The 144179-nt window shown below is 41.9% G+C and overlaps 2 protein-coding genes and 1 non-coding gene across 3 annotated transcripts; 1 reads left to right on the top strand and 2 right to left on the bottom strand.

The window, feature by feature from the left end:
* The first annotated feature begins 4198 nt into the window (after positions 1-4198).
* Positions 4199-46025, top strand: LOC126148726 (uncharacterized). The gene is made up of 3 exons (XM_049915773.1): positions 4199-4348; positions 35788-35946; positions 45132-46025. Exons 1-3 carry the CDS (start codon positions 4279-4281, stop codon positions 45356-45358), a joined length of 456 nt encoding a protein of 151 aa, XP_049771730.1. The 5' UTR covers positions 4199-4278; the 3' UTR covers positions 45359-46025.
* Positions 46026-57002: 10977 nt separating this feature from the next.
* Positions 57003-57077, bottom strand: Trnas-cga (transfer RNA serine (anticodon CGA)). The gene has a single exon. It is a non-coding gene; the product is annotated as a tRNA-Ser (tRNA).
* Positions 57078-72588: 15511 nt separating this feature from the next.
* On the bottom strand, positions 72589-122866 carry LOC126148710 (uncharacterized). The gene is made up of 3 exons (XM_049915772.1): positions 122740-122866; positions 84965-85129; positions 72589-73087 (listed from the first exon to the last, which is right to left on the bottom strand). The coding sequence occupies exons 1-3, from the start codon at positions 122810-122812 to the stop codon at positions 72873-72875; spliced, it is 453 nt and encodes a 150-aa protein (XP_049771729.1). The 5' UTR covers positions 122813-122866; the 3' UTR covers positions 72589-72872.
* Between the last annotated feature and the right edge of the window lie 21313 nt (positions 122867-144179).

Here is a 144179-nt window from a genome sequence, read left to right as displayed (position 1 = left end):
TGATACGACCTTCATCAGTTGCTGCTTCCTGAAACGACGCTGTCTAAGACAAACGGCGAAACACCGTTGCAAACATTGAATTCTGTGGTTGCTGTCGGCACAGATAGGTCTCCTGATACAACCTTGCTGCCCACCGCCAATTGCCATTTGCCTTTCTGTAATTAAAAACTATGTCAGCAAGCTCTCGATTCGAATACCGAATCACTGTGTACAACGTTGTATCACATCCACTACAATGTGAATCAGCAAGAGAAGTGAATACGACACAACATTACCAATTAATATGGCAGGAGAGGGCACCAGGGCATGACATATGAGGAACAGTTCCACCCTCTAGGAGAACCATGCATATTCTAGCAGTGGGTGCATGGTACAGCGCACATTAGACCACAGTCTCTGTAACAAAGTATGATTGAATAAAAGGTCTCTAGCATGGAAACAATGCATTTCCAGACGTAAGTTCATTAGACCTTTTTTGTTCTTTATCCTCTCATCTATCAAACCCTGGTGTGTGTGTGGGGGGGGGGGTGCATTTCCCATCTGTACTTTGGTTATAGGCTTAAAATCTTTTATAGTAGTATGTAAATCCATGTACTATCTAACAATTTTAGATATTTCATTGATCTGTAAATTTTCTTAGAACAGTAGCACCATACCCCAGTAAAGATACTTCTTCCGCTATCAGATGCCTCTCCTACTTCTCCCTGTTCTAGTTTATGTGCATTTCCTAAAGCATCTCAAGCGATTCCTACTTCTGCAATATTAGTTTCGCCTAAGCTGTTTGTTGTAGGCTCTCATCTATATGAGTTACGACTGGTTTGTGACTGGTGCAATTGCACCCCCCCCCTCCCCACCTTAATTGAGCACTCAAATTAATCACATGATTTATTGATATACTTCAGAATACTGTTTCAATTTTAATCGTTGGTGTTTGTTCTTGTTATCTAAAAGTTTTTTTACTGTTTTTGTATTGTCCAACAACTTACAATGTAAGCTTCTAATTGCACCACAACCATACAACCATGCCACCTGGTGTCATCCGTGGGTAGCAGAGCAATAATATCAAAGATGTAATTTTGTGACACGATGCTTTGTATTAAGGCGTTTTTATGGTATGTAAATTTGACTGAATGTTTTTATCTATTTTTACCCTTAATGCCATGTATAAGTTTTGCTTGTTGTTTCATTTTTCAGTATATTCTGGTGATGGAATACGCCTGAAACGTGTTGGTAAGTATAATTTTTAGCAAATCTTCTTTTGATGTTAGGGTCCAAATTAAACAGTGATATGTGATCAGAGACTGTGTAGTGGTGGCATACTCCTTGGACGACTTTCTTCGCTAATAGATCTTACAATTGAGTAAATATAATTTTTAACAAGTAATCTGTTGATTTTAGTGTCCTAATAAAACAGTAATATAGATGGGCTCGGAGTCTGTATAATGGTCGCAGACTTCTTGCACGACTTTCTTCGCTCATGGATCTTCCAATTGAGTCATCTGACCATGCCTCATGGATCGAGTACGGAGGCTGGCCTGTCTAAGAAAGACAAGTGTTCGTTCGGTACACAGTTTTGTAGTTGTTGTGTTCTTCAGTTTGAAGATTCATTTGATACACCTCTCGCCGCTAGTTATCCTTTGCAAATCATTTCATTTCTGCATAACTACATCTATTAGAACCTGGTCTCCTCTACAACAACATTCCGCCCCCCAAGAGACATACCTACAGACACATACTTACTTCCAGTATCAAACTGACGATTTATTAATTCAGTATATTTCCTATAAACGGATCTCGCCTTTAAGTGAAATTGTACCATAAATTTATTGTTTCCGTACTGTGTTTTAGTACCACATCATTAGTAAACTGATCTTCGCATGTAACATTCATCATTCTTCTGTAGCACCATATTTCAAATATTTCTGGTTTCTCTTTGTCTCAACTACTTATCGCCAACGTTTCACTTCGATGCAAGGCTACATTCTACGCTATTCTTGGTGTTAACAAATTTCTATTTTTCGGAAGTATTTTTTTTTTACCATCTACAGTCTGCATTTGATACCGTCTCCAGACCGTCCATCATCTGTTATTTTGGTGCCCAGATATCAAAACTCATTTACTAAGATTAGTGCCAGATTTCCCTATGTAATTCCGTCAGCTTCACACAATTTAATTTGCCTACCCTTCGTTGTCCTTATTTTAATTTAGTTGATATTCATTTCATAACCTCTTTTCAGGACACAATTCACTCCGTTCTACTATCTTCCAAGTCCTTTGCTATCTCTGACAGACTTATAATGTAATCTGCAAACCTCACCGATTTTCCTATCCTTGAGCTTTAATTCCCTTTCCAAATTTCTGCTTTTTTCCATTTCTGCTTGCTCACGTACAGATTAATATTGGAGATACACTGAAGTGCCAAAGAAACTGGTATGGCATGCGTATTCAAATACAGAGATATGTATACAGACAGAATGCGGCGTTACGGTCGGCAACGCCTATATAAGACAAGTGTCTGGGGCAGTTCTTAGATCGGTTACTGTTGTTACAATGGCAGAGTATCAAGGTTTAAGTTAGTTTGAACGTGGTGTTACAGTCGGCGACGAGCGATGGGACACGGCATCTCCGAGGTAGCGACGAAGTGGGAATTTCCCGTACGACCATTTCACGAGTGAACCACGAATATCAGAAATCTAGTAAAACATCAAATCTCCGACATCGCTGCTGTTGGAAAAAGACCCTGCAAGAATGGGACCAACAACCACTGAAGAGAATCGTTCAGCGTGATAGAAGTGCAACTCCTTCGCAGATTTCAATGCTGGAACATCAACAAGTGTCAGCGAGCGAACCATTCAACGAACGATCATCGATACGCGCTTTCGGAGCCGAAGGCCCACTCGTATACCCTTGATTACTGCACAACAACAAGCTTTACGCCTCACCTGCGCCTGTCAACACCGACATTGAACTATTGATGACTGGGAACATGCTGCCTGGTCGGACGAGTCTCGTTTCAAATTATATCAAGCGGATGGACGTGTATGGGTATGCAGACAACCTCATGAACACATGGACGCTGCACGTCAGGAGGGGCCGTTCAAGCTGATGGAGGCTCTATAATGGCGTGGGGCATATGCAGTTGGAGTGTTACGGGACACCTAATACGTCTAGATACGACTCTGACACGTGACACGTACGTAAGCATCCTGTTTGTCCATTAATGTCCATTGTGCATTCCGACGGACTTGGACAATTCCAGCAGGACAATGCGACATCCCACACGTCTAGAATTGCTACAGAGTGGGTCCAGGAACACACTTCTGAGTTTAAACACTTCCACTGGCCACCAAACTCCCCATACATGAACATTATTAAGCATATCTGCGATGCCTTGCAACGTTCTGTTCAGAAGTGACCTTCACCCCCTCGTACTCCTAAGGATTTATGGACAGCCCTGCAAGACTCATGGTGTCAGTTACCTCCAGCACTACTTAAGATATTAATCGAGTCCTTGCCACGTCGTGTTGCGGCACTTCTGCGTGCTCGTGGGGGCCTTACACGATATTAGTCAAGTGTACCAGTTTCTTCGGCTCTTCAGGGTAGAATATAATTATTGTCTCACTCCTCTCTCAATTATTGCCCTCTTTTATGTTCTTGGGCTCTTATAACTGCAGTCAAGTTTCTGTACAAATTATAATCTTTCATTTCCTGTATTTATTCCTGACACTTTCATAATTTCAAAGAATGCATTGAGTTATCATTGTCAAAAGGTTTCTTTGAATTTCAGAATGCTGATAAATGTAGGCTTGCCTGTCTTCAGTCTGTTTTCTAAAGTAAGTCGTAGGTTCAATGTTGTCTGGTAGCCAAACTGCTCTTTCCCGAGATCGGCTTGTAACAGTTTCAACTTGTCACACGTATAACATACGATTACAAAACATTCCACCAATAGGATTCGATCCGTGTACTTCAATGTCGAGATCAGCAGCAAACACTGAGATGGAATTAATGGATGGGGATACGTGATGGCTCGTGCAAGAGGCAGCTGAGGGGAAAGGGGACACAGAAGTATGCGAAATGGGAACTTGAAGTCGTGGACCAGGAAGTGAGCGGCAATGACGAATAGATAAGCAAAATAGAAGTGCACCGGAAAGCGCTCCCCACTCCTTTTTCTCATACAAGTATGACCCAGCACCGCCGGCTCTCGGAATCGCACAGCTTCCTGGCAGAAGTGTTCACAACAGTTCGACGGCGGCCTGACACGATACAGTCTTGTGCGAAATGGATGTCCGAGTGTCTCAAGATCGTCTTCAGGCGCTGCTGATTCTGCTCGCTATCTTCGTGAGCCCTGGTGAGTACGAATACATTCTCGCGCTTCAGCAGTCATCTGTCAGTAGTTTGGCCGAATGTTTTCCTCTGTATTTATAGGAATTTTCTTTAGTGATCATATTTATAAGATAACGAAAGCTATTGTGGGTATCGTCAGAGATATTGGAAAGAACAGCAGAGCTTTTATAACCAGCGTACGAAATCAACTGATAATGGCCCCTTAGCTGAAACAGAATGTTTAAGATTTAGCTTAATCTGATAATATTCTTTTATTTTATTCTTCCGTGTTCCATGGATCCATGTAGTGAGTGTTCCGCTCATATGGAGAACACGCTACATGTTGCTTGTACATTATGTATTGTTAGGGACATACTTGACTTCATGGCCAGGTTTCTATGGCCTTAATGATCATGAATAACGGTATATTATTGACCAAGTATTATGTTAATTCAATTACAAACTTTTACTAAATACTATGCAAGTTCGTTGCATCATCATACAAATACTAAGACGCTGTACAGCTTACACACCATAGAGTAAATATCTCTGGAGTGAGCACTCACATGCGCAGAACAGATTTTGTGTTGTCAACATACCTTGCCGGCCTGGTCACGTGATCTCGGGACATCGTGTGTTTGTCCGTATAGCGCCCTGTATATTTAGAGTGTCACTACATCCCTAGTACAGATGGATTCTTTTCGTACGTGTCGTGGATTATTTATATATGTTGCGCAGACATTTTAACAGTATCCATTTGATACCGAGAATAAACCAGCTACGTAACCTTTAAGGGCAAGTGATATTACATTCAGCTTCTTTGCGATAGGTGTCATAGTTCAGATGCACTCGATTTTTGGTAGTTTTTGGTATGATACCGCTCTTTATAGTATTACAGGGCCTGAAGTACATTTTTGCAGTGATAGTCCTGCAAAACGACTTGACAGTACGTTAGTACTTTCGCAAGTGTCCGAAAAACACCGAATTTACCACACATTAGCGATTATATCCCTGCTAATTCGTCCTTTTTTCTTGTATTTCTGCGTATTTATTTTCTCGTTTTTGCGACCTAAAGCACAATTTTTCTTACTGGTGGCACTTTGAGGTATTTATTTAACGCATTTTAAGTACATGCTCCCAGTTCATTAAATAAATAGTAGACGGAGTAATCTATACACATAATTGACAAGTCACTGATAAATGCATGAAGGATAGTATTTATTGAAACAACTAACCTTTCCCTTTCCTGTTCCACTAGCAAATTTACGAGAGGAAGCGATTGTTTGTAAGCTTTTGTACGAGCCGTAATATCTATTATATAGTCATAAAATCGTAGAAAAATAGGTCTACAGAATCAAGTCTTAATTATAATGCGTCTCGAAATTTTTAAACGTATACAGTGTCTCTTACTAAAATGAAAACTATAATTAGAGCTATATGGAATGTACCCATGAAAAGTTACTATCCCTCCTTTCACATATTTTTCTTTGCATCCGTAGCAACAACGTAATTCACCATCGCTATTACACTATCAACAAACGGTGAAACACAACAAAAACTCTTGGTATTATAAACTTCAAACGCTGCAGAAAGCACACAGGCACAGCGAAGTTCCGAGATCACGTAACAATCCTGGTTTAATGTTGACAACATGCGCAGAACGCAATGCTCACTCCTGAGATATTTACTCTATGTTACACACACAAGATATTACAGCGACAATAAGCGGTTCATTACATTATAATCTATATAAATAAAATATAAATGTTCGTTTGTTCAGAATCGCATATCTCCGAAAGATCGTCACCGAATGCTTTGAAATTTTGACAAAACGTTACATTCAAATTTGCGCGTGTATTTCCATGCGTGCTGGAGCACCATGTAGAATGTACAAATACATATGCAATTGATTATAGGGAAAATCTATATTAAAAGATAAATCTTGTTCTGTGCAAAACCTTAAATCTTCGAAAGTTCTTCACTGACTGGTTTGAAATTTTGACACAACATTAAATTCGAATATGCGCGTGTTTATATATACCTATTTTTAAATATATATACTATATAAATATATATGTAATAAGTAAAAGGGAAAATTATTACCAGAGATCTCAAAAACTACTCGGCCGATTTACTTCAAATTTTTACACATTGGTGTAATAAACGTTTGGACACACACAGGCTACATATTTTTTATATACAGGATGAGTCACCTAACATTACCGCTGGATATATTTCGTAAACCACATCAAATACTGACGAATCGATTCCACAGACCGAACGTGAGGAGAGGGGCTAGTGTAATTGGTTAATACAAACCATACAAAAATGCACGGGCTCTGTTAGTGATCCTCTTATAAATAGTCAAAATCCGTTCTTGACGATAATAACCTCAGAATATAGCGACGTACGTAAAAAGAGAATTAAAGTAACCATGGCTTGCTGATTTAGTAAACTCTTTTAAACAAATGCAGGCAATCACGCCAACATCAAATGAAGCTGAGTTCAGTCTTCTGCATACACTGATGAGCCAGAAGGGTATGGCCGCCTCTGGTCGACCTTTGGAACGCAATATAGCAGCGATTCTGCATTATGTGGATTCGGTGACCCCTGGTAGCCTTCCGGAGATACGTGGGACCAGATGTCTAGGCACACGTTATGCAGGTCCCGCAAATTACCCACCGATGGTTTTTGGGGCGGCGATGGTGCCAAATTGCATCCCAGATGTGTCCCATCAGGCTCAGATCAAGCAAATCTGGTGGCCAAGACATTTCCATGAGTTCACTATCATGTTCCTCAAACCACTGTAGCGCGATTCTTGCTTGGTGACAACGGACATTTATCGTGCTGAAAGATGCCATCGCCTCCAGGGAAAACATCAAGCATAAAGGAATACTGGTGGTCTGCAATAATTTTCACGTATTAAGGTCGTGGTCCAAGGCATATTTCTACGCCTAGCGTTTCGTCTTCTAAAGCTGGAGATATCATCAGGAGCTATAAAGACTCATATAATATGAGGGTTAGAACTTTAATAGTGGCAACTATTTATTTACAGCTCGTACAAAATAGACATGTGTTTCAAAGTTTTACTGACCTCCTAAGTAGTCCCCAGCTTTGCGTATAAACTGTTGTCAGCGATGTGAAAGTTGTAGGACACTCTTAGCAGTGCCAGGTGTGTTGGCAGTTCGAGCGGCACGGTATACTGCCTGACGAATTAGTAGCAGTTCTGAAGCGAATACCGCGAAGTGTTTCCTTCAGTTTAAAAATCGAACTGAACTTACGAGGGTTTAAGTCAGGGGAGTGCAGTAGGTGGTATAGCACTTAGCAGCCCCATCAGTCAAACAAATCAGTAACATCTTGGATATTCGGAAATCCAGCCGGATGTTCGCGTCGTTCTCGCACGATATTTCAACAGCGTGCCTCGCTGTCTTCTTCAGGTGCTACCTGAGAAATATCGTGCGAGAACGACGCGAACACCCGGCTGGATTCCCGAATATCCAAGAAGTCAACAGATCGCCGGGAAAGCATGAAGAATTAAATCAGTAACAGCTTGCACTGTGCGTGCTTGAGCATTGTCCTGCAAAATGATGGTCAGGTCCTGCAGGAAGTGTCATCACTTTATGCTGTTCATTTTTGGAACACAACCTGTGACCAGCTTAGAGACAGAACTGATGACACTTTCTGCAGGACCTAACCATCATTTTGCAAGACAATGCTGAAGCACGTACAGTGCAAGCTGTTACTGATTTGTTTGACTGATGGGGTTGCTAAGTGCTATACCGGCTACTGCACTCCCCTGGCTTAAGCCCTCGTAAGTTCAACTCGATTTCTAAAGTGAAGGAAACACATCACGGCATTCGCTTCAGAACTGCTGCTAACTCGTCGGGCAATAGACCGTGCCGCTCGAACTGCCAACACACCTGCCGCTGCTAAGAGTGTCCTACAACTTCCACATCACTGGCAACAGTTCATACGCAAAGCTGGTGACTACTTCGAAGGTCAGTAAAACTTTGAAACACGTGTCTATTTTGTACGAGCTATAAATAAATAGTTGCCACTATTAAAGTTCCAACCCTCGTAGTTTCAAACTTAAAGAAGCTCAGCAAGTCGAAGTGTTTATACGTATCCACGCAACGATGGTGTCGTGGCATCAACAGACTGCTGCCTAATATCGTAGCTGTAATGGTGCCTTTGGTCAACGGTCAAATTTCGATAGTCTCAAGCAATCTTAATTGACGGTGCCCTGGTTTCAACATGAGAGCAGGCAGAGGTCGCCTGCTGCGGGGACAACATTACCGGCATGTGCGGTGAACGGTATGCTACGAAACGTTAGTGCGTGCTCTATCATCTTACAGTGCGGCCAAGTCTCCGAAGGCCATAATCTGTGATGAGGCGTGAACTTCCACCTTGTCCAGTATTCGTGGTTTCCCCGTTCTTCAACCACTTTCCACAGATGTTCACAGTCTTACCACGCGAACAGCCGACTAGCTGCCCCGTTTCGGAGATGTTCGCAGACGCTGGGTCGTTACTATCTTCCATTATGTCAGGGGAGCCCGTACCGTCACAATAATGATTTCCTATACGCCTCTGCTCCGCTTATACACTTACTTTCTATACTGTACTTCCTTTATTGCGTTACGAGCACGCGTAGCCACCATTCTCGCGGTGAGCAGTGGTCATAATGTTTTAACTCATCACTGTAATTCACTTGTATGTACTGTCCATCTGAGCTTGATATTGACATTTGGTTCAAGGACTCGGGGAAGTATCTGCTCTTGCTAGTTCTTCATCTTTGTATTTTATGGTCAAATAACCTCATATTTAGCGTGCTGTTTAAAACTGTGTAAACTGTATGTTGCAGACAGTGAGAGAGAGAAAAGTCGATCTAAATCAGTCCAGAAACAATTGAAAAGCAGTGATGCAAGCAGTGCTTAGACTACTGTTGGCGGGTTTATCGGTCAGAATGGCTGTGTTATTAGCAAACTCAAGTGGCTCGAGTGAATCTTTCGCACTTCTCTAGTTTTAAATAACAACATTATTTGAAATAAGCGAAGCCTTTGGGATATGGATAGTTATGGGAATGAAGAGAAAACATCTTTAAAAATGAACCTAACGATGTGAACTAATAATCATGAACTGTCATCACCTGCTTGTAATTTCTCATTTTCGACGGTAATATTTACATTTACCTGTTGCTGAAGAGAAGTTTAATGAGAAATACGAATATAAAATACAAGGAAGTAGATATATGCGAAATGTATGGATTAGAATGTCGTGTTCACTTCTTACCTGGTATATCACTAAGGCCACAAAACCTGTAACTTATTTTGAGATTTTAATTGCACTTTATACTTTATATAAGTACGTTGGGCCGTAGCAGCAATAAGTAAATCACAATTCAAGGCGACAATCACAAATGTTTGTTGTTTCGGAAAATATATTCGTCCACTTGTACGACAGGCAGAGTAATGAATTACCACAGTAGTCGTTGTTAATGTCTATGACAATGCTGTATTCAAGTTATCAAGTTCATAACTACTTCAGAAGTAAGATCGTCAGTAAAATTTTTCTGCATATGTAACCGTATTTTAATTGTGTAAAATTCTACGACGTGTCGGCCACTATTTCAAACGGCCTTTCTTTTTAAATAGCAATAATAATAGTAATAATAATTATTATTATACATTCGTAAAACATTGGTATGAAGCTAAGCACCCATGGTGCTCTTTTGCGTACGATAGTTAAGCCTCTTTTATGTTAAAATTTTCGCAAAGAGTAAGTTTTAGCGCAAAATCGGTACGCAATGTCACAAGTTGATTAAAAAACCTTTTTAACCACACCACGTTCATCGCTGTACGATTATTATGTGTTGATAAAAATGAGTATCGACTTGATAAATAATAAATATTATGAAAAACTACCATAAGATTGAGAGACTGCAAAATAAATAGTGGCGGTCTCCCATTTCGTCCTTCGTGATGGGGCAGGACTGTGATACTCCACGGCAACGCCGCATGCCCTAATGTGGAGTTGTACTGTGTCGCGTTGAAGAAAACCACTCAACGAGTACTCGAACAATTGCAAGTGCAATGCGTGATAGTCGCAGTATCGTCTGTGCCGTTCTGCGTGAGCAAGAATTACATCTGTACCACTTACAAATGATACAAAGCATTGGGTGCAGCCGATTTTCCACAACGCGTTGCCTACTGCACTTGGTTCCTGCACCGCTGCATAGACACACCCCTATTTCCACGTCGAGTTCTGTTCACGGATGAATGTAAGTTCACTAGGGACTGTGTCCAGAATTTGCGAAACAGCCGTGCCGGACAGACGAAACCATCGTGCCACGCATCTTCAGGCATTTCAGCACCAGTTTGGTATTAAGGTGTAGGTAGATGGTCTGAGTGGTCTTGTGATTGGACGATACTTCCTTCCACTGAAGCTAACTGGCCCTGCATGTTTGCCCTTCCTACAAAAGATACTGGACCCGTTCTTGGAAGCTGTGCTCTGAACGTCAGTTAGGAAAATTGGTTTCAGCGTGACGATGCACCACCTCACTGAAGAGACTCTAGGTGGGATGGAGAGTGTGTACCAGAATATGTTTAGTAGGTTCAATGTCTGTAACGAATTTGGTGGTCGCCACATCGAGCCGAGGTTGTAATGCATCAGTACTGTTCTGTATGTACAGTATGCTGGATACACTTCTATTTTTGAACAATGTAAACACGTAACATTTAAGTGATAATACAAACAAATGGGATTAAGTGATAAATGAATGTTTCGAGTTGTTACCTAACAACTGTACTGCGTCACGCCTAACACCCACTGAAGTGCCAAAGAAACTGGTATACGATTGAGTATTGAAATGCAGAGATATGTAAACGGGAAGAAGACGGAGCTGCGGTCGGTAACGCCTACATAAGGCAACAAGTGTCTGACGCAGTTGTTAGATCGGTTACTGCTGCTACAATGGCAGTTATCAAGATTTAAGTGAGTTTGAAAGTGGTGTTATAGTCGGCGCATGAACGATTGGACACAGCATCTCCGAGGTAGCGACCGAGCGAGGTGGCGCAGTGGTTAGCACACTGGACTCGCATTCGGGAGGACGACGGTTCAATCCCGTCTCCGGCCATCCTGATTTAGGTTTTCCGTGATTTCCCTAAATCGCTTCAGGCAAATGCCGGGATGGTTCCTTTGAAAGGGCACGGCCGATTTCCTTCCCCATCCTTCCCTCACCCGAGCTTGCGCTCCGTCTCTAATGACCTCGTCGACGGGACGTTAAACACTAATATCCTCCTCCTCCTCCGAGGTAGCGATGAAGCGGGGATTTTCCCGTACGACAGTTTTTACGAGTGTACCGTGAATATCAGGAACCCAGTAAAACATCAAATCTCCGACATCGCTGCGGCTGGAAAAAGACCCTGCAAGAACGGGACCAACGACGATAGAAGAGAATTGTTCAACGTGACAGAAGTGCAGCCATTCCGCAGATTGCTGCAGATTCCAATGCTGGGACATCAACAAGTGTCAGCGAGCGAACCATTCAACGAAGCATTATCGATATGGGCTTTCGGAGCTGAAGGCCCACTCGCGTACCCTTGATGACTGCGCAACAACAAGCTTTACGCCTCGCATGGGCCCGTCAACACCGACATTGGATTATGGATGACTGGAAACATGTTGCCGTTCGTTTCAAATTACATCGAGAGGATGTATGGAGACAACCTCATGAATCCATGAACCCTTCATGTCAGCAGGGGAAGTTCAAACAGGTGGAAACTCTATAATGGTGTGTAGCATATGCAGTTGGAGTGATATGGGACACCTGATACGTCTAGATACGACTCTGACAGGTGACACGTACGTAAGCATCCTGTTTGTCTAATAATGTCCATTGTGCATTCCAACGGACTTTGGCAATTCCACCAGGACAATGCGACACCCCACACGTCCAGAATTGCTACAGAGTGGCTCCAGGAATACTCTTCTGAGTTTAAACACTTCCGCTGGCCACCAAACTCCCCAGACATGAACATTATTAAGCATATCTGCGATGCCTTGCAACGAGCTGTTTAGAAGAGATCTCCATCCCACCCTGCTCTTACGGATTTATGGAGGGCTCCGCAGGATCCATGGTGTCAATTCCCTCCAGCACTAGTTCAGATATTAGTCGAGTCCATACCACGCCGTGTTGCGGCACTTCTGCGTGTTTGTGGGGGCCCTACGCGATATTAGGTAGATGTAGCAGATTCTTTGGCTCTTCAGTGTAGCTCTTCAAGTAGAAACGGATGAGTAAAACATCTGAAAAGACACCGTCGTAGAACGGAAGCGGTATGTTTCCGGATATGGGTTCCCATCCATTATGTACCCACTCCGTTCTACAAGTCCTAGAAGTTTGTAACGGGAATTTCCGAACACCCTCCACTGTTTTATACGGTAGAGCGAGTGTAGATGACTGAAAAAAAAATCCTTACTGTATTGTAGGTACGTTCATCTACACTCTGTCAATGAACCAAAATAAACCAGTTTCAAAGAAGATACCATTTTCAGAGCTAGAAGAGAGAAAACAATTGTGGAGTGTTGACGCTGGAAAGATGACCTCTCAAGAAGTTTTGACCTTCTAAAAACTGTATTGGGCGAAACCCAACACAACATCCAGTCATTGAGTAGTCCAATCGGCAGGTCATCACAATAAAGTGTCAAACTGGGGAGACAAGGACTGTATTGACTCAATCCTAGGCTGTTATGAGTCACCTCTACCGGTCAATTTGAGGATGTTTTGGAGAGTTTCTTTCATTCATGTCTTCTATGTGACTTTTTACCCAAACAGTCCATTGCCATAGCTTTCAAACGACATTTTTTTCAGCTTGCGTTATGCCAGTTAACATTAAAAGGTAGGAGGCATCAATAAAATGAAATAGATCCGTTAAAACGACAAGTTTTGACGGTAAAAATGTGCTGCCAAAGTCGAATAAGCGTTTATAAAGTATTTGCTGTTTCTCCATTTTGAGGTGTATTAATTAAAAGCATTTTTGCTGGTTATTAATTTTTGTTGTTATTCAACAAAATTTCTTCAACTGATGTTTTTTTTCTGACTGAGTTTTTTTGTTTTCAATAATAATAAACATAGATTTGCAGATCGTTCAATCAAAAAAGTTTTAATAATATCAGAACATGAATTTTTTTTATACGTAGTTACATTTCAGGCGTCAAAAGTAATCTAAAATGTTTTAAGTACAGTAATTTTCGCGTACATCATGTCATATTTTGTTCTTAACACGACACATTCTCAAATTCGTCGACTCAGGTATGTCAAAACTGAAAATGTGGAAATTTACCCTCCTCTTGCGTAAATTTCTGGTGACGCCCATGATATGAAGTCATTTCCTGTTTCGTTCAAATAACGATCTTCGCCTTCCAGAATACGTAGTCGTTATTTTCGAAGTTCTGTTTGTACACAATTGCTTACAACATAAGGAAATATACATCTTTGCCGTATACTATTGAATCAAGGCTATTCCCAAATTTTGTGGAGTTCGTGATAACTTCTAAAAAGAGAATTGCTCAACATTCGAGATATTGATGTTCAAGACTGTGTAAAGGTATCTCTAATTAGTGGATTGAAATAACGAGAAAAAATAAATTTAAGTTTTCGAGCGCGTGGAAATAGTTTTATCTTTTGACGTCTGAATATTTAATCCTCGATGCGAATACGTCCGCAGCGAACTAAATTTCAGCACCAAGCTTTATCTTAATGTACTAGGAAAACACTTGCAAAAGGCAGAAGCACTTTAGCAGAACGTAACCATGTGGTGCAATATTTTCACTTCGATGGACAGCTTTTAATGGCCGGGCACAACACTAGTAGGGAATGCCAACTGCAGTGTACTGTGTACGTTTTCAACCTTAGGACTGATTGAGAAGGCAACGATTCGATCATTCAACAGCTGCTCACTGTTGTGGACGCTATGCGCCATAGAGGCAGGCAAAGACGACAGTCAAGACAAAGCAGCTGTTGCAACAGTCGTGATTTCCGCTTTTATCACTTCTCGGGTGGCCCACAGAGAGATAACACAGGGAAGAGGACAGCATGGTTGCTATAACTGTTGCTCAGCTCAGCCAAAATGACGAATAAGGAACTGTCCGGGTTAACTGGACCATTTCAGCAGCTCGTATTCACCATCATATACGTGCAAATGTAGATTGGTTTTCGTTTATATAAGGCAAAGCTATCAGTCAGTCCTAATTCAAAACTTACATAGAGAAGGATTATTAAACCCAGCGGAATAATGCTCCTGTCGGAACACAAAAAAACGAATCTGCGTCTGTTTAACAATCTCTGACTGAAAAGTGGGTTATTAGTTGACTCATCCTACTTTCCCTAGCACTTTTAAAAATTTTCCTACGCGAACATATTCGAGCTCTTTTTAACATGCGCAGGCCGTTGTGCCCGAGCGGTTCTAGGCGCTTCAGTCCTGAACCGTGCGACTGCTACGGTCGCAGATTCGAATCCTGCCTCGGGCATGGATGTGTGTGATGTCCTTAGGTTAGTTAGGTTTAAGTAGTTCTAAGTTCTAGGGGACTGATGACCTCAGATGTTAAGTCCTTGTCGCGCGGCATTAGCCGAGCGGTCTCAGGCGCTGCAGTCATGGACAGTGCGGCTGGTCCCGGCGGAGGTTCGAGTCCTCCCTCGGGCATGGGTGTGTGTGTTTGTCCTTAGGATAATTTAGGTTAAGTAGTGTGTAAGCTTAGCAGCTAAGTCCCATAAGATTTCACACATATTTGAATATTTTTTTGTTAAGTCCCATAGTACTCACAGCCATTTGAACCATTTTTTTTAACATGCAACTAACCTCTCACTTCCACAAGCTGCCCTAACTGTAACTCGCTCACACCTGCTAGCCCATCGCTGTAAGTCGTTCATACTCACCCACTTACACTTGCCCATTTCGCTCACTCACTCAGCCCAACTCATTGTCATTACCTCTTTGTGTCTCTCCAATTGTCACTGTTGCCTTCGTTCGGTCCAACTACTACTGTCTGCTCTTACTGGCACTCTTTCTCTTCTCTCTCTTACTGCTGCTGTCTCATTCATTCCTTCCCAATGCTGTTGTCTCTTCTCATTGTCACTATCTCTCCCTTCCACGTTTTCATTGTGATTGACTATGTCTCTCATTATCACTAACCCTCACACACTTTCACTTTCTCCTTCATTTTATTCGTCTACCACTGGCCCTGTCTCCCCTCACTCTTTTCCTAGCACTGTTCTGTCACTGTGTACTATGTACTGCTTGCACTATGTCCCTCTCTTTCTCTCACATTGCCATGTCTACTTCGATCTTTTCCATACCACGAACACTGTCTATCTTCCAGTATTTATTTCTTTTCTGTCTCTTTACCACTGCTACTGTCTCCTTCTCTCTCAGCATAAAACGGCCCAAAAATGTTCGAAAAACAAAATTTCTAAATTTTTAAAGTTCCTGACGAAGGCATAATAACACAGGTGGTACCCCAATTTTCGGTTAGAATCTTTTAAACAGGAACATATGCACTTTTTTTGTGCTCCGATGGGAGCACGTTTCTGCTGGTTCCATTCTTTTCCCGGCTACAGCAGGGGATAACACTCATATCAAAAGAACTTTATGGGTCAGTAAAATTTTGATACTTTGCTTAAATGAAATTGAAATAACACAAAACATAATTTTACACCTCAGGCCTGATTTTACGCGCACAAAAATTTTGCATGTGCTTCGGTACTACAACATGAGGTTCCCAGAACCCTTTAGATGCCAGCAGAGTCACTTTTCAGTGTATTTCTCGCGCTGCATTACTTTATAAACTACGTTTCCGCCTCACACAGGATTTTACGTGTAAAAGCAGGGTAATTTTAAACCTCCGTATCTCAGAAACGGGAAAGGTTTAGAAAAAGTTTCAAGGTTATTCGAGATCGGGATATTAGGAATATTTCGTAAGAAATTCAGCCATTTGCTATGCTTGGCAGTCTTGGAATCCGCGGTTCAGTTTTAATACGAGAAAATGGTGAAAAACTCTTTTTAGGGGTTTTCTAGTGAACCGCCGATGAACTAACAAAGATTTTTGAAAACGGGAAGACTACATTTCTAGATATGCCAAGAGAATATGCCGTTAAAATGTGAGGAATATCTTAGATCATTTATTATTTAGATTTCGCCTCATACCGGATTTTACGTGAGGTATTTTACGTGTAAAAGAAGGCTGACTTTAAAAGTCTGTATTTCGGAAACGGGTAAAGATATCAAAAAAATTTTGAAGATTGTTCGAGGTTGGGGTCATAGAAATGTATCGTAATAATGTCAACCATTTGCTGCGGATGGTCGTCTAGGAATGCGCGGATCTGTTTTGTTACGAGAAAGAAGTAAAAAAAGGCTTTTTTGTGGTTTTCTAAGGAATCCCCCCTGGGTAACTATGCTTCCATAAGCCCCTTAAGGTCAACCATAGACCGCATCAAATGCTAAAAGAATCAACCAATTTGCCCGTTTACGTAAGCAGTAGAAAGTGGGTAAAAGGATTGATACCTTGACCCTGTGCTGCAGTGTATTGACACTAAGACTATACTTCTTTTAGGTACGTAGATGATCGCTAGCCCAAGGGCTACCCAAAACGCTTGATCCTACCTTTCTAATCTCAATAGAAACCGAGGTATGAGACCCGGAAGAATCGCATTTTTATGCGCGGCCCTTCGGTAAATACTCGTATTAGGTAGCGCATGCAACATGGTAGAGTCATGGTACGTACAATCTCAAGGAAAGCCTTGGATGATGTTATGAAAAATAACATTTTCTTCATATATCGTGAGAAGAAAAGGATAAAAGTCTAGAGACGAAACAATAACCTTCTGCATCTCTAAGAAAGCCTAAGGCCAGTAACAAAAGTGGAAAATCGAGGAAGACAAGCTCGTGGTAAAAATGCGTATTAAGATCGCAGCTTATAATCAGTTTTGCGTCAAAGAAGCAAAAATAGAATAAACTAAAGAATTTATATCAAACACAAATGTGGGAGGTAAAAAACCACTGATCTAAAGTTCATATGCAACGTTTCCTGCTCGAAAGACAGAACATGTAAAAGAACTTTTAAATGACGTGATAAGGCCTTTTAAAATATAACTTGTATTTCTGTTAAATTCTAATAAGGACTAAAATTATGAGTCACAGTAGTGGTAGCAGAAGTACCAATAGTGCTTTGGAAAATACTGAAATCGTAAAAAGATGTAACAGAAATAAAGGAAAAAAGGTTACACAAGTTGGCCGACAAAAGAGACACTACAGATTGAGATTAACAACACTAGTCAAAAACGTTTTGTTTTTCCTTAGAGATATAGCTGCTCTAATGTAGCTAATTAAAAGACTGTTTGTACTGTGCCATAAGCGTTTCACTTCTTTTTGTTTGTGAAGCATTTGCAGAGGCGATTTGTGAACTTATTAGTCTAGGAGTTGTACTTAGTTGATCAGTGTTCAGCAGGATGTTAGATCTTTGGCGTTTTTCGTACACATCTCAACTGAACAGATCACATATTCTGTTCGCTGTGTTCTATTTTGGTGGTTTAAGTTCTCTTCATTGAACAGAAGTCCTTTGGTGGCAAATATCAGCTTAAAGCCGAAGAAAAAGCTTCAGAAACAGTGTGCATTCAGGGCAGCATTGTATGGAACTGGCGTATGGCACGTGGGAAAAGCAGAGAGCCTGGAATATTTGAAATACTACGCTGTGCAAGGAGGTTAAGAAATAAATGGACATCAGATGTCTTATATGTGCTTGACTCATACAAACCAAGACCATTTATTTCTTCCCAATGAATCTACATTTTCATTACAATAGAACAGTTCTTTTAAGACGCACATCGATCAAAATAGTACAGTAATTAGAGCACCGAACATGCATTCGGGAGCAGTGGGGCTGAAATCTCCATCCGAGCATTCAGATTTTGGTTTCTGTGGATTCCATAAATTGATTATGGCGACTTTGAAAAGAAGGTATCTAATTTCCTGGGCCATCCTTGTTCTATGAAAGTTTGTGTTCTGTCTTTAATTACATCATCGCCGACACGACGCTAAACTCTAGTCTTTGTTCGTTCTTCTTCTGTCTCACTTTCAGTATCCTATTATCATCTTTCAGTATTTTATTCTGCATTTAACAGAAGTATGGCATCCACAGAAGTATGGAATCCAAACCTCGTAAGAAAATAGCTTCACGATTTCCACATTCTTTAGACTTCTTGCTAGTAGCATTTTATGAGAACATACTATTGACAACGCTCTGTTCTATTATTTTCTTTGCTCATCATTAATCCTGAGTATTTCCAGAGTTCAGTAACGAATTTTGTTTTCAACTGCGACCAATCAGGATCTGAAGAGGATATACATATGAAAGGAACCCTGGAAATTAGAGGTACCAAGAGAATTCTTTCAAGATCAACTAACATCAATGCCTTAACGCATTCGTATACAGTTATGGCGACTGTTATTCTGTATGGGAAATTGACTGGAAAGTTATTTATTTTGCTGCGAGAAGTCGGAGGTGCTCTGCTCCCTATGATACTTTCTCGTCCGCGTGATCTTGCAAAGGCGGTAGGGAATATTTACGTGACAGCAAGCAAGAGTGGAAAAATGGGCGTAAGACAACTACAGCTACGGTATGATCGCTGATTTTGGCCAATAGATGCTCAAAATAACTTGCTTTTTCTTTATTCCTGATCTGCGTATAAAAATCATACTTCTTTAGAGCACACTGTCTTTCCTGAAAAGTGTGTGATCTTGCAGTCCATACCACATGGAACCACTGGACAAATTCAGTCTCTGGATGTTTGTTTTTTCTGTGCCTATAAAACATATTCTCGTACTATTTGAAGCTGCGTGTTAAAGGATAACCAGTTTCACGATAAGCTACACGACAGACTGTTTCGCATTCGGCTGCATGCCATCACGTTCCAGCAGTTCTCATCTGCCCGCTACACCAGTATGGTTCTATATATGCCTTCTTAAAGAAGTTGAACACCTTGCACGGTTTGTAAATCCCAAGGAGTTTGCCTTCGACATTTATTATCACAGTGGCACACAATTTTTCATTCGGTGTTCATGGTGCAATTCAATGGTTTGTTTTGAACATTTCCTGAATGTCGACGATGTTAATTCCGTGAAGTGTAAAACGTACATCCCATAGAAGGTTGACTTGCACCTCCAGGACACTAATTTTCTGTCCCCCTCCTACTGCACATGGTGGGTCATTAGCAGTAATATTTTTCCTCTCATAATCGTTAACACAACATTTTCAAATGGGCCTTACTAAAGACTGAACTTACAACCTCGCACTTACTGAAGGGATTGCTTGTAAATCGTCTGTGTGGTAGCTAAGAGATGGGTTTTGGCGTTATATCGTTCGTGCTCCTCATTCCGGACGTTTAAACTCCGTATGCGAGACAGCTGTCTTACTTCTTCAGTTTGGGTGATGAACTGTTTCATCATCAGCATCGTTAGGTTGAAAAGGGAACAAAGCATCCATTTTTGGTTCAGTTACCCGACAGCGGATGAAGAAAAACGGTGTGAAATCCTTAGTGTCTTGCTCTACCAATGTCGCAACAGGTAGTATTGTATCCTATACTCTGTTCGACTTGAATGTGTAAAGAGAGCATACGTTTTTTTTTAAAGATTTTACATTCTCTAGGTAAAATGTATTGTTCGAATAACGACTTTTGTAGAGTCACGGACATTTCAGTCAAACTCCAGGCGAGCTGGTAGTGGGGCAGTAGATGTCTCAGCTGGAAATATTTGGGAGATGTTTCCGATTGAGGCTTTCACCTAACGTACAGCTTTTATGACAGCGTAACGATTACTAGTCAATGTACACAGTTAATCACTTATTCCCATTTGTTGACGCCGGAAACCTCCAATCCGATGAAATGGAGCAACTGCAGGAAGAGTTTGTGACAAGGTGTACTGAGGTTGACTAAGGCGCATATTTCCACGGCTAGCATTCCTTGAAGTAGCTTACATAACGTCCGATCGGTACGGGGAACACTCGACCAGATGGTGCAAATGGCTCTAAGCACTATGCGACTTAACGTATGAGTCATCAGTCCCCTAGACTTAGAACTACTTAAACTAACCTAAGGACATCACATATATCCATGTCCGCGGCAGGATTCGAACCTGCGACCGTAGCAGCAGCGCAGTTCCGGACTGAAGCGCCTAGAACTGCTCGGCCACAGAGACCGGCTCACTCGGCCAGAATAGCCGCAGATGAAACTCCAGTTTACAGACCTATCAATCACTGTTTGGTTTCTCCCTTCTCGCTTACCATTTACTGACCAGTGTCTGAAAGTTTAACAGCAGAATTATTGCAATGCTTTCACTCGTGACTGAACAACACTCTAGCATTGAAATACCATGTTATATGGTGATTCTTGTTGCCAAGGAGGTTCTACCGTGATATACGCGTAGTCTTATCCACAGAAAGTTTAATTCCTATAAGCTACGCTAAACTCGACTGGTCACACAATCCTGTCTGCCAGATACCACCACTACTAATTCCACCCGCTCAAGCCGACCGATAGGACTCTTTCGATAGGCTGTTTATGGAGAACTTTCCCTGAAGGAACTATCTACACCCCACCCAAGATGCAACAAAAACTCAAAACTTCTATCTTATGCAGGGGCTTCTATTCTGATGATTCAGCTCCGTATAAATTTCCCGCTCTTTCTCTACGTGTTTTGTTCAAACTGTCTGTCGCTGTTACAGCTCTCCGAACAACGAACTCTGAGACAACTATACTGTATCCCCCGTGAGTCAATTCTCGCCAATCTAACGCAGTGGTTTCTACAGTCCAATCCTACTGGTCATTACACAGTCTCTGTCCTTTTAGCAGTAATGTATCATCCTATTTCGCAGAATGTGCTTTGAACCTCTACATAATTCTTGGCTTTTATAGGACTACTTGCAATGGAAGGCTTCTGCCGTCACAGTTTGTGATTTCAGCTCTAACTGACGTCGGATCTCGAAACTTTGGACTAGTAACCAAACACACTCGTCGCTAGACCACGTCAACAAGAGTCACGAAGGTGAAAGCATAGATGAAGGAGACACTGCATAGAAATCTCCTATCAGGTAGGGGGAAGGTCGCTGTAATATTCGCCGAACTGCCAGATGCTTTGCTAGTTGAAAGGATACTACGGATGAAAAAATTAGGAGCAAACTAGTATCAACATACGCACAACAAATTGAGGACGTAAGCTGCAGTTTATTTCATAGATTAATATAAATAATGGCAATACTTCTTCATAAAAACTGAAACACTGTACAACCATACCAAAGAGTACACCTAGCAGTGTGGACAAAACTATGCCGTGCTGTGTGCGGTGGGAACACACACAGATGTACAGGTGTGGAAAAAAAATGGAAATACCGCCAGCACAACACATTATAATCCCTGTTATGTTGTAGGAAACACGTTGGCATCCAAAACAGCTTCCAGTGGTCTCGAAATGGATAAATACAGGCTCTATGTGGTTTTCAAGCAAATTTCATACAATTCATCCTGCAAAACACGCTCAGATGACAAAAGTTGTGGGATACTTCATAATATCGTGCCCTAACTCCTTTTGTTCGGTGTAGTGCGGCAACTCGACGTGGTATGGTCTCAACAAATCGTTGTAAGTCCTCTACAGAAATTGTGAGTACTGATGCCTTGGCCGGCCGTAGTGGCCGAGCGGTTCTAGGCGCTTCAGTCTGGAATCGCGTGACCGCTACGGTCGCAGGTTCGAATCCTGCCTCGGGCATGGATGTGTGTGATGTCCTTAGGTTAGTTAGGTTTAAGTAGTTCTAAGTTCTAGGGGACTGATGACCACAGATGTTAAGTCCCATAGTGCTCAGAGCCATTTGAACCATTTTTTTACTGATGCCTCTATATCCGACAATGATTACGGAAGTCTTGCCAGTGCAGGACTTTGTGCACGATTTGACCCCTCGATTAAGTTTCATGGGATTCATGACGAGCAATCTGGGTGGCCAAACCATTTGCTCAAATTGTCCAGAATGTTCTTGGAACCAATCGCGAACGACTGTGGCACAGTGGTATGGGGCATTGTCATGCATAAAAATTCCATTGTTGTTTGGGAACACGAAGTCCATGGATGGCTGCAAGTGGTCTCCAAGTAGCCGAACATAGCCATTTCCAGTCAACGGTCGGTTCAGTTGGATCAGAGCACCCAGTTCATTCCACTTACACCCAACCCACACCATTATGGAAATACCATCAGCTTGCACAGTGCCTTGTTGACAACCTGGGCCCATCGCTTCGTTGGGTCTGCAGCACATTCGAACCAAACCGTCAGCCCTTAACAATTGGAACCGGGATTCAGCTGACCGTGCCACGGTTCTCATGTAGTCTAGGGTCCAACGGATATAGTCACGAGCCCAGGAAAGGCGCTGCAGGCGAAGTCGTGCTGTTAGCAAAGAAACTCACGTCGATCATCTGCTGCCATAGCCCATTAAAGCCAGTTTGCACCGCACTGTCCTAGCGGATATGTTCGCTCTACGTCCCACATTGATTTCTGCGCTTATTTCAAATGGTTCAAATGGCTCTGAGCACTATGGGACTTAACATCTTAGGTCAGGGGCGGGCAGGAATCCTGCACGTGTGCGGTGCACTTGCACGCGTGCAGTTAACAGGTGTTCTGCGTGCACACAGGGGCAAGCTGGCCACCCGCTTATCTCCCATCCCCACCATACCCTCTGTCCGCCCCTTCCTCTGCAATGCGTTTTGTTTCCTAGATTGCTTTATTGAATGTAGGAATAAGATTAGTAGTAGTAGTGCTTGAAAGATATCGTGGTTTGAAAGAGTACTTATTAACTACGATACGTTTCATTTAATTATCACAGGTGGAGTGGAACAAAATTTCTACATACAGACAAACGCAAGCAGTTACTTAAATTTTCATCACTGATGTTTGCTCTTAACCGACACTTACTAATTCAGCAAATGGTTTTCCAGCTCTCGCTATATTAAGCTCGTACCGCTGGGCTATTATTGTTGTCGTCCTGAAAAACTGAAAACGGTGCTCCATAAAATGTTAAATCAGTTACATGAGAGACATGACGAAAGGAAGTCGCAGATCTCTCGTGACCACAGCAACTACGACAGATTCATCTAGTATCGTCAGATCGCTCTTCTTAAGCTCAGTCAATTTCCCCATCCGCTCAGAATCCGGCAATAAATTGTACTCGTCCTTGTGAAATTTGTTATAATGGCCTTCAATACTAAACTTCCGCTGACCAGCGAGAATACTGCCACATATTAAACATTTTCAATTTTCACCTTTTTGCACAAAGAAAAAATGATTCTCCCATTACTTTTTAAAAGATAGCAAATCTCCACTTCTCCGTTTCCTTGTTTCACTCTGCATTTTCCGGTTCTTGAAATACAACGTTGATTACGTAGTGGTTGCTACGCATCAACGTCTGCAGCTTAGCCTGTTACTACACTGCCGCAACCTGACGGCTGTCGCCACTGCCCCAGTCGACGATTGCACGCGAGCAGCACACGTGCAGCGCTGTGCGCTCATGAGCCGCGTGCAACGTTTGCCCGCCCCTGTCTTAGGTCATCAGTCCCCTAGAACTTAGAACTACTTAAACCTAACTAACCTAAGGACATCCTACACATCCATGCCCGAAGCAGGATTCGAACCTGCGACCGTAGCGGTCGCGCGGTTCCAAACTGAAGCGCCTAGAACCGCTCGGTCACATCGGCCGGCTGCGCTTATTTCACCCAGTGTTGCTTGTCTGTGAGCACTGACAACTCTACGCAAAGGCCGCTGCTCTCGGTCGTCAAGTAAAGGTCGTCGGTCACTGCGTTGTCTGTGCTGAGAGGTAAGGCCTGATTTTTTTTTATTCCTTCATTTTGGCACACTCTTGACACTGTGGATATCGTAATATTGAATTCCCTACCGATTTCCGAAATGAAATGTCGCATGCTTCTAGCTCCAACTGCCTTTCCGCGTTGAAGAGTCTGTTAACTCTTGTCGTGCGGCCATAATCACGTCGGAATCCTTTCTATGTGAATCACCTAAGTATAAATGACAGCTCCGCCAATACACTGTCATTTTATACCTTGTGAGCGCGATACTCTAGCCATTTGTATATGTACATATCCCATGTCTTTTGTCACCTCAGTGTAAGAGCAGCAGTTCTCGTAACGGCGCGATAGCCCTCACGGCAATTGCTAAAATCCAAGAGGCGTCGATCGAGTCACGGATCAGCAAGTCGAAGACGTACCCAGTGTAGAGCAGATCTTGCGAAAAATAAGAGTCCGAAACCGCTACCTGAAACGAACGTTTCAAAATGACTCCAAGCATGCAGCAGCAAGTCACGAAAAACAAACCAAGCAGTACAGCAAGTACGAACTCTGTATAAGCAAACCCAGGAAAGCAATTATTGAGCACAAATAGAAAAGTGCCCTTCCCGAACCCAAAACCAACTCGATGAAGGAGTTAGTAATATCAAACAAGAAGGAAGCGATAGGAGAAGCGGAAGCCAGTCACCTGTAAAAGAAAATACATCTACAATTTGCATGAAAATGCTGTGACACGATGAGACTTACGCGTTTCGACTTTACTTTATTCTCAAAAGCCGTGTTATGTCAGGTATATAAAATTTTTCATTAGATTGTATCACGTCGACATTCTCAATCACGAGACAAGTGCACACTGCGACGCAGACATAAAAAAAACGACTCAATGTCAGACTGATACCGACATCGGTGAAGATCATCTGATGCCTCCATCTGCCGAGATATTCATGACTAGCAAACGAGGTATAAACGGAATACAGCCAAAAGTCAGTACAGTGCGGAAGAAGAACGAAAACAAAGACTCCAAAGACGTTAGTATTGCTACTAACGGAAAAGACTCTCATCCCGAAACTCAAATGGAGATGCAATGAGACCACGATCGTTTAGACCAGGGGTCTCCAAACTCTTTAGTCCGCGGGCCACATTGACTCCTCCACGAAGTCATGAGGGCCAAGATCTACCTAGTGGGATTAAAGCATCCTAGCACTCCATGATCACCGCAATGTAAGGCTACAGAGAAGATGAAATCGCAAAAATCTAAGGTTGTTGGAATAGCTAGCACTGAAACGAACTACAATTTTTATTTAATGACATAATTTTGATTGGTGGACGTACCTGACCGAAATTCTGGCGTATCTTATTCTGGCGAATTTCACCGACAAAAAAGTATGTCACTGCACATTCTTCACGAAAGCGTCCTGCAAAGTTAAAGAAATCTCAAAGTCGTTGTTAGCAACACTATTACTGCAAGACGTAACAGAGATAGAGTATGTCAACGCATTCTTATTTCAAGCGGCGCAACAATAAGTTTAGTCATGTAGTCTTGCAGCGTGTAGCAGAGCCAGAGCATATGGGTTGGTTCAAATGGCTCTGAGCACTATGGGACTCAACATCTTAGGTCATAAGTCCCCTAGGACTAAGAACTACTTAAACCTAACTAACCTAAGGACATTACACACACCCATGCCCGAGGCAGGATTCGAACCTGCGACCGTAGCAGCCTCGCGGTTCCGGACTGTAGCGCCAGAACCGCACGGCCACCGCGGCCGGCCCAGAGCATATATTTGATAGTTCTGTTGCGTGATTGTGTCTATGTTACGAGTGCCTCACGAGGTTTTTAGTGTTTTATGCACTGTACTAGTAGGAGGGACGACGAAGTGTGGGACAATTCAAAGTTTGAATTCGAAGAGACAAGGAAAATCTGAAAATCGAAATACGTATAGCACGACTTGAGTATTTTTTTCAGTGTATTTTAGTGGAACTACAGTGTAATTGTGAGTGTTTAATTTAGTAATTAAAGTACCTTAAAAATAAATTAATTGCATTTTGTTTAGGCAGACTAATCCCTAGTTTTATTAGTATTAAATAGCACAATTTTATTTTCAGGTTATAATCTTTTGAGAAGTTCTGTACAAATATGGAAAAGAAACGAAAGGCTGATAGTGAATGTAGAATTTTTAAAGAGCAGTGGGGATGTCAATATTTCGTGGTGGAGTCAAGCAACAAACCAGTGTGTATTATTTGCAAAACAGCAATATCGCTCTTCAAAGAATACAATATAAAACGTCATTATGAGACTAAGCACTCTCAGAATTACTCCAAGTTTACAGGATGCGAACGATTAGAAATGTATGAGTCTCTGGAACACCAGCTAAAAACCCAGCAGTTGCTGTTTAAGAAAGTAAATGCTGAACAACATGCAGCAACTAGCGCTTGTTTTCGTGTGGCTCATTTAGTAGCGAAACAGTGTAAGCCATTTACCGACGGTGAATTAATTAAGAACTGCATGATAGCAACAGCAGAAGAAATGCGTCCAGGAAAAGTTAATTTATTTAAAAACATAAGTTTGTCGGCAAACAATGTGGCTCGAAGAATAGATGACATAGCACAAAATATATCAGCACAAATGCGTGACAAAAGTCGAGACTTAGACTGGTTCTCTTTGGCCGTGGATGAGTCAACAGATGTATCAGATACTGCTCAAGTACTACTTTTTATTCGAGGGACTGACAAAAATTCTAAAGTGTATGAAGAGCTCCTTGATGTTCACAGTATTCACGGGATGACCACTGGCGAAGATATTTTTAAAGAAGTTGAAATGGCAGTTCAGAAAAACAATCTTCAGTGGAAGAAATTAAAATTTATTACAACTGATGGTGGCAAAAACATATGTGGGAAAAATAAAGGTGTTGTTGCTCTCCTTTCTAAGTTCGTAGAAAATGACGGTGGCTCAAAACCATTAGTAGTGCATTGTATTATTCACTAACAGTCTTTGTGTGGAAAACATTTAGATATGTCAGAAGTTTTAAAGCCATTTATTTCAGCTGTTAATTATATCAGATCCCATGCACTCAGTCATCGCCAGTTCCGCGAGTTTCTTGAAGATATTGAGGAAAGCGACTTGCCATATTATACTGCAGTGCGCTGGCTTAGCTGCGGTTAATTTATGACCCGTTTTGTTTGAACTCCGAACAGTAATTGAAATTTTTTTGAACGAAAGGAATCGCCCTCTGGCTGAGTTACGGAACGGTGAGTGGTTATGGAAGCTATCATTTTATACAGACTTAACTAAACATATGAATGACCTTAATTTAAAATTGCAAGGTGAAACCCAGCTTCTATCTGATTTATACATGTATGTTAAGTCATTTTGACAAAAGATTGCTTTGTTTCAGTCTCAACTGAACAAAGTATGCTTCACGCATTTTAGTACATGCCAAACATTCAGTCACCAAACTGAGATTCCGTTTCCTGTAACTTTTGCAACTGAAGCTTTGGGCGCTTTAAAAATTAATTTTGAATCACGTTTTAGAGATATCGATTAAAATTCAAACGATATCAAGATATTTCAAAATCCCTTTGACGTCGATATAGAAGCGTTACCCGCATAACTTCAGTTTGAAATTATTGTTTTGCAACGTCGTGACTTTTTTAAAGGAAAACATTCAAAGTCAACTTTACTGGAATTTTATAAGTGTTTTCCATCCACACAGTTTCCAAATTTACATAAATTTGCCTGTGGATTTTTTTCCGCTTTTGGCACTACGAGGTGCATTCAAGTTCTAAGGCCTCCAATTTTTTTTCTCCGGACTGGAAAGAGATGAAACATGCGCATTGTTTTAAAATGAGACCGCGTTCATTGTCAATACGTCCCAGAGATGGCAGCACGGTACGGCAGATGGAATTTTACCGTCAGCGGCGAGAATGAGAACTGTTTTAAATACTTAAAATTGCGACGTTTTCCTTACTTGAACAGCGTGCAATCATTCGTTTTCTGAATTTATGTGGTGTGAAACCAATTGAAATTCATCGACAGTTGAAGGAGACATGTTGTGATGGAGTTATGGATGTGTCGAAAGTGCGTTCGTGGGTGCGAAGTTTAATGAAGGCAGAACATCGTGTGACAACAAACCGAAACAACCTGGGGCTCGCACAAGCCTGTCTGACGACATGATCAAGAAAGTGGAGAGAATTGTTTTGGGGGATCGCCGAATGACTGTTGAACAGATCGCCTCCAGAGTTGGCATTTCTGTGGGTTCTGTGCACACAATCCTGCATGACGACCTGAAAATGCGAAAAGTGTCATCCAGGTGGGTGCCACGAATGCTGACGGACGACCACATGGCTGCCCGTGTGGCATGTTGCCAAGCAATGTTGATGCGCAACGACAGCATGAATGGGACTTTCTTTTCGTCGGTTGTGACAATGGATGAGACGTGGATGCCATTTTTCAATCCAGAAACAAAGCGCCAGTCAGCTCAATGGAAGCACACAGATTCACCGCCACCAAAAAAATTTCGGGTAACCGCCAGTGCTGAAAAAATGATGGTGTCCATGTTCTGGGACAGCGAGGGCGTAATCCTTACCCATTGCGTTCCAAAGGGCACTATGGTAACAGGTGCATCCTACGAAAATGTTTTGAAGAACAAATTCCTTCCTGCACTGCAACAAAAACATTTGGGAAGGGCTGCGCGTGTGCTGTTTCACCAAGACAACGCACCCGCACATCGAGCTAACGTTATGCAACAGTTTCTTCGTGATAACAACTTTGAAGTGATTCCTCAAATGGCTCTGAGCACTATGGGACTTAACTTCTAAGGTCATCAGTCCCCTAGAACTTAGAACTACTTAAACTTAACTAAGGACATCACACACATCCATGCCCGAGGCAGGATTCGAACCTGCGACCGTAGTGGTCACGCGGTTCCAGACTGTACCGCCTGTAACTGCTTGGCCACACCGGCCGGCGAAGTGATTCCTCATGCTCCCTACTCACCTGACCTGGCTCCTAGTGACTTTTGGCTTTTTCCAACAATGAAAGACACTCTCCGTGGCCGCACATTCACCAGCCGTGCTGCTATTGCCTCAGCGATTTTCCAGTGGTCAAAACAGACTCCTAAAGAAGCCTTCGCCGCTGCCATGGAATCATGGCGTCAGCGTTGTGAAAAATGTGTACGTCTGCAGGGCGATTACGTCGAGAAGTAACGCCTGTTTCATCGATTTCGGGTGAGTAGTTAATTAGAAAAAAAATCGGATGCCTTAGAACTTGAATGCACCTCGTACTTATTTGTGTGAAAAAACTTTCTCCAAAATGAAACATGCAAAAAGTATTTACACATGAAAAGTAGGTGATGAGCATTTGAAGTCGCTGATGATTTTCTCTATCAGTAAACTTGATCCACAACTGGAGGTAATTATGAAAGGAAAGTTACAGCTACATAAAAGTCACTAATTATCACTAAGATGTTAAATTTCCTTACGTGAATACTCTAAAACTGTGAGTTTCCAAGACATAAATTAATTACAGTTATTTTTATACATCAGTTACAATTAAAATATCCAATATCATTATGTACATGAAACCTCGGTTAAGAAGCGTCTACCATAATGATTAATTACTAAGGCTGGTCGACGAAGTGGCGTCCATTTGAAAGACTTGTACCAGATTCGTGAGTACAATAAAATGCAAAAATTTTTTTTACTTAAAATTTTTTCGCCAAACTAGTCTGTTAACCGTTCTTATTAGTTTTCACTATCGCACGGAGAATGGTGTGTCTGTTTATTGTGGATAGCCACAAGTTTAAACATGACCTTCCGCTTTGTAAAGATAGAGCTCCGACAATGTCGCGGTGTATTCGTCGCGATAGACCTCGAAACTCAATTGTTGCCAGTATAGGTACCACTCAAATATTTGGCGGGTCGGATACCGGGGATGTCCGGCCAGCAAATGCGGGCGTGTTTGCCAGCCGTCGCCGGCCGGCTTCGGCCCGCGGGCCGTAGTTTGGAGACCCCTGGTTTAAACAGCAGTGAAACCAATATTTTGATGTGGATACTCGGAAGAAACAAACTTTAATGGAACTTACTGATGTTGTAATATGTATTGATCTTCTGTATACTGAATACTCGGGGTTGGCAAAAGTCATGGGGTAGTGCTATGCGCATATATACACTCCTGGAAATTGAAATAAGAACACCGTGAATTCATTGTCCCAGGAAGGGGAAACTTTATTGACACATTCTTGGGGTCAGATACATCACATGATCACACTGACAGAACCACAGGCACATAGACACAGGCAACAGAGCATGCACAATGTCGGCACTAGTACAGTGTATATCCACCTTTCGCAGCAATGCAGGCTGCTATTCTCCCATGGAGACGATCGTAGAGATGCTGGATGTAGTCCTGTGGAACGGCTTGCCATACCATTTCCACCTGACGCCTCAGTTGGACCAGCGTTCGTGCTGGACGTGCAGACCGCGTGAGACGACGCTTCATCCAGTCCCAAACATGCTCAATGGGGGACAGATCCGGAGATCTTGCTGGCCAGGGTAGTTGACTTACACCTTCTAGAGCACGTTGGGTGGCACGGGATACATGCGGACGTGCATTGTCCTGTTGGAACAGCAAGTTCCCTTGCCGATCTAGGAATGGTAGAACGATGGGTTCTATGACGGTTTGGATGTACCATGCACTATTCAGTGTCCCCTCGACGATCACCAGTGGTGTACGGCCAGTGTAGGAGATCGCTCCCCACACCATGATGCCGGGTGTTGGCCCTGTGTGCCTCGGTCGTATGCAGTCCTGATTGTGGCGCTCACCTGCACGGCGCCAAACACGCATACGACCATCATTGGCACCAAGGCAGAAGCGTCTCTCATCGCTGAAGACGACACGTCTCCATTCGTCCCTCCATTCACGCCTGTCGCGACACCACTGGAGGCGGGCTGCACGATGTTGGGGCGTGAGCGGAAGACGGTCTAACGGTGTGCGGGACCGTAGCCCAGCTTCATGGAGACGGTTGCGAATGGTCCTCGCCGATACCCCAGGAGCAACAGTGTCCCTAATTTGCTGAGAAGTGGCGGTGCGGTCCCCTACGGCACTGCGTAGGATCCTACGGTCTTGGCGTGCATCCGTGCGTCGCTGCGGTCCGGTCTCAGGTCGACGGGCACGTGCACCTTCCGCCGACCACTGGCGACAACATCGATGTACTGTGGAGACCTCACGCCCCACGTGTTGAGCAATTCGGCGGTACGTCCACCCGGCCTCTCGCATGCCCACTATACGCCCTCGCTCAAAGTCCGTCAACTGCACATACGGTTCACGTCCACGCTGTCGCGGCATGCTACCAGTGTTAAAGACTGCGATGGAGCTCCGTATGCCACGGCAAACTGGCTGACACTGACGGCGGCGGTGCACAAATGCTGCGCAGCTAGCGCCATTCGACGGCCAACACCGCGGTTCCTGGTGTGTCCGCTGTGCAGTGCGTGTGATCATTGCTTGTACAGCCCTCTCGCAGTGTCCGGAGCAAGTATGGTGGGTCTGACACACCGGTGTCAATGTGTTCTTTTTTCCATTTCCAGGAGTGTAGATGGCTGTAGTAACGTGCCGCGCGGTTTGAGGCACCACGTCACGGATTGCGCGGCCCCTGTCTCCAGTTCAAGTCCTCTCACGGGCATGGATGTGTGTGTTGTTCCTAGCATAAGTTAGTATAAGAAGTGTGTAAGTCTAGAGACTGATGACCTCAGCAGTTTGGTCTCTTAAGAATTCACACACATTAGAGCATCTTTTGTAGAATCGTATACACAAGGTACAAAAGGGCAATGTATTGACGTAGCTGTCACTTGTACTCAGGGTGATTCATATGAAAAGGTATCCGCTATGATCGTGGCCGCACGACGGGAATTAAAAGACTTTGAACGCGAAATGGTAGTTGAAGCTATACGCGTGGGACGTTCCATTTCGGAAATACGAGTAGTTATGGAATTCAGTATTCCGAGATCCACAGTATCAAGAGGGCGCTGAGAAAACCAGATTTCGGGCATTATCTCCCACCATGGACAACCCAGTGGCCGAGAGGAGAGGCCTTTGCGTAGAATTGTAAGTGATCGCAGACAAGCAATACTGCGCGAAATAACCGCATAAATCAATGTGCGACATAGAGCGAACATATCCGTTAGGACTGTACGGCGAAACTAGGCGTTAATGGGCTATTGCAGCAGACGATCGACGCGAGTTTCTCTGGTAACAGCACGACATCGCCTGCAGCGCCGCTCCTGCGCTCGTGATCGTAGCGGCTGGACCATACACGTCTGGGAAACCGTAGCCTCGTCAGATGAGTCCTGAGGTGACGGTAGGGTTCGAGTGTACGGCAGATTACAAGAAGCGATGGACCCAAGTTGCCAGCAAGGCACTGGGCTAGCTGGTGGTGGCTCCATATGGTGGGGATGTGTTTACATGGAATGGCCTGGGTCTTCTGGTCCAACTGAACCGGTCATTGACTGTAGATCGTTATATTCGGCTACTTGAAGACCATAGCATTTTTTCATGGACTACATGTTCCGCATGGAATTTTAATGGATGACAATGCGCCCTGTCACGAGGCCTTAGTTGTTCGCGATTGGTTTGAAGAACATTCTGGACAATTCGAGCTTATGATTTGGTCATCCAGATCGCCTGAAGTGAACCCCATCGAACATTTATGGAACATTATCGACAGCTACGGAGGTAATATGTCTCTGCAGGGGGACTTGTTGAATCCAAGCCATTTCAGGCTGCTGCACTATGTCGGGGAAAAGGAGGTACGACACGATATTATGAGGTATACCATGACTTTTGTCACCTCAGTGTGTATAATGCACCTGAAACAAGAACTGTTGATCTTCATGGATTGTAAAGTCGTAGATGTTTGTGAATAAAGCTTATTTTCAGTATAAAAAGTAAAAAAAAAAAAAAAAGATAAAAATTTTAAAAATAAAAGTGGTTAATTGCACTGTCTGTCTATTTGTATGCTAATTTTCGATTCTCATTGCTGTCTTAATTTTTTTCGTGTTATTTTATCCGTAACAATTAATTATAGAATGTAAGTATATTTAAACTGTTTTATCTATGACAATATTGAACAATTAGTTATAGAGTTTAAATATATTTGAACTGTTCAATTTATGTATACCGAATTTCTATATTCAATTTAGTTGCGATTACCATCCTCGCAAATAAGAAGGCTATAGGGCACCACATTGCAGCACATCGGTAAAATTTTGGAATAGCCACCAATGTTCTTAAATGAAATATGTTTCAAATTATTTGAATTATTCCTCATCTCCTCTTTCACTTTGGATCTGTGAAGGTAACATTACCACATCTCTCCTTTTTCGTAAATATGTATTATGTTCTCTCTTTTCCTGAGATGTTCAACGGCCTGGAATAGCATCACTATGCATCTATGGAACAAACCTATAAGGTGAAGGAAAAACGCACTCGGTGGTCGGCATGTGATTCCTCACCCAAACTGAAGACAAAAGTGTATCTAGCTGTACCTAATATCGCTAGTAGGTTTAAGAAAGATGCACCTTAAGACACGAGACTCTGGCAACGCACTAACTGCGGGACGCGTGGCCAAAACCAGGTTGCATGAACTCTGCCCTCTGCTGAAGTTGTCCCTTTAACTCAGTGAGACGAGGCAAACCTGTGGGGAAAGGATATGAAGACGCGCTGATGGTCTCGTTAAACTTTTTTTTTTCAGTTAAAGCATCAATTGTATACAATTTAAACCACCACTGTGCGGGACCGTACTTGTTTCGTCCATGACATAAAGTCAACAGAAAATAATAGTGAGTGGAGTAACATCGTCTGTTTCCAATGAGGTACAGAAAACACAATAGGTAGGTTGTACTAGACTGCACTTATGCTACGCACAATAATTCCATTCTGTACGTTGACGATGAGGCTTATCTTGACAGAGCCGATACGTACACATACGAGCAGCGTTCGCTTTAGAGAAAATGTTCAAAGCGATCACGTAGCCTTTGTAGACACTTCGCCACTCACAGGATCATACTTTGTTGGACTCTAGGCAACACACCTGATACACCCACCATTGCTGAAGTGGCATGCACGCGAGCTATTAGGTCGTGTACATCCATGGGTGGAGTACTGCAAACTTGTTCGTCTAAGTGTCCCAACAGATAAAAAAACTAGTGGATTAAGACCGGGGGAACGTGGAGCCTAGAAAACTGGAACTCCACGACCAATCCATTTCCCTGGAAACACTTCATTTAAATAGTTACGCGCATTCATTCCAAAGTGTGACGGTACGTCATCATGCAGGAACCATAGCTGTCGCCGAACACCAAGTGGGACGTTTTCTAATGCATCAGGCAAAGTATTACAAAGAAACGTACGACATAGCGTCCCATTAGACTTGTCTGGCAGTAGTTAAGTGTCCAAAAGCACTGCTCCCACGATTCCAGCTCACAAGTTTATGTCAAAGTGTGCCTAAAAGCCAGGTACATAAGTGACTTGTGGGTTCTATTCTGACCAATACCGGCTGTTGTGAAGGTTGAAAATACATTCACCTACATTCAACAGTCCACAGCACGTTGTTTGTAAAATGTTCGTTACCTTTCTCTTGGTGTAAAAGCCACTCACAAGTCTGTACTCGTCGAATGCTGTCTGGCTACTAGTGATGAGTCGATGTGCAATAACATCGATGCAGTTCTTCATCGTGAAACACTTAAATAACCAATTTTTGAGATATCTGGAGCTGCCTTGCAATATCACGGATACTTCGCCGAGGTACTAGCGAACAGTTTCAAGAATAGCGCGCTCTGTTTGTGTATTACTTGTGGACGAAAGTTACCGGTTTCCCGAAGGTGTTGCCCCGACGACGAAAAACATTCTTGTCGGGATGGTGCCTTTGAGGGTAACGTGCAGTATACGCATGAGCAGCAGCGGCAGCTTGGTTATTGGATGCACCCAGCGCCAACGCATATCGGCGTATTCATCGTTTGAGTACTCCACGGGGAAGCCGCACTACATTAACTTGGCAGGACCAGTTATAGCTGGGTGCTGCGCTGTTAGCAGACAGATACATTCAGTTGAATGGGTCCCACTCATGTGCTAGGTAATTATCGTGTGACAAAATGATGTTCTGCTTACAAACGGCGAGAACTAGGGAACGGACGCCTAAAAAAGGAAAACAGAGCCCCAATGAGGGTTCGAACCATAGCTCCAAGGTGGATGTGAGTTTGATGTCGCAACAGTCTACGCAGCGAGTTTCGACAGCTGGTTCAGTGGTGCGTGGTGATACATGTTTCTCTGTACATTATGATGCACTGCACGATGTGATAGTGTTGCCAGCTCCTCGTTTTCATACACGTGTTTTCAAAATTTCATTTTGCTATATAAACTTTTGTTTTGAATCTGGATGAGGAATCGTGTGTCGATCTCCAAGTGCGGCACCTTTTCTTCTAATCTAATTTAAGAGTTCCTCAAGACTGTACTAGTTTTGGACGCTAAAGTATTTACTAGTGGTAATTACTGAGCCTAATACTTCGAAAAGTTGTTGCTAAAATCTCTGTTGTTACAGGCGAAAGTCTGCGTTGTTACGTATGCAGTTCATCGAATGACCCAACATGTGAACACAGCCCAAGGGGATATGATAAATGTGGGAAAACATCAGCGTTGGGCAGTTTGGCGTTGCAAGTAATACAGGGTCATTCCGTCTGCATCAAGGTTACCTATAAAGGTACGTGAATCATCATAATTAAGTTTAAGAAACAGTCCATTATGTATATAATAAAAACTGTGTTTTGTAATGTTTCAAGCTTTCTAGAAGTAACAGATAACAGGCACATTCCCAGGCATGCACGCGGTTTTTCGATTTCACTTTCACGAACTACGTCGTCAGTAGATTGTGAACGATTTTCTGCTGTGCCAACTGGATATTCACTCCAACCAGTTTCTAACCCTCCCTCCAAATTCTTCAACGGCATACACATTGTTCTGACAGTCGCATCTACTTGCGTGACTCTTTTACGAAACGGTTATTCAAATTCGTTGTTCGACTCTTTTTATCGAATTATTTATCATATCCCTTAGCCTTGCCATCCACATTGAAAATCTTCGTATATCATAGACATTCGTAAAACTATAACTGTCAGTCCAATCATGACATGCTGCATTCAAACCTGGAACCTTACGTTTCACGGACAATGATCATAATGCTCAATTGGTTTGAGTCTTGGTCTGGCACACACTTACTCTCCCGGGAATTTTAATGACACTCACTGCTCTGCATAGTGTAAGTTTCATTCATGTTGATGATAATTTCATATCTGTTCGTTGTATGAGGCACAAGGGCTGCCTTCTAAACTTATAATGAAGTAATAGCATTTTCGGTACAGACTGTTTTATTACTTCTCAAAATATTCAATGTTATCATTTATACACGTTTTCATTCGTTCCAGCGGGTTCAGGAAACTTTTTCCACTCTTACTTTGCTTTCTCAAAACGTACTTTTGGCAACATTCAACAGCTTCTTGATGAAATTAAAATCTTGGCCCACGAAGTTTTGTTTGATATACGTAAAAAAAGACGTCGTTAGACGATATATAAGGCATATAATGGCAAAGAGAGACTAATTCCATGTTATCTCCGTCAAACAGTCGATTGTTTGACGTGCTGTTTGACAGCTGGTATTGTCATCTTGAAGAGAGATGCGAACGTTTCGATCGTTTTTTGTCGGTTCATCGCTGGACTTACAGTAAACAATTTGTATACCATTCAGCAGTAACTGCTCTTAGATCTTACAAAGCAATGATTGCGACCTGTCAGTGTAACCAAAGAAACAAGCGATTATTTTTGGATGATAAAATATTTTTAATATCCACCACAGGCTGCCAAATTCTTTATACAAGGTTACCTTTATTTCATCGTATATTACATTATAATAAATTCTGTATATGTCTGTAGTAACAATGCTAACAAGATAAAACGTGTCCCAGTTATTTGACTCAGTTACACCTTGGTTATTATAATGACTGTTGCATTACAGTTGCGTCAGTGACATCTTTTAAAATTATTTGGTGCTACATATTGTTATTTCACCCCCCCCCCCACCTCCCCCACCACCACCCCAAGCCCCACGTAGGCATGGGTGGGCTGCTAGCTGTACAATATCCAGCTCTTCACCCAAAAGGCTGTACAATATTAACTAAGACATTACAACAAGATTCAGGGCAGTAAACTTAAAATTTGTAAGAAGGTGATTGTATGACGCTATTTACACAAAATACAAGGTTGTTTTTCTTCGTTTTTAATTAAAACAAAAAAAGACTAACAAGTAAAGATTGACTCCTAGGGAAGAGATATAGTTGGCAGGTTGGATAAGTATTGGGGCGCATTTGTTGTTTGAGAGTGGGCGTCAGTTGAATATGCATTGGAATAGGGCATGGAATGTGTGTAGATTTAGGGACAGTGGGAATGATTTGTCAAGCGGTGGCAGCATAGTAGGATTCTTGATCAGAGGGGAAGCAGTGGTGTTCTTGGAATCTAGTTTGCGGACAGCACAACATAAACAGAGGAGTTCAATGTACTGTACATGAGAATGGGTAGGCATTTGATAAGATGATAGAGAATCCACACGGGGAAAGATAAACGGATGTGGAAAACAAGGTGGAGTCCAGCATTTGGAGGGACTGATAGAACTTAGGTGGAGAATGTAACCATGCAACATTTGCATAGGAAAGGATGGGTCAGATAAAAGTCTTGTAGATGTGGAGGATATGGAGCTGTAGACTCCCCAAGTTCGGACAGTTGATGGCTTTATTAGTTTTAGTCCATTGTGAACTTTTTGTTGGGCGTTGGTACATGATGTTTCTATGCCAGTTCCCTGTCATTGTTTAGTCCAAGGGATTTTAGCGTATTAGTTTTCTGGATAGGACGGTAGTAAACGTTGAGGGCACCTGACGGCACTCGTTTGGAATAATTCCTATTACGTGCAATCCATGAATGCACAAATAGCGCTGCCCCACCTCTTGCTCCACCACGATAAGCGAAGTATTCGAGCAGTGGCTGCCTAGAACGGTAGGAGGCGTGCCTGCCACGCATTATGACTACTGAGGGGAGAGGAGCCGTGGGGGAAGGCACTGTCGGCTGCTTGCCGCAGTATGCACAGTAGTACTTCGCAGTTTAACGTACTCGGAGATAAATGAGTGCCGATTTTCTCAACTGCTAGCAGCACCAGTAAAATCGTCGAGTTGTTGCGCACAAGCTTTCGTTTTCCTTGGACAACATACGAAAAACAAAAATAGATACAACAACCACATTACACGATGTACACTGAGGTCACTTAAGTCATTAGTTAGCGATTTGCACATATACAGATAGCGGTAGTATTGCGTACACAAGGAATAAAAGGTCATTGCGGAGCTGTCATTTGTACTCAGGTGATTCAAGTGAAAAGGTTTCAGAAGTGATTAGTGCCCCATTTCGGAAACCGTTTGTCAGTTCAATATCCCGAGGTCAACAGCGTCAGGAGCGTGCCAAGAATACCACATTTCAGACGTTAACGCTCACCACGGACAACGCAGTGACCGATGGCCTTCACTTACCGACCGGGAGCGGCGGCATTTGCGTACAGTTGTCTGTGCTAACAGACTAGCAACAATGCGTGAAACAACCACATAAATCAACGTGAGATTCGACGACTGTATCCGTTAGGACAGTGCGGCAAAATTTGGTGTTAGTGGGCTATGGAAGCAGACTACCGACTCGAGCTCCTTTGCTAACAGCACGACATTGCCCCCATCGCCTATCCTGGGCTCGTGATCATATAGTTGGACTCTAGACTACTGGAAAATCGTGGCCTGCTCAGATGATTTCCGATTTTAGTTTGAAAGAGCTGACGGTTGAGTCCGAATGTGGCGGAGACCCCAGGAAGCCATGGATCCAAGTTGTCAACAAAGCACTGTGAAATCTGGTAGTGGCTCCATTATGGTGTGGGCTGTGTTTACATGGAATGGACTGAATCCTCTGGGCCATCTGAACCGATGATTGACTGGAAATTGCTATGTTCGGCTACTTGGAGACCATTTGCAGACGTTCATGACTTCATGTTCCCAAACAACGATGGAATTTTTGTGGACGACAGTGCTTGATGCCACCAGGCGACAATTGTTCGCGATTGGTTTGAGAAACATTCTGGACAACACTTTTGCAATTATGTTCGGCTATAGAGGCAGCATGACTAAATATTTCTGCTGGGGACTTCCAACAACTTGTTGAGTGCATGCGACGTCGAGTTGCTGCACTAAGCTGGGCAAAAGGAGGCGTCCCGTTTCGATGGTATCGTATGATTTTTGTCATTTCAGTGTAAAATAAGTAAATCTCAAAAAACGCCACACTTCCCCTGGTCACGACCACATTGCCTATCGACACCTGTAAGAATGGTGCCTCTCATATATACACGCCCTTCCAACTCTAGTTACTATCCCGACGATGATAACACCTAGGAGAATGCCACTTCTCTCATCTAAAAGCCATTCCCGCGACCAGTAGCTTCCGCCTACATGACTACTACCTCACCATCCCATCCGTCCTATCCAGTTAACTAACGCAATAAAATCTTTTGAACTACCCCATCGACCGGTAACTTACAATGAAAACCCTATCTACAAACCAGCGAACAGGGGGCCCACAGTAGACTAAAAGTACTAAAACTAATAATTCGGCGAAGGGTGGGGGTTACGCTCCTTCGCTGTCATCCACACTGACAAAACATTGAGGCAACCCATACATCCCTACGTAAATGGTGGACGGATATCCGTTTCACCTACATTCTATCAGTCCCATCTAATTCTCTAGTGTCATGCACTCAGCCTTGCTTTCTGCATCGTTTTCCTTCGCCCACATTGATCCTTTTTCATCATACCAAATTCCCACCACTCTTCACTCATACTGAACACCTTCAAACTACCTAAATCATCCAAAACTCGATTCCATTAATCCTCTTTTCTTCCCCCCTTATTTCTTTCCTAGTACATTGCCGTGCTAATGCCGACACATTCCACCAACCTACTAATTGTACACTCTTTATTTTATTTATTTATTTATGCATTTATTTTACGTGGCAAGATTAGGGCCTTCAGGCCCTCTCTTACACCTAACCAGGCATACTCAGATTCAACAAATTTCAGTTTCTACAGAACATTAAGGGCATACAACATGTTATACAGTATTAATGTTAAAGAAAAAAATAGAGATTATAAAAGTAGTACAATGATAACTATAACAATCAAAAAATAATTATAACAATCAAGAATAATAATAATAATAATAATGACTATGTATATGAAAGTAAACATATTTTTCTTTTATGAATGTCAGTCCTATTGCTAGTTGGGAATTTTCTCGTTATATTCTCGCAGCTTGTGAGTTATTCTCATCAAGCAGAGACATAAGACGATAGAATGGGGTGAAAGAGATATAGAAGAGGTAGATAGGTTAGAGGAAGAGAAATAGAATGGTAAAATTCGAAGCTATGATGGAGAGGAGAAAGATAAAAATGAGAGGGGCACAACAATGGTGGCTATACCGTCCCTAATATGTAAGTCTTGAGTTCCCTCTTGAATGTTAAGTGGTTCTGAATAAGACGCAGATCACAGGGGAGCGCGTTCCATAGTCGTATGGCTGAGATGGAAAATGACATGGAGAAAGATTTTGTGTTATGTAAAGGTACAGCCAAGATGCTAGACGTATCCGATCTGGTATTGCGGTTGTGGAATGATGATAGGTGATGATGATGTCCCAACGACATTCCAACCCTCTCCCTCTTCCAGAAAATGGTCTCCATCCCGACATCTCCCCATCGTACCAATTACAGTAACCACCCCACCCATTCTACCTCATCAGGTCTCCTTACCCTCCCCATCTTCCCCTACCCCTTCTTCCCTGCGTTACCATTTTTCCCTACCTTTTCTCCCATTCATATCTTAGCCTTAAAGACACCCCAATTAAATCTCCGTTCCTGTCTCCCCAACATCCATTCTTTCTCCATCGATACGACCCATCAATCGTCTGTGCTTATACTCACACCGTCCTACCTTACTAAACAACTAACCTCTTCCTCTCCAACGGTAGCCTATTTCTCCTACGGGAGGTCTTTCAACTTTTAGTGACAGTGTAGTGCTTCAGTGTCAAGGTCACAATGTTTTAAATCGTGTTTCAAGTGCTTTGAATGTATTCTTATTTTTTCTTTTTGCCTTTTAGTATTCCTATTTTAAAACTGACAACGATGAAAGTCAACTTTCTTTCTTACAAAATCTTCATTAAATTTATCTTAACATATTTTAAAATCACTTGTAAATATCTCGCCTTTTAATTTATTGTCTTTTTGTGTTTGTGTATGCTACATATCCTTTGGCGGAAAGGCGGACAGGCTATACCTTTGACTGCCCACTCCACCCACATAAGGCGAGGGAGTTTTAAATAATAATAACGGAAAAAAGGATGTGTAGCAACGAGGTTCTATTCTCACACAGGACAAAGTAGTTTTTAAGTATGGAATACTATCACCGACGCAGCTGTAACAACGTAACAGAAATTGCTGTTTGAAAAGTGTAACGATGTCTAATAAATGGTTTACCTTCTTACTTCGTTGGTGTACAGACATTTGAAAATGGTGACAGGCAGATCTTGTATAAAGAATTTGACAGCCTGCGTTGGACAGTTGAAACTATTTTATTGCCCAGAAATTACTTCGAGGATATGAACCCCCACATGAAGAAACTAAGCGATCTTGTTTTTGGTTTCGTTTGTTTTGTCTCGCTTCATCTCGGAACACCCAAATAGTTGATTGTTGTTTAGTTTCCAGTTCCTAAGAATGTTTCAAAGTTTCGACTCCAGACGTAACATTGTGCGCGGATTTTGTACGTCCTCGATTGAATTTTTTGAGTATTTCCTTACACCACTGAAAAAAAAGCCTGTTATCGAGCTGTGGTCTAATTCGGAGGACTCTATCGGTAATTTTTTCCGCAGCTGAATATTCACGCAAAATTGAATGTACCGCAGTCTTCGATATGCCTAAGTTACGTTCATACGCAAGCCGCATCCTCTCTACGTATGTTGCACACAGAATCAACATTTTTTGGAACAAAATCCGATTTTGGTCGACCTTCGCAAAATTCGTCTCTGGTAAAAGTACGAAAACGATGAAATACTGCAGACCAATTGCAACAGTATTTTCAGTAGGTGATTGATTACCAAAAGTTGTTGTTAGTTAGGAATTCAGAAAAATCTTACAGACGAAATTTCCATGTCTATCACCTAAATGTTTCTTTAAACGCTCAATCTGCGAAGTACGCAACCACAATCTCAGGAGCCATTGTTTTTTAAACAGGAAATAACAATTTTTTTAAAAAGTAGTGCTGTCACACTTCAGTAGTGGAATCTTGTGGTTGTTTCTAAAAACTTAAAGAGCCGGCTCTGTACAAGAGCGGTTATCCAATTTCTTCGCACAGAAGGGGTGCATGCTTCATAAATTAATCACAGAATGAAAGAGATGTATGGAGAGCAATGGCTCACACGTGCACTACATTCCGGTGATGTCAGTGTTATGAGGTGGGGGCGTGTTAAAATCAAGGACATGCCACGCCCTGGGCAAGTGCACGGTGTCACCACCACCTCCACGACTTCGGTTGTGGAAGAGATCATAAGCATGAATCGACAGATCACCACAGGTCTTCCATATACACCTCCCATCCCCCACGCAGATCCTCTATGACCTGATTCTTTTCCCCCATCCGCTCCTTTTTCTCAACATATCTGAGTCCTTACACCTCCCACCGACTTGATCCCCCAATCCCCTGGTTGCTTCTCTCCTCTCCAACCCCCACCCCAATCCCTGCCCACTGCTGCACCTTCACTGTTGTGTCCCCCCTACTCTCCTCCACCTATACACCCTTCATCTCCTTTCCCAAGGTGGCTTCTGTCAAGTCCCTCTCCTGGATGATGCCCTCTCTCCCTCCATTTATCCCTCCTATCAACTCTGATCCCCACTTCCTCTTCCTTCCCTCTGTGCTTTTCCCAGGCTCCCTCTCCCCCCCCCCCCTTTCCATCCTGTTTTTCTCCGCCTAGCCTCTCTTTGACTCCTTTCTCTCCCCTGAGTCCTTTTTTTTCCCCTCCACTGCTTTCCCCACTCCATCTCGCAACCCCACTGTCCCCCTTTTTTCTGTGTCCTCTCCCTCCATCTGTTCCCCTCTTTTTTTGCTTGTCCTCTCCTCCTCCCTTTCCCCCCCCCCCCCCAACTCATATGTCCAGATCCTCCCCCCTCTCCCCTCACCATTTGTACACTATAGTGCAGTGTTTTCCATGAGTGTTCAGTGCTGTGCTTCCCCCTTTTTAAGTGATGCGAACAGAAACCAGACTGTCGCCATGTTTTTTAATTGTGCCTATGTGTTTTCATCAACATCGCCCACCCCGTGTTTTTTGTGTTTTCTTCGCAAATTTTCATCATGTTCGTTTTGTGCAGTCACCGTTTTCTCACCTGTTTTTATTGTTATAGCTCCTCATTATGTTTTCTAACTTTATCTGTAGGCCGCAGAGCGGCGTATTACGCTGCTGCCAGCCCACCCTCCCCTCTGGGGGGGGGGGGGGGGGATCGAAATACAATAAAGAAAAATAAGATCACCACAGGTGACACTGCTGTTAAACTGGCGATAAGCAGAGGAACTGTACATCACATAATCCACATGCTTCATTATTTCAAAGTTCGTGCATAGTCAGTGCCAAAGCATCTTTCTAAGAGTCAAAAGATGGCGAGAAGGGTGCTTGCCTGAACTATCTGCTGAAATACGTGGATTTCATTGCTCATGTTTCGGATGTGATGAAACGTGTTATCACCAATTCGATCCTGCCTCCAAACAGATTAGCATGAGATTACGGCATCTGGGTTCCCCTCATCCAAGAAACGCTCACTGTCCAGGTACCGGAGAAGTGATGCTCAATTTATTTCTCGATGAAAAAGTATCTCTACTCAGCGGCTGGCTACCACAGTTAACGCTGAGCAGTATTGCAACACTTCACCGAGGCTCACAGGGGCCATCAATAACAAGAGCAGGAGCAAGCTCTCGAATGGGCAGTCCTTCTCGAGGATAACAGTAGGCCACACAAGTGACTAAAAAGATTCTCGAGCTCTTTAAAAAATTACGTTCGAAAGTCCTGGAACATCCTCCTTACAGTCCAGATATCTCCTCGTGTGAATAACATATCTTCGGCCCCTTAAAACAATCTCTGTAAGGTCAGAGGTTCACTTTTGGCAAGGAAGTACAGGATACCGTGGAGAACTGGATCCGTCAGCAACCCACGAGTTTCTATACTGAAGCCATCCACTCCCTTCCTACGCGCTGGAATCGGTGTATCTATGTCAGTTGGAATTATGTGTAGTTGTACTATTCTACACGAAATGTAATTATAATACTGTTATTAAAATTTGTTTACATATAACTTTTTCACCTGGGCACACATTATAACTTCCCTATTTGTAAACTAAATCTCATACAGTCATGGTACATTTACAATCCACCAAACGTAACCCAGACTTAGCGACGCAGCTTCTACATTTCTGCCTATTAACTATTGTTGTTATTCATTGCTCTGACAACCATCTGAAGATGTTTACATAAAGTGAGTTTCAATATGTGAGAAGTTGGTTCCAGTTAACTCAAAGACACCATGTCTGGAAACTCGATTTTTTTAAAAAGTCAAACAACTCAATTTTTGAAACTTGGTAAGTACAACCGAATTATAAACAAAAACATCATAACTACCATTGCTATTCCTCGCAGCCTGTAGTATTCTTTAATATTGGTCGAATAGTGTAATGTTTATTTGCATGAGGAATTTCAAGTGCTAAAATTCTATATTTATTTACAGATTATGAAGACAACAAACTGTATATCCAGAGGGCGTGCGCTGTGGAAAGCGAAGTGATAGATGCTTGCTCATTTAAAAACTTGGTGACGCAGTTTAAAAACTCGGAAGTGGTCGACTGCGAAATCTGTAAAACCGACTACTGCAACAGTGGCTACAAAAACACCAACCAGCTCTTCCTCTCCTGCTTGTCGTTATTGTTTTCTTTCTTAGTTTCATACCTGTGGTGATAAACTGATAAATCTCTGTCGTGTATATAGAGACTGTCTTCTTTGTGATGTCACAAACTTTCAAGACTGAAGAGGCACAGTGATAAGTTTTTAAATAGGCCATTCTACATAGGAAATATTCAATGCGATGTGTTGTCAACTGATTTCGTCTGACGTTTTGAAACTAGCGTCTTGTAATGCACCATACAGAATGTCAACAGTATTAAATTTAAGCTAAATAAGTCCAGTGCTTGCAACCAACCGTCCGTTATCACAGGCGAAGTAGCGCCTTGAATCTGTACACATGCAAGATGAAGTACAGTATGTCACGCTGCTAAATAAGAAAACATCGTACAGGCATTGGAGAGGTACAACGGATACTATATTCTGTCTAATATTAACGTTATATGGCCGTAGACAATACATTAACGCATAGCAACACGCTCACTTAGAAATGACATATCAGTTATGCTTCATCGTATAACATATTAGCTGAAGTCGGTCGACAACACTTTATAATAAAGATTTCACAATCATATGTTATTTATTATGTTTGAATAGCGTTACGTTTACAAAACATATGATAAAAAGCCTGAAGTAGGATATATGAACGGTGTTTTGGAACGGTGTGATGTTTTCCATGATTTCATATACTCAATAAAGTGTGATAAAAATGTGTATACCAGTACAGCCCTAAAGATGTTTTAATAATTTACAAACATTTGACCCGAGAAAACTTCGTGTGTGTGTGTGTGTGTGTGTGTGTGTCGCAGAGAGAGAGAGAGAGAAAAAGGGGGGGGGGGGTTAAGTCTCCAAGTTAAATGAAAGTCAGTTGTTTCTTTTTGTTTCTAAGATATAGGGATTAAATGGTTTCTGGGCATAATTGCCTCCTGCACTAACAGAAGTTTGGTGGTACCAGTAATACTGAGCTGAGTTCCTATGCTTCTACGCACTTTCCAAATGTCCTGCACCCATTTCCAGATTAGGAATTGCAGGAGTGCTACTCCACGAACGCTGTATATTTAAAAAGTAAGTAATACGTTCCCGTGACGTGAAGAAGATGTGAAGATGAGCCTGTCGGGTATTGTGAGATTACCACAACAGAAAATATGAAAACGTCTATGAATAACCAAGAGTAGTCAAGATAGGCAGTGTTGATACCAGTATTACTTGCCCCACTTAAGTTGTGATGACGTTAGGTACGATTTAAGATCCTTGTACGTATGCGTAAGTTTTTCCTTCAAGCAATTTTGTAAGTGAGAATGTTTTATCCCGTTCTTTATTTTCTGTTATCCCCAAATGTTATTAGCTAATTTTTATTACATTTTCTTTTTAAATAACGTAAGTGGCCTCTTCCTCTTGCAAATGATTACATACATTTTAATTAGTTTTAATTTTGCTTGTCGTTAAGTAATGCATTCGATGTGGTTGACACTTGTGCCAACTAGTCCACACAGATGGTACTAATACTGTACCTCTTGTCGCATACCTCACAGTAGCTTTTGCTGTGGTGCTTAGTAGGCCTGTTGCACTGGTACGCTCTCTACCTTGCATCATACATGTTTTACGTGTGTTTCTACGCTATGTACACCATGCTGATCCACTCTTAGTACAGGTATTTTATTTGTTCTACATTCGTATTGCCTCCCATTAATTTAACTTTTCATTTTCATCCCCGTTTAAATTCCCTTCCGTTCTGATAAGACTTCTGACGAGCGTATGCCTTACCCATATGATTTTTTTATCTTATTTTGTGCCCTGACGTGGCTAGTAATGGATGAAGTTTCTTCTGCTACATTTTTATGTGAGTTTTGACATGTATTACTATCCCTGTGGCTGCACAATTTAGAATCACGATTCATTACGTTACCGTTTGTTTCATTAAAAAGTTTTGTTCTGTTCTCTTCAGATAATAATCTGTCGATGCCTCTCAAAACTAAATGCTTAATCGGTATTAATAAATACAATTTTGCAACCGAGACTGCGTTTGTCCAAAAAAATATCATAACTGGTTGCTGTACCAGACAGCCAGTGATGAAATGGAAGCAGTACGGAACGATATTGGTTTTTCCATAAAACATCCTGTTTTTCAATGGAGACAGACATTTATCTACCAGAGTTCATAAAATGAAGATTATTAGTCTTGGAGTATTCTTTTCCAGCTATCCCTAACATGGGACACAGAAGCTGACCAAATATCGGCTGATCTGGGAGCAGACATGTTTGGATTTTAATTTCTAGCTACAACGTTAACTCTTAAGTGCAGGGCTGCCTCTTCTGCCAGTTTCGCCGTACCGATGATCTTCATTTCTGTCTTCGCTGCCATTAAGCATTTCACTGTAATCCTATCAAGGGACCCTTACGTGATACTGTCAGCCGGGCCAGGTCATCCATGATGCTGTAACTCCTCCCCCTCCTTCTTCACCATCACTTGCGAAGTGAAGCCCCAGGCTTGGGCTGCCAATGGTGGAATTACATACATTGCTACTAATGGTGACTTGTGGTACCAAAAGGTCGTTTTTGCTTGTTCGATATCACGTAAAAAGAGGCTTTGTGAGATTAAGACATACATTATTTGCCGTGAACCAGTTGTAGATCTTTTCAGCTATCATCTAGGCTGTGTCTGTTAAGACTGAATTAGAGCCCTTTATTAGCATGCTTGTATTATCATAGAGAATTACAATTTTTGTACTTCTTTTAAAGTTTATGAAAGCTTAACGCTATATCAAGTGAAGAATATGTCCGTGAGAATGATTATTATTCTAAATTTTTTGCTGCACTCTACTGTCGAATTTATCTGTATAATGATTACTGGTTTAGTTCAAAATTCAAACATCTTCAGATCTGTCGAAGTTGCAAAGCGCCCCATCATTTGTGTGTCCAGTGTACGGCCTCCTTAAATCACTAATGAACACACATTATGAAGTCAGAAATTATAATAAAGTGTGGGCAAGCCGTTGAAAGAACATGTCGATTGAGAACAGAAGAGACCCAAATATCGAAACTTGTGGAACAGTACATGTCATGTCCACTCATTCTGAATTTAGGTTTATTTCTGTGACACAATCTGTCAGTGTGATACTTAGACCAGTTAACTGCAAGCATGTTTATTTACAGTTCCCAAGTCATCAAAATTAATAAAAGTGTAATCAATAGAAATCAACTTCTGTAGCGTAGACAATTACTGCTCTATATGACATTTTATTACATTCTTGCTGAAAACCCACACATTAAGCAAATCAAAATCCTAGACCATAATAGACTATAAATGCTTATTTCTCTAGTCATACTATGACTCTTGAAAATAGTCTACGATTTGTGTTATAATAGAGTTTCCCATTTTGCATGTTATGTGTACTTAGTGATATGTGTCTAATGTCAATGTTGTTATGTTCCAAAATTGTTGTCTCAATCACACCATTGCATAGAACGATAGAGGGAATATCTCTCAGTTCTGAATAACATTCCAGTTGCAGATTTTTAAGAACTTAACTTACCATACTCATTTTAACTCTTGGTTTCATTTTAGCAGAAGAAATGCAAATGGCTCCTAGTGAACCTGTTAAAACTACTAGATATATAGTGTAAGGAGTTCTGCAACACTGCTGCTTTAAAGGTATGAAATCCACAGCCACTAGCTCTGTATACATTGAACAGAAGATTGCACAGCTGACAATATATACAAACAGTACACTACTTGTGACATTTCAAGTGTAATTCATTAATTCATCTTCTTGAGAACCTTATTGGGTAGAGAATACATTTTGCTTGTTTCATCTAAAATTAATGCCAGAGAACGAGCCTAAATATGGTTGTATATTGCACACACAATTACAAGGAGAAGAGCCTTCACTTAAATAATGAATCAACTGAATATAGAATATGTAACAATCATTTTGGGAAATGAGCACCTGTGAGACACAAGAGATATTTAAGGTAAATTGAAACATACAGTTATTGCAACCACGGCCATGTCTGAAGTTTCATTATATTCTTTGCTTTGACCGACCCAATAGCAAGCTGAAATGAAAGCTAATGGTGATGCAAATTTTCATCGAGTGTACCTGGCAAACATACCTTGAAAAACTAAACATAACAAGTTACATTGTCACTACAAATAAACGATTTAGAACATGGTATGATTATTATTAAAATGGTATGGTTTATTGGCCAAAGAAACAAATTTATGACTTGAACGACACACACACATTTAGATAAGCAATCAAGAAGGTGCATAGCACATAAAATAGTGAATTCAATGTCAGAACATAAAGGTTAGAAACAGCACAAGGTAACAACCAGTACAAAGTATCTAGCCACTCAAGGTTTTAGAAAATGTAGCTCTAGACCAGGGTTTCCCGAACTGTGTTCTCTGGAAGACAATTGAATAAGTGGTCCATGAGACACTGTCAATAACATGACGTTTTTCTTTACTGAGATTTTTAAAAAATCTGGTTATGATTTCTGTGTTGTTTCTTATGCTTTGAAATTTAAGTAACACTGAATAAAATATGTTTTCTCATTTATTAAAAATTTTATTAATCTACAAAATAAGCAAGTTGTTCCATCAAAGTTCTGGGATTCTCAGTGTGTTCTGTCAGAGGAAGAAAAAGAACTCGGAATGGGTACATTCTGAGGGTATTACTTAGTTATTGCAAACTGAAAATAGTGGGAACCTGACTAACTTTATATGAACTTCCTTTGAGGTGATGGTAATGGGAAATGGTAAACTTAAAGTGAACACTTTATGTGCACCAGTGGCTAATGAACATACCTACATGCACTCACACAGAAGCATCTACTTTGGAGGTAAGATACTTTATAGACATAGAAGGCACTTAGCTTACTGTAATGACAGATTTTATAGTTGTAAAGTTTCATAAGTGTTTGTTTCACATCAAAGCTGAATTTTTCTATATCACATGTCGACATCTGACAATAAGCTCCACTATCCGTGTGACTATTCCTTGAGCCTAACTTTGAATAAGCAGAGTATTATTTTATCACACACACACGCTAATTGAGAATTTTCGTAATGTACAACCCACCACAGTGCTTTTAACAAGAACAATAGAAGTTTCACATTACCTTGCAGTGAAATCTTCTTAAGTTCAGCATCAGTAACATGTAACATTTACAAAAGGATTTAGCTGGTTCATAATTTATGTATTGGCTTCATTTAATCAACTGGCGCCGGCCGGAGTGTCCGAGTGGTTCTAGGCGCTTCAGTCTGGAACCGCGCGACCGCTACGGTCGCAGGTTCGAATCCTGCCTGGGGCATGGCTGTGTGGATGTCCTTAGGTTAGTTGGTGTGGTGTCACCGCCAGACACCACACTTGCTAGGTAATAGCCTTTAAATCGGCCGCGGTTCGTTAGTATACGTCGGACCCGCGTGTTGCCACTATCAGTGATTGCAGACCGAGCGCCGCCACATGGCAGGTCTAGTCTAGATAGACTCCCTAGCACTCGCTCCAGTTGTACAGCCGACTTTGCTAGCGATGGTTCACTGCCTACATACGCTCTCATTTGCAGAGACGACAGTTTAGCATAGCCTTCAGCTACGTCATTTGCTACGACCTGTCCGCAGCTCGTGGTCGTGCGGTAGCGTTCTCGCTTCCCACGCCCGGGTTCCCGGGTTCGATTCCCGGCGGGGTCAGGGATTTTCTCTGCCTCGTGATGACTGGGTGTTGTGTGCTGTCCTTAGGTTAGTTAGGTTTAAGTAGTTCTAAGTTCTCGGGGACTGATGACCATCGATGTTAAGTCCCATAGTGCTCAGAGCCATTTGAACCATTTTTTTGCTACGACCTAGCAAGGCGCCATATTCAGTTACTATGTCTTCTGAACATATAATATTGCGAATCATGTACCGTCAAGAGCGACGTTCGTCATTAATGGATTAAAGTTAAGTATCAATCTAATATCGTCCGCTTTCTGAATTTTAATTCCTTGTCATGTTCCAGACCTCACGTCAATATAGTTCTTCCCTCTTCACGCCAGCCTGCGGGGGCTAAAACGCGTGCATTTCGGCCTCCACTGTTGTTGGCTCTTCAGCCAACACAACAGTTAGATTTAAGTAGTTCTACGTTCTAGGGGACTGATGACCTCAGCAGTTAAGTCCCATAGTGCTCAGAGCCATTTGAACCATTTAAGCAACTGGAAAATATTTATATTCATATTTCTACCAGTTTTTATCACTGCAAAATTTAATTAGTTTAACATACATTCTCAAAGGAAAAAAGGATCATTTTCCATCTATACAAATAATAACACCATAAACGCATTTGCTTTAAGAATAACTCAAATTATTTTAATGGAGCATGAAAATCAGAATAGAGCATGGCTTTCACAACTCAAATATGGCTTCTCTGTATGAGGTCCGAATTACGTAAAAGCACATACAAAAACAAACTGTGTGATGAACTATGTCCCTGCCTCCGTTGAAAATTCAACTACAAAATACATTTCGCAGCGTACACTTTTGTGGCTCTGAATAATACTGCTTCCTCCTGTGTACTAATGCACCATGCATCTTGAAGTTTTGCACAGCGGTCGACTCCACAATATACACTCCTGGAAATGGAAAAAAGAACACATTGACACCGGTGTGTCAGACCCACCATACTTGCTCCGGACACTGCGAGAGGGCTGTACAAGCAATGATCACACGCACGGCACAGCGGACACACCAGGAACCGCGGTGCTGGCCGTCGAATGGCGCTAGCTGCGCAGCATTTGTGCACCGCCGCCGTCAGTGTCAGCCAGTTTGCCGTGGCATACGGAGCTCCATCGCAGTCTTTAACACTGGCAGCATGCCGCGACAGCGTGGACATGAACCGTATGTGCAGTTGACGGACTTTGAGCGAGGGCGTATAGTGGGCATGCGGGAGGCCGGGTGGACGTACCGCCGAATTGCTCAACACGTGGGGCGTGAGGTCTCCACAGTACATCGATGTTGTCGCCAGTGGTCGGCGGAAGGTGCACGTGCCCGTCGACCTGGGACCGGACCGCAGCGACGCACGGATGCACGCCAAGACCGTAGGATCCTACGCAGTGCCGTAGGGGACCGCACCGCCACTTCCCAGCAAATTAGGGACACTGTTGCTCCTGGGGTATCGGCGAGGACCATTCGCAACCGTCTCCATGAAGCTGGGCTACGGTCCCGCACACCGTTAGGCCGTCTTCCGCTCACGCCCCAACATCGTGCAGCCCGCCTCCAGTGGTGTCGCGACAGGCGTGAATGGAGGGACGAATGGAGACGTGTCGCCTTCAGCGATGAGAGTCGCTTCTGCCTTGGTGCCAATGATGGTCGTATGCGTGTTTGGCGCCGTGCAGGTGAGCAACACAATCAGGACTGCATACGACCGAGGCACACAGGGCCAACACCCGGCATCATGGTGTGGGGAGCGATCTCCTACACTGGCCGTACACCACTGGTGATCGTCGAGGGGACACTGAATAGTGCACGGTACATCCAAACCGTCATCGAACCCATCGTTCTACCATTCCTAGACCGGCAAGGGAACTTGCTGTTCCAACAGGACAATGCACGTCCGCATGTATCCCGTGCCACCCAACGTGCTCTAGAAGGTGTAAGTCAACTACCCTGGCCAGCAAGATCTCCGGATCTGTCCACCATTGAGCATGTTTGGGACTGGATGAAGCGTCGTCTCACGCGGTCTGCACGTCCAGCACGAACGCTGGTCCAACTGAGTCGCCAGGTGGAAATGGCATGGCAAGCCGTTCCACAGGACTACATCCAGCATCTCTACGATCGTCTCCATGGGAGAATAGCAGCCTGCATTGCTGCGAAAGGTGGATGTACACTGTACTAGTGCCGATATTGTGCATGCTCTGTTGCCTGTGTCTATGTGCCTGTGGTTCTGTCAGTGTGATCATTTGATGTATCTGACCCCAGGAATGTGTCAATAAAGTTTCCCCTTCCTGGGACAATGAATTCACGGTGTTCTTATTTCAATTTCCAGGAGTGTATATATGGCACATATTTTGTACAAAATCAGAGCCCACTTCTTCTTAGATGATTGCACACATTTGTTTAGCTCTAGAAATGTAGCATTGTACCGTTGCCTTTTCAGGCTCTCATTGATATTTTGCTCAACTAACACCACACACACACACACACACACACACACACACATTATGTCTTCAAGTCGTCCTCTCTGAACTAGAGCTCTCCATATTGTACTGTTCTGGAATTACAGTTACTGAAAAAGACGGGATATGTCGACACTAAAACATCTACAGAGGCTTCCCTACAGAATATTCCTGAATATTATATCCATGCCTCCTCACAATAAAAAAATTCATAACATTGCAATATTTATAATAACATTGCCTTGTTAACAAAAAAAATCAAACAATATACATTTGCATATTTTACAAATAAGGGTTGTGAATGTCTACAGCATCATTAGTTGCAACTTCAGTCATGAGGAGGCAGCACATTACAGTCACATCACAATGTTAGTTCATCTTACACTCACTTACATTCTCTACGACATGGCTCTCTACTCATGAGAGCAGACAAATGCTTAACTTTTGTCAGCTGTTACATTGCAAGGTCATTACAGAAAAAATTATATGGTTGGCAGTTTACTGTTTAACTTCATAATGATACTTGTATCGTTACAAATTGCGATGTTTTCTTAAAAGCTGCATGAAAGTGTTTAACAAAACTCGATAATCGTTTGAAAGATGAAGTAATATATGGATTTAATAAATGTATTTTCTGTTTTTCCGTATAAAACGTTTAATGACATTTGATAGCTGTAAGAGTGTACTAATATTATCATACTGAAAGTGTGCACTCAAGATCATTATAATTAATAATTAATAAAAAAATTATTTACAGAGATTATTTAAATCCGTTCTAATGTTATATATAATAAAATTCTTATTCGAGAAATAAACCTGGAAAATGAGTGAAACTTGCTTTTAGTTTAGCAACGTGTGGCCATATATGAATGTTTGAATTAAATAATGAGTAAGTTTTTGTTAATATATGAGTTTTGATTTTCTGTTATGTGAGCGCAGTTTCGAAGAAGTAATTGTGGGAATCCGAAAATACATAGGTCCTACAAGTTATTATAACTGGGAGTCTAGAAAACGTTTTCCAAATGGTTTTACAGACCGTAAGTATCAATTTCCTTTTAAGTTTAGAAAACTTGGATTGGGTACTCAAAAGTTAATAACCTTGAATACAGCAAAAATAATAAATTCATTGAACTGAACCGTACAATGAAAACACTACTATGCTGTTTAAAGGGTTTAGTGATGACCGTTTTTACAAACGTTATTGGTCCATGAACCACCCTAGGATTTAGAAAGATAAGATTCTGAATAAGCCAAGGGTTGACTGAGCCCACGGAAAATCGCTACACTGCAAAATCTTGTAAGAAGGCGTTGGTACAGTGATAGGGTTGGCTTAAGTGGTGGTAGTAGTACGTGCGGTACATGAGAGAATACATTTCTATTAACTGTGGGAGAAGAATGTCTAGTACTCCAAGACATAAACAGTATGCCAACCACGATCTGTTTAGATAGACAAGAAGAGCCGGCCGGAGTGGCCGAGCGGTTAAAGGCGCTACAGTCTGGAACCGCACGACCGCTACGGTCGCAGGTTCGAATCCTGCCTCGGGCATGGATGTGTGTGATGTCCTTAGGTTAGTTAGGTTTAAGTAGTTCTAAGTTCTAGGGGACTTATGACCACTGCAGTTGAGTCCCATAGTGCTCAGAGCCATTTGAACCGTTTTTTTTTTAACCATAGACAAGAAGAAATTTCGTATGGGATAAACCGGTGCTTTGATCTACTGAACGAGATAGTTAAACTGGCAGCCTGAAGGGAAAGGGCAATTCTCTCAACCTTACTGTTTCTTTTCTCTGGAATGGAGGAGGGGAAATAATTAATCACTCTTATAAACAAATGCTGTTGGTTCAATATTATGCCTTCTATTTCTACCGTCGTAAGGAAACAGTGATACCAAAAGGACGATTAGTGCTCTCATGGTTGATGTGTCAACACTGCACTTGATTCATGGAGCAACACCATAACATTAGTTTAGCCTCTATTAAGATTAATTCAGTCTCCCATATGTCCACTGTTTGCAGGTGTTGATCTTTTTCCGAGAGAAGTTTGAAATTCCTCACATATATAAGCACGTTAGAGATAAAATTAGTCATCTCCAGGAATCATGACGCCAACACCTTGCAACATCGCATCTACACAATAGACTCCCTTTGAAGGGGAAGAGAGCCCATGAGTTTCTTCACGTACGACATATCCAGCTGGAGCCAATGGTTAGATCCTCTCGAGCTACTGAATTGCCACTTTTCACCCACTGGTCCAAATAGATACAGAAATTTGCGTGTCTGAAGGAACAGACACTGTTCACGATGCACAGCTGTACGAAAGAATTCGAACTATTTCGTACAGCTGTGGACTATCAAAAGCGTCCATTCTTTCAGCCATGCCCGTAAGTCTGCGTATATGCAGACTGAAGTGACGAATGAAAATTTGTACCAAGGCCGGGATTCGAATGCTGGTCTACTGCTCACTAGGCAGATACTCTGACCACTACGCTACCCTGGCACAGCTGCTTTGTGCAACTGCACGGACTACCCTAGCAGCCTATCTCCTCAATCCAAATTCACATCCACGTTTCAGCCAATTTGATTGATGTATGTAAGTATTATAATCCTAGGTTAGCACACAATAATAAGAACACTGGTCTCGATTCCTCGCTGTCTCAATCTACCTGTTGCAGAAATCTGACTCATATTGATTACAATAGGGGATGGATTCAGTGGATTACAATGCGTGGATGGTGTAACATATGGAAGTTTCGTTAGGTCCAGGAGTCGCGCGTGGATAGCCAAAGTGGGTAAGGCGACCGCTAGCGATAAGCAATCCGGGTTTGGGTCCCGGTCCAGCAAAAATTTTTATATGTCAGTATGCGGTAGTAGATTTGTATCTAATACAGCTGATGTGAAGCATTCAGCGAATAAATTTAGAATTTTCCGTGAGATTAAGTAAGGACTGGCGATTTAGCGGCCTAGTCTAGGTGCGATACTGTGCCTGATTGGTCGTTAAACATAAATGTTGTTAACTTGGAAGGCGGGAGCGTCCACAGCATACGGTTCGTGATGATGCAGAAGAAAGAGCAACACTAGGTCACAAAGAATACAGAAATATACTTCCTGGTTCTTGCCCCCAGTAACCTGAATGAGTGGACCAAAGTCTTAGTACGAAAACCACTCCTAAAGCATCACATAACAGCCTCCAGAGTGAACTACGTCCTTCACACACTGAGGATTAACTGCATTTTTAGTCCGTCACTGAACTCGAAGCCTTGCATCATAAAAAAGAAGAAAAGAAAGAAAATCGCTATTGATCAGACCATACCACTTGCCTCCAGCAATATGCTATCCAGTTTCTGTGTTATTTAGCCCACTGAAAGCGTGCAACATTGTGTACTGCTGTGGTCAAAGTCCTCATGTTGGATACCCGGCTGCAGATGTCCATTCCATGCAGACTTCCTCGCAATGATCGCACAGAAACTTCTTCACATGGACTTACATTCCAGAATGAGATTTTCACTCTGCAGCGGAGTGTGCGCTGCTATGAAACTTCCTGGCAGATTAAAACTGTGTGCCGGACCGAGACTCGAACTCGGGACCTTTGCCTTTCGCGGGCAAATGCTCTACCAACTGAGCTACCCAAGCACGACTCAAGCCCCGTCCTCACAGCTTTACTTCCGCCAGTACCTCGTCTCCAAACTTCCAAAAGTCCCGAGTTCGAGTCTCGGTCCAGCACACAATTTTAATCTGCCAGGAAGTTTCATGGACTTACATTCAGTGAGAGCAGCAATCCCTTTCGGGTTTCAAATCGATTCTCACCGACAAGGCATGACATTCGTCTCATGTCCCTGTCGGTTAGAATCTTCTTAGTATATCAGAAATCTAACACGGTATCATACAGATGTGGATGGTGCACTGTGTGGACACAAAGAACAGTCCACACTGGTCATTAACCTACCGGGCAACTTCATTCACGATGTATTCACGGCCACGACCAAACGCGACAGCTCATTTCTGCTACTCTGTCACATTTTCAAGTCGACACATCTTACTGCACTGATTCCATGTAATCGACTGAGACATATATACCATTTCACTGCCATGACTTAAGTATGTCAGCACTGGAAATTACGTGACTGCTTCGTACCAGTTCTACGCCATCCACAGTTCTTCAAAGAGACCTGTGAGCTCTTTTAAGGGGGAGATTAATATTTTGATTGGAGAGTGTATTTACGCGGTCGTGCGATATTAGTGTGACCACCGACTATGTTCGACGTCAGCGTGCAACAACCACTCACAGAGGGCAGGTGGCAGCACTAGCAGTGAAGAGTACATAAGCTTATCGAGGGGATGCGGAAACTATGCAGAAGTCGTCGCAATGAGTGAACGGGGTGATTTATTTGACGTTCGAAAGGATGTGATCATTGGCTTTCGGGCCAAGGATAGAAGCATTTCGAATTGGCTAAGTCGGTAAATTGTTCACACGCCACAGTGGTTGACGTGTAGCATGCGTGGAAAATTACACTATCCAAAAACGGCGGTGACGCAACTTTGGTGCAGTGCGGGCCGTAGACGACAGGGGTGAACGACAGCTCCGAAGATTTGCAACTGTTGAGCAACTCACCACACAGATCAACCAAGGGGCTACCAACAGTGTCTCTTCTACGACTTTTCAGCCAACGTTACTGCATATGGACCTCCACGGCAGGCACCTGGTTCTTGCACCCATGCTGACTTCTATTCGTCGGCGACGAAGGCTGCAATTTTCACGCCAATACCGCAACTGACGTCCACTCAGTTGTGACAAGCGGCCTTTTCAGATGAATAACACTTTATGCTCCATTGGACAGTTGGCTGTTGGCCTGAACGGCGTGCAACATCTGAAAGCAAATACCCCTCAACTATCGTCGGGAGGTTAACGCCGGAGGTGGGCGCGCTGTAGTCTGAGAAATACACTACTGGCCATTAAAATTGCTACACCAAGAAGAAATGCAGGTGATAAACGGGTATTCATTGGACAAATATATTATACTAGAACTGATATGTGATTACATTTTCACTCAATTTCGGTGCATAGATCCTGAGAAATCAGTACCCAGAACAACCACCTCTGGCCGTAATATCGGCCTTGATACGCCTGGGCATTGAGTCAAACAGAGCTTGGATGGCGTGTACAGGTACAGCTGTCCATGCAGGTTCAACACAATACCACAGTTCGTCAAGAGTAATGACTGGCATATTGTGATGAGCCAGTTGCTCGGCCACCATTGACCAGACGTTTTCAATTGGTGAGAGATCTGGAGAATGTGCTGGCCAGCGCAGCAGTAGAACATTTTCTGTATCCAGAAAGGCTCGTACAGGACCTGCAACACGCGGTTGTGCATTATCCTGCAGAAAAGTAGGGTTTCGCAGGGATCGAATGAAGGGTAGAGCCACGGGTCGTAACACATCTGAAATGTAATGTCCACTGTTCCATGTGCCGTCACTGAGAACAAGAGATGACCGAAACGTGTAACCAATGGCACCCCATACCATCACTGCGGGTAATACGCCAGTATGGCGATGACGAATACACGCTTCCAATGTGCGTTCACCGCGGTGTTGCCAAACACGGATGCGACCATCATGATGCTGTAAAGAGAACCTGGATTCATCCGAAAAAATGACGTTTTGCCATTCGTGCACCCAGGTTCGTCGTTGAGTACACCATCGCAAGCGCTCCTGTCTGTGATGCAGCGTCAAGGGTAACCGCAGCCATGGTCTCAGAGCTGATAGACCATGCTGCTGCAAACGTCGTCGAACTGTTCGTGCAGATGGTTGTTGTCTTGCAAACGTCCCCATCTGTTGACTCAGGGATCGAGACGTGGCTGCACGATCAGTTACAAATGGTTCAAATCGCTCTGAGCACTATGGGACGCAACATCTTAGGTCATAAGTCCCCTAGAACTTAGAACTACTTAAACCGAACTAACCTAAGGACATCACACACACCCATGCCCGAGGCAGTACTCGAACCTGCGACCGTAGCAGTCCCGCGGTTCCGGACTGCAGCGCCAGAACCGCTAGACCACCGCGGCCGGCGATCAGTTACAGCCATGCGGATAAGATGCCTGTCATCTCGACTGCTAGTGATACGAGGCCGTTGGGATGCAGCACGGCGTTCCGTATTATCCTCCTGAACCCGTTGTTGTTGTTGTTGTTGTTGTTGCGGTCTTCAGCAACAACACCGGGTTCAGGAGGGTAATCCGGAACGCCGTGCTGGATCTCAACGGCCTCGTATCACTATCACTGAACCCACCGATTCCATATTCTGCTAACTGTCATTGGATCTCGACCAACGCGAGCAGCAATATCGCGATACAATAAACCTCAATCGCAACAGGCTACAATCCGACCTTTATCAAAGTGGGAAACGTGATGGTATGCATTTCTCCTCCTTACACGAGGCATCACAACAACGTTTCACCAGGCAACGTCGGTCAACTGCTGTTTGTGTATGAGAAATCGGTTGGAGGCTCTCCTCATGTCAGCACGTTGTAGGTGTCGCCAACGGCACCAACCTTGTGTGAATGATCTGAAAAGCTAATCATTTGGATATCACAGCATCTTCCTCCTGTCGGTTAAATTTCGCGTCTGTAACACGTCATCTTCGTGGTGTAGCAATTTTAATGGCCAGGAGTGTACTTTGTTGTATTCCCTGGGTGAGCTCGTCGTTCGGGAAGGCGCAGTGGATCAACACCATGTCCACTCCTGCATTCAGTTTTGTTTTCCTCTGCGTAATTACGTCTATCAGCAGGACATTGCAAAGTGTCACACAGCTTGTAGTGTACGTGAGTTGTTCGAAGAGCACCCGGATGAGTGCAAACGTAGGCTTCCGAGGCCGTTGTCACAGTCAATATAATTCTTCTGGGTTTGGGACCGCATTGTCAATTATTGCACCCTGAGGAAGGGGTCTCGCAATAGTCGCCGAAACTTCGGAATTTTACAGTCGAGAATGTGGTCCCAAACCCAGAAGAATTTTATTGGCAGTACAAGGATGAGTTTACCGTACCCTCATGAGCATCAAACTCCTCGGAATTAAACCCAATTTAGAATCTGTGGTACCACCCCCATCGGACTGTTCGCACCATGGTCCTCAACTGAGGAACCTAAAGCAGCTGGCTACGGCACTGGAGTCGGCATGGCTCCACATCCCTGTAGGTACCTTCTTGAAACTCATTGGCTCTCTTCCTGCACGTCTCGAAGCGGCGCGAGCTGCAAAAGGCGATTACTCAGGTTTTTAACAGGTGCTCTTATTAATGTCACTGGGCACTGTATTTCCATTTTAGAAAACACCTCGCCTTTAACAGTAGCCCCATACAGAAAATAGTGAAGTAAAACATGTCACTGGTAAAAATATGAGGATCCTAACAGGTAAAAGCAATAAAATCATGTACACTGACCAACAAAAAGTGATGCACGCAGAAGGTGAGGAGGAAATGAAATGAAAATTCACGGGTTGAAAAAGTGTGTGATGTTACAAAGAACTTGGCAATACGAGCCAGTTTATCACTATGACGTTACACCCCTGTAGCCTGGATGCATGCACTGACTCGGCAGGGAAGTGTCTCATAAAGCTGTGTACCCTCTCCTGAGGCACGCTGGCCAACATCTGCTGTAACTGGTCCTTGATTCCCTCTATACTGATATTGGATGGAGTCTTACGTCTGAGCTCTTCCAACATACGTTTTATCTGGGTCCAATAAGGGTATCCTACAGGCCACGCGGGTACTTCATCATCATGCCGAAAGTTCATAGCGACAAGTGCAAAATGTGGACGATCAATGTCATGTTGGGAAACGGTACAACGATACGGTTGCATGGCAGGTAACACATGAAACAAAATGGAAATGAGCGTTTGGCGTCATTGGCCGGGAGGACCCTTACGGGGCAGGTCCGGCCTCCTTGGTGCAGGTCTTGTTACATTCGACGCCACACTGGGTGACCTGCGCGCCGGATGGGATGAAATGATGATGAAGACAACACAACACCCAGTCCCCGAGCGGGGAAAATCCCCGACCCAGCCGGGAATCGAACCCGGGCCCGTTAGGACGGCAGTCCGTCACTCTGGCCATTCAGCTATCGGGGCGGACCAGGTAACACGTAAGAATGCATGATGTCAGTGACATACCGTTGTACCATCAGAGTTCTCTCAATCACTATCAGTCGTGTCCTGACGTCATACTCCATAACTCCCAAATTCATGATGCCAGGAGTAACACCACTTTGCCTCTCCAGAACGTTGAAAGAATGGAACCTCCGTCCAGTTCGCCGCCATACTCGACGACCGTGGACATCTAAGGTAGTGCAAAGTCGCGATTCAGCGCTGAATAAATACGACACCATACATCAGCAGCCAATGCTTCCCGATCATAGCACCAGTTCAAACGTAGCTGTGGTATTAACTGCAGCCCAACAATGGGGCGGTAATACGCTAGTCCAGCTGTTGGTAGTCTCCGACCAATGGTATGGGACGATGAAAACTGCTTCAGGAACTTGTAATGGTTCTTTATTTACGTGACCATACGGCACTCCAACCTCAGTTCATGATACCAGTAATATCGTACGACTTTTCTGCGAAGTAACAGACATATTTATGTGACAATATTCACATTTGGTTTTATTAATGTGTAGGTACTCCGATGTATCGATATATTACAGTGATATGGTTCTTGTGTGAATTCATTTCTGTGATACTATCATAATCTTTGACTTACTTGTAACCGTTTTGGCGCGAATGCGCACAGGGCAGTCTTTGTTTCACTTTGCAGAAGTTAAGTTGTTATTTCGCTTTGTAAAAGAACAGTTAAGTCTTGTGTCTGGATAAAGTGGAAATTAAATATATATGAAGATTGATGATGTGACAATTAAGAAGAAGTATATGTGAATTTACAAGAAGTTTAATAAAAATGTGGATCGTGAACACCAAGTCAGAAATTATTTCTACCATACCATTGTTCTGATCTGGGATTGTTTGATCATTAAGAATTTCCTGAAAAACGCATTTGTTAGGTCTTCAAATATTGCTAAAATACAGATCTGGACCTTCTAGCAGTCAAAGTGGAATCACCCTAGAATCAACAAGATGAGCCATAACAACTTCGACGAAATCTACGTGGGAATCTAATCAAGATAAGCCAAAATTAATGACTTTTTTTACACTGACTTCATTATTTCCATTCTGACGATACCATCCACAATCAATAACTTTGTTGTTGCCCAATAAAGTGAACAAATGCTGCGTGAGCAACATTATTAATCTGATTTCTAACCTACTTTGCAAGTGGAGGTATTGTTAGAAACTCCATTAGTTGTTCTCGGATGGCAGGCATAGATGTGAATGGGTCAAGATGTGCTAGGTGCACAACACGACCATTCTCTCTTGCGATGGTACACGTAGACTGGAACGCTGATGATAAGTATGCCTGCCCTCACTTTCTCATGCAGTCCAATACTGAGCCACTGTTACATACCAATACCCCGCAAACCTGGATTTTGCACGATTCGACGAGTCGGCCGAATGGAGGCCCACGATGAGGTAGGTCCCTTTCAAACTCCTCAGGTGGTGCGGCTGTTCCACACCAGTATGGGGCATCTCCGTGTCCTTGATAGTGATCACATCTCACTCTGTTCGAACCTCTTACATACCTCAGCATCCTTAGTGATAACACAAATCACGAACAACACTAATGCACTCTGGTGGCCGGTCTACTGTCACAGAGAATTGCAATTCTAATCATTCACATACCTGCAGATGGTGTGTATGTGTAAGAAGTTATGACCATGTCTTCGGCGTGCTTCAGTTTTTTTTTTATCAGGCTGTTATCTTCGAAAATATGTCAGTTTCTGCCTGTTGTGGGAAACGGACTGAAGGTGAGTCATTTTTGAAACGAAATGAAGACCGTACCCATCATATCATAAAGGTAATAATTTATGCCACTTGACTCCAAGTGTGTAGCTGCAAATTGGCCTGACCCTGTCCATTAGAAATTGTTATGTGGTAGTACCTCATGGCCATAAGGTGGAATAAGTCATTAGTCCAGTCCTCTCATGATACATCAGTGAGAAAGTCATCGCTTTATGCAACAGATGGGTAAAAATTCACACACACACACACACACACACACACACGGAGATGTGCAAATAAAAAAAACGCTTGTGGTGATCGGGGCTACAAATGTTCTAACCTTCCTCTCATACGGTTTTTTAAGGTGTTGTAACAGCTTGTAATATTAGCTGTTGGTTTCTAAAAGTTGTGGGAAGTTAAAGTTTCAACGTCTGTATAAAAAGGGAAATCTCTGCAGGGGTTGCTAGCACAGTCTCAGGTACGCCCAAGAACCCCCTTCCCCCCCCCCTCCTATGTTGGTGCAAGTAACTATGAGCTATGTATCAAGGGGACTTGTAAAACTCATGTGCCCACCTTTACTGTACGAGTTGCCTACCTTTACTGCACGAGTTGATTTGGAAATCTGTGGTAAGTTCCATGGGACCAAGCTTCTGAGGTCGTCGGTCCATAAGGTTACACACTACTTAAACTAACTTACGCTAAGGACAACACACACAACCATGCCCGAGGGAGGACTCGAACCTCCGACGGGAGAGAGCCGCGCGAACCGTGGCAAGGCGCCTCAAACCGCACGGCTACCAAGCGCGGCTGCACGAGTTGATCTAAAATATTCCTGGTACAAGGGACTTTACTAAAAGAAGTTTCAGGATATTAAGCACAGCTTCGCCACCTTATTAAGACAGAATTCTCTACTTTTGTGACGTTTTATATACGCATTCGCGATCAGACGGCCACCAGTGAATTTCTATACAACTCTGAGAAAATCACAGGGTAGGTTAGGGGGCGTAGCCCACCTTAACATAACAGTAGCAAGAAATGATGCAGAGGCTGGCATAAAGTGTATTAATTACTGTCTGATAACGTCGAACCCTAGAAGTAACGTCGGCATAAAAGTCAAACACTTCGCTATTTTACACATCCGCTCATCACATACAAACAAACTTGTTTCACAGCTTACTACGCCACTCAGATCCGACTGGAACTGGTGACATGATCTGCTCTCAGTTGAACACCATCACTATCTCTTCTCCACAATGGGCTGCTTCCCCTGTAAGAAAATTTTCTGCGGTCCGTGGCGTTATGTAGAGAACGTCAGTTTTCGAAGGTAGTACAGTCTGGACGGTTTTATTAGTAGAAAATGTGTTGAATGTATGTTTCCGCTAGAAACAAACATAACGAAGATTTTATTGTTTCTGCTTGTATTTCAAATATTATAATTCTTGACGCACTATTTTGTATCCATCAGGACGTGGAAGAAGTGGAAGAGAAACAAAGGCTTTCCTTTCACTTAATGTGCATATTACTTCTCTTTGAAGGCGAAATGTGTATACACGCCACCCAACTAGAACAAGGGTCTCCAAAATAAAGCCTACGAGTCGCGTCCGTGCCACAAGGGGATTTAATCCAGCACGTGCTTCAGTGAAAGTTTTTTAAATTAAGTCAGGCCGCTGGATGCATTGACTTCGCTCGTTCGTAACTATTAGAGTTGCCACTAGAGGTGGTCTGTCTGCAGCTGACTGTGACTTCCTGGTGGTGGTGTTATTTGAAGTGTTCTTCTTTTCGAATACGTATGTGCTATATTCATTGAAACTAAAGAGAAAAGTGGGTAGTGAGTTAATGAGCGTAGTATCCTCTATACAATGTGGGCCGTGAAATATTTCGTCATAAAGAAAGACAACAAACTAATGTGTGTAATCTGTAACTAAGTTTTTACTGTTCTCAAGACACACAACATTCGTCGTCACTATGAAAAAAACAAAAAATCATGGTGCACAGTTTGATAAATTAAAGGACAAGGTACTTGAACACAATATTGGTAACACGGAAACGTGGACTTTGTTTTCAACGAAACATTTTTAGCAAAGCTGTTCAGGAAAGAAAAGCCATTACGAAAGTAAGTTTACCAATTGCCAACGAAATCCCCAAATAAGGCTATTCATTCACTGACAGTGACTAAATAAAGCGGTGCATTTTAATTGCCGCTGAATACCTGCTTCCTGACAAGACCTACAATGTAAAGCAGTTACTCCTTCAACAAATACAGTGACGAGTCGCGCTGAAGATATTTCAGGCATCTAAGTTTGCTTGGTTCTCAATAACTCTGGACGAAACTACAGACATCTCTAATACTTCTCAGGACTTGTTTTTATGGGTATTAACACTGACATCTAAGTTACTGAAAAATTAGCAGATCTGATTTCCTTGCATAGCACTACAATAGTTCAGTATGTCTTTCAAGGGTTACAGTTAACTTTAGCTGAAAAGTACCATCTCCCTCTTCCAGAGCTGAAATGTGCAAAAGAGATTAGGAGAAAAGTACATGTGGCAACCATGAATGTTTCGTTGAAAGACTAAACTCAGAATGTGAAGTTAGTGGTGTTACAAAAGCCTTTACAACAAACATTCATCATGAAGCATTTTGTGTAAAGTTAGCGGATATGTCCTGTGCGGTTGTAACATTACATTTGTTTAGGTGAGCTATTCGACCGTCTAGAGTTGGTATTGAGGAGGAATTTGCTTCGCTGGCTGGAAACGAGTCGGAGGGACGAGGATGGCACGCATCCGCCTCAGGTGAGCTCAGGAACCAATGCAATCAGCGTGCGACTGGATATGGGTAATCCCAGAGCAATGCGCTTGGGTGGTGGTTGCCCGCAGGGATTGGATGTAGATGTACCAGTAACGGCGGCGTTTAAACCGTAACTGGTGTGGTGAATTTTTCATTGCGTTACTGGTATAATTGAGTCATCAAGACTCTAGTATTTTGGTTTCAAAATTACGGAAATGATAACGAAATTATCTCTTACAATTAATTTACTCTTAATAGTTATTAATATTTCAAGATGAATGAGTATAAAGAGCTAAATTTCTACAATACAGATCAAGGTATGTGTCATCGTTAAGGCAAAACTCACACTTCACTTCATCAAGAATTGACAGTACCTGTTTATCGATTTTAGGTTCAGTACTTTCATTTCAGTCAAGGATAGCAGAAAATAATTCGTTAGGATTGATTTCACACTCACTATGGTGGGAGAGGGGGAGGGGAGGGAGGCGGGCAGTCAGTCCTGAACAGAAAGAAAATTGGTCTACGGTCATAACTAACCAACTGTAATCACAACTACTCTGTTCAACAGCTCAGAGCACTCCGTCTGAAAGGTATAGAGACCAGCAGCACTGCAGTGTTACGGTTATTCAAACTAAACAAAAACAATATTCCCTGGGGTCCACATGACCCGACTATATCACTTGGAGGTTAAGGCAGTCTAAAATATGGGTACAGACAAATTCAATAATAAATCTCAGTTCCAAGGCACAACAAATGTGATTACATCTGCAGTCTGAGAAAAATGAGGCGTGTTCTGTGAAACAATAATATTTTCAGTTCAATTTTGTCAAATAAAGATATTGTTGGAGACAGCGACTGTTATATGAAAAAATCGCTGATTTTACATTACTTTATTCAAAAAGTACTGTTGCCGGTTTCGACTTTTTCACTGTTCACCGTCAAACGGTTTTTTTGTGCTTTCATCAAAACAAATAGTACATTATTTTCCTTTGAGTTGCCCTACGATAAACAATAATTTACAATCACAAACATGTAACAAAAATGGTGCGCTACCGATTTATGTTAGAATACAACTTACGTGATATGTTCATCTGGAGCACTTGTTTTTGTAGTGTTCTTCCAGTGAAATATATCCTCGTGGATGTTCAAATTCTCACAATCACGTAAGCTGGTTTGCATCGTAAAATACTTCCGTTTTATGACCAAACATGCTAACTAACGCATGTGACTGTGAGAATACGAACACCCTTGAGAATATATTTTATTGGAAGAACATTGCAGAAACAAATGCCCCAGATGGAGATTTCACGTAAGTTGCAGTCTAACACAAATCTGTAGCGCATCCATTTTTGTTATGCTTTTCTCAAAGAAAACCATTGAATCTTTTGTTTTGATGAAACCATGTAAAAACCCTCTGATGATAAATTATTGCAAAAATTCGAAAGCAGTAATGGTACTTGTTGAATAAAGTAACGTAAAACCAGTAGTGGCTGGTTGCTGTACACCATCAACAATTTATTAATATTTTCATTATCTTAAAAATCACAAAAGTTAATAACCTATAGTGACTGAATATTTTCAAAATAAACCTTACAATTAATAACTACTAAAGTCTATAGACAACATTCTAGATATGGATGGACAACGAATGTCGAGTACAAAATTTCGAGTTTCAAAACTCTAATGTTCACCTGAAGGTGTGACTCTTAGTGCCATCAAACCGGTAGTGATCCAAAAATAAAGGAATAAAGAAAGTTGAAGCTGTTCCTTAATACCCGAGATAACTACTAAACACTTCATGCAGTTGCAACAAGGAGTTTCTCAGATGACAGCATGATACTATAACTATCATCCCTAAAAGCTACGCTTCTGTATGTATTTTATTTATTGACTTACTACGTTTTATATCTTTTTCATTATAAAATGTTTGTCAGAAAATCGTTTTCTCCACAACACAGAAACTGAATACGTCAAGGCACGCCTCGCATCTTGTCCTATTTGTATAGTTATCTAATGAATATTTTATTATTTTTTTCCAGTAGCTTTATTTAAACGTTGACCAGGGCCGATATTAAAAATTATTGTATTTTAATAGTGGTCGATCACACGTTCAAGCTGACAGCACCAATGGATAGAGCGCCTAAAGACGGTTCTGTCAAGTAGGAAGAAGTTATTGTTTAACCAAATGCTCATACTTAACAAATTTTACAGTCACTTAACGTAAGTGCACATGCGCGAGAAACCGGTACTCTTTATTTATGATCAAACTATTATTTATGTTTATTGTCCATGGTCTGAGTGGGGCCAAATGTCAGTAATATTCCATTTATTAAATATTATAATAATGTATTAGTTTAACACAGAAGTTGCTCAAGTTTACTCAAATCAAGCGTTTAGAACCTAAGAATATTGCATATCTGGATGGGGACGGCCTTCATCCAATGAGAATCAGATAATGGCGAAACGCCAATGGAGCGCAGAGCGAACTGGGGTATGGAAGATGCACACTTAGTTCCAAGAGCTGGGAGAAAGCAGACCTGCCTGAAGTAACTTATTTTATTCAGTCGTGAAGGTGACGGATTTTGGGTGGTAAATGGCCGCTGGAGTATTCGAACTTTCAAGGGGATATTTACTTTTGAGAGTTCTAAATGTATTCCAGTTCTGAACTTTGATTTTTTCCGCTCGTATTACGGAAATAAGGCTGGACAGAACATGAGTTTCTACTCTTTAAGGCAAGTACGTAGGTAACCATACTGAATTCTAAACCATTTTGAGCTGGCGTGTTTTCTTGATCACGGAATGGGGAGTCTGCCACCATTCTTGTAGAGCACTTAAAGCAACATTACTGCTTTTCAATAAGGTTTTATTTCTGCCTATATTACAATTATGTAGGACCACCTCTTCACATATTTTTGATTATCTGATTGACTAAACCAACAATTATTCGACACAATCCCCTGGTGTTATCTACATCAATTTCAAGCGTTGAAAGAAGACCCTTTTATTTATTATTTACTTATCTTTCACATTTGATATATCTCTTTTATTAATTCGCAATTCTAGCGAATGCACAGATTGTTTGACTGCTGAGTCACATGTACCAATTATTATTTGCAGCAGGGTTAGTTGCTGGATACGAAAGCAGATATTTATAACTCGACCCTACGACTTCATCGAGTACATCCTTTGTAAACAGAGCCAAGCATAGCCCAATTACTAGTCGATTCTGTTTAGCCAATTTAGCGAGGTTAAAGCAGTTGTAAAAGGCTAGTAACATAGCATATGGAAGCCTGTAATTTCTGTTGTCATTTGACGCCATGGACTCAGACACCGTCCATTAATGTCCTTCCTAGAATAGGTAGAATATTTGTCAAGTTACCTCCCGTGCACAGCAGTAAACTGATTAACTACGGTAAAATTTTGCCAAGCTTATTTTCTTTGAGAACAGAGATTGGAAAAATTTATTAATAACAAAAACAATTCTTTGGAAGTCCTACTGGATAAAGAATGGCTGCGGAAACTAACTTTCTTAGCTGAAGTTGCTCTCCGTTTGAATGGACTGAAAACGACTTCGCTTTCAGTGGGAGGGCAATATTTATGATCTTTACATACATGTTAAAACTTTCAGACAGAAACTGATACTTTTTTTCAATACAATGGCAGACATACAATTTTCTCACACTTTGCCAATTGTCAGTCATTGAAGGGTGAACTTGTTTCAAGTTTTCCACTCTTTTTGGGGTACAGTTTCCTGGTGAACTGCAGAAAAAGCTCTCTTTCAGGTTCTCAGATTTAGATGCTCATTCCAACGAAATCCAAATATTCCAGGACCCCTTTTTTGTGATGTGGGAGGTGGTCGGGCAACACCGCAAGTGGAACTATTCAATCTGCACGTTGATGAGCCCATGAAGTACAAGTTTAAAGAAGGAAGCTTCTTTCAGATTTACAGGTTTATTCTAGAAGAAAAGTGTCCTAAGATAAACGAGTTTGTTATCTGTCTTTGGCACTACCCAGACATGTGAACAAACATTTTCTTCGCTGAATATTACAAAATCTAAATACAGAGATACACGGAAGGACCTGGCACATCTGCCTAATATCGTATGGGCCCCCTCGAGCACGCAGAAGTCCCGCAACACGACGTGGCAAGAACTCGACTTATGTCTGAAGTAGTGCTGGAGGGAACTGACACCATGAACCCTGCAGGGCAGTCCATAAATTTATAAAATACGAGAGGGTGGAGATCTCTTCTGAACACCCACGTTGCAAGCCATCCCAAATATGCTGAATAATGTTCATGTCTGCGGAGTGTGGTGGCCAGCGGAAGTGTTTGAACTCAGGAGAGTGTTCCTGGAGGCACGCTGTAGCAGTTCTGGACGTGTGAGGCGTTTCATTGTCCTGCTGGAATTGCCCAAATCCATCGGAATGCATAATGGACATGATTGGAAGCAGGTGATCAGACAGGATGCTTATGTACGTATCACGTGTCAAAGTCGTATCTAGACGTATCAGGTGTCCCATATCACTCCAGCTGCACACGTAGCACACCATTTACAGAGCCTACACCAACTTGAACAGTCCCCTGCTGACACGCAGGATCCATGTATTCATGAGGTTGTCTCCATATCCGTACACGTCCATCTGCTCGATACAATTTGAAACGAGACTCGGCCGACCAGGAGACATGTTTCCAGTCATCAACAGTCCAATGTCGGTGCTGACGAGCCCAGGCGAGGCGTAAAGTTTTGTGTAGTGCAGGCAACAAGGGTTCACCAGTGGGCCTTCGGATCCGAATATTATGATGCACTACACAGTTAAAATTCACAGAACTTGATCAAAATGGTGGGTTTTGACGCAGTCTGCACAAACCCGTTGCACAATTATTAAATGTTCCGTCATAAATTATTATCTTATTCTACTTGCTATATTACCTAGTGTTACCGTTCGAAAATGAGTATGGTCAGTGAAATAGCGTATCACTCCTTTATCTCAGGTTCAGAATGGAGTTTTAGGAGTTTTACATTCTGCTGAACAAATCTATAATAAGTTACTTGCAGATGCTAGGCAAGAAATCGAAAGTCCTAAGACAGTCAAAAACAAAAGAATATCTCATTAGCCAGTACTATAATTTTTCAGAATATTTTGACTCGGAATGAAAATTCCAAGTAACTCTGGCGTTTACATTAAACAGCTGCGTTGAGGCTTACACCTACGCAGCCAGCAACCAGCAACACACACAGATTAAGCAGTCACAGACCTCACAGGGGACAGCTCTTCAGATGACAAAGGATGGCTGCACTCCACCCAGCCACCAGGCAGAAACCCAAGTGCCGCCAGATGTCACTGTCTCCACAGACGTTTTCTCCTCTGTGGATCACGTGATAGGAAATCGTACCTGCAGTATCCGGCCCTGAGGCATTTTTTAGGCCACTGCTCAGGTTATGTATGACGGTTCTCTGCAAGAGAGTTTCCCGAGCCAGGCGCCAATTGTGAAAGCATTCCCACAATCAGGAGCTCACTCTGGAGCCATTGCTATAACGACGCCACCATCCGCGTCGACCTTCATCTCCAGAAGCTACCAGCAATGACCTACACCATTGGTGATCTCTTTTGTGATGCGCCGAGGACTCTGATGCTGTGACCAGCAATTGGACTTTGTAATACCTGTCTTGTTTTTTAGTGGCAATACGGCATACTTAAACAAGTCCCTTCTGGACCTTGATTGCGGCACGCTTTTGATTTTCTAACTTTCAATTTACTGTGACATTTTCAGGCCTGCATCATTTCGATATTACTGTTATTCTTCGAATATTCAAGAAACGACTTGTCTTCAGTTGTTGTGTTCCAAAGTAACACTCACTGCAGAAGATTGTTTATGTATGGTACAATAAACTTCATATTCAGTTTATACCTTGGTATATTTCCTGTGCTGCATTCGGCAGACACATCAAAACAGATTTTGAATTTGTCGACAGTGTCTATGTAAAGTTATATATGCTTTCTTTGATGTATTAAATAAACACGGCAGTGGAGCAGTGAAGGATGTAAGATAATGGATTTTTTTTTATTTCGATGCAGTTTTTTCTCACCTAATCTTTATAAATATGTATAAGATAATTTACAACTAATTCACAAAATTATCAGTATGAGTATATTAGCAACAGTAATAATTTGTTTTTAGTATAATTTAAAACTGTAAGTAGCTACAGTGTCTGCTTCTTCCCCTTAGTGCATGAAGTGACTCGTTCCACATCGCCCGGTGCTATCTTTCATGATGGACTTTCAGAACACAATTTTTGAATGAGTGAATGAATTAATTGCTCTCCTTCGAACCGTTACGTGAAAGACAGTGAAAGAATTCTGAGAGATATAAACTGTTTTATTTTGTGCTACATAATTTACAGTCGTTGGTTTCCAAATAAAAAACGATGAAAGTCAACAGTTATAGTTTTATGTGGCGACAAACGCTCGGTTCAGCCCAAAAAAAAAAAAAAAAAAAAAAAAGGAATGATTTCCTCCAATAACGCTGAGGCCAAAACAGGAACCCACTACAGATAAGCTGAACTATGACTCCAAAGCAGTTTCAATACTTTCACATCGAAATTACTCCCAGTGTTAGTGTCCGGTGTAGCACTTCTTGAAATCGTAACCTTTTTATCACTTTAACATCAGTGACAAACAATTCATCCCTTTTTTAACAGTTGTTTAACAATTTTAAGTACACTTATGTACATGTCGCAAAGCTGTGTCCAACTAAATTAGTGCCTCAGTCAGGTAAGTAACAAGCGTCCCACGTAGTATAGCAGTAGGATATAGAATTCCTGTATCGAATCAGTTCTTCCACCACGATTACACAGATCTTCGGAGCAAAAGTAACAGCTCTCTACCTTCACCACTTTAGCTGCCTCCAGGCAGGGATTCGCCGTGTCCGGTATTGGCACACACATCCTTTCTGTGTACTTGCGACCGCTGTTCTCTGTAACATCTGTAACATGGGAGACACATTTTTAATTACATTTTAGACAGATCTGTGATATGACATGTCTACATCTACATCTCTACTGACAAGGGGAAGGCCTCAGACACGGCCAACCGATTCGGCTCAAATGTGGCAGGTCGCTTGTGTACAACCTGAAACGAAGGAATCTAAGATATTTTGGGTCAACAACCCCGCGTTTTTGAGATAATCACCCCTAAAGGTTATAACGGGCAATCGACTCAAAATTAGAGGGATCGATAGATAATTGTAAATACGGTATTATTCATCATCAGGTATGGGGTCCGCAAACGCATACTTTTCCAGAAATCGAGATAAGAAACTTTTACAACTGTCGCTTCTCTAGCCATATGATAAACGCTTTTTGCCGACAGCACCGATAGCGCAACGGCCAAGGTAACTGGCTGCGAATCGGAGAACCCAGGTTCGAATCTCGAAGAAACCAAGCGGATGTTCTTCTTTTCGTTTGTATTTTTCCATATCTCAATTGATAGGGATAGGAGGGTTAATAAGGTAAGTAAATCAATAAGGAATGATAATAAGGTAGGCAAATAAAATTCTCAAACCTCTTGGGATAGTAAAAAACTAAAATGTTGTTACTCCAGGTCACTTTACAATGGCTCTTCCAGTCACTGTTACGTGTCCTCACTTTCCTTCGAACAACTAGATGGATGGTACTTGTTATATAAACACTCGAAACAGACATACTCACTGCACCAAGAACATCTAATGAATGCAATCTTTCGACAGCTACATTGTTCCTTCCGAAGAGTCGGCGGAAAACAAACTTGGTTTACATTTAAAACTATGTCTTCTTCGGGAATTAATATTGATGCGTACCACGCATACGATATCATTGCCTGAAAAATCGGTGCTGAAAGTTGGTTATGAATTATGCTGTGAATAGTTACTGCATCCGTGCGGTTGTGCAATTCCCGCTGGGTTTCCGGAAACACACTGCAATTTTGAAGCCTGGAAATAAAGTTTTTAACCTGGCGATAGAAATAAACATCACACGGCTGGCACACAGGTGTGCAGTTTGGCGGTATTACTTTTACTGTGCACGTCGGCTGACCCTCGCCATCTATAAACATTGTGTCATATATTGTAGTATTAATTTGTCCACTCCAGGAATCGAATATTAGACAAAACTTGTTATCAGAAACGTATGGTTTTAAAACATTCTCAAGAAATGTTCTGTAAATCGCATTCGTCAGTTTCCCGGATTTGGAACCGGTAATGTAAACATTTTTCAACTAGTCGGTTAAATGATTGACCTCTTCTATAACCCGAGAACCAAATGTAACATTGCAAATTGGAGTAACATTTTAGTTGTTTAGTATCCCAAGAGGTTTGAGAAATTTATTTGCCTAATTATTATCATTCCTTATTGATTTACTTACCTTATTAACTCTCCTATCCCTATCAATTGAGATATGGAAAAATACAAACGAAAACAAGAACATCCGCTGGTTTATTCGAGATTCGAACCCAGGTTCTCCGATTCCCAGCCAGTCACTTTTTTTAAAAAAAAATCGCATTTTGTTCGTTGCATCTGCTCAGGGCGGACGTCGTAAGACATCCTTTTAAGTTCGTTATTGATCGATTAGCTCAGTTTTTTTATTATGGAGAGCAGCTAACCCTCTGAGCGAACACGCTGAACTACCGTGCCGGCTATTCACCTTGGCCCTTGCGCTATCGATGCTGTCGGCGAAAAGCGTTTACCACGTGGCTACAGAAGCGGCAGTTGTAAAAGTTTCTTACCTCGATTTCTGGAAAAGTATGCGTTTGCGGACCCCATACCTGATGATGAAAAATGCCGTATTTACAATTATCTATTGATACCGCCAATTTTGAATCGATTGCTCGTTATAAACTTTAGGGGTGATTTCCTCAAAAACGCGGTGGTGCTGACCCAAAATATTTTAGATTCCTTCGTTTTAGGTTGTACACAAGCGACCTGCCAAATTTGAGCCGAATCGGTTGACCGTGTCTGAGGCCTTCCCCTTGTGAGTCCATTTGCAGTGAGGATGATGTTAGATGTAGGAGATATAAATATAAAAAAATAAACTAGCGTACCTTGCTTACTTTCATTCTATTATGTCGTATGGCATCATATTCTGGAGTTACTCGTCAAATCGAGCAAAAATTTTTAGCGAGCTAAAGCGTACAAAAAGACTCATTTGTGGTGTGTAAAAAGACACATTTGTGGTGTAAATTCAAGAACATCTTGTAGAAACCTGTTCAATGAACTTTGTATTCTAACCACTGCTTCTTAGTATATTTATTCCTTAATGAAATTTTTTCAAGTGATATATCTCTGTTTCCAATCAATAGCTCAATACATGGTATCAATACTAGGAATAAGAACTATCTACATAAAGACCTAAAATCACTTACCTTGGTCCAAAAAGAGGTCCAAGATCCAGGAACACACATTTTCAATAAATTGCCAGCAAGCATTAAGAACTTGGTTTCAGATAATGCACAGTTTAAACAGAGTTTGAAACACTTTTTGATAGGCAACTCCTTCTACTCTATCGATGAACATCTTAACAAGGACTGTTAGACGGGCTTAAGTAAAAAGGTCTGTCAGATTTCAGTTTTGACAGCACTTGATCACGACAGTCGAGATTAGGTATTTTGTGTATGATAATTTTTTTAAAAAGTGCTTAACAATGTTTCATTCTGAGAGTGTATTAATTCCGTAAATATCAGCAGTTCCCGTTTAGTGTAATGTATTCATCTACTTTGACAATCTCCTGACGAATGATCAGATTAGAAAGTATTATGTTCAAATGTTTTATGTTTTTTATGTTATACTTTTTGGCTTTTTGCATGCCCAGGGGAATCATCTCATTTTGGGTCTGTGGAACGAAAACTGAATCTAATCTAATCTAATTTGTAACTAAATTCCCTTTACACACGTTGAGGCCATTAGTTGGGACCAAACGTTCACGAATTATCGGCGCCACTGACTAAGGTATTACGTACGTCATTCAGCGATCACATGAAATCTTTGATTTACGAGACCCCCTATGACATCTGTGGGGTATGGCTGCGGCGGAACCTGGAGGACCAAGGACTGGTGATCGTGTGTGCGTGGGTACCAGAACATGGTACGGAGGTACTGCGTCTGTGGTGCCGTCGGTGGTAGCTGGGAAACATTACGTTTCTGAACAAGAATTACTGTGCTAAACTTAAGCATCTTGGTCACCTTCACAAGTCTTCAAAGTCTGTTAAAGGAATTTAGTTAGACCCTATATATCTTTTCCACAAGACACGGTGTGGTTTTGTCGGCGGGTAGAGAATCAGACTCCTTTTCCCGTCGTCCCCTTGTTGTACGGTTCATGGACAGCGCAGTAGAAAAAAGAATCAGTAGTAATGTAAAACACAAGCTGTTTGCGTTTTTATTTCTACATACGACTGCATAAATCTGCAGGAGGAAATTATCAAGGTGAAATAATATATCTCAATACTGCAGCTTCCATCAGCCATCAGTAATTAAATAAAAGAGCCAGACAACGAGATTCTACCTTTGGTTTTGTTGATGGTATAATATTATCTGCCACTAGTTCAGATAACTTCAACAGCGAGAGGAACAACTTAATAGGGCAAGTTTGAGTGTAGACTTGAAAAACAACTACAATAACTCTATAAATGTAATCCACGTAACGAAAAAAGCATTGCGTAAATTAACAATTATGTCTTGGTGAATATAATTAGGACAGCTTTCGATAAACAATATAGGCTTCCCTGTGTCGTTCTTCCGAAGTGTATGAAGATGAAAGTTTTCATCTGTGGTGGGGAGACATCTATGTTTTAAGGACAAAACCATTCAAAAACTAAGGGCAATTAAGAGACGCATGTTGGGAAACACTATCAGAGACAGGGAAGGTACTATAACCCACAATTACAACGCTTACATGAGGCTCTCAAAATCGGATTTCGTAAACCCATATCCCAATCCTGCTTCTGGTTATAATGTAAACATTCCAGTATCAATTCCGGAAATGAGTTCTAGCTGCCGGATTTACTCTTCCACAGTCGATGTTTGCTGTCATGTAAACACACAAATTTGTTTGAAACGTGCTTGGGTTCTCAGGTTACGTCTCGTTCTTAAAAATTTTCGGCTAATCTGCACGGAGTGATTTTTTATGTAGTGATGGAGAAGTAGAAATATTAGCCCGAGCGTGAATTTGGCTACCACTGATATTTAATTAAAAAGAAACAGCCATTGTGCTGACTAAAGCATGAATAGAAACAGCTGATTTTCAGAGGCCATTTGTGCAAAACAAGTAGCGATCGGAAAACCGATATTTGACTGGTCCTCCGAACCCACTTAAGACCTTAACATGTAAACAGGAGAGAAAAGAAACGGCTTCCGAAAACCGGTTTTCGCCGTCCAGAAGTTGTTTGTCATGTAAACGTTGCAAATATAACTTAGCACTTTTCTGGGATCACAGGAATTAGGGGAGTTGGATCACTTCGGGCAGGCATGGAATGTTCCCGTCCGTTGCCAACCTCAACTAGGGAACAATACTGGACGCTGTAACAATGTGTTGCAGTAGGCACTGCGATTGCAGTTTTGATTACAGTGTCCTACTTGTCGTTCGAGGAGGAAGTGCGGCTTGTTCCCTTCTCCCTCCTACGCCCCCCCCCCCCCCTTACCACCGTCAACAAACATCTCTTCCCCGCTCAGTATCCTATTTACTCGGCGACGAACGCGTGCTTAGGCTTGAACTACATCTATCCCCACCCTCACTTCCCCGAAAACTGCAAAGTTACACTGTGTAATGATGTCGTGGAAGGCATAATGACGGTATTGGAAATGAAATTGAGGCTGACGTGACATTTAGCCAAGGAAATGGATTTTAGAAAAATGAGACATGATCTTTGCTAGAGTCTAAACAGAAAAACAGTAACCTGATGGACGGTAAGTAGATGACATACACTATCGGCCATTAAAATTGTTACACCACAAAGATGACATGCTACAGACGCGAAATTTAACCGACAGGGAGAAGATGCTGTGATATGCAAATGATTAGCTTTTTAGAGCATTCACACAAGGTTGGCGCCAGTGGCGACACCTACAACGTGCTGACATGAGGAAAGTTTCCAACCGATTTCTCATACACAAACAGCAGTTGACCGGCGTTGCCTGGTGAAACGTTGTTGTCATGCCTAGTGTAAGGAGGAGAAATGCGTACCATCACGTTTCCGACTTCGATAAAGGTCGGATGTAGCCTACCGCGATTGCAGTTTATCGTATCACGACATTGCTGCTCGCGTTGGTCGAGATTCAATGATGTTAGCATAATATGGAATCGATGGGTTCAGGAGGGTAATACGGAACGCCGTACTGGATCTCAGTGGCCTCGTATCACTAGCAGTCGAGATGACAGGCATCTTATCCGCATGGCTGTAACGGATAGTGCAGCCACGTCTCGATCCCTGAGTCAACAGACGGGGACGTTTGCAAGACAACAACCATCTGCACGAACAGTTCGACGACGTTTGCAGCAGCATGGGCTATCAGCTCGGAGACCATGGCTGCGGTTACCCTTGACGTTGCATCAGAGACAGGAGCGTCTGAGATGGTGTACTCAACGACGAACCTGGGTGCACGAGTGGCAAAACGTCATTTTTCGGATGAATCCAGGTTCTGTTTACAGCATCATGATGGTCGCATCCATGTTTGGTGACATCGCGGTGAAAGCACATTGGAAGCGTGTATTCGTCGTCGCCATGCTGGCGTATCATCCGGCGTGATGGTATGGGGTGCCATTGGTTACATGTCTCGGTCACCTCTTGTTCGCATTGACGGCACTTTGAACAGTGGACATTACATTTCAGATGTGTTACGACCCGTGGCTCAACCTTCATTCGATCCCTGCGAAACCCTACATTTCAGCAGGATAATGCACGACCACATGTTGCAGGTCCTGTAAGGGCCTTTCTGGATACAGAAAATCTTCGACTGCTGCCGTGTCCAACACATTCTCCAGATCTTTCACCAACTGAAAACGTCTGGACAATGGTGGCCGAGCAACTGGCTCGTCACAATACGCCAGTCACTACTCTTGATGAATTGCGGTATCGTGTTGAAGCTGCATGGGCAGCTGTACCTGTACACGCCATCCAAGCTCTGCTTGACTCAATGCCCAGGCGTATCAGGGCCGTTATTACGGCCAGAGGTGGTTGTCCTTGGTACTGATTTCTCAGGATCTATGCACCCAAATTGCGTGAAAATGTAATCCATGTCAGTTCTAGTATAATATATTTGTCCAATGAATACCCGTTTATCATCTGCATTTCTTCTTGGTGTAGCAATTTTAATGGCCAGTAGTGTAGTATATCACGCAGCAGTGGCAAGTATGTGCATAGCGAGACGACAGGAATGTATGGGGGGGTCTAGAGGGACCCATTATCCAGAAGTAGATTTCAGACGGTTCGTGATGATGATTGTGAAGACCAGATGACTGGCTCCTGCAATATGACAATGCTCCCAGTCACACAGAATTCAGTGTCAGGCAGTTTTCTCCAAAAATTAAAAACTTCGTTTTTTGTTTGTGCCTTAGACCGCGTCGGCGCAAAGTCGGCATTGTTATTTTACGAATCAGGCGACGTTACCCCCCGGGACGGAATGTCTACATCTACAACTACATGATTACTCTGCAATGCGCAGTTAAGTATTTGGCAGAGGGTTCATCGAACCACTTTCAAGCTCTCTGCAGTCCCATTCTCGAACGGTGCGCGGCAAAAACGAGCACTTAAACATTTTTGTGCGACCTCTGATTTCTCTTATATTATTATTATGATTATTTATCCATTGTAGGTGGCCGCCAACAAAATTTTTCGCAATCAGAGGAGAAAGTTGGTGATTGAAGTTTCGTGAGAAGATTTTGCCGCAACGAAAAACGCCTTTGTGTTAGTGATTGCCACCTCATTTCACTTATCAAGTCTGTGGCACTCTTTCTCCTATTTCGAAATAATACATAAAAAAGTATAACCCAACTGTCTGTGTGTAGTGTTATTCGCACGAAAGCGAGCTTGTGTACTGATATGGCTCTGAGCACTATGGGACTTAACTTCTGAGGTCATCAGTCCCCTAGAACTTAGTACTACTTAAACCTAACTAACCTAAGGACATCACACACATCCATACCCGAGGCAGGATTCGAACCTGCGATCGTAGCGGCAGAGCTTGTGTAGTATGTTACCGCACCGATCCACGTCGTTAGTATGTAGGGCGGATTCGAGCTGGGCCCAGCGTACCTCCCCATTCTCCCTTGCCCCGCCTGCTGTATCTGGTCTCAAATGAATATTTCATATTACCTAGAAAGGAAAGGGTTTTCAGGGCATAGAAGAAGTGAAGCAAATATCACAAAATGTTGTACATGGCTGCACGTTCAGAGACCGTCAATAGTTACAATTGAAAGAAAATCAGCCCTCGGTCGCTATTTTTAACAAATTAACCTAGTTTCGACACTGCTGGGAGTGTCTTCCTCAGAATTTAAAACAAAGAATGGTCTATATTCTATAACGTGGTCACAGAATTATGACTAAAAATGTATGATAGAGTATAAGTACGGAATCGTATTTCTTTCGAAGAATGCGTTGGATCTGATAAGATCCTTCTTTCATTCTGCTGTTCACCGAGCCATTCCTATCCCACTTTCTGAAGAAAACATCAACGACAAAATCAATTTACTTAAAACAATAGCAGTTAATAACGAGTATAAACCTAACATAGTAGATGACGTCCTTAAAAAGAAAACTGCTAAAAGACTTACTACGCTAGGCACTTCTGTTATCGAGTATAACTCAAAAAAATATTTCTCTATTCCTTTTGTGGGACCTACCTCTTATCAGATCCAACGCATTCTTCGAAAGAAATACGATTGCAACTTTGCTTTTTCTGCTAATAACAATTTGGAAAAAAAACTTCATTCATAATTTACATTCTATGCATTCCCCTTTAGAAAATTCTGGTGTCTACAAAACTGTGTGCGATACATGCTCCTCGTACTATATAGGACAAACAGGACGTGCATTCACTACCAGATATAAGGAACCCTTGATAAGAAAAAATGGCACTAGCCCCCAAAATTCGTCTTTTGCCGACCATCTTCTAATTACAGGTCATTCACCTAAAGCCATCTGCGATAGCAACATTTTGCACACCGAAAAGAAAGGGCGTAGACTAGATATTCTAGAAGAATTAGAGATTTTCAAGCATTTTGCTCGAAAGAATAGCCTCATCCTTAACGAACAGCTACAGCTACGTAACAAAAATTTTTTCAACGGCATAAAGCCGTTACTCGATATCTGACTTCGGGTGTCCTTGTGCAGATTGCCGAAATGTTCTTTTCCTTCTAAGGTAGTCCTATGTTTTTCAATTATCAAATGTTTCTTGGCTGCATTTCACGTCAATATTGCTTTCTACAAGTTGTCATTCACTCCTATCTACATTTTCGTAATGATGTTTTCATGTTTTATCTTACTGTTATAAGTTTTGATGTAGACAAAATGTTACGTTGTATGCTACTATCAAACAAACATTGCTCTCCATTATGTCCAAACGCTGTTTATTTATAATCATTTCTGCTATATTTCAATATGAAGTAGTCTAATTGTATCTACGGCTACTAGATGGCGCACTCATTGCAGTGCCATGTTCACCTGGCCGCATTCGTTAATGCGGGCACCTCAGTCCGTTTCGCAACCTGCACAACGCAAGTAACGAGTAGCCCTTAGTGGCTCGCCATCATAGTTTTCTTTATCTTAAATATCTTTGTGACTAATGCCCTTTTGGCATATTTATTATTGTATAGATGGCATAAGTACTGCCAGTCTTTCACGACGATTCCATACTTATACTCTGTCATACGTTTTTAGTCATAATTCTGTGACCATGTTGTAGAAAATAGACCATTCTTTGTTTTAAATTCTGAGGAAGACACTCCTAGGAGAGTCGAAACCAGGTCAATTTGTTAAAAATAGTGACCGAGGGCTGATTTTCTTTCAATTGAAGCAAATATCATTGAACTCATAAAATAGCGTTTACAGAAAAAAGCAAGCAGTCCTAACCGACGCATCCATGGAAATAATTGGTCAGCTGGACAAAAATTGAGCAATAGAGGCAACCAACAAAACAACCCTTGTAATGCGGCAAAAAATTGTCTCCATACATTTAAATTCTGTTGTTTTTTCGATTTATATTTATATTAGATCAATGTTTATGATGCATAGTCTTCTTATTAATCATTTCATTGTCTGATATCGGCTAGCACCACATACCAACAATTTCTGTAGTGCTGCATGTCTGGGAGTAAACTAGAACTGACAGTGACAAAAAAGGCGATGCAGGCTACAAGTTTCTGTCACCACTATCGGCTAAAGAGAGACTGGGAAGAGACTTGTCATGCTCAGCAGGGACGAACATTTACTGTCCTGAGAGAGAGCAAAGCTGGAGGTCACAGAATCTCCATAGTGCAGACAGTGTGAGAGGGAGCTTGCACTGTGTTGGAACGTACAAAATTTCTAAATAGCATTCCTGGAGGAAGAGGTCAAGGGTGGAACTAGGTGAAAAGAAAAAAAAATCATTCAAATGGCTCTGAGCACTATGGGACTTAACTTCTGAGGTCATCAATCTCTTAGAATTTAGAACTACCTAAACCTAACTAACATAAGGACATCACACACATCCATGCCCGAGGCAGGTTTCGAACCTGCGACAGTAGCGGTCGCGCGGTTCCAGACTGTAGCGCCTAGAACCGCTCGGCCACTCCGGCCAGCCTAGGTGAAAAGACATCCGTTTAGTGCGAAACATGCAGAGGTTCACAAACAATTGTCGCAAGCTGACCTCCAACGAATTTTCTCATGGGAAGCGCTGGAGCACACTTTCCGCTGTTAAGCAGAGAAACGTATTTGACTGGTGGAGTGCTAACGATGTAGGAGAGGAAATGGAAACTTATGCAAAGTAGTCTGAAAGGAGTATGAGCTTCAGGTGGTTGACTGGCAATTCATGACCCATGTACTGGGAGGTAATGTTTTCGTAATGGCCACTGGGATTCATGGTCTGAGCGCAGACATAGACACTGGGTGTGCAGGAACAAGCAGGGTATGAATGGAAGAGGCACCTCCCTGCGGGGCTCGATCGAAGACAGTTCTCTCCAGAGATCGACTTAGAGACTTCACTACTGAGGCCCACAGCGGAGAATCTGGCGATTAAATTTTGACAAGTGTTGCTTGTGACACAAGGAGCGCATGAAACCGTTTCTCTGTGATCGGAGTTGTTCTTTTGCTTAATTGAGAGACGATTCCTTAGCCCTCTGTGGAGTCTGACATTCACAGAAGTGCTTCTTTACGGTGGTATACTTTAGTCGAATTTGTGTTCCTCACTAGTGAGCTAACAGAGACATTGACTCATGTTCTGTCTTGTACTGAGATATTTTCAGCCCTAGGAGTTTGCGGACGGCATATCGTGTCCACTGGGTAGCCAGAGAATTGCAGGTACGCCATGTGGCGTACCTGCACAGTGACCAACACCCCAACATGCAGATCATCGGTGCAGTACAACTCCTGTCCGTACTTCAACAGGGGATATGCCCACTCTTGTTCAGTGGACAGGGAAGCATTCACAGTAACTGTGTTGAGTTCCATTTGCTTGTCCACTGAGATTTTTCTGAAAATGCCAGTCAGAGTGTGGCCTTCCGTTTCTCAAACATATTTTCTGAATATCTCTAAATTACATGCAGGGTAGAATCCGACATTGTGTACTTCATATATATACAACTTTTTGCATTCTACATGTTTTTTGAGGATAAATAATTTACGTTACCAAATTGTGATCCGTTGTAGTGGCATACCTGTAGGAATGGTTCGTTGGTTAGTTGGTTGATTTGCAGGAAGGGACCAAGCAGCGAATTTTCTTTACTATTTATATTGCAATTGATATAATGGGAAAAATACGTGTAATCTGATGAACTTTTATTAAATTTACAATGTTATTTGGCAGTCTACGAATTTTTAGCTTCACAAATAATATAATATTCATTACTATCGACTAGTAAACGACCAATCACATAATGTGATAATGAAAATGTATGCTTGTCTGTGATTTTAGAAATCCCTTACACGTGGAAGGAGCCCGAAACTACTTGTTACCTCCAAGTTTTGACCGGCACAGACGGCTTTCGAAAGATGTACAATTAATCGTCACTTTTGACATTACAAGTACAATGTCAGGATCGTATTTTTCGTAAAAACATGGAAAACATAAAGTTAAACGGCACCAGCTGCATTGAATAAATGCTGTTTCCGCATACGCAAGGTCTTTTGAGGTTTTCCGTGGGGAAAAAAACCTCGTTAACATTTTCGTAAACTTCGCTTTCAGCCGATAATTTGGAAGCAAAACAAGCATAACGCAGCATTTCCTCAAATATCGGCGCTGATAATTGATCATGCAGTATCGAGTGTATTTTAATAGTGGCTTCACGAGAAGCAATTTCTCGTTCTTTTTCGATTAAATACTAACAATTTTGAAGACACGGACAAGCATATATTTTCAGTATCACTTTATGCGTTTGGTCGTTACTAGTCGATAGTTACGAATATTATATTATTTGTGATAATAAAAATTTGTAGTCTGTCAAATAACATTGTAAATTTAATAGAAGTACGCGCTATTGCTTACACATTTTGTTGTCCTAATGGAGTGCTACGAGTGTACGAAGTTTGAAGTAAATCCGCGTTCCAAACGTCGTGGTCTCCCCTTGTTGGTGTGAATGAAATATCAACAAAAATCTAGGAATTACAAGGAAATACAACAACGTACATGCAAGTTACAATACTTACTAGTGTATACGAGACTGACGCAGTGAGTGGTGTTCTTAATGGTATTTCCTTGGACGATTGGAGCATTTAAAGCCAGGTACTCATCACAGTCTCCCTGGTTTTGCGGATTGGTTGCGCATGAAGGATCTTCAGTTGAACGGCACAAGTAACAGTTCAGGGCAGACGCTGCAAAGAGGAAAAGAACGAAAGGCATTAACCGTTTTATTGAATGAATAATTCATACATTTACATATATTTTAAGGCAGAGTTACAACTACTAATGGAGTTGTATAGCACTTCCTGAAATCAACATCCAGCCCTGCAAAATACGCATTATTACAAATGTAACAATGGAAAATCATCAAAAAACCTTCGACCATTACGAGTATCAGAGTCTCTTGACAGCGAAGTTAGTACTTGTACAAAATAACCAGAACAAGTAATAAACTAGAAATAATTTCATATTATAAACGGCACCATAATGCATTAAGAAATGTTGTAAGAAACTAGTATGCACATCTTGTCTGAAACTGACAGACCAGACAATAAAATCAAATAAAAATCGAATATTGTCAAAAAAAGAGAGGGAAATCAGCCATAAAATATGTCATTATTTATATTAAAAAGAACGGGAACATTGCAAAAGAAGTTTCATCCGCCGATATTTTTAATACTTAATTTTCAAAAATAAGTGAGAAAACTGGACCAAACATTTTAGAAGAAGCAAAACGGTACACTTGAAGCAATACAGAGGACGTTTAATGAAACAAAAACTTATTTCACATTGCCATATAAAATAAAAATTCGACTATTAGTTGTGGCCTTGTAATATACGAGGGCGGTTCAGAAAGTAAACTCCGATGGGTCACAGTGCGGGTTGTGGGGGGAGTAGCGACGCCATCTGTGCGTTCACGCACTCAACAGGTCAGTCGGCATCAAGCCGTGGTCAAGTGAACGTCGTACCTGCGCTAGTTTAGTTTTTGTGGCAGTTTGAAATGTGTGCTACAATAGAAAACCCCGCCAAATGTGAAGTGCGTGCTGTCATAAGGTTTTTTACAGCCATAGGATATTCTGCAGCAGCTATTCATCGTGAGCTTTGTGCCGTGTACGGACCAAGAGTTATGAGTGAAGGAGTTGTCCGTGAATGGGTACGTTTATTTAAAAGTGGACGAGAAAACGTTCCTGATGAAGAGAGGAGTGGTAGACCATCATTGGTGACTGACGAACTCGTTCAGACAGTTGATGCAAAAGTTCGTGAAAATCGACGTTTCTCAATGTGGGAGTTGTATACTGGTTTTCCACAGATTTCTAAGACTCTCTTGTACGAGATAGTGACAGCAAGATTGCGTTACCGTAAGTTCTGTGCACGATGGGTGCCCAAAATTCTTACCGACCACCACAAAACTCAAAGAATGGCCTCTGCATTAGACTTTCTGTCACGTTATGAGGACGAAGGAGAACCATTGTTAAACAGAATCGTGACCGGTGACGAAACCTGGATTAAGTACGTGAACCCTGAGACAAAAGAACAATCAAAGATGTGGGCACATTCAAATTCGCCTACCAAACCAAGAAAAGCCTCGCAAGATTTTTCTGCCAGAAAACTGATGGCAACGGTGTTTTGGGATGCCAAAGGGGTGTTGTTGGTTGAATTCATGGAACGTGGTACGACCATTAATCAAGACGTGTACTGTGAAACAATAAAAAAGTTACGACGGGCTATACAGAACAAACGCCGTGGTATGCTGACTTCCGGTATCGTTTTTTTGCACGATAACGCCCGTCCTCACTCTGCTCGCAGAACAACGGCCCTTCTTGAGTCCTTCAAGTGGGACGTTATCAACCATCCACCTTACAGCCCAGACCTGGCGCCAAGTGATTATCACCTCTTCATGCATTTGAAGAAATGGCTCGGGTCACAGCGGTTTGATGACGACGAAGAGCTCAAAGATGCGGTCACAGGCTGGCTCCAGGCACAAGCGGGTGATTTTTATGCAGAAGGAATTTCAAAGCTTGTGAAGAGATACGATAAGTGCCTCAATCGCTATGGAGACTATGTAGAAAAATAGTGCAAAGATGTAGTTGTAAGATGTATATATTAAAATATTTTTATTTAACTTGGTGTATTTTTTTAAATCAACCGGAGGTTACTTTCTGAACGGCCCTCGTACAAGGTTCTTAGTCACCTATCGTAATGCTTAATTAATTCAGGGTGTTTTCCCAGACAGACGGAAATACGCTTTTGTTAGGGCTCTTTATACAAAGGGTGACTCCACAGGTCAATAACCATCACGGTACTCCTTACATGATTTTCTAAATTTTTTGAGAAGGCTATTTTCTCCAAGGTTGTCAGACACCTGTGCAGTACAGGATACTTCGCTAATTACTGATTGGATTTCAAAAGGACCACTGTACTGAGCCAACCATTTATACATTTACTGAGCACATAATAAAAATTTTAAACGATAAAATCACACCAGGTGGTATATTCTGTGACTTATTCTATTAAAGAAGTTTAATTGTTATGGGATACGTAGTTCAGAAAATGCGTAGTTTATTTCTTACTTACGAAACAGAATGTAGAAAGTCATGCTGGGCTGTTCGAGTAAAACAAAAAAAGGAAGCCAAATCATGGGTGTGTATGCAGAACTGTGTCCGAAAGACCACCTGCCTGCCTTCATGTGGATCCAAGTGTGGAGCATCCTATTCTCCTCTCCTGGGAGAGGCTTTCTGGCATGCCTAGGATTGAAGAGGATATCCTGTTTCATGCCATGTACCCAGCGATATTTTAACCTATTTTAACCTCAGTGATGTATCCTTTCTGGACTTACACTTTAATATGCACCTGCATGTGGGACGCAGGTCCTGAAACTGGGTCCTGCTTTCCTTTTTAGACATAAATATTTTTTCAACTGTAGCTGACTACAAATATATCTGCAGTTCACATACATATGTCTTGCAGGCGTGTATTTTTGCGACTGGAAGTATTAACCACAACCTCAAGGTACATGTATTCACTTGTGAAATTTATCAACAATCCATTCAAGTCTGCGAGTAACAGAGATATTCGTAACTACACCACTAGAAGGAAAAATGATTACATTACCCTTTAATTAATCTAACATTGTCAGAGAAAAGTACGAGAACTCTTTGACAATCGGCCTATGGAAATAATGTGCCTGGCAGACAGAAGAAGTGTTTTCAAATATGGATTAAAGATGTTTTCCCTTAACAACTTCATCCATGCCACAGAAATTGAATAGAAATAATTAGCCACTTTTACATAAAAAACTGTAGTTGGGCTGCATTTAGCCACTTTTTCTTTTTTTAGATATAAACATCTGTGTTCTGTGTTTGGTCTGTTAACACACTCCACATCATAACGTTTATCATGAATATGATCTATGGAACAAGTAAGTAAGTAATCAAGTATGAAAGTTAGTAACTAACTCAACATAACTGCATGCACAGTATAGAACTGCGACTACATGATTAAATTTTAGGTGATTTTGGGTACACAGGATGTGAAATTTGGCATCTCTGGCAGCAGCAAGTGTTCTAACCCATCTGGGCATTGAGTCGAACTGAGCTTGAAAGACAGATGCATGTTTGTTACTCCATACCACTTCAACTCTGTACCAGGTTTCATCAGTCATAGTGGCTGTTTAGTCTGTCGGAAACCCGTACTCAGATGTTTCCAATGGATGATAAATATAGAGAATGCGCTGGCCAGGCCAACAGTCTAACACCTTTTCTATCGAAGAAGGTCAGGATAGCACAGGCTACATGAGGTGTTGTTATCTTGTTGAAAAGTAGCGTTGCCACCGGACTTAATATGTCACAGATGTTGAAAATAAGCTCATGTACGTTTCGTGGTTGAACGATGCTGTACGACTAAGCGGACAATATGTTGATGCTCTCTGGCTCCAGTCGTATGGGGTGTTGTATGAGGTCTTGAGATCCTGCATGACATTCAGTATCGACCTCGTCAATTAATCGATTCCATACTCACATGACAATCGAGGAATCCGTATTAACGCAAACAATACTATGCCGAAACAGTAAAACCGCTAATCTACAGGGTGGCGCACGAAATGTGTTACCATTTTGTTTTTGAATATAAACTTTATTGTCAATACAATTTGAAAGGAACATGTACTACAATGAAGAGCCGTCCATGGAGATTTGTTCTAACTCAGCACATGCTCAATATGTCCACCATTTTGTTTCCTAACTTCCTTCAAACGAACACTGAAGTTAGTGATTACCCTACGGCACATGTCTTCCGTAATTTCACTGCAAGCTTGAAGAATAAGTCTTCCGAGCTCCCTTAAATCACGTGGACGTTTCGGGAAAATTTTTCCCTTTAGGTACCCCAAAGGAAAAAGTCACATGGATTGAGGTCTGGACTATTGGTGGGCCAATTTTGTCCGTCATTGAAGCGACCTGGAAACCTGAGTGAAATGATCCGCATGTCGAAATGCTCGTGTAAAAACTCCAACACAATGTTTGCAGTACGTGGCTTTGCTCCATTTTGCATGAACCACTTCGTGTTGAAGGGCAAGGCAGTAGCAAGAAGCTGTGGAATGAAGCTATTGCGAAGCATGCTCAAATAACACTCGCTGTTCACAGTTTCTTCAAAGAAAAAGGGTCCAATAAGTCCGTGACTGGAAATTGCTGCCCACGCTGTAATCCTCGGAGCATAATGTTGTCGTTCATGAAGCACTTGTGGGTTTCCAGTGGCCCAAAAGCGTACATTTTGTTTGTTAACCACACCGTCTAAATGAAAATGCGCCTCGTCTGAAAACCAAACGTTATTGAGAGTTTCTTCCCTATGCTCCACTGAGCAAACAGTAGTCTCTGCTGCTTGTGTTCTTCAGTGAGCTTCTGTGCATTGGTCATCTTGTATGGGTACAAGTGGAGGTCACTTTTAAGAATGCGTTGAACTGAGCGTCTGGATATTCCCAGTTGCACTGCTGCCTTTCTACACGATTTCCCGGGACTTCTCTGTGCAGCAATTCGTACCACTTCAATATTCTCCGGCGAACGAACAGGCTTAGGCCGAGGTCGCTTCGCTTCCAATACTGTTCCTTCCTGTACAAATTTATCGTACAACCTGTGGATGGTCTTCTTGCAAAGGATTCATCGCCTCTGAGTCACAACAAGGCTTTTCATTTCATGAAAAAGTAACACAATTGCCGATCGTTGCTGTATCGTCAGTCTTCCATTGTCAGCCATTGCTGCTTACTAGTCTCCTAGCGGCAGTATCGTGAATTACACGTCATTTCGTAACTCATTTGTTTTTCCAAGCTCTGCTGGTACTGCTGTAGAGATACCAGCGGGATATCTAATGTGCGTCGTAAATTGTGAAAGAAACAATTGGTAAAATATTTCGTGCGCCACCCGTCTACGTACATAATCTGCAAACTACCGTATGGTGCATGGCGGAGGGTATCTTATGCTACTACTAGTAATTTCCCTTCCTGTTACACTCGCAAATAGAGCGAAGGCAAATCGACTGCCATGTGCTGCCGTACGATCCCTAATTTCTCCTATCTTCGTGCTCCTTACGCGAAATGTACGTTGGCGGCAGTAGAATCGCTCTCCAGTCAACTTCAAAAGAACGTCGTCTTCCTTCCAGGCATTCACGCTTGAGTTCACGAAGCATCTCCGTGATACTCGCGTTTTCATCGAACCTACCGGTAACAAATCAGCTAGCCCACCTCTGAACTGCTTCCATGACATCCTTTAGTCTAATCTGGCGGAGATCCCAAACACATGAGCAATACTCAAGAGTGTATCGCTCTAATGTTCTATTCGCGGCCTCCTTTGCAATGAGCTACGCTTTCCTAAAATCCTCACAGTCAACCGACGTCAGCCATTCGCCTTTCCTGCTACCGTCCTTACGTGCTCGTTCCATTTCGTATTGCTTTGCAACGTTACGCCTAGATATTTTATCGACGTAACTGTGTCAAGAAGAACAACTAACTCTGTATTCTAACCTTATGGGGCCGTTTTTCCTGCTGATCCGCATTAACTTACATTTTCTCTATATTTAGAGCTGCAGTTCATTATACCAACTAGTTTTTTTCATAAAGGCAGTCTCGCTTGAAAAATTGATTTATTAACTCCAATTATGCGTTTCGCTCTTGTGAAACATCAGATTATCTGAAGAGAATAGAACAAAAAAATTTTAATGTCACAGAAGATAACGTAATGAAACGTCATTCTAAACCGTGCAGTCATGAATACAGAGAAAATAATATATTCGATATATTGATAATTTTTACTTTTTGGACCGTCTGACTACAACTGAATGAAACAATTTTCGTGCCATACGCGTTTCGCCTTTATTCTCTGCAAGGCATCTTCAGTGGCCTGGAATATGTACATATTTTTATTATTTAGTTTACATTTTGGGGCAATGTACCTATAGGTTATAAACAGTTCTGGTGGTTTGTTTTTGGTATGATGTAGTAATATTTTAAATTCTACTTACAGGCTGCGTGGACGATTTTCTACATATTATGTTTCTGTTCCGTTCTTGGTGCCTTTCCTCTTCTTATAATTGCAACTAGGGGTTTTTTCCACATTTCAAAGTACTAGGAACTGAACACTTGTTTTGATGCAATTTTTTGGTTTGTGTTGCCGAATGTCGGATGTTTTTGCCAAATATCGAATGTTATTGCCAACTTTTGAGTGTAACTTTTGAAGTATCTGTGATCTGTTTGTGAACGCATGTGTGTGTATGTGTGTGAGTGTGTGTTTTGGTGTGAAATAATATTTATTTTGGTCAGCTTTTTATTGTGGCTGCTTATGTGAGTAGGACGTTTTATTTTATCGATTATTTTTTTTACGTGTAGTAGGGAGCCTGTACTGATATGTGTTTGCTCATTTATCACATGTTTGGTTTCAGCAATAGCTTTCTTAATGTGGCAGTTTTCTTGCATTTGTATAGGGTATTTGTCATGGTCGTTTACTGTCATTATTTTCATTTCTTGTGAGATGTCTGTAGGATTGTGCTTATGGTGTTTTAAATATTCTGCTAATGTGGAATGGTTTGTTTCGCACTTCCAACACCTGATATGTTCTTTATATCGTGTTTTAAAATTTCTGCATGCCATGCATAACCGCCCTCCCTACTTCGCGTCCGAAGCGGAGGCTTGTATTGCTTGGGTCTTAAAATGGCTTACAGTAAAGGCGGATGCTGTAGTTGTCACGACAATAAGTTCGTATTCGGAAGAAATGGGCCTTGATTCTCCGGAAGACCATCCTACTTTTTATTGACGATAGTTTCCCAAATCACTTAAAGGCGCATATGCATTAGGCCAACGAACGATAGCGAATAGATAAGGCTGAACGTCGGTCGCCAACGCATTGGCATTTGACCTCTCATCCTTACCAAACCAATTGGTTGGGGTCAAGGGATTTGTGCACGTGGAATCGCAGTTAGCTCTGATAACTTGTTGAGGTTGCTCTCGTTTTGTTATTATTACAAAGTAGCGTTTTAATTTCAACGACCGATATTATAAGGGCAGTAGAAGATTTAGAAGTCGTCGCGTACCGCAGTATTTATTTTTCTGCAAGAAGCTGATCACCAAAAAAAGAAGAAATGACGACCTCGCTTTTAAAAAGTAGGGAGTCAACTAAATGCCAACGCTTTGATGTTACCGTTGGCATCCGAACCGCAACCAAGTCCAGCCGCTTTGCTGGTTCCGATTTGCCGCCCGTACATACTAAGCAAATCTCGGCCAACGAAGCGGTTGGTTTTAATTCGTTGGCCTAGTGTGTATGCGCCTTAAGGCGTATGCCCATAGCAAGGATCGCCTCTTACCCTCATCGTTCACCAACTAAGCCAACTTTCATGATCATGACGTCGGCGAGATTTCATGGTGTAACCTCATTTTACTTCTTCGATTAGAACTGATGACTCCGTTACCGTCATTCGCGCGTTGTTGACCACGACGTATCATTCAGCCTGAAGTTGTTTTATCCGAAGTGAGGGTATCACATGACATAGTAAAATTCTGCAAGCAGAGCTCCAGAATCACAGTTTTAGAATCTTCATTTATGCAGCTTATCGACCTTCGGTTATCTTGGCGCTTCTTTTCGTCTTAGGTGAAGGGATTTCGAGAGAACGATAGCGTCTGTCCCGCAAAACCAGACAAGCGGAATCGCCAACCGCGAAATCCTGTATCAGCCAGTGACAACTTGTAGTTCTCAAGGTGACTGCAGTGTCAACACCATCTACTCGGCCCGCTAGCAAGTCCATAATCGATAAGAAAACTACAGAGAAAACTTTGCCAAGTACAACTTTGTGTTGCGGTGGACAACTCTACTGTGATTTGAGTCCATTTTTTAAATGTCTATTAAACAGACAGAATCATAATTATTACACTGAATTGCCAGATTCTCCATCATAAGATCGCGTTCCTGTCATGACACTGAACTGACAAGTTACTGCGTCTGGAACTGCATTTAAAGTTGTTTTGGTTAGGATCGAGAAACGTGTTCAGTCTTCCCAAACATCTGGAGACGTAGTGCACTTCTTACCAGAACACAACTATCGTTCAGCATACCTAAAGAGACTCAAATTCAATCAATAAGGAATCTGCTACTACGTCAGAGATCGAAACCCAAGAAAGAACTTTGAGTTCTACACTGAAGTGCCAAATAAACTGTTATAGCCATACATATTCAAACACGGAAATTTGTAAACAGGCATAATACGGCGCTACGGTCTCCAACGCCTATAAAAGACAACAAGTGTCTGGCGCAGTTGTTAGATCGGTTACTGCTCTGCAATGGCAGGTTATTAAGATGTGAGTCTGAGCGTGGTGTGTCGGCGCACGAGCCATAGGGCACAGCATCTCCCAGGTAGTGATGAAGTGAGGATTTTCCCTTACGACCATTTGACGACTGTACCGTGAGTCTCATGAACCCGGTAAAATATCAAACCTCCGACATCGCTGCCGCCAGATCCTGCAACAACGGAACCAAGACATTGAAGGGAATCGTTCAACGTGACAGAAGTGCAACCCTTCCGCAAATTCCTGCAGATTTCAATGCTGAGCCATCAACAAGTGTCAGTGTCCGAACCATTCAACGAACACCATCGACATGGGCTTTCGGAGTCGAAGGCCCACTCATGTACCCTTGATGACTAGCCGGCAGCTGCGGCCGAGTAGTTCTAGGCGCTTCAGTCTGGAACCGCGTGATCGCTACGGTCGCATGTTCGACTCCTGCCTCGGGCATGGATGAGTGTGATGTCCTTAGGTTGGTTAGGTTTAAGTAGTTCTAAGTTCTAGGGGACTGATGACCTCAGATGATAAGTTCCATAGTGCTCAGAGCCATTTGAACCATTTTTTTTTTTATGACTGCACGACACAAAGCTTTACGCCTCGCCTAGGCCCGTCAACACCGACATTGGACTGTTGATGACTGGAAACTTGGTGCCTTGTCGAACGAGTCTCGCTTCAAATTGTATGGAGTGGATGGACGTGTACGGGTTTGGACATATCCATTAATCTATGGACCCTGCATGTCAGCAGGGGACTGTACAAGCTGTTGGAGGCTCTGTAATGGTGTGGGACGCGTGTATCTGGAGTGATGTGGGACTCCTGATACGTCTAGGTACGAGTCTGACAGCATTTTGTCTTATCACCTGCATCCATTCATGTCCATTGTACATTCCGACGGACTTGGGCAATTCTAGCAGGACAATGCGACACAGCACATGTCCAAAAATGCTACAGAGTGATTCCAGCAACACTCTTCTGTATTTAAACATTTTCGCTGGCCACCAAACTCCGCAGACATGAACATTGTTGAGGACATCTCGGATGACTTGCAATGTACTTTTCAGAAGAGATCTCCACCCCCTCGTACTCTTGCGGATTTATAGACAGCCATGCAGGATTCATGGTGTCAGTGCCCTCCAGCACTACTTCATACATTATTTGAGTCCATGCCACGTCGTGCTGCGGCACTTCTGCGTGCTCGAGGGGGCTCTATGCTATATTAGGCAGGCGCACGAGTTTCTTTGGCTCTTCAGTGTAGAATGTAACATGTATGTTCCTTACCCTAGCCCGCCCGGTTGGCCGTGTGGTCTAACGCTCGGCTTTCCGGGCGGGAAGGAGCGCCTGGTATCCGGAACGAATCCGCCCGGCGGATTTGTGTCAAGGTCCGGTGAACCGGCCAGTCTGTGGATGGTTTTTAGGCGGTTTTCCATCTGCCTCGGCGAATGCGGGCTGGTTCCCCATATTCCGCCTCAGTTACACTATGTCGGCGATTGCTGTTTCCATTACTCTACCACGCGAACATAGGGGCTACACTCGCCTGGTGTGAGACGTTCCCTAGGGGGGTCCACCGGGGGGCCGAACCGAACAGTAACCCTGGGTTCGGTGTGGGGCGGCGGAGGGGTGAAGTGGACTGCCATAGTCGTCGTGGGGTTATGGACCACTGCGGCTGCGGCGGGGACGAAGCCCCTCCATCGTTTCTAGGTCCCTGGTTAACATACAATACAATACATACAGTGTTCATTACCCTATGTAGCAGAACTATTCTCGGCTACTCGGAACTATTCCCTGTAGCAAAATTAACAGAATAACTAACAAGATCTCTGTAAGCAGGTAGAACGACACAGAAAATATTGGGTATCGTGGTATTGTTGTTAGTGAGATGATATCATCTGACGAATACACTGGCAGAAGTACGGAGAGTGTGCGTTGGACTTCGATATCAATTGGCACTCATCGCTTCGCCACACTGAACGACAGTGCCATTACGCAAACGCCAATATACTCTATGCAAGACCATAACATCTGCTGACGTTCGCCATACACACAGTAGTATTTCAATGAAATCAGTTTAACAATACGGTCAACTTACTAAACGTTTAGTAACTCCAGAGATACATTACTATTTGCATCATATTACCCAGACATAACAGTAATTAATTACCACAACGTTGGCCGAAGTGGTCGAGCGGTTCTAGGCACTACAGTCCGGAATCGCGCGACGGCTACGGTCGCAGGTTTGAATCCTGCTTCGGGCATGGATGTGTGTGACGTCCTTATGTTAGTTAGATTTAAGTAGTTCTAAGTTCTAGGAGACTCATGACCTCAGAAATTAAGTCCCTTAGTACTCAGAGCCATTAGCACAAACATTAATATTAGAATGGTAATGTATCAACATATATCCCTGTAAAATACGTAGACATCGAGTTACTAAGGAAGGTAGAGTATACGAATTCAAAGACTGCGGTACACATGTGGCTTATGATAAGGCTAGTGTAGATGAGTAAGAGCCTACCAATAGATACAAGTCTATACGAGTATACAGGGTGGTCAATTGATCGTGACCGGACCAAATATCTCACGAAATAAGCGTCAAACGAAAAAACTACAAAGAACGAAACTTGTCTAGCTTGAAGGGGGAAACCAGATGGTGCTATGGTTGGCTCGCTAGATGGCGCTGCCATAGGTCAAACGGATATCAACTGCTTTTTTTTTAAAATAGGAACCCCCAATTTTTATGACAAATTCGTGTAGTACGTAATGTATGCCGCACCATACATTAACTCGCCAAGTTCGCTTATGTTCCACTTTTTTGGTTTAGTGATAGATGGAGTTGCAATAGTCACAAACATATGGCTCACAATTTTAGACGAACAGTTGGTAACAGGTAGTTTTTAAATTAAAACACAGAACGTAGGTACATTTGAACATTTTATTTCGGTTGTTTCAATGTGATACATGTATCTTTCTCACCTTATCATTTCTGAGAACGCATGCTGTTACAGCGTGATTACCTGTAAATACCACATTATGCAATAAATGCTCAAAACGATGTCCGTCAACCTCAATGCATTTGGCAATACGTGTAACGACATTCCTCTCAACAGCGAGTAGTTCGCCTTCCGTAATGTTCGCACATGCATTGACAATGCGCTGACGCCTGTTGTCAGGCGTTGTCGGTGGATCACGACAGCAAATAACCTTCACCTTTCTCCACAGAAAGAAATCCTGCGACGTCAGATCCGGAGAACGTGCGGGCCATGGTATGGTGCTTCGACGACCAATCCACATGTCATGAAATACGCTATTCAATACCGCTTCAACCGCACGTGAGCTATGTGCCGGACATCCATCATGTTGGAAGTACATCGCCATTCTGCCATGCAGTGAAACATCTTGTAGTAACATCGTAAGAACATTACGTAGGAAATCAGCATACACTGAATCATTTAGATTGCAATTGATAAAATGGGGGCCAATTATCCTTCCCCCCATAATGCCGCACCATACATTAACTCGCTAAGTTCGCTTATGTTCCACTTGTTGCAGCCATAGTGGATTTTCCGTTGCCCAATAGTGCATATTATGCTGGTTTACGTTACCGCTGTTGGCGAATGACGCTTCTTCGCTAAATAGAACACGTGCAAAAAATCTGTCATTGTCCCGTAATTTCTCATGTGCCCAGTGGCAGAACTGTACACGACGTTCAAAGTCGTCGCCATGCAATTCCTGGTGCATAGCAATAAGGTACGGGTGCAATCGATGTTGATGTAGCATTCTCAACATCGACGTTTTTGAGATTTCCGATTCTCGCGCAATCTGTCTGCTACTGATGTGCGCATTAACCGCGACAGCAGCTAAAACACCAACTTGGGCATCATCATTTGTTGCAGGTCGTGGTTGACGTTTCACATGTGGCTGAACACTTCCTGTTTCCTTAAATAACGTAACTATCCGGCGAACAGTCCGGACACTTGGATGATGTCGTCTAGGATACTGAGAAGCATACATAGCACACGCCCGTTGGACATTTTGATCACAATAGCCATACATCAATTTTTTTCTTTATTGTTAATTTCACACATGATACAGGTAGGCCAACAGCGGCATACTACGCCGCTCTTCGGCCACATATAAAACTAATGATACAAAAGAAGACAATCGCAGGACATGGTGGATATACAAACGTAGACATACAAAATTAAAACACACGGAGCCGTTCACGGGCGCAGAATTCAAAATAAAAATGTTGAGACACGTGGACACGCACAGAGAAGACAGATGACACACGCGAACGCCATACATCAACACGATATCGTCCTTTTCCGCAACTGGTAAATGGTCCATTTTAACACGGATAATGTATCACGAAGCAAATACAGTCCGCACTGGCGGAATGTTACATGATACCACGTACTTATACGTTTGTGGCTATTACAGCGCCATCTATTACAAAGCGATAAAAGTGGTCCAACTAAAACATTCATAATTCTTTACGTACTACACGAATGTGTAATAAAAAAATGAGGGTTCCATTTTAAAAAACGCAGTTGATATCCGTTTGACCTATGTCATCGCCATCTAGCGGGCCAACCATAGTGCCATCTGGTTTCCCCCTTCAAGCTAGACGAGTTCCGTTCTTTGTAGTTTTTTCGTTTCATGCGTATTTCGTGAGATATTTGGCCCGATCACTATCAATGGACCACCCTGTATAGTTCCGAGGCAATACTCTCCACTTTTAGAGCCTTTTAATTCCCGTCGTGCGGCCATAATCACTTCGGAAACCTTTTCACATGAATCACTTGAGTACAAATGATAGCTCCGCACTACCCTTTTATACATTGTGCACGCAATACTAACTATTGGCCATTAAAATTGCTACACCATGAAGATGACGTGCTACAGACGTGAAATTTAACCGACAGGAAGAAGATGCTGTGATATGCAAATGATTAGCTTTTCAGAACATTCACACAAGGTTGGCGCCAGTGGCGACACCTACAACGTGCTGACATGAGGAAAGTTTCCAACCGATTTCTCATACATAAACAGCAGTTGACTGGCGCTGCCTGGTGAAACGTTCTTGTGATGCCTCATGTAAGGGGGAGAAATGCGTACCATCACGTTTCCGACTTTGATAAAGGTCGGATTGTACCCTATCGCGATTGCGGTTTATCGTATCACGACATTGCTGCTCGCGTTGGTCGAGATCCGATGACTGTTAGCAGAATATGGAATAGGTGGGTTCAGGAGGGTAATACGGAACGCCGTGCTGGATCCCAACAGCCTCGTATCACTAGCAGTCGAGATTACAGGCACCTTATCCGCATGGCTGTAACGGATCGTGCAGCCACGTCTCGATCCCTGAGTCAATAGATGGGGACGTTTGCAAGACAACAACCATCTGCACGAACAGTTCGACGACGTTTGCAGCAGCATGGACTATCAGCTCGGAGACCATGGCTGCGGTTACCCTTGACGCTGCATCACAGACAGGAGCGCCAGCGATGGTGTACTCAACGACGAACCTGGATGCACGAATGGCAAAACGTCATTTTTTCGGATGAATCCAGGTTCTGTTTACGGCATCATGATGGTTGCATCCGTTTTTGGCAACATCGCGGTGAACACACATTAGAAGTGTGTATTCGTCATCGTCATACTGGCGTACCACCCGGCGTGATGGTATGGGGTGCCAATGGTTACACGTCTCGGTCACCTCTTGTTCGCATTGACGGCACTTTGAACAGTAGACGTTACATCTGAGATGTGTTACGACCCGTGGCTCTACCCTTCACTCGATCCCTGCGAAACTCTACATTTCAGCAGGATAATGCACGACCGCATGTTGCAGGTCCTGTACGGGCCTTTCTGGATACAGAAAATGTTCGACTGCTGCCCTGGCCAGCACATTCTCCAGATTTCTTACCAACTGAAAACGTCAGGTCAATGGTGGCCGAGCAACTGGCTCGTCACGATACCGCCAGTCAATACTTTTGATGAACTGTGGTATCGTGTTGAAGCTGCATGGGCAGCTGTACCTGTACACGCCATCCAAGCTCTGTTTGAATCAATGCCCAGGCGTATCAAGGCCGTTATTACGGCCAGAGGTGGTTGTTCTGGGTACTGATTTCTCAGGATCTATGCACCCAAATTGCGTGAAAATGTAATCACATGTCAGTTGTAGTATAATATATTTGTGCAATGAATACCCGTTTATCATCTGCATTTCTTTAATGGCCAGTAGTGTATTACGGCGGTGTCGACACGAGGCGGGCGCGGAGAATAACATTTCACCGCCGGCAGTGGGTCAGGGAAAAACACAACATCGGTACTCCCGCGAGCCAGACAGCATGCCCTAGCAGAAATGCATTAGGCAGGGCAAATAGACAAGATCACGTAACCTTCGTTAAGTGAAGAAAGAGGTGCTACTGCTAATAGAACAACGCGTGCCAAGAGCTTTTACTATAGCGATCTCGCCGGCCGCAGTGACCGTGCGCTTCTAGGCGCTACAGTCTGGAAGCGAGCGACCGCTACGGTCGCAGGTTCGAATCCTGCCTCGGGCATGGATGAGTGTGATGTCCTTAGGTTAGTTAGGTTTAATTAGTTCTAAGTTCTAGGCGACTGATGACCTCAGAAGTTTAGTCTCATAGTGCTCAGAGCCATTTACAGCGAACTCAAGGAAGACTTACACGTGTTATTGGGGGCGATGTCTGTTATATATAGACTCACTTGAGGTTGTTGAAATGGCATATAGTTTAAACTCCATTGGTGCTATGGATGTCGTACATCTGCCTTCTATTCATTCGATAACTCAGCTGGGAGCATTCTATTTTATAAATGATAAACCACTTATAGTTTCTTAATGTATTTACACGTTGTTCTCAAAATGTCGACGACACGTATTTGTGAACGTATACGCAATAATGTAATGCCAATCTGAAGATGATAGCACGATTCTGAGGAAACAAGTAATTGGAGTAAAATGTCTTAAAATCAAGCGATCTCGACTTTCACAAAAATAAATATGTATCGTTAAGCAAGCACGCCATTGTGAGAACAGGTGACATCTTCGTAACAGCAAGACCGTGGAGCCACGACAAGTGACGTCGCGTAACCATAAATATGCCAGGATTTTAGCTCGTAAGGCAGTCGATCAGACGGATCGACGTCGTACATAATGTTTGCAGTCGATTCCATGATTACAGTAAAGTGACGTCTGTCCCAAGTCTGTTGTAGGCTTCCTGCGCTGCCTCGCTATAATCACAAGTCGCTGAGTTCAACACCACCGTCCGCCGCTGACGCAGATGGTTGGAACAGGGGGTCAGGACACCAGCGTTCCTGATTCTTCGGCGGACGGGCCAGTGCCTACCTGAACGAACTACACTGCTATACGATAACCGGCATCACGGTTCAACATATGAAGAAGAACGGCTGTGAGTGAGAGGGGCCGGAGCATTTCGCAGATCGGTGAGTGTTTAAGTCCAACACAAGCGCCGCCTTCATTCACTGTCGCAGCATCATCGCGGTGTGGAGAGCGCCGAAGGCACCTCGGGCGGCAACCGCCATAGCAGAAGGCGGCAATGAAAAGGCGTGGGGTGTCACTACCTTTAGCGGACTGAAGGCCGCTTATGACGCGATTCATCGACGGACATCGAAATCCAATGTCAACATCGAGTCAAGCCACTACTTGTAACCTTTGGAAATAAATAATACCGGTAACCACAGATACAATCATCCTTCTGAGGAAAACTGGCAAGGAGCGAACTGGGAGAGTGGCTCCTGACACACAACCATATTCACTTTCGCCTTTCCAACAGTCGCCTCTTGCACAATTGTTATGAAGGCCTGGTAGCAGGTAAGTAGGTACCTACGTTTATATTTTCCATCGTATGAAGCCTCGAACTACAAACCGCCCCCTATTTATTGAACTTACTTTGACCTTGTTTAGGATTTCATTATAAATGGTCTCGAGCTGTAGGGGCTACAAATATCGAGGCCCTCGAAATGTTGAGGCTCGCCCAGAACCAGAGGCTCGGGGCTGGCCGGCCCCTGCGCCAAACACCCCCTCCCCCACCCCCTCACCCTAAGTCTCCTACTGCTTTTCGTTAACTTCCAACTGAGTCCTAATTTCCTCACAACAGTGTAGAGATATGTCTGGAACACGAAGCTGTATATGGTCATCTCCGAGAATGAACTGTCGGAGTGTCTTACTGTTGTACAAGGTCCAGGGTTCGATTTTTAGTACAACCAGATTTTTTTTCTCCTTGGTGCGAGACTCGAAAGGAGTCTATTAATTTATGTGAGGAGTTAATCGAAAAAGAAGTGGCAGATTGGATTTCGAAAGCCGATACTGACATCCGTATCTAACACATGCCCAGCCAACACTGTTACACAGACGGAGGACAGAAAAAGCATTTGTATGGTGATAGTATCACGTAGATTAGTTTCGTTTTTATAGTCTATAAGAAAATGTTCCTTAGTCAGATATGAAATACCTCTTTTGGATACTTAATTTTAATCATAACAAGTTTTCTGGAAAAAGCATCTTTTTTAAAAGAAAGTTAATGTAAATTACAACGAGCACAGAACAAGGTACTTTATTCGTCTATGGCTTGTACTGCTACTACCTGCAGTGGCTGATTAATATTCGGAGCCAAAAGTGAGAAATAGATTTTTTTGTATATAGATTACTAGGCAGTAGTTAATTTTAGCTTAAAGAAGAAAAAGTATATTTCGCAAATATTTATTTGCACCATATGTTAGTTCTTCATTATCATTCAACAGTCACTTGTACAGTAATAACTGACAAATAACACCTCTTCCATCTGGCAGCACTCTGCTCTGTCAACTGAAAAAGAAAAAAAACCTCTTAAAGACTGATAATTTATGCTGCATCAAAAGCCTTTTTAATCGTAAAATTCCGCCAGTCTGATTCTACGTGAGGAGAATGAGATGAAAATAGTCATGCATTTGAGCTCTCTCCATTTTTTGCCTATATTTCTCGTTTCATGCACAACCCGACGTGGGACAGTCGTGTTATTATATACCTTTGAACCTTTGCAACCACATTCAACTGAACTGGGATCGGAGGTCACATACATAGCTAAAGCCCACAAGACAGTTAGCAAATTTGTGAAGAACGAGAAGAAAGATTTAAAAGGATTTAAAAATTCTGGAGGAGACTGTATTGCGATATGGTGATTGCGAGATATACTCGGAAGTGTTTCGTTACAGTAACTCACCAAAGCGGAAGGCAGTCATCGCTTATCGTATTTCGCAGCGAGATAACTACTGCGTTTCCTGCTGTTACGTAGCACGATCCAGTTCCTAATCTCAGCAACAAAATAGCGATATTCCTGAACGGAACTTTCCATCTATACTAGAGGGACGCCACAAAGATCCATGCTGTGCATTTCGCACACAAAGCTCGAAGTGCTCTATCCGTGTACAAAACACAACTAAAATATCTACTCAACTCTGTGAGAAACAGACGCATAATTATACATCAGAATCGACCATACTTATCTTCGTACCGTCGGGACGTTGATAATTTCAGTCCCGTGTGTCTGGAAATGAGCACATGTCACACAAGGGTAAATGATAGGATGCAACTAATTACATACCTGAATTGCTGAGGGCTGTCTATTGCAAAATCCTAGTGCATATTCTACGCACAGACATTACCAGGAAACCAAGTTTCAAAGAATCAGCACGAATTTACGAAAAGCATGTGTGAAACACAGCTTGCTTTATTCATACGTGACATCTAGTAAACGATACGTGCTGGTGAACAGGTAGGATAGTCTTCCTAGATTCCCAAAAGGTGTTCGACCCCCTACTGTTCGACACTCTACCACATCGTGTACTGCAAACCAAGATTCGATCATAAAGAGTATCTTCGAAAATATGTGATTGGTACGAGGAAAATTTAACGAATCGAACCCAATACGTTATATTCGATGGCGAATGTTCCACATAAAAGTGAGTAACATTGGGTACGCCCCAAAGAAGTGTAAAAGGACCTAGAATGTCTTGAATGTATTAGGTCTATGACTTTGCTTCCGCCGTTTTTTCTCGAAATTCGAGGCTTTGTTGTGAGAAACTTACAAAGAATTTACTATTCAAAATTCTGGCCATCGCCGGCCACTACTTTCTCCCATGTTTTGGGCAGCATACGAATCCCACAGCGAAAGAACAGGAAATGTAGTGCGTCTTTGAGGAGATCCTTGAATCGATCCCATCTTGCACTTTTTCTTATGACGCAGAGGTGCTGATCACACAGGCAGTGTGCCAGTGACCGAAAAAGGTAGTAGTCAGAGGGATCAATGTCTGGAGAATACGGCGGGTGGGGTAAAACTCCCTATTTCAACGTTTCCAAATATTTTTTGGTGGGTTTTGCGACAGGTGGTGGAGCACTGCCATGTTGAAACATCGCCTTTCCCTGACTACCGCTGTACTGTGGCCGTTTGTCTTTCAGCGCTCCGTTCAAGCGCATCAATTGATTTCGATAACGATCCCTTGTTTGTTTCCATAGTTTTCAATAGCTTCGAAAACCTCTCATCCACCGCCATGCCGGCCTTCGACGTCACAGTCACCGTTCTCGAAGCGTTGAAACCATTTTCAACTCGTTCTTTCAGTAATAGGTGCCCTACCTCCCGTGTTATGACCATCAATCGCAGATTTCTTCGTGGGAAAGCAGAAAATTAAAACTTTCCGCTAATGTCGAGAACTGGGATGGGAAGTTGATATCTTCAATCGAGAATAGCTTTATGATGCAATCATAAATCAAATAATATTTTGGTGGCGTTATGTTTATAAATGCTTAAGCTAACTGTATGACACGAGCTACCACCTGCACCACCACTTGCCACTGTTGCCATCTATTGCAAAACAGCGTAAGCAGACTTGTAGACATAATAAATAAATGCTTTACCAAGTAACATCAGCACCATAATAAGACGATGCTGAGTTGTCGTTGGAGGATTGTAACTATTTGCAGAAACACTTGCTGTAATGAAAAGCAGTTTACTTTAAATTTGGATAAGAGTAAGATATTGCCCTTATAGACTTAGATTTCGTGTAAGTCTTCTGAAATGTAGTGCATCTGTAAATTAAGTCATACACGAGACGAGAATAACTTTATGATGCAATCATAAATCGAATAATATTTTGGTGGCGTTATGTTCACAAATGCTTAAGCAATACTTACGAGCTACCACCTGCACCACCGCTTGTCACTGCTGCCATCTATTGCAAAACGGCGTAAGCAGAGTTGTAGACATAATACATAAATGGTTTATCATGAAACATCAACACCATAATAAGACCAATTCTACTTTCCGACGTCTGGAGTCATTATACAGTAGGCACGACAACAGACATCGAAGGCCTTCAGATACGTGCTGCGATCGTAATAGGCCGCTGCAAAAGCGCAATACAAATGCTCGGAGAACTTAATTTTGAATCCTTGGAAAAAAGACGACGTACTTCTCGCGAGACCCTGCTGTGTGTATTTATTCGAAGCAGACCGCTCGACCATTAAGACGACACCAACGTACAGAGGTACATAGACAATCATTGAACTGAAACGGAAAGCCAACAAAATCGGTACGATTCACCCTGTGTCATACAGAGGATGTGCGTAGGTGTACGAGAGACGTTCATTAAGTAAGGAAATACATTTTTTTCTTAAAGCAGGTTGGTTTTATTCAGGATTACGATAGATAGATAGATAGATATTCAGCGATCACAGGCCCTGCTTCCACAAACTGCCCCCATTCCTTCCTGTTTTGGGCCCGGTTCCTCCAGGTGTCTTCAATTCCCAGGGCTGCTAGGTCCTTCGCCAGGTCGTCCATCCAGCGCTGCCTTGGTCGTCCAATGGGGCGTTTGGTGTTTGGTTTCCCCGTTAGTGCTATCTTCGCCTGTCTTCCTTCTGGCATACGGACTACATGGCCCACCCATTGTATTCTTCTGCTCTTTATCTTCTGTAGGATAGTTGGTTGTCGCATCAGAATGTAGACTTACTCGTTTTTCCTCCTCCTCCATTCTCCGTTATCTAAAACTGGTCCCCATATCTTCCTCATTTCTCTTCTTTCAAATATTAATAGTTTTTCCCTATCTCGCTTAGTCATGCTCCATGTTTTTGAACCGTATATCACTGTGCTGTAGATTTCCATCTTAGTGTTCACTGAGATCGATTTAGAGCCGAGCGTCTCTCTGAGGGAATGCATGCATTTCATTCCCACTGCTATTCTTTCCTTGATGTCCATTTTCATGTTGTTATCCGTGGTAAACCAAGATCCCAAATATTTGAACTGGTGTACTCTCTTGAACCTCTTGCCATCTATCTCAAGAAATTCTTCCTGCTCTTGTCTTCTTCCTAATTGCATTGTCTCGATTCACTTTGAGCACTACTTTCTGTGCATAATTGTCCATTTCCTGGTACATTTCTTTCAACTCGTACTTTGATTCACATAGTCATACTATGTCAACTGCATATGCGTGACAATCAATTCCGATATACCACATTATTACTCACTCTTTTGGCTACAGAACCCTATTTTTCAACGTTATCTCCGTTCAATGCAACGGTCTTACGCTGCCTTACTTGCAGGGTCTGTACGTCCGCCGTGGTACCACCCTATTGGTCAACGTCGGAGCCTACCTCTTGCTGCATCAGTGACCTCCCCAACATACACGTATTGCATCTTCCAGTGGGCCAAACAGATGGAATTCGCAAGGCGCGAGATCCCGGCTGCAGGGCGGGTGAGGAAGGACAGTCCAAGGAAGTTTTGTGAGCTCCTCTCGGGTGAGTAGACTTCGTGTCGTCTTGGAGAAGAAGTTCGTTTGCATTTTTGTGGCGACGAACCCGCTGCAGTGTTGATCATTGCACCATGAGGGAGGACACCAAGCAGAACAACCCTTTCAGAGTTCCGAAAGACCATCGCCACAACTTTATCGGCTGAGGGTGCAACTTTGAACTTTTTCTTCGAAGCAGAAGTGGTGTGGCGCCATTCTATGTACTGCCGTTTTATTTCCAGCTCGAAGCGATCAACCCATGTTTCATCGCCTGTGACGATGTTCGACACAAAATTGTCACTGTCAGCCCCGGAACGCGCAAGCAATTCGGCACAGATGGTTCTTCGATGCTCTTTATGGTTTTCTGTTAGGCGGCGAGGAACCTAGTTGAGTACCCAGACTGGTGGACGTGTGTGTCAGCACAGACATCTACATCTACATGGTTACTCTGCAATTCACACTTAAGTGCCTGGCAGAGGGTTCATCGAACCATTTTCATACTACTTCTCTACCATTCCACTCTCGAAAGGCGCGTGGGAAAAAGGAACACCTAAATCTTTCCGTTCGAACTCTGATTTCTATTATTTTATTATTATGATCATTTCTTCCTACGTAGATGGGTGTCAAAAAATATTTTCGCATTCGGAAGAGAAAGTTGGTGATTGAAATTTCGTAAACAGATCTCGCCGCAAAGAAAACCGCCTTTGTTTCAGTGACTGCCACCCCAACTCGCGTATCATATCAGTGACACTCTCACCCTTGTTGCGCGATAACACGAAACGAGCAGCCCTTCTTTGCACTTTTTCAATGTCCTCTGTCAATCCTAAATGGTAAGGATCCCACATCGGGCAGCGATATTCCAGCAGAGGACGGACAAGTGTAATGTAGGCTGTCTCTTTAGTGGGTTTGTCGCATCTTCTAAGTGTTCTGCCAACAAAGCGCAGTCTTTGTTTCGCCTTTCCCACAATATTATCTATGTGGTCTTTCAAATTTAAGTTGCTCGTAATTGTAATTCCTAGGTATTTAGTCGAATTGACAGCCCTTAGATTTGTGCGATTTACCGTTTACCCTAAATTTATCGGATTTCTTTTAGTACCCATGTGGATAACCTTGCACTTTTCTTAGTTTAGTGCCAATTGCCACTTTTCGCACCATACGGAAATTCTCTCTAGATCATTTTGTAATTAGAATTGATCGACTGATGATTTTACTAGACGGTAAATTACACCGCCATCTGCAAACAATCTAAGTGGCCTGCTCATTTTATCACCTAGATCATTTATGTAAACCAGGAACAGTAGAGGGCCTATGACACTACCTTGCGAAACGCCAGATATCACTGCTGTTTTACTCGATGATTTACCGTCTATCACTACGAACTGTGACCTCTCTGAGAGGAAATCACGAATCCAGTCACATAACTGAGACGATACTCCATATGCACGTAACTTGATTAATAGTCGCTTGTGAGGAACGGTATTAAAAGCCTTCTGAAAATCTAGGAATATGGAATCGATCTGAGAGCCCTTGTCGACAGCAGTCATTACTTCATGGGAATAAAGAGCTAGCTGTGTTGCACAAGAACGATATTTTCTGAATCCGTGTTGGTTATGTATCAATAAGTCATTTTCTTCGAGGTGATTCACAATGTTCGAGTACAGTATATGCTCCAAAATCCTACTGCAAATTGAGGCCAGTGATACGGGTCTGTAATTCATAGACGTCCAATTAAGCAGCGGGGTGTTTGATTGCGATCCGTCTCCACGAATGAGAGTGTCCAGACGTTCCAACACTGCAGGAGTCACAGCTGTGCGAGGCCGGCCGGCACGCGACCTGGTTGCAATGATGACAGACGTTCTCCTAACGACTCACCGTGCTTTTGTTCACTGCCAGATCTCCGTAGATAATCGACAAACGCCTGTGAATATCTACAATGCTCTGGTTTTCCGCCAAAGAAACTCAATGACAGCTCTCTGCTCGAAACGCTCCTCCGTTACAGATGGCCGCCACATACCGAAACTTGATGACACTATGAGGGCTGACGCGGGAGTACTCCACGACGTCCCTCAACAAATTCCGCATTTTCCGACGGAAACTGACAGCGAAAAAAATGTGGTGCATTACTTATTTAACGGTCCACAGCTCGTGGTCTCGCGGTAGCGTTCTCGCTTCCCGAGAACGGGGTCCCGGGTTCGATTCCCGGCGGGCTCTGGGATTTTCACCTGCTTCGAGATGACTGGGTGTTGTTGTATTGTCTTTAACATCCTCATTCATCACCATTACGGTCGGGGGAAGGCAATGGCAAACCACCCCCAGTAGGATCTTACCTAGTCTCCCGCATCGTTCCCCTACGCTCTGTCAAGGAGTATGGGACTTCATCATCATCTTCACTTATTTAACGCCCCTTGTATAAGGGGATAATTCGTACTAAAAATAGTACGCTCTCGTCTTTGTCATATAACTTGAATATTTCCATTTTTCATGACGTGGATTCACAACATCTTCGTTATCCTATTCTGGGAAACTAGAAGAAATGTTAAAAATAATGATTACACGTTACTGATATAATGATTACAAGTTACTGAACGCTTATTTATGCAAATCGCGAATAAAAAACTTGAAAAGATCAGACAAAAGTTGTGGGAAATGATTTGTTTGAAAGTAAGAAATATAATAAAGACAGAAAGGAATTAATGACATTAGCTGCCAAGGGGTACTGATTAAATCAATGGGGAAAGTTGATTATTTATGACTGATTAAATCAATATCCACTGGCAGCTTAAGTCATTAATTCCTTTGCGTCTTGATTCATAGTGGCTGCAGGATCAAAATGGTGTGTGTTCTTCCGAACAGTTCCGAAAGAACAGATAACACGTATAGAAATATGATAGATTAGAGAAACATTTGATGCACCTCATGCCTGTCAAACGTTCCTCTAATCTATTTCATTTCTTACTTTTAGACAAATCGTTTGACAAAACATTTGACAGACTTCTTCAAATTCTTTTTTATTTTCAAGTTTTGTTGAGAGAGCATTATCTTATTGCCACCTCATTTGCTTTCTTAGCGTCTTCTGTTCTCGAAATGACCTAAATTTTATAGTTGATTCGACGAAAGCCTTTTCGACAGTTTCATATCACACCAGTGTAACTTCTTATGTGTAAAACAGCAAGGCACTGGAGAGGTGATTTTTTGACACTTCTTTTACATTGCTAGCAGCGGCTGTTTATGAAACTTTTCAGTTTTCACTCAAATAACTAATTAACGGTTTCTGAATTACCATAATTGATTTCAAGCAATTATTTATTGTTTTGCAAAACTAGACCACATGCTGGTCAATTAGATACCCCATTTTTCCATTTATCACACTTCGTTTGCTACGAAAATTCGTAAAAAAAATTGTGCAATTTTAAAGAAGTCTTGTTTTCGCTCCGTGCAAGCATTTCACTAAAAGGAGCTACAAGCTATAGAATCAATGTAAGTGTACGTAACTATTAGTTAAAAGTAAACATACAACAGCTGCAGTGTTGAAGATGGCTGAAAACTCGAAACAAGTCTTGGCAAAAAGAAAAGAAAAGTGTAAGGGTGCTGTAATTTAATTCACGGCCACTGAACTCATCCATCATCGCCACTGATAAATTAGTAGATAATTAATGTCATAATATTTACACAATCATTCTTCAAAAATAGTTGGTGAGCAGATGGACTTCTCATACTCTTGATTATATTGACTTTGTGAAGTTTCCAACATACAACTGACTTCTCGGGTCACTAAACACCTGATAAACCTCGTTCTTTGTTTACGTGGCCATTGTCTGAAAGTGCTGTACTGAATGAACCAAAAAAGGGTTGTAGATTCAAAAGAAACTCAATACTTTTTGGTGAACACCAACTGAAGGAAATCAAAACAACCATAACGGCACAAATGGGAGAATCTTTCAGTAATTTTGAAAGAAAGATCAAACCTGGCGAGTTACAGAACATCCTTAAAAGTTTAACTTCGACGTAAAATTAGTCAATGGATCACAGTCGTCTGTTTCAACGCCAGTTGATCATGATGACATCGAAATGGGAGGCAATTTAATTATGGCTGAAATGCTTAATTCTGTATTACAGAATTGCTTCATCGTAGAGTATTATACCACACTTCCTACCCTCGAGCCTCGAACGTATTCGATAATGATCATATCGAAAGAAGTGGGTGCAGAATTGAAAATCACCTCAAGCTAATCGATTGGGCAAAGGACACAGAACTTGGATGGGGATTACTTTGGTTTCAGTAATATGCTATAAATGACTACTCTTATGCAAATAGTTTATCGTACAAGGTCCGCGGATCAACGAAACGTGCTGCACGTTTGGAGAAGGAACAGGACAGAAATGCATGACTATCGACATTTTTCACTAACGTCGGTATGATAGAAGCTTCCCGGCCGAAATATTACTAACCATCTTACAAAAGCATGCTGGAAACCTAGAGGCGCTGTATTAGGGTGACATCGCATTTGCATTTCAAAACACACACAGCCTCAAACACAAAATTCACAAAGGCAGCTCGAAAATTCGCATACACAACAATCCCGCCGTTTACAAAATTTCGTGTAACACATGTCAAAAATTCTACATAGGACAAACTGGTAGAAACTTCAAAATTAGATACAAAGAGCACTCCAGAGAAAGTAAAAACAACGCGTCTACATTTTTTCAACGTTTACAAGCAAAGAAACGCTATGTAAAACGCATACCACTAGAAATCCTCCATATTACGCAAAAGGGAACATTGTTGAACATCCTTGAGGAAATAGAGAGAAACAAACCTATATGAAAAAATAATAATAAACAACTGAATTTCAAACATCACTTATTTATAATGGTAACTATGTAAACATGTAACATCGCTGACCCACTGTCATCCAACTGTCAAAAAAGTAGTATATTTGGAAAACAAGTAACATCTAATATACATCTCCACTCTACACCTGGAAGATATTAATAATTCCAAAACAGACCGGACAAATTTTCAGGTCATAGTTACAAAACCATTATATTAAGACCATCGCTTATCTATGTATTTACAGAGCACCTGACGATGGCAATTTGGCGAAATGGGCTCATTGTGAATTAGATAAAATATAAACAACTTACAAACTTACGCAGCAGTGTAGCTGAATATTATTCATAAATAATCATGAGTCAAACTAATGAACGTCAAGAGGGACGGATACTTTTAGTGCAACGAGTATTGTTTATGACGAAGATCAAACTGTATAGCTCTGTTATACTTTACCCAAACAATCAAAATACTTTTTTTTCTTTCATAACTCATATTGTTTAACTTTAAATACGACCGTCAACATTGAAAAAATACAAAGCATGAACTTACGAGTAATGCAGTAAACCCAATACTACGAGACAGATAACGTAACATGACATGTTAACTATTCGGTGGAAATGAATGAAAGTGCGGGAACATGTGTCAGAGGTCTCTCAGTGTTGCACAGGAAGCTGAACGTCACATGGCGTGAGGTCAGCATGACTATTGCGCCGAAAGTGGCTGCCCTCGCAACACGAGGCACTCAAAGAAGGCAGTGTAAGTCAGTCAGCGAACAGTTACAGGCCCTGTGGTGGTGTTCTTCATTATAACATGGTCCGGAGGCAACTTCTGGATGACTTCACATGGGGGCGAATCAAAGGGAAACTGGAAGAAGGCGAAGTATGGAGAGTGTAGCCCAGGACTAGCCGGGCGGGCGAGGCTAGAGGTACTACGATAATGAATAGCTCAGCAGGCAGTTCAGTTAAAGAGGACTGCACATCTCTAAAAAGGGCAGTCACAGAAAGTCGGAAGAAAAATTTTGGTACAAGGAAGACAACTGCGAGGAAAACATGGCTAGGAGAAGAAATACTTGAGCTGATCTACGAAAGGAGAAAGTACAAAAATATTGAAGGAAATTCAGGGATACAGAAATACAACTCAGATAGGAATGAAATAAATAGGAAATTCATGGAAGCTAAGACGAAATGGCTACCTGAAAAAGACAAGAAATAGAAAAAGAAATGATTGTTGGGAAGTGTGACTCAGGGTGCAGAAAATTGAAAACGACATTCGGTAAAATTAAAAGCAAATGCGGTAACATTAAGTGTTCAAAGGGAATTCCACTGCTAAATACAGAAGAGAGAACGGATAGGTGGAAAGAGTACATTGAGGGCCTCTATGAGGGGGGGGGGGGGGGGGAGGAACATGTCTGATGATGTGATAGAAGAAGAAACTGGGCTCGATAGGGCAGAGATAGGGGATCCAGTATTAGTAAGAATTTAGAAGAGCTTTGGAAGACATAAAATGAAATAAGGCAGAAGGAATAGATAAGATTCAATTAGAATTTCTAAAATTATTGGGGGAAGTGGCAACAGAAGGATTATTGACGTTAGTGTGTAGAATGTGTGAGACTGGCGATATACCGTGATACTTTCGGAAAAGCATCATCCACACAGTTCCCAAGAGTGCAAGAGCCGACAAGTGCAAGAATTATTGCACAATGAGCCTAACAGCTCATGCAGCCAAGTTGCTGATGTGAATAATAAGCAGAACAGTGGAAAAGGAAATTGAGGGTGTGTTAGATGAGGATCAGTTTGGCATTAGGAAAGGTAAAGGCACCAGAGAGATAGTTCTGACGTTACGGTTGATAATGAAACTAAGACAGAAGAAAAATCAAGAAACGTTCATAAGACTTGTCGATCTGGAGAAAGCTTTCGACAATTTCAAACTCTGAGAAAAATAGGGGTGAGCGGTAGGGAGAAAGGGTAATACACAATATGTATACAAAAACCAAGAGGGAACAATAACAGTGGAAGACCAAGAACGAAGTGCACGGAGTGAAGAGGGTGTAATACAGGGATGCAGTCTTTCGCCCCTGTTGTTCAATTTATAAGTCGAAGAAGCAATGACGAAAATAAAGTCTCAAGACTGGGATTAAAATTCAAGGTGAAAGTACATCACTGTTAAGATTCGCTGATGACATTGCTGTCCTCAGTAGAAGTGAAGAAGAATTACAGGAGCTGTTGAATGCAATGAACAGTCTAATGACTGCTGAATATGGATTGAGAGTGAATCGAAGAAAGACGAAAGTAATGAGAATTAGCAGAATTGAGAACAGCGAGAAACTTGACATCGTAACTGGTGATCGAAGTAGATGAAGTTAAGGAATTCTGCTACCTAGGCAGCAAACTAATCCATAACGGACGGAGCAAGGATGGCATAAAAAGCACATTAGCTATGGCAAAAAGGGCATTCCTGGCCAAAAGCAGTCTACTGTCATCAAACATAAGTCTTAATTGCAGAAGAAAATTCTGAGAATGTGTGTTTGGAGCAGAGCATTGTATGTCAGTGAGACATGGAATGTTGAAAATCCAGAACAGAAGAGACTAGAAGCATATGAGGTGTGGTACTACGGAAGAATATTGAAAATTAGGTGGACTGATGAACTAACGAATGAGGTTCTCCGCAGAATCGCCGAGGAAAGAAATATATGGTAAACACAGACAAGAAGAAGGGACAAAAGATAGTAACATCTCTTAAGACATCAGGGAATAACTTCCATGCTTCCAGAAGGTAAAAACCGTAGAGGAGGACAGAGCCTGGTATAAATCGATCAAGTAATTGACGATATAGGTTGCAAGTGTTACTCTGAGATGAAAAGACTGGCACAGGAAATGAATTCGTGGCGGCAGCATTAAAGCCGTCAGAAGACTGGTGACTCAAAAAAAAAAAAAAAAAAAAAAAAAAAAAAAAGTGTAGGCGCAGAACTTAGGTTTGAAACGTAACCCATATAACACGCAAGCAATCTTAGTCGCTCACAAAAGACTTACTACCACGCAGTTCAGAGAACTTCTTCCACCCTTAATCCTAAACGGTACAGAAATAACCTTTTCTTCTTTTGCTAAGAACTTGGGGATTAGATTGGACCATAACTTAGACTCAACACACAACTGCCGTCTGTAAGGAGATGTTAGCGTCACTTTTCACACTATAAAAATATAAAAAAGAATTTCTATTCGAACTTACAAATACAGGGTATTTATAAATGGCGGAAAAATCGGAATTTTTTATGATTTCATTTAATTCTGTAGTTTTCCTGATTACATTGATATATACGTCATAGGTTTTCAAATGAGAAATTACCTATATATACCAAATTTTAAATTTACGGTCATTTATGCCACCACGTCCCCTTTATTTCTGTTACAGAAACCAGATTTATTTCGAAAAGAACTGTGAACTTTCTGTTTCCAACGACTATACGTATGGTACATTGTATATGTTGGTGACAGTACAGGTTTCTAGTGTCTATAAATGATTATCTTTGTTAGTATTTACTTTTGTTTCGCTGAAGCAGTTTGTTCACGTGTTACTGAATGTTTGTTGCCCAAGTGCTACATATATTTGTGGAAGTGCATTCATTTAGTGTGTTTGTAGTGGATTGTTGATGTGGGCATCTTATCTTCTTTGATAACGGAAGTGGCGAAATATAATCAATGTGATGGTGTAACCTGTCTGGAAATAACTGAACAACAAAGTAACAGGAAGGGTTTAGCGTCAAAATTAGTTGTTCTGTGTAAATCCTGCAATAAATCTACCTTGAAAACGACTTCGAACATTGTGCCTAATTCATATGATGTGAATTTTAAGTTACTGTATGCAATGCGTGCAATAGGAAAAGGAAAAAAGGCTGCTCAATCGTTTTGCAGTCTGATGGACCTTCCTCCTCCTCCCAGTAGGTTCAGCAAGTACATAAAAATACACTCCTGGAAACTGAAATAAGAACACCGTGAATTATTCATTGTCCCAGGAAGGGGAAACTTTATTGACACATTCCTGGGGTCAGATACATCACATGATCACACTGACAGAACCACAGGCACATAGACACAGGCAACAGAGCATGCACAATGTCGGCACTACTACAGTGTATATCCACCTTTCGCAGCAATGCATGCCGCTATTCTCCCATGGAGACGATCGTAGAGATGCTGGATGTAGTCCTGTGGAACGGCTTGCCATGCCATTTCCACCTGGCGCCTCAGTTGGACCAGCGTTCGTGCTAGACGTGCAGACCGCGTGAGACGACGCTTCATCCAGTCCCAAACATGCTCAATGGGGGACAGATCCGGAGATCTTGCTGGCCAGGGTAGTTGACTTACACCTTCTAGAGCACGTTGGGTGGCACGGGATACATGCGGACGTGCATTGTCCTGTTGGAACAGCAAGTTCCCTTGCCGGTCTAGGAATGGTAGAACGATGGGTTCGATGACGGTTTGGATGTACCGTGCACTATTCAGTGTCCCCTCGACGATCACCAGTGGTGTACGGCCAGTGTAGGAGATCGCTCCCCACACCATGATGCCGAGTGTTGGCCCTGTGTGCCTCGGTCGTATGCAGTCCTGATTGTGGCGCTCACCTGCACGGCGCCAAACACGCATACGACCATCATTGGCACCAAGGCAGAAGCGACTCTCATCGCTGAAGACGACACGTCTCCATTCGTCCCTCCATTCACGCCTGTCGCGACACCACTGGAGGCGGGCTGCGCGATGTTGGGGCGTGAGCGGAAGACGGCCTAACGGTGCGCGGGACCGTAGCCCAGCTTCATGGAGACGGTTGCGAATGGTCCTCGCCGATACCCCAGGAGCAACAGTGTCCCTAATTTGCTGGGAAGTGGCGGTGCGGTCCCTTACGGCACTGCGTAGGATCCTACGGTCTTGGCGTGCATCTGTGCGTCGCTGCGGTCCGGTCCCAGGTCGACGGGCACGTGCACCTTCCGCCGACCACTGGCGACAACATCGATGTACTGTGGAGACCTCACGCCCCACGTGTTGAGCAATTCGGCGGTACGTCCACCCGGCCTCCCGCATGCCCACTATAAGCCCTCGCTCAAAGTCCGTCAACTGCACATACGGTTCACGTCCACGCTGTCGCGGCATGCTACCAGTGTTAAAGACTGCGATGGAGCTCCGTATGCCACGGCAAACTGGCTGACACTGACGGCGGCGGTGCACAAATGCTGCGCAGCTAGCGCCATTCGACGGCCAACACCGCGGTTCCTGGTGTGTCCGCTGTGCCGTGCGTGTGATCATTGCTTGTACAGCCCTCTCGCAGTGTCCGGAGCAAGTATGGTGGGTCTGACACACCGGTGTCAATGTGTTCTTTTTTCCATTTCCAGGAGTGTACTTTTAGGTGCCGTGTCTAAAGCATCATTGAAACGTGCAGTAGAAGAAACTGTAAATATTTGCGGACCCAGGACATTGCTCTTGCGCTTGATGGGACGTGGCAACGTCGAGGACATCGTTCCTTGAATGGTGTTGTAAGTGCTACTTCTCTGCAGAATTGAAAAGTTGTTGATTTTGACTGCTTATCTACGTACTGCCACACATGCCATGGTAACACTGAAGGACATATTGAACATCAGTGTTCTAAGAATTATGATGGTTACAGTGGAGATATGGACAGTGATGGAGTTCTAAAAATATTTCAGAGGTCGCTGCCCATTTATAACGTTAGATACACGAAGAACCTAGGCGATGAGGACTCTACAGCTTTCAATAAAATTAATGAGTTCAATGTTTATGGTGATACCTTGGCAACAAAACTGGAGTGTTGTGGACATGTGCAAAAGACATGTGCTAGATTGAGGAAGCTACGAAGAGAAATGAAAGGAGAGTTGCTATCTGATGGAGAACCTGTGCCTGGCTGAGGCAGATTGACAGGAACTGAAATAGACCTTTAAGAGTTATTATGGACTGTTGATTAGACGAACTGCACCTCTGAACGATGTTACAGCAATGAGGAAAGCTGTATGGGCCACCTACTCTCATACGTTGTCCACAGATGACCATCCTGTTCACAGACTTTGCCTTAAAGGAGCAGATTCTTGGTGTGGTCACCAAAAAGCAAAAGAAAGTGGTCAAATATACCATCATAAGCATTCTCTTCCGGAGCCTTTTATGAACGAAATAAAACCAATTTTTAGAGACCTGAGTGACCCTGTTTTGCATAGTAAATGTCTTCATGGGGGCGCTCAGAATACAAATTAAAGTTTCAACCATTGCATATGAGAAAGATTACCCAAGAATGTTTTTGTAGGACTAAATACATTAAAAGCTGGTGTACTAGATGCAGTGATATATTTCCTCTAATACATAAGATCAATTATTGCTTGCTTGTGGCAGACAACGGGTGCATGAAGCTGAAAGAAGCAAGAAGTACTAAAAGGAATGCCAAGAGGAAGCTTGAAGATGAAGAAATGCTGCAGGATGAAGACTGTACTTCAGGGAGGATCTGGGGTACAGTTTAATTGGACTCATATCTTCATTAGAAGTTTCCTGCAAGTTGTATTTTTCAGAATTCAGGTACAAATATTTCCTAAAGTTTATAAAGTATTGCTCTAATTTTTTTCTGTAACTTGCAATAGTCCATACTTACGTAGTAGACCTAAGCTTTATTGCAGATTAAACTAAATTATAGAAAAAAATAACACTTTCATTAGGATAAAAATTATAAAAATTAAAATGTAAGATGTGATATTTTTATCGTTGTAATATCTATAACAGGTGGAATTAAATAGGTGTTGTACCTCAACCATCATGTCATGCGGATCTTGTAAAAATTTGATCTCCTTCAAATGTATGACACTGAATTAAATGGTACCTCAATTTGAGGAAGCATTTTGGGAAAAAATGCATCAATTTCCTTGTAATTTTTTTAATAACCCTAAGCAGGTTCAAAAATATTCAAAATACCACTGATTTGTTTAGAAAGTGTGCTGCAATACCTGATATCAACAAAAAAAATCTGTAAAACATATACATTACAAACAGTGCCTGAAAGAAATAGGTATTTATGTTTACAATTGAGCCGGAAAAGTACCCTGTATCCGTAAAAGGAAGTTCGTAGAGTCACTGATACTGCCCATACTTGACTGTGGTGATGCTGTTCTCCAAAAACTTTCGTTCGAAAGCTCACGCAGTCTAGAACTCGCGGTGAATGCCTGTGTGACGTACATTTGTGACGAACGCTATTTTGACCATATCACTCCTGCCTACGAACAGTTACCATGGCTACGTGCCGATTAGCGTAGAGACTAACACATTCTATATCAATAAAATTCTTCTGGGTTTGAGGTGGCATTGCTAACTCAGCAGTACACCCTGAGGAAGGCGTCTTGCAACAGTCGCCGAAACGTCGGAATTTTATTGACTGTGACAGTGGCCGCGGAAGCCTACGTTTACATACATATTCAATGTTTGCTCTGTCGTCTTCTCAGTCATGGCATTCACTCTTATTTTCCGTCATCTCTTATACTGCTACCTGCAAAGCTGAGCAGAAATACTCATTCTCAACCAAGTAAAGACCTCTCTGTACCATCACATAACGTTGCCACCTTCTCTAAATCACTTTCTGTACCACGAACCCGACTTTGGAACAATCGTCATCAAAATATCAGACAAATTAAATTCCTTACAAGCATCAAAAGAGAGGTAATGGTCCACCTTCTACCACAATAACCATCTCTCCTACAATCTGTGCAGCTCAGTGTCTTCATTCTTCCCTCCTCTACAACTTTTCTCTCCCTCTTGTCGACAAAATTCCTTGTTTAAATTTTGTAATTTCCTAACAGCCACAGTCACTGTCATTTCAATCTTCTTCTCTTTCTCTATGTCTTCCGTTTCTGATAACACTTAACATAACTACAAATGTGCTAAACTAACCCACATCATTCTTAATGCCCTCTATGTCTTGCGCTTTTAATAACATTCAACAGAGCTTCAGATCTAAACTAATCCATATCATTCCTATTACCCTTTACTATTACCGTACTATTACTGTTATTTTAGTGTGAATTATTATTATTATTATTATTGTTATATTTATACTATTCTCGTGAATTTTTGTAAGATCTTTGATATGTGTTGATTCTAGTCAGGTGTAAGAGAGGGTCTTAATGCCCTAATCTGGTCAGGCTAAATATGCAATTACTAAACAAATAAATAATTAGTAAGTGATGGAGCTCTTCGTCCAAATACTATAGCTCACTGATTCTTTTATCCTCGACGATATATCGGCAGTTGCAGATCATGCACTGACAAGAGACCCCTTGAGTGGAGGTCGCGAGTTCTGTCTTTAGTAAGGTTTGTTTGAAAGTGTTGCGCTAACAATTATGACAGAGAAAACATTAGCTACTAGTGACCCACCATGTGCATCAGGAGGGCGACAGACAGTGAATGTGCGGGAGATGCAGAGATCAGCCTTCTATGGGATGTATGTATTACACTTCACAAAGTGGTCATCGTCCACATTCAAGAAATTGTCAAAACAAACCATAAACTTGTACCACGAACACCGAACGAAATACAGCACGCCACAGTGTTCACAAAGGTTCTCACCATCAAAAACTCCTTGGGAATTACAAACCGCGCAGGATGTTCAGCTGGGTATCAACTCATAAGAATCCATATAGAATTATTTTGGTCGATTATATTGGGGCTGATTCCGATTATTACACTACTGGCCATTAAAATTTTTACACCAAGTTGAAATGCAGATGATAAACTGGTATTCATTGGACAAATATATTGTACTAGAACTGACATGTGATTACACTTTCACGCAATTTGGGTGCATAGATCCTGAGAAATCAGTACCCAGAACAACCATCTCTGGCCGTAATAACGGCCTTGATACGCCTGGGCATTGAGTCAAATAGAGCTTGGATGGCGTGTACAGGTACAGCTGCCCATGCAACTTCAAAACGATATCACAGTTCATCAAGAGTAGTGACTGGCCTATTGTGACGAGCCAGTTGCTCGGCCACCATTGACCAGACGTTTTCAATTGGTGAGAGATCTGGAGAATGTGCTGGCCAGGGCAGCAGTCGAACATTTTCTGTATCCAGAAAGGCCCGTACAGGACCTGCAACATGCGGTCGTGCATTATCCTGCTGAAATTTAGGGTTTCGCAGGGGTCGAATGATGGGTAGAGCAACGGGTCGTAACACATCTGAAATGTAACGTCCACTGTTCAAAGTGCCGTCAATGCGAACAAGAGGTGACCGAGACGTGTAACCAATGGCACCCCATACCGTCACGCTGGGTGATACGCCAGTATGGCGATGACGAACACACTCTTCCAATGTGCGTTCACCGCGATGTCGCCAAACACGGATGCGATCATCATGATACTGTAAACAGAACCTGTATTCATCCGAAAAAATGACGTTTTGCCATTCGTACATCCAGGTTCGTCGTTGAGTATACCATCGCAGGCGCTCTTGTCGGTGATGCAGCGTCAAGGGTAACCACAGCCATGCTCTCCGAGCTGACAGTCGATGCTGCTGCAAACGTCGTCGAACTGTTCGTGCAGATGATTGTTGCCTTGCAAACGTCCCCATCTGTTGACTCAGGGATCGAGACGTGGCTGCACGATCCGTTACAGCCATGCGGATAAGATGCCTGTCATCTCGACTGCTAGTGATACGAGGCCATTGGGATCCAGCACGGCGTTCCGTATTACCCTCCTGAACGCACCGATTCCATATTCTGCTAACAGTCATTGGATCTCGACCAACGCGAGCAGCAATGTCGCGATACGATAAACCGCAAACGCGATAGGTTACAATCCGACCTTTATCAAAGTCGGAAACGTGATGGTACGCATTTCTCCTCCTTACACGAGGCATCACAACAACGTTTCACTAGGTAACGCCGGTCAACTGCTGTTTGTGTTTGGGAAATCGGTTGGAAACTTTCCTCGTGTCAGCACGTTGTAGGTGTCGCCACCGGCGCCAACCTTGTGTGAATGCTCTGAAAAGGTAATCATTTGTATATCACAGCATCTTCTTCCTGTCGGTTAAATTTCGCGTCTGTAGCACGTCATCTTCCTGGTGTATAATTTTAATGGCCAGTAGTGTATTTGTGTAACGGGGTGATGGTATGCAACCAAATGCGAAACAATCTGTCGTGGAGCTTACCGTGAAACTGACTATCCTTCAAGGCTACAGGCAATGCGATAATATGTTTTACAGGCAAGGAAAAAACAAAAATCCAGAGGCTGAATTTGTCCAGTGGTTCCAGGGGATAAGAAATGCAATGTCACACATTTTTCAGGAGGGATAGTTTTCTCTAAAGGAGTATGAGTTTTATACGCAGAAGAGGAATCAAGGAAAAACAAATTATTTTGAACAGTTATTGGCCAAATGCAATACGAGCACTTTCCCACTCCTGCTTGCTGTGACGTAAATAATCCCTACTGCCCTTGCAAGATCACACACACGAGAAAGAATCGTAGAGGCCAGAGCGCCTCCAATTACTCGCAGCACGAAACTTAACTTTTTGCCAATTTTCAATCCGGATTAACAGTCGGCACAATTGTATATGGATGCGTTACGGCATTGTTGTTAGTTGATCTTGATACAACTTGCTTTGTACCTCTAATTTCCAGGATTTCTTTCACATGCATTTCCTCTTCAAATCTCCATTGGTCGGAGTTGAAAACAAATTCCTTGCAGAACGATGGGATACGCTTTTTAACTCATCTACAAATGTTTGGGCCGATTCCGTAGTTTGATGCGCATAGTGAAGTTGATCCTTTGTTTGAAATTTCATTATCTCGCACTGAAAAGAATTCTTTGTGAAACAGGAAACATCACAATCCGTTTCACCGTTGCTATAGTTTTAACAAGGACCAATAACTGCTATGCTATGATGTATAAAGAGGCCACAAAAAATTAAAAGAAGGAAAAACTTTAAAAGAAAGCTAGAAAGAATAAATTTGGACAAGTTCTGAGTCCTGCTGTTAAATATAGCAGTGTCAACTCTTCGTACTACAGGCTCCATAACACTTGTCGACGCAACTTCGCGGTCTTAAGTAACGGTATGATGGACGCCACAATCCGACTGTCGTGTGAATGCATACAAACAGTTCGGCTTGCTGAGCTTGTATGTGTTTTTTAAGCTGCTATCTGAGTCTTTATAGCTTCTGATGACGTCTCCAGCATTAAGAGACGAAATGTGAGACACAGAATGATACTTCAGCCCACGGCCTAGTGCAAAACGAATACGTGTCACATAGTACAAGAGCAGAAGCAAAGTTTCTCGCACGCTGCAGCGGATGTGTGTGTGTGTGTGTCCCTGAGAAGAGCGGAGACCCACCTGGAAGCAGAAGTGTAGGCGCCAGCACCAGCGCGACTAAGAGCCCCATCGGCGTGCGCTCTGCGTCGCTCATCGTTCACGGCAGGACGGCGGAATACTGGAGCGGTTGACCGCAGCAACATCCTCCGCGGCTCCGCACTTCCAGATAGAGCCGCACATCCGTTGCCCCAGACATGAGATCAAAGGCCGTTCACAGCTTCCCCGTAACTTTTATTTTTTTATTTATTTTCTATCATATCTCTAGTTTGCTGCCTAGAGGCACAATCAAAATGTACAACTGTTACTACAAGAATTTAAATGAGGAAAAGATAAGAAAAATCGACCAAGTGCGAGTAGTATTCCTGCACTGAGGGTTCTGTACAAACTTAATTACGTAAATAGACAGTTTGTAACAGCATAGCTTACTCACTACATACCTTTTGTTGATTCATTTAGCCCGCATCTCGTGGTCGTGCGGTAGCGTTCTCGCTTCCCCCGCACGGGTTCCCGGGTTCGATTCCCGGCGGGGTCAGGAATTTTCTCTGCCTCGTGATGGCTGGGTGTTGTGTGCTGTCCTTTGGTTAGTTAGGTTTAAGGGGCTCCGGAACGCCCTATACTTGCAATGTTAAAATAACGCTTATAAATTACATCTTTCCTCACAAAGTATTTGAGATAGGAAGTTGAACTTTTTACAGATTATTTATTGGAATATGGGCTACAACGTAACATAAGGATTTTACAAAATTTTAGTTCAGTTATTAAAGATGATTTTTTTTTTTTCAATTGTAATGAAAATTCACAACATTTTTTTGCAATTTTTTATTTATATATTCAAAAATATACAGTTTTTTGGAAAAAGTCTGTGTTAAATTATGCAGAAGGTACTGTGTAACATTTACTGAAAGTTTGAAACAAATATGTTTGGAAGATCCTTAGAAAACATGTAATTAGTACGAGAAAATAAAAGTTTTGGGAATCGAGCGACAAAGATTGGATTAACTTTTTAGTGCATTCCAGGTCCATAGGATGGATTATCTTCATCCTCTGCAAACTCCTCCTCCAGCTTCCTCTTGTTCCTCCTCCTGTTTACTCTTGCTTGTATTTCTAGACTCTTTACAGCCCTGCCTGCAGCCCGAAGGCGTTCCTTGTCTAAAGCAAGCATCGCTCTTACCACGTTAGAACCTATCTTCATTCCCATATTTCTAAATACCTTGCACCTTACAATGTTGCCATCATTGAAAGTCGCAACAGCATCATACACACCAAAGTGAAGTGTTTCTATTCCAACAAATACAGTCTTGGGGATTCTCGACCATATAACACTATTTACACTTTCATTGGGGTTTTGAGTTTTTCCGTGAATACACTTTTTCAACAGTTCAGGTGCTGCTAAGTCTCTGAAAATAGGTTTTATCACCTCCATTATTGCATGAGGCAGACTATGCTTATGAGTGTACACTTCACCAGTTAGCAATCCTTTGTTATATTTACACCAACTGTCTTCTTCTTTGGGACACAAGCTATGTTGGGTATTTTCATCGGTTGAAGAAGTATGAAAAAAAAGATTCCAACATTTCTCCTTTTCTTAAAAGCCTTCAGAGGATTTCTAATAACTTTACTTTTACTCATTATTATACTTCAACAAAACAGAGACTCAAGAAACAGAATTAATTACGAATATTTTCGAGATAACGACAGAGTAAATAATAAAAAAATAAATAAACATGAAACAATCGACAATCACACCAGCGATATATATTGAACCATCACAGGTTAGCCACAACACATACTTTATCTCACATCACTAAAATGTAACTGATGAACACGGACGTTAATAATAATACCATTTGACAGCAGTTTAACAGCGCCACAGTGGGTCACGCCCATGTAGAACACATTTCAAAAAAAATTTAAAAATAGTTGTAGTCTTCGGAATTGAATAAATTATATATCTATTAAAAGGTAATAGTCTGCAGATTCAGAAAACGCAAAAAAGTAAAAATTGAACTTTTCATGATTTTGAGCCTTTCCGGAGCCCCTTAAGTCGTTCTAAGTTCTAGGGGACTGATGACCATAGATGTTAAGTCCCATAGTGCTCAGAGCCATTTGAACCATTTGATTCATTTAGTTTTCTGTTTTGTTCAACATCCCATCGTTGAACTTCTGTAATTAGTGTATGATTAATTCGATACTGTAATGAAGTGTAACATCTGTAATATGCACAATATGAGCAAATGATGTTTTGTCTTTCTCACATAATCTCTTTGGTTATCTTTGAGGTTGAATAATTTTGTTTAAATAATTTTTTTGTAGAAATGTCAATACGTGCAAATGTTCTGTTTTATTTAACATGTTTCGTTGCTGTTATGTAAACTGCTGACCTTCACTTAGGGTTCTTAGTTATTTTGTATGTAAAAGGTGGTGTGGTTCCCCTCGGGAACAGAACTTTGTAGCGCGCGCAAAATGTGGTTGGCATGGATAGAAAGGTGGAAGGGAGAGTCAGTCGTGGACGAGCTACCAAACTATCAACTGCTCATGTAGAAGTTGTGTATTGTGCTGGTTCCGAGAGAGGCTTTTCCTGATGCTTTCCAATGCCTCGGATGGATGGATAAAGGGCTGGAACAACTCTGGAATTGGTATCTATCATCGCCACCAAGAAATGACAGAGTCTGGCAATTCCAACTGCAAATCCACCTACCAACATGCACTCGCCACCGCATTGCGCAAACACTGTAATAGAACAGAAGAACTATAGTCATGTACAGTGAAGGATCAGCTCATTGTATGTTTTAGTGTACTCAAATATAAGGTAATTTATAACTGAATTTATGTACCTCCTTTGACTTTTCCTTATCACAACACCTCTCAGGTTCCTCTCCATTTGGCCGGCCGGAGTGGCCGTGCAGTTCTAGGCGCTAGAGTCTGGAACCGAGCGACCACTATGGTCGCAGGTTCGAATCCTGCCTCGGGCATGGATGTGTGTGATGTCCTTAGGTTAGTTAGGTTTAATTAGTTCTAAGTTCTAGGCGACTGATGACCTCAGAAGTTAAGTCGCATAGTGCTCAGAGCCGTTTGAACCATTTCCTCTCCGTTTGAACTATGATTACCGAGTTTCCTTGTTGTGGAGAAAGTGAAAGCCTCAAAGCCAAACAGTTTATTAAATAAGGTTGTTTGATCTTTGGTAAGAAGGGAGTATTCAGATTTACTGTGGATTTAGTAAAGTTGTGGGAGGCAGTAAATGTAGCTTTTTTGAAAGCCTCTCAGCAATTGAAACAGTCCACTTTAAAGCTATATAGACTTTCAAAGTTACTTATTTAATCATTCACTTGAAAGTAGAAGACTGTAGTAATAAGGACAATTTGCTGTTACTTTTAAAAATTAAAAGTTCTTAAAACTGAAGCTTATAAAGTTTTGCTTAGTTAATGATCATAGTGCTGCTTGTTGTAAATGCAAAAAGATGAGTCAGTTTTTTTACAAATTTGTCAGTATTGTGTCTCACTGCAGTAAAAGTCGTGAACTGTATTTGTGGAAAGTTATATACTCATGTTTGCTAAGTGCTTGTCTCTCTTGTGTATTGGAAGTGCATATTAATAGTGTAACAGGATCCACAGTTTGTCCATTGTGCTTATGCTAGGTGACAAGTAATAGAGAGACCACTATCTATGAAAGCAGTAACTTCTGTTATTCGGGGGACAGTGAGAAATATTTTACTAATGAATACTTTTCCGTGTCAGTTAGAAAAATAATTGGTAAAAGAAAGATTAAACCTATGCCAAATTTATAATTTTGCAGTGAACTTTATTCACACCTCATGTCAGATAGGAAAACATTTGAAAAGTGAGACTAAATCTATGCTTAATTGTAAATTCCTAAAGTGCACTTTAATAGTAATATTATTGAAATCATTCAGTTTGACCAAGCCTTGAAGACAAAAGTGTATGTCATTTTCTCTTGTCCTTATGCAAATAGCCTTGTTCTCCTATAACTGTTAGCACTTCCTTTAACGTCAATATCAGCTAGTGACAGAGTTCATTGCACTCTCATGTGATAAAGTATATCCATTAAAGTTACTCATATCTATTTTCTAGAACGTAAATGTTACTCATTCTTGTGCCTAATTAGGCTGGCGACCGTTTTCTTTATCCTTTGAACAGTGTGGATAGGTAAAATATTGTTTGTCACTGTTTAAATATTTACGTAATTCTGACTTTCACTTCCGATAAGCCACCTCCGTTAGATACATCGCGGTCAACACAACAAAATTCCTTTCAGAGGGTAACACTGTTCTGTTGCTTTATACCATAATTTTTTTAACAACAGTTTTATTTCACGACCTGTCTCCAACTTTAAGGTTAATGTATAGCAGTAGCGGACGGTAGTGTTATAATTTCATCCGCTCCGCGAATCGAGAGCAGAAACTACTATAAAGACTCAGACAGCAGCTTAAAAAACTCACACAAGCTCAGAAAGTCGTTGCTTTATCTAACACTAGGACCCAGAATTTTTCGAAATTCAGTGCTTCTTGTTTTCTGTTAAAGTTTTTTTTTGGCCTTTTTATATACGTCCTAGCATAGTAATTATTGGTCCTCGTTAAAACTATAGTATCGGTGAAAAGGGTTCCCTTGCCTCAGTACATGATGTGCTACTGCCGATTTATCGGCGAGGCTAAAGGAATCAGTGAGCTACAGTACTTGGAGAAAGAGCTCCATCATTTAGTAAGTATTTATTTAGTTAATGCTTATTAAGCCTGCTCAGATTAGGTCCTTAAGGCCCTCACTTACGCCTGACCAGGAACAACACATACGAAAGATCTTCCAAAAGGGTTCACAAGGATAATAACAATATCAATAGTAATAACAGTAATGATAATTGACATCGAAAATAATAATAATAGTAAAGGGCATTAAGAATAATGTAGAACAGTTCAGCACATTCGAAGCTATATTTAGTATTAACGGAAATGGAAGGCATAAAGAAAGATGAGAAGACTGAAATGACAGTGGCTGTTAGGAAAGAACAAAATTTAAATAAGGAATTTTGTCGATAAGAGGGACAGAAAAATTATGGGAGAAGGGGGATTGACAAGAGTGAGCTGTAGACTAGTACAGGGGTGCGATGGCTGCTGTGATAAGTGGTGCATTAGCTGTCTTTTGAAGTTCGGAAGGAATTTAATTTTGCTGATATTTTGATGAATATTGTTCCAGAGTCGGGTTCCTGATATGGGGAATGATCTAGAGAACGTGGCGGTGTTATTTGATGGTGCAGAGAGATTTTTACTTGGCTCAGAACGAGTATTTCTGCTGAGCTGTTCTGGTAGTACTGTAAGAGTTGGTGGTAAGCAAGAGGGCACGCTATTATTGAGAAGACCATAGACCAAACGGAGTATCATAGTCTCTACCCTTATTGACAAGTAGCCATGGTAGCTGTTTGTAGACGGGAATGATCTGTTCGTAGACGGGAATGATACGGTCTTAATAGCGTACATCACAAATGTACGTCATACAGGCATCCATTGCCAGTTCTAGCCTGCATGAGCTTTCGTACGAAAGGGGTTGGAGAACAGAATCACCGTAGTCAAGTGTGGAGAGCATTTGTGACTGTACGAGCGTTCTTTTAAGCTCGAAAGGAAATTCTTTTTTTATATTTCTGCAGTGAATGAGGTGAAGCTGACACCTTCCTACAGACTGCAGTTGTGTGTTCAGTCTAAGGTATGGTCCAAGACTTAACCGAAAGTTCTTAGCAAAAGAAGAAAAGGTTGTTACTGTGGCATTTAGGATTAATGGTGTAAGAGGTTCTCTGAGCTGCTAGGTAGTAATTCTTTTGTGAGCGACTAAGACTGCTTGTGTATCAGATGGATTAAGTTTCAAAGCTATGTTCTGCGCCCACTCTGATAAGGCAAGTAAATCAACATTTACATGGTTGTGCTTAGTCTGGTTGGACTTGAACTTAGATATAAATAAGTCGACAGCGTATAGGTGATATTTGTGGTGGGAGAGAACAGCTGACACGTCACTAACATGTAACGAGAAAAGTACTAGTACCAATACTGAACTCTGCGGGGCCTCTGATACTACATCCCTCCAATGTGACCTTTTCGTTTCAATCACTACACATTGTTGGCGGGACATAAGGTATGAGTGGAACCATTGTACAGCACTTCAAGAGAAATTTTGACTTGTGAGTTTAGCAAGTAAAATGTCAAAGCTTTGCTGAAATCCAAAAAGCTCATAATAATCACCTGTTGTTTGTCCATGGCTTGTTTTAGTTCGTCAGTCACTTTTATAAGAACAGTTGTCGTGCTGCAATTTTGGCGATAACCAGACTGGTATTCATCTAAAAAGCTATTGGATGTTAAATAACATCATTTTAGGTGGGACCAGTAGTTCCATTGGTTGGCTTTTGCCTTCAGTACTGCGATACATAAGTCACACATACAAGCAGCTAGCCTTACGTTTGCTTACAAGCCCAACTCGCCACTAGCGAAATTGTTGTCAATTATCCAACTGTCATCTGAGAAAATTGATGCAGCGCAAATCCGAGGCGAGAGGTAATCTGAACCGTAACCATGACAGAGGTATACAAAGGGGAGACATCCTACTCACCTCAAACTGGGTGACAGGGTCTGGGTGCAGATCTTCAGGCAGTCAGTAAATGGGAAGTTGCTGTCCAGGGTTACGGAGCCGGTACGTATCTTGTGGTTGTGCTTACAGTCATCCAGCTGGTCAAAAACCCACATAGTAAAAAAAATTTCGCCTGCACATACCCCCATTTAAACCTTGGGTTAATGACTAAAGAACTTAAGGAGGAATCTGTATTATCTTCAGCCTGTATTTAGAAAAAAAAGGAACTATTTGATAACCTATTCTTAAGAATAGGGTGCCTTGTTAGACTGTTTCACTTATGGACAAGGATGATTGCCTCCATATGTATATTAAATTTTCTATTTTTAAAGAAGGCGTACGATTTTCACTACGTTCACGTACACTTTCCTTCAATTTGATTCTAAATTAGAGAGAAATGTGTGCTTAAAACAAGGAGGATCTGCAGTAACTTGGGTTAACTTGTAGTTCTCCATGGTGTGGCGGCACTGATATTGCTTTGTGAGTTCCCTAACCATAAAGTTCACAACGCATGAAGATATTTGGAAGCGGGAGGATGTGCCGTGGCTACCAGCTGCACAACTGTTGAATTTCGTGCTTCTATGTCACAATTACGCTTCCGGTTACCTCTCGCGCTCTTCCAGTTGCCTCGGATCTGCGCTGCATCAATTTCCTCACGTAACGGTTGGTTAACTGACCACAGAGGGCTCACCTGGCCGTCAGAGGGCGCGTGACCATCGCCTACTGTGGAGCAGCGAGGCACTTGCGGACAGTACCACTGTTGGCGCCAAGCTGATACGGTCACAACAGCTTAGGCAGGGCGATGACCGCTGCTGACAGAGAACAACTGTTTCACCTCCACTGGCACTTGGAAGTCTGGCCGGGAATAACGGGGTTCTTCTGTATGACATGTCAATATGGGATCTGAAGCAACTCTCCGCAACCCAGGAGGAATCTAAAGAACACATTCCTTGTCTACCAGGAGCTGAAGGCACCCTCTGTGTTGTAAGAGGTCCACAATTAACGAATTTATTGCTAGCGCACTCGAGCAGATGTAATTTCGATGGATTGCTCACGCGCTGCCTGCGATATGAAAGCTATAAGAGAATCTCAGACCAGAGAGCAGTGTTGGCTGCAGTAAGAGCAGTGTCAGTAGGAGTAAGTAGTAGTTAAGCAGTCTGGTGTATGGAGTTCGCGAGGCTGGTCGTGGGCAGCGATGGCGGTGCCTGAGCGATGTAATATAAGGTACCAGCAGCCGCGCGCATATGTAGTTATTACAACAAAATTTGAACTATTGTTATATCAAATCCCATGTAAATGTTTTTTTTTAACTTTTAATAATAATCTCCATAATAATAATTCAAAACACTAAAGTGCTGAAAAGCCTTGATGTTGATTCAGACCACTATTTGACTACGATTAAATTCAGACCACTCCCATTTCGAAAAGAGAAGAAAACCTTTTACAAAATTCCAAAATATAACACAGAAACTTTAAAAAATGAAGAAATTAAACAACGGTTTCAAAGAGCATTGCACAAAGATAGCGATGGCATATCCACAATAAATAAGGAAGCGGGATGGGAGGAGATCAAAAACGAAATAGTTGAAATAGCAAAAGAAAATTGTCTCGTGAAAAGAGTAAGAAGACATCCATGGTGGGACAATGAATGTGATGAGAACCTGGAGAAGAGACAGAAATTGTGGCAGAAATGGAACTCCACAAAAGATCCTCAAGATCTTGAAAATTTTAAAATCCAGAGAAGAGAAACAGCTAAGCTTTTCCGTAATAAAAAAAGAAGACAATTTCAGGATAACCTAGAACAGATTGAGGAAGACTTTAAAAGAAATAATTCTAGAGATTTCTACAAAACTTTTAGAAAACAGCTAACCAAATACCAATCCCCAAATTTATGTTTTAAAGATGAAGAGAACAAGCTAGGTTTGACAAACAAGACTAATTGTGACATATTAGCAAAATATTTCGAGAATCTACTAAATTGTGAACCACCCAAAGATAAAATGAGTTTTGAAAACCACCGAAATACTAATACCGAGTCAAAACCTCCAGACGCTGAAGAAATAAAACACATAATACACAATCTAAAAAACAATAAAGCCCCAGGTGAAGACTCCATAGTACCAGAAATCCTAAAAATAATGGATACCAACCTCCCACAAGTTTTGGAACATATGTTTAAGAAGATCTGGGACGAAGAAAGAATTCCTGAAGACTGGCAGTGTGCCCTGATACACCCACTACACAAAAAGGGGGATAAGATGAATGTTAATAATTATAGAGGGATCTCGCTACTACCAGTAGGATACAAAATTTTGTCAAGGAAATTACTTCAAATCGTGGAGCCAGTTCTGGATAAAAAAATAGGTGAATATCAAGCAGGTTTTAGACAAGGTAGATCCTGTGTTGAACAAATATTTAACCTGAAAACACTAATTCGTTACAGAATCTCAAGAGGCCAGAGATTTGCAATAGTATTTGTAGATTTCAAAAAAGCATACGACTCGGTAGATAGAGAAACATTACTGAAAGTATTGGAAGAATTTGGGGTCGATAAGAAAACAATTCAAATTATCAAACAGACGCTAACAAACAGTAAGGCCAAAGTTAAATTTATGGGTGAAATTTCAAGGAAGTTCGAAATTAAAACAGGTGTTAGACAAGGTGATGGTTTATCCCCAATCCTCTTCAACTGCGTACTGGAAAAGATATTGAGAATATGGAAAGAAGAACTCAAAGGCACCAAGAATGACATCAGAATTGGAACAAAAAAAGAAAAAATAGAAGTGGACTGTTTAGCTTTTGCAGACGATCTGGCAATAATTACAGAAAACGAAGAAATAGCTCAGAACTACTTGGAGAAACTACAAGAAGTTTCGGCCAGAGCTGGACTGCAGATTTCATTTGAAAAAACCGTGTATATGTCTAATCATAGAAATAGCAAGAAAAATCTTATTACTAAATACGGCAATATTAAGAGAGTAGAAAAATTTAAGTATTTAGGTGAAATAATTCAAGTGAATGGTTTAGACAAGAGTGCAAACCAGGCGAGAGCAAGGAAAATGGAATTTTGCTTTTCAAAAAACCAAAGACATATATAACAAAAAAAACATTTCGATTCAAGCTAAATTAAGACATTATAAAACTGTCATTAGACCAGAATGCCTGTATGCATCGGAGTGCCTAACTCTTAACAAAAAGGGGGAAATAGAAAACATGGAAAAGAAAGAAAGGAAAATTTTGAGAAAAATATTAGGACCGAGAAAGATTGGAGAAGAGTACAAGCTAAAGAGTAATAAGGAAATATACAAAACTATTGAGAAAGTGAGTGAGGCAATGCGTAAACGTAGACTAACGTTTTATGGTCACCTGTCGAGGATGGATGGAAACAGACTAACAAGAAAAGTGTTTGAACATAGTAACAGGAACGAAAAAACCAACAATAAATGGATACAGATGGTGAAAAAGGATTTGGCCTATTTTAATGTCACCCGTGAGTCAATCAGGGACAGGGAAAAGTTTAGACAAATAGTGAACGAAATTAAGTGTTTTCCAGAAGAAACGAAACTAAAGAATAATAACAGGAAATGGTCGGAAGAGCGGAGGAGGAACCACTCGAAAATGATGAGGAAATATTGGGAAGAGAGAAAAAAAGATCAAAAAGCCGGGCAAGTGAATTGTTGAACGTGGTCCAAAGATGGCCGAAATCGAAAGAAGAAGAAGAATCTTTTTTATAAAATTAACTTTTTTGACAATCATTCATTTGAATTTAAAGAATTTACTAATTTCTGCAATCCATGGTCATCCCGATTATCGTAAGGAAAAATCAGCTGTTTCTTTTTATACATGACAAATCTAGCGGCCAGCATTGCACTGGGCTGTGCCAGAAAAATTTCTTACAGGAGCAGATATATACGCGTTATCCGGCGACTTCATTGAGGTAAGAATTTTCAATTTATTCAGAATAATCTTTCAGGGCCATGACGCCATTACCAGTTTAGATTCACAGTCAGTTAATTATTGAAAGGTTACGTATGAGTCACATTTTTTATTGGGAGGTTAGTCACTACAGAATAATAAACTATTGGGAGGTTACACTGAATGTGAATGCTGTATATATTTTTTTCTGTTGGGAGGTTACAATGTTTGAACATGCATAAGTTAAAATTGTCTGTTAGGATTGTGGTTATCAGAACTTCGCATTGGTTTCTTCGGGTTGCCATAACGCCCAAGTATTTGCCTGTAAACTGCTAAAATGTTAACAATCGTCAGATAACCCTCTGTGTTCCTGTTCGTTCAGTTCAATTTTTAATTTTCTGGTTAAACAGAGGGGTAATCCCTGAACTTGGTTTTCAAGGTGGATGTTGTGTGTAATCATTTATTCAATTTTTAAAATTTTTTGCTAACGAGTAGGCAAATCTGAGCTTATTCTTTAAATGTGGTCGTTGAGCCTAATCATCTAACTTATATTCAAATGCTTTATCTAGGGTTGGTTGGTTGGTTGGTTTGGGGGTGGGGCCAAACAGTGAGGTCATCGGTCCCATCGGCTTACGGAAGGATGGGAAAGGAGATCGTCCGTGCCCTTTCAAAGGAGCCATCCCGGCATTTGCCTGCAGCGATTTAGGGAAATCACGGAAAACAAGATGGTCGGACGCGGGTTTGAACCGTCGTCCTCCCGAATGCGAGTCCAGTGTGCAAATTTTATCTAAGGCATTGTGCCTGAGAATTATTGTATTTGCCTTTTTCTTTTACTAAAAGTTGTTAAGGAGAACCCAAATAATCAATCAGAGCTTTCACTCTCCCATGCTCCGGCAGAGTATGTTAAACAGCTGCAATTTCCATCCAGGAGTTCAGTTCCTTTCTTGCTACATGTTGGTGTTCGTAATAAACTTGTTTTCGGTTTTTCGGTGCCAAGTGTTATATTTCATTGATGACCAAGCTTTCGAATTTGGACTTGAATGTGGTTACGACGTGACATTGTTTAGTGAAGGTGCCGGTACTTCAAAATACACAGGGTGGTCCATTGATCGCGACTGGGCCAAATATCACACGAAATAAGGGTCAAACGAAAAAACTACAAAGAACGAAACTTGTCTAGCTTGAAGGGGGAAACCAGATGGCGCTATGGTTGGCCCGCTAGATGGCGCTGCCATAGGTCAAACGGATATCAACTGCGTTTTTTAAAAATAGGAACCCTCATATTTATTACATATTCGTGCAGTACGTAAAGAAATATGAATGTTTTAGTTGGACCACTTCTCTCGCTTTGTGATAGATGGCGCTGTAATAGTCACCAACATATGGCTCACAATTTTAGACGAACAATTTGTAACAGGTAGGTTTTTTTAAATTAAAATACGGAAAGTAGGTACGTTTGAACATTTTATTTCGGTTGTTTCAATGTGATACATGTACATTTGTGAACTTATCATTTCTGATAACGAGTGCTGTTACAGCGCGATTACCTGTAAATACCACAATGCAATAAATGCTCAAAATTATGTCCGTCAACCTCAATGCATTTGGCAATACGTGTAACGGCATTCCTCTCAACAGCGAGTAGTTCGCCTTCCGTAATGTTCGCACATCCATTGACAATGCGCTGACGCATGTTGTCAGATGTTGTCGGTGGATCACGATAGCAAATATCCTTCAACTTTTCCCACAGAAAGAAATCCGGGGACGTCAGATCAGGTGAACGTGCGGGCCACGGTATGGTGCTTCGATGACCAATCCACCTGTCATGAAATATGCTATTCAATACCGCATCAACCGCACGCGAGCTATGTGCCGGACATCCATCATGTTAGAAGTACATCGCCATTCTGTCATGCAGTGAAACATCTTGTAGTAACATCGGTAGAACATTACGTAGGAAATCAGCATACATTGCATCATTTAGATTACCATCCTTCCTCCCATAATGCCGCACCATACATTAACCCGCCAAGGTCGCTGATGTTCCACTTGTCGCAGCCATCGTGCATTTTCCGTTGCTCAGTAGTGCATATTATGCCGGTTTACGTTTCCGCTTTTGGTGACTGACGCTTCGTCGCTAAATAGAAAGCGTGAAAAAATCTGTCATCGTCCCGTAATTTCTCTTGTGCCCAGTGGCAGAACTGTACACGACGTTCAAAGTCGTCGCCATGCAATTCCTGGTGCATAGAAATATGGTACGGGTGCAATCGATGTTGATGTAGCATTCTCAATACCGACGTTTCTGAGATTCCCGATTCTCGCGCAATCTGTCTGCTACTGATGTGCGGAATAGCCGCGACAGCAGCTAAAACACCTACTTGGGCATCATCATTTGTTGCAGGTCGTGGTTGACGTTTCACATGTGGCTGAACACTTCCTGTTTCCTTAAATAACGTAACTATCCGGCGAACGGCCCGGACACTTGGATGATGTCGTCCAGGATACCGAGCAGCATACAAGGCACAGGCTCGTTGGGCATTATGATTACAATAGCCATACATCAACACGATATCGACCTTTTCCGCAATTGGTAAACGGTTCATTTTAACACGGGTTATGTATCACGATGCAAATACCGTCATCACTGGCGGAATGTTACATGTTACCACGTACTTATACGTTTGTGACTATTGCAGCGCCATCTATCACAAAGCGAAAAAAGTGGTCCAACTAAAACATTCATATTTCCTTACGTACTACACGAATATGTAATACAAAATGGGGGTTCCTATTTTTAAAAAAAAACGCATTTGATATCCGTTTGACCTATGGCAGCGCCAACTAGCGGGCCAACCATAGCGCCATCTGGTTTCCCCCCCTTCATGCTAGACGAGTTTCGTTCTTTGTAGTTTTTTTTCGTTTGGTGGTCATTTCGTGAGATATTTGGCCCGATCACTATCAATGCACCACCCTGTATACATCACCATGGCTCTTATTAGCAACATAAAAGCTATCGCCTACATGCATAGGAACCGGAATACGAACAGTACATCGTTCCCACTGTCCATACGCTCACAATTGATTCCAAGGCAGCAGAAAGTCATCCATCAGTTTTCGCCAGAGATGCTGGTCAAGATCCAACCAAATGGCTGTCAGATACAGCAGCTGGGATTACAAGATGTTTCGCAAATGTGAAGTTTTATACAGGTGGCACAGCCCAGCAGCGGTTCCAGCACAACGAAGAGAAGCTCAGTTTTTGTGACAATCAGCAGCAAGTTTGCTTAGCAGAAGAACAATTAAAGAACAGGGCCCATTGTCGTGGGGAAACTATGTAGTCCTACATACAGATTGTTATGGCCCTATGCCACATTGTGAAACCACATACGTAGTAGCAGGTTGTGAGAAAAACGTGATAGTTGACGTAACTGTCAACCGAAACTGTCGGACCGAGTAAGTAGGCGATAGCAGCCTTGAAAGTCGACGTGATACATCAGGAGCTAATAGAGAATGCTGAAGAAGAGGTGTGTCGATCTTTAGGACCAGTCTCCACCAGCAACCGAATGTGCCAGGAACTCACTCTTATGCCGTAGCCATCAAGCGGCAACCCAGCACTTGACCAACGCAGTTACAACCAATGCCTACCAAAGTATAACGCCCGTAGAAGACAATACGTTTGGAGGATGCGGAACAACAAGCAGGTCACTGTGGGCGAATGCTCTGTACACATTATAAGCTACTACAGAAAAAGAAGACGAATGTTTGACGACTATTACGTTGCAAGATGTCAACCATCACAACCATCCTATTCATGCCAGTCGACTGCAGACCATAGTAGCCGACCTGTGGGATGAAGCCCATTACCGTACCACGGCCGAGATCGCTCCCCAACGCGTCAAAGCCGTTCCCCTTGATTGTACAGAGGTACCAGCCGCTTGCCTATCCGTCTGATTCAGGAAAACGAAGCAAGACGACCGCCTATGGAAATAAGGCTGCCACAGATGAAAATCTTCCTCAGACCACAGTCACCAAATGTCAGGAAATCTAATTGATATCATCCTATCCTATTGATATAATCATCAATGGCCAACGTGTCTGGGCGCTAATCGATTCAGGGACTTCTTTTTCAGTATTATTGTTAGCTAAAGAAGACTAAGTTCCAAGATACGAAAACGATTATGCTGAAAGTGTAAGTAGGCTGTTTATGTTTTCTTTATGTAAGTTTGCTGTTTATGTTTTTTATTGGCAACGTTACATAGCACTCTATATGAAAATCACTGGCTGTGCTGTGTGCAGTATGTGGCTAGTTTGCATTGTTGTCTGCCATTGTTGTCATGAACTGCTATAGCTGGATGCGAACAGCGCGTAGCGCTGGTCAGTTGGAGGTGAGCCGCCAGCAGTGGTGGATGTGGGGAGAGAGATGGCGGAGTTTTGAAAAATGTCATGAACTGCTGTATATATTATGAATCTTGAGGTAAATACATTGTTTGTTCTCTATTAGAATCTTTCATTTGCTAAGACTATCAGTAGTTAGTGCCTTCCGTAGTTTGTATCTTTTATTTAGCTGGCAGTAGTGGCACTCGCTGTATTGCAGTAGTTCGAGCAACGAAGATTTTCGTGAGGTAAGTGATTTGTGAAAGGTATAGTTTAATGTTTGTCAGGGCCATTCTTTTGCAGGGATTTTTGATAGTCAGATTGCGTTGCGCTAAAAACATTGTGTGTGTCAGGTTAAGCACAGTCTTGTATAATTGTTCTAAGTGGACGTTTCACATGTAAAATTGTTCAAAGGGGACGTTTCATATGTCGACCCTTAGCCTAGGATACCTCACTGGAATCTTCTGATTTTTTCTTGTAGTTTGTGTATTTAGTGTAGCTTTTCTTTATTGCTAGCGCGTAATTGTAGAGAGAATCTCCTTTGTAGTTGCAGTCTTTCATTGTTGTAATGTAAAACAGTTGTGGCATGCATGTAGATTTGCAACAAGTATTTCGCAGCTGCGCTTGTAATTAACTACATATTATTTTCAGTGCTATGTTAATGTGTTCTCTTATTTTTGCTATTCAAATTGTGCTTTTCTGTGTTATCGTGTGAAATATTGTCACAATAATGGCGTGTGAAAAACGTAACACTCGGCTCCAAAGTAAAATGAGAAACGACAGTGAAGACGAAAGCAATGTGTTAGTGCCACTGTGTAATGAGTTAACTAATGTTCAAAGTAGTAATTTGGTAACTGTGCATAGGGAAATGGAGCGGGCGTCAAACAATGGCGTAGACAGTCAAACAGGTAGTGAACAGGGAAGCATTATCGATCGATCGGTCGGCAACAGCTCGCCTCAGGAATCCGAAATGATAGGACACAATTTTGCAAATACTGTAGATTCAGGTTTTGCGTCCTCACCGTCTTCTCAAATGAGTCAAGACACATTTTCTGCTTGTCAAAATGTGAATGTTGCTGGTGCAAATGCACTGCCGAAAAGCGTAGAGGAACAGATTCCAGACACTAATGCATTGTTATTACAATTAATGCAACAAATGGGACAAAATCTCCTAAAGTTAGACACAATGGAACAAAATCTTAAAAAGTTAGACACAGTGGAACAAAATCTGCAAAAGTTAGGCACAATGGAACAACACCAGAGACAAACACAGCAACAGTTAGACACAGTGGAACAAAATCTTAAAAAGTTAGACACAATGGAACAAAATCAGAGACAAACACAGCAAAAGCTTCAAAAGTTAGACACCACACTTGAACAAACACGTGAAGATTTAACTACTGAGTTACATAACATTGAATCGAAATGTCAAAAAGTCTGTAATGACGTAAAAACACAAATTTGTGAGCATTTTCAGCCTATTTTTTCGCGGCATGAAAATGCATTACAGAATCACGAAGCAGCCATAAAAGAACTGCAAACTATTGTTCATGAAAATCATGAGACCTTGCAAGCTAAAATGGACTCAGTTGCATCTACCGATTCGGTTACGCAACTTGCAAAAACTCAGGAAAACTTAAAGGACACAGTAGAAAGACACATGGGGGAAATTAGTTCATTATCAGAGAAAGTAGCCGAACTTTCGGATCAGGTCACTAACTTATCTACAAAGGTAGATGATGATCTGAATGACACAAGACCCGTAGCCTTCACTGACACAGAAGAGTATGAACAAATAAGAAAATTCAAACAAAATCAGAATCAAATTAATACGCAATACAAAAGAGAAATGCGGGAAGTACAAGATCAGCTGACACAGGTAATACAAGAATTACGTATTTCAGAGGACACTCGCGCCCCAATAAGGGAAGAGGGACATAGAAATACGGAACAGCCACAAAATAATAACACAGAGCATTTCGGTAATTATGAAAGGAATTGGCAAGGTGCACCGAATTTTGATATGGAACCGCCGACACGACGTAACAATGACCGATATGTGACTCGCCGACATGATGATTTTGACTATAAGCTGTTCATTACTACACGTAAATTCAAAACATTCAAGAATTCTGCCAACGACATTCATCCACAAGCGTGGCTCCATCAATTCTCTCATTGTTTTCCTCCCAACTGGTCATTAGAACACAGATTAGAATTTATGTGTGGCTATTTGGAGAATGAACCAGCTGTAAGAATGCGATCGGTCATTCACGATTGTCACAGTGAAGGAGATTTTTATCATGCCTTCCTCTCAGCATATTGGTCTCAAGCTACACAAGACCGTGTAAAACATAACATCATAATGATGAAACGTTTCGAACAATCTGAATTTTCCAGTCTTGTGAAATATTTTGAAGACATGTTGCACAAGAATCAATACCTGTCAAACCCATACAGCCCCTCAGAACTCATCCGCATTTGCTTAATCAAATTACCTGAACACTTACGGCATATTATTTTAGCAGGACGTTGCAAAGACGACATTGAAGCTTTTCAGGGACTGTTACAAGAACTGGAAATTGACAGACAGTCGCGGGATGCGAAAACAGGAAAACAATCATTACAGGTCACATCCGTCACAATTCCGTGACGACAGAAACAATAAATGGCCACGACAAACCTATTCTTACAACGTAAATCGTGACCAAAACAGACACCACCCATATGACAACCACTGGCAGAGTAATAGTTACAGGGAAAGATCACCTTTCCGCGGTAATGACTATCACAGAGACAATCAGAGAAACAGACAATATGGGAACCAAAATAACTATTATCAAGGGAGACAGAATAACTTTAGACGCAACGGTCCAGTGCGTAGTTACGATTCTGGGAGAAATTCTCCACCACATGACCGACATGAAAGAAACTATCGAACCTACCGACATGACGACAGACGATATGATCGTAACGACAGACCTGAATTGCATCAGAACTGGCGAGATTTAAATAGAGCAGAGCACTCTCGTCACGATGAATTTGTAGAAGTTAGGTCTCCAAATCCCAATAACGACGCGCGCCAACAAAGAGACAATAGGCGATGACTCACACCACTGGCAGCCACAAGACGTACTTATGAAACTGACGACGCAGCTGCCGTAGCTAGTAATTACGTAAAAATGGAAGATATTAGGGACATCTTACTCCAGGAACACGACGTAAAACATAACAACATTGCATATCCTGTGATTCACATTACTGTAAATGACGTAAAATTTACGGCAGTACTTGACTCTGGCAGTCCCATTTCAGTAATTAGTGAAACAGCTTTTAGCAAATGCAACAAATCGAACGATTGCCCCACACTTCCGCTACGTAAGATTAAATTACAAGGTGCAATCTTTGGAAAAAGTGTAGATGTACGCCAACAAACCAATTTAGAATTCTTTTCTCAAAGCCACAGCTTCTCTATGAACTTCCTTATTGTTCCATTATTGTCGACGGAAATTATACTGGGAGTAGACTTTTTGAATGAATACAAAGCAATCTTAAGCTTTCACGATGCTGAAATAAGTTTAGAGAAAGAAGGTAAGTCAATAGCTTTGAAATTTGAAGACTGGCTCTCAAACCATGATGAGGAAATTAATCGGCTTTACGTTCTGTTAGACAACAGTTCGGAATTTTCTACGGAACTAGACACCAACAATCACTCTGCAAGTACTGACAGGGATGACATCGACGGCATATTTGAAATTAATGAGTTAATTCAGAATAAAATTCAGACAATTGAGAATTGTAATGACACTGATAGGCAGGACCTTTTTGAGATTTTACAAGCACATTCCACAGTTTTTACTCACAAAACAGGAACAATCAAGGGATTTCAATACCAATTTCGTGTTCGTGAGCATACTAAATTTTGTGTTAGACCTTACGTAATTCCGGCGCATTATAGGGACCGTGTTAGAACAGAAATACAATCTATGCTTGTCGAGGGCATTATTGAGCCTGCAGTAAGCTCATACAACAACCCATTACATGTTGTTGAGAAGAAGAATGGATCGATCAGGCTTGTTTTAGATTCGAGACAAATCAATACTATCATCATTCCTGAAACAGACAGGCCGCAGACGATGGAAGAACTTCTTCAAAATTTTAATGGTGTAAAAGTGTTATCTTCCATTGATCTCAGATCCAGCTTTTATCAGATCGAACTTCATCCAGAATGCAGAAAATACACAGCTTTCCTTTGTTTCGGCGTTTGTTATCAGTTTCGGAAACTTCCTTTTGGTTTGAACATTTCTTCGGCAGCATTCATTCGGGGGCTAAATTCCATATTACCTGAGTTCTTAAAACGTCACATCACTTTATATGTGGACGATATTCTAATAGCAGAAGCTTCATGGGAACAACATAACCGCATCCTCAACAGTTTGTTACGTATTTTTGCAGAATCTGGAATTACAGTTAACTTGGAAAAGTCTGAATTCGGTAGGTCAAAGGTGAAGTTTTTGGGACATATTATTTCTTCTGAAGGCATTCAGCCGGATCCAGAAAAGTTAGAAGCAATCAGAGCCATTCCTGTTCCATCCACAAAAAGACAAGTCCGCAGTTTTCTAGGTCTCGTAAATTTTTACCGTCGTTTTCTGAATATGCAAATTCTAGTTACACCAAAACTTTGTTCTCTCACTGGAAAAAATACTATTTGGAACTGGGACGAACAAGCACAGTTGGAATTCAATTCTTTGAAAGAAGCGTTACTTCACGCGCCAATACTAGCTCATCCAGATCTGTCACAAGATTTCTGCCTTAGCACTGATTCTTCCAAAGTTGGTCTTGGTGCCCATTTATTTCAAGAAGCCATAGAAGATGACAATACTGTTCAGAAAACCATTGCTTTTGCTAGCCGAGTGCTAACAAAATCTGAAAAAAATTATTCCGTTACTGAATTAGAAGCTTTAGCTATCGTTTGGGCATTTAACAAATTCCGTTTCTTTCTTTCTGGTAAGCACGTAAAAGTATACAGTGATCATCGTGCATTACAATTTCTTATGTCTTCAAAATTAAATCATGATAGGTTAAAACGTTGGGCATTGTTTCTGCAAGAATTCCGCTTCACAATAGTCTACATTCCCGGCAAGGAGAACATTGTTGCGGACGCGCTGTCACGCGCACCGGCTGGGCTTGAGAAAAGTAACACAGAAGGCAACCTCGAGAAAAATTTCAGTATTCTTTACATTCAGAAAGTCGCCTTTGAAAACTTCATCACCACATCTTTAAAGGACATTGCTCATGAACAAGATAAAGATCCGATTTGGAAAGATATCAAAAGTAAATGGCATGAAAAGACACACACTCAGATTCGGCATTATTACCTGGTTAGAAACAACATACTCTTCAAACGCTGCACTGTTGATGACAAGCTATGGGTACTTTGCATTCCAGACGATTTTGTTAATAAGCTCATTTGGTACATTCATTTCAGCTACGCACATTTTGGCCCACGAAAATGTTATCATATTCTTCGAACGACTTGTTATTTTAACAATATGGAAAAGCGAATTCGAAGAGTCTTGTCTATTTGTAAACTTTGTCAAAAGGCGAAACCATCTACTATCTCACATCGTGCTCCGTTGTTTCCTATTATTCCTTCTAAATTAAAAGAATTTGCTGCTGTTGATCTCTTGGGACCCCTTGTCAGAACATCGAATGGATTTTCGTACGTTCTAGTCGCTGTTGAACTTACTTCAAAATTTGTTTCTTTCACTCCGTTACGTAAAGCCACTGGACGGTCTGTATCCAACGCCTTTGTTAAAAATTTCTTACGTGAAGTTGGACACGTTAGTAAAGTCATTTCAGATAATGGACCGCAATTCAGATCTGCTGTTTGGTCACGCATGCTTCGGAATCATAAAATCAAACCTGTTTTTATTTCATTGTATTCACCACATTGTAACCCGTCTGAACGGATTATGAAAGAAATCAATAAGCTTTGCAGACTTTATTGTCACAGAAAGCATCAGCATTGGGACAGATATTTACACTTATTTCAAAATGTGCTGAATGAAATGCCTCATGATTCCACTGCTTTACCACCTACTCTTGTACTGAAGAATGAAGAACCTCCGAACAGAATCAGAGAGCTTGTACCTTTCCCGAATACACGTAAACTTCGACACAAAGACATAATTGATTTGGCTCTAAAAAATATAAAATCTGCAGCAGACAAAAGGAGAAAACTACACGGTAAAGCAAATGCAAAGAAATTATATATTGGTCAGAAAGTTCTCATTAAAGTTCATTCATTGTCACATAAGAAGAAACACTTGAGTCACAAATTCTTTCTAGTTTACAATGGACCTTACAGAATCCGACGTATACCACATGATAATTGCGTTGAAGTTGAAACTCTGCGTACTAGGAAGAGTAAAGGTTTACACCACATTTCTCATGTAAAACCATTTATTGACAGATAATCTGCTTTTTAACTTAGTCTTTGCAATTTTCACTTCACGCTACTTGTACAATTTGTCACACTGAGAAACTGTTAAC

This window comes from Schistocerca cancellata, chromosome 2 (genome assembly GCF_023864275.1).
Source record: "Schistocerca cancellata isolate TAMUIC-IGC-003103 chromosome 2, iqSchCanc2.1, whole genome shotgun sequence".
In the NCBI taxonomy this organism is placed as follows: domain Eukaryota; kingdom Metazoa; phylum Arthropoda; class Insecta; order Orthoptera; family Acrididae; genus Schistocerca; species Schistocerca cancellata.
The sequence above is the reverse complement of the archived record's forward strand: the minus strand, read 5'-3'. Positions and strand labels throughout refer to the sequence as shown.

Coding starts and splice junctions, on each gene's coding strand:
- LOC126148726 (XM_049915773.1), top strand. CDS start 4,279: ATGGATGTCCGAGTGTCTCAAGATCGTCTTCAGGCGCTGCTGATTCTG. Junction 4,349..35,787: donor CGCTATCTTCGTGAGCCCTG/GTGAGTACGAAT, acceptor CTGTTGTTACAG/GCGAAAGTCTGCGTTGTTAC. Junction 35,947..45,131: donor CATCAAGGTTACCTATAAAG/GTACGTGAATCA, acceptor ATTTATTTACAG/ATTATGAAGACAACAAACTG.
- LOC126148710 (XM_049915772.1), bottom strand. CDS start 122,812: ATGAGCGACGCAGAGCGCACGCCGATGGGGCTCTTAGTCGCGCTGGTG. Junction 85,130..122,739: donor GCCTACACTTCTGCTTCCAG/GTGGGTCTCCGC, acceptor TCCTCTTTGCAG/CGTCTGCCCTGAACTGTTAC. Junction 73,088..84,964: donor CGTCAGTCTCGTATACACTA/GTAAGTATTGTA, acceptor CCCATGTTACAG/ATGTTACAGAGAACAGCGGT.